Genomic DNA, 144,179 nt, shown 5'->3' with positions numbered 1-144,179 from the left:
AAGCAAAGAAAAATCAATTTTCTTCTAGCAACTCCTGTCAAGCCAACCTTGGAAGTTTCCGCTAGAATGCAAAATGGAGAACATGTCCTACTGAAATGCTCCACTGTGAGAAGTAAGCCCCCTCCACAGATAACCTGGCTCTTAGGGGATGACATGGAGCTCCAAGGTAAGTGAAGAAATGGCTCTCTTTCCTCCTTTGTTTTCCTCCCCGTTTATGTGTCTAAGGAATTTTTCAAGGTTCTGGCACCCTCTGGTGGCAGAAGGGGCCACCCTTCAATATTTCATCAGTTGTTTCAAGACAAATTATCCTTACTAACCAATCGATACCACGCCTTACTCTTGAAAGCCTCTACACAAATAACATGGTTACATGTTTTTGTTTAAAACAAGGTAGAAACCTAAAATGGAATATTTATTATGGCTTCATAACATTTCATAAAATAAAAGGTACAATATAGCTGTTACCTCTGAGCATAAACTTTGTAGCAGGCATAAAATTAAAAATACGATTTAACAGGGACTTCCATGGTGGCGCAGTGGTTAAGAATCCACCTGCCAGTGCTGGGGACATGGGTTCGAGCCCTGGTCTGGGAAGATCCCACGTGCCGCGGAGCAACTAAGCCCGTGCGCCACAACTACTGAGCCTGTGCTCTAGAGCCCGCGAGCCACAACTACTGAAGCCTGCACGCCCTAGAGCCCGTGCTCTGCAGCAAGAGAAGCGCACTGTAACCAAGAGTAGCCCCCGCTTGCCGCATCTAGAGAAAGCCTGCGTGCATCAACAAAGACCCAACGCAGCCAAAAATAAATAAATAAATAAAAATACATTTAACATGATACATGCAATTGGAACATATATGAACTTGCTTATACCGTGGAGTACTATGTCATACTGCCCACGACAGACAAAAATATTTTGGTAACAGCGAATCTAAGCTTTGAGCCTTTTAACTGAAGCAGGAGAACCAACTGTGGTGCTTGGGAACTATTTCTAGTTTGTTTACATTTCAACAGACATTCCATTCGATTTTATGTAACCATAGATTCAGTCCAGTGCCAATTCTGGACCTCTCCTTTAATTTGCCTTATTCATTCAACTTGAGTAAGGTCTTGGGTCTTTGTGTTTCACAACATTAGGCTTTTCCCGTGTAAACATGATAAGCTTTGGATTTTTTTTTTTTTTCCAGTAGTGCAGGGTTTATAGAAACTTATCCACTCTTATTCATCTGCTTCTCTTTGGGACTAGGGTCAAGCATGTCCCAGGCAGCTGGGGGAAGTTAGAGTGAGGTTAGAAGTCTAACAGGTTTGCCAAGATGTCAAGGCCATTGGTCTCTCAGAGACGCAAACACGTCCAACAGCATTAAACAGCCACAACCTCACACGCCTCTTTAAATTGCTCCATAGGTGAAACCCACCATGAATATGAAACTGATGGGAAGAAGTGTAATAGCACCAGCACACTCAGAGTCCACACATATGGCAAAAACTCAACAGCGAGCTGCATCGTCCGACACAAAGGCCTGCAAGGAAGAAAACTGGTAGCCCCTTTCCGGTTTGAAGATTTGGGTAAGAACCACCAATGACTGTCTTTAATTATTTTAAATTTACCTTTATATTACACTATCAAACAAAATTAAATGGGTTAGGAAAAGTCCTTCAGAGTGAGCTCAGGTCAACAAAGCTTTCTTTAATAGCAAATTCCTTTAATAACTGAAATGTCTCCCGCTAGCCAACAGGGTTGCAACTGTTCCAACACTGAGAGGAACCCCCGTTGTGCAGAAAGCCTAGCAGAGTGCCACATGCAAACAGTGTCATGGTCGCTTTTTGATCATGACAGCTGGCATAACTTGACCTTAAACAGTTTTATTGCAGTCATGTGTTTGGAGATATCATGTGAAGCATACTACCTCTCTGTACTTAACCCAAAAGGAGACAATACTAACTGAAATAAATCTAAACTTGTCGATATCATTTTATGTTAATATAACACTCACGTAGTCACATTAAGTCATGATTATGCTTTAGCTATTTCGTTACAACCGTTTTGGAGATTTCAGTTTACCCATGTTAATATTCTGAGCAGAGCACCAAAAAATAAGAAAAAGAAAAAAACATCAAACATTAAATGTGAAGAGGAGTTGCCTCCATTTTCAGAATCCCTCTTCTCTGATTCCTTCACCAAAAGTTTAAGAAGTAATTTAAAAACTATATAAAACTTTTTGAGCCAAGAAGTATCCTATAAGCAGCATGGGAACTTCCCTGGCGGTCCCATGGTTAAGACTTCGCCTTCCAATGCAGGGGGCGCGGGCTCGATTCCTGGTCGGGGACCTGAAATCCCACATGCCTCACAGCCAAAAAACCAAAACATAAAACAGAAGCAAATTCAGTAAAGACTTTAAAAATGGTCCACATCAAAAAAATCTTTAAAAAAAAAGAAAAGAAGCATGAATCACACATCTATCATTAATAAGAGTCTGACCTTCATTACTTTATAAAAGTTCTTCTTAGGGAGAAAAGAGATTCCTGGAGGATAAGAATTCACTCACACTAGTGAAGGAGGAAGCTGTTGGGTGACAGTGCATTTGTTGAAAAAGCTCTTTATCAAATGAACTAACCAATGAAGAAAGGCACTTGTTAACGAGAACCTCTCTGTGGGAAAACTGTCACGCTGCTCTGTGGGCGCTGGCGCTGTGGCGAACAGCTCCTCGCTCACTACCCCTGTGCTCGCCACCGTTCACTTTCTCATCAAACCAAAAGCAGGTCTTGAGGAAGCTGGGTTTAGAAGACTCAAGTACCCACAGACCAGACTGTACCGTAACCTGACGCAAATATTCCTACCTCTTTGTTTTTGGGGTTTTTTTTAAGATTTTTTTTTTTTTTACTGTGGACCATTTTTAGTCTTTATTGAATTTGTTACAATATTGCTTCTGTTTTACGTTTTGGTTTTTTGGCTGTGAGGCATGTGGGATCTTAGCTCCCAGACCAGGGATTGAACCTGCACCCCCTGCATTGGAAGGCGGAGTCTTAACCACCGGACCGCCAGGGAAGTCCCTCCTTCCTCTTTGTCATTCATTCCGGTCCCCAAGCTCCACCCCCATCAGTGCAAGGGAGCATGTGGGGAATGTGAGAGGGTCGCCAAAGAGAAAATGAGGCTTCATTTATCTAAATGCTTCTGAAAGGCTTTCGGATTTTAAATAAAAGAATCAACAATATCAAAAAAGCATATTTTTACTTGTCAGCAATTGTTCAAGCCATCTACAAAAATTACTGCTGAAGGGGAAATCACAGTTTCCCCTCCTTGATGGCCATAGTTTTCTATAGGACTAAAAATCATAGCCATAAAATGTTTCTAATAATAATAACAGGCTAAAACTTGACTTTTATTTATGATCTGATTGTCAATTATTTAGCACCACTGCCAGATCCCCAGTAAGTGTTCACAGAACCACACCAGGATCACCTGTTGGTGCATCCAACTGCCTATGAATGTTTCTCTGTGACGAGCTCCTGCATTGACCCACAGGTGCTAGAAATCCGACAAGTAAAAGTTTGCTAGCTGAGGACGCTCAGGAACATATTTACAATAAGGATTCTGACCCTCTCATCTCCACACTCTGCATGGTAGGAACAATGTTTACTTATTTATTTTTAAAAGAATTAACCTACTTCATAAAAAGAGAAATGGCATATTTTTATGGAAAAAAAATATATTTTGCAATGCCAAAAAACAGAAAAATGGCACTGCTTTACATTTTTTAAATCTTTTTTTTTTTTTTTTTTAAAGAAGATGTTGCGGGTAGGAGTTTATTAGTTTATTTATTTTTGCTGTGTTGGGTCTTCGTTTCTGTGCGAGGGCTTTCTCTAGTTGTGGCGAGCGGGGACCACTCTTCATCGCAGTGCACAGACCTCTCACTATCGCGGCCTCTCCCGTTGCGGAGCACAGGCTCCAGACGCGCAGGCTCAGTGGCCATGGCTCACGGGCCTAGTTGCTCCGTGGCATGTGGGATCCTCCCAGACCAGGGCTCGAACCTGTGTCCCCTGCATCGTCAGGCAGACTCTCAACCGCTGCGCCACCAGGGAAGCCCTAAAAATCTTTTTACTATCTGGTTTAATAGAAATAGGTTCTCATAACTTCTACATTCAAGCTCTTGTAATATGTTGTTTTACTTAAACTATATAAAAATATGAAGCCTCACACCAAGTTGGAAAAGGGAAAAGTATTTGAATAGCCTTTTCAGATAATTGTGGATACGCTTCTTCAACGCTACACTAAAACTCGACAAGAGGTAGTTTCTTTAAGGTTAGCTGCTCTGTGGACTCTAGAACCATGTCAATGAACATTTCATACTCTTGGTACATTAAAATCCATCGAACAAATTTGCTCTTTAAATGATCCAGGCACTATTCCTAACATCATGCCTTGGTCATTTGGAGAATACTGATTCATTGATTGATACAAATCTTTCAAATGTTGGCACATTTCAGTAACAAAATCACATTCATTAATATCATCACTAATCGCATCAGAAGCCTAAATATTTGGAAGGTGTCAAGTTCCCAGTGGCGGATACAGGTTTTCCAAAACTCTAACTTGGAATGTGGCTAGTGCAACTGAGGAAGTAAATTTTTAATATTACTTGTTATTAATTTAAATTTAAATAATCAGTATAGCTGGTGGATACCATATTGGATAGCAGAGGTCTATAACATTCTAACCAACCAGGGAGATAAATCATCATGTACCAGTATCCACTTAATCAAGACAACATTCAGTCTAAATGAATCTATTTAGCAGTTTTGCTAAATAGAGGATAAATCAAATACAAACTCCAGTGTGTGTGTATGTGTGTGTGTGTATATATATATATATATATATATATATATATATATACACACACAGACTATTGTAGTTGCCATATTATGCTCGTCTTATAATTTGCTTCCAGCACTTCTGTTTGACTTGCCTTCAAGCTTTTCCTTCTTTTCATTGCCAGCAGCTCTACTCTTTCTTCAGGTTTCTCTGGCTTCCTGTGGCCACAGAGCTCACTCATCATCTATATTACTATTTCTCTAGTGTCTCCTAAGTGGTTCTTCTTTTCTCAGAGCCCTTGGCACGTGATTCAGGCATATTTATAGTTTTCAAAAAATTTTAATGTTTAAGAAAATAATTTTCAAAACCACAGAAAATTCTTTGATTAAATAAAAGGCTGAGAAACACTTGTAGATTCCATAAAGATATTACATATCAGTATCAATATTCGTAAATCAATAGGCACCATTTTTATAAGCTCTGTGGTTACAGGCCTGTTCATTGACTGGTCAAATCTATGCTAAGCTGAACCTCTGGAAACATTCCTAAACATTGTTTTATATCATACAATAGCACGTAGTAAGCACTGTGCTTAATAAATAGCCAGGTGTTGTGCTAAACGTGTTATTCAAATGAAATCATTTATTCTCACCAAAAAACTCCAAGAGGTACATGTGTTAGTATCTCCATTTTACAGTAAGAGAACACTGAGCATCTGAGAGATTAGGAACGTTGTCTAAACTCAGCAGCAGGCAAGGAGCGGGACTGGAATTCAAGCCAGTCTGAGACTGACTCCAAAGCCACCTAATAAATAAGCAGGTAGATATGTGCTTGGATAGATAGACAGACAGAGGGATTGATAGGTAGATGGATACAGATAAAGGTGGCGGATAGTCTTTGCCCACCACTGCCGAAGGCACCACTCCACGGAGGTCCAGCCTGCTGCACTTCTAAGCCAGGCAGCTTAGCAGATGGACAATCAACGGGACACAGATTCAAACACCAGAGCAAGAGCTGCAGAACACACAATTCTGAGGTTGCTGCAGAACCTCCACACACAGGTAGCAGCCAGATACATTCTCTAACCTATGGTACTGAGTACAATGTGGGTGAAATTGCTCTCTGTAGTTGCAGAATTTTGTTTTTCCCCTTTCCTAGTTACTGATCAAGAGACAGTTTCAGCTGCCCTGGAGACAAGCTCTCCATCCTCTCAAGACCCTCAGCAGTCCACTAGTACCGGTAAGTATCGAAAAACATTAAAACTTAAAAAAACAAAATTATGCCTCTTTGGGAAGGTCACTTTTCCAATTCTAAGTTCTCATTTTTTTGTTTTAATTTGTAATAAGACCATAGAGGACCCCTTGCAACTGACTCCAGCGTCATGGTGACCTGGAGAAGCACCCTATCAGTTAGCGGGATGGGCTTCAGGGTAACTTAACACCTTGTAAGCTCTCTCTCTCTCTCTCTCTCACACACACACACACACACACACAACTGTGACATTTGAATTCCTCTGTGGTAAAAGGCAATGCTGAATTCATTTATAGGAGACTTGTTTTTCCATCCAGAACAGACCAAACACAAAATAAAGACATGGTAACAACAAAGAGCAAAAAGCAGAATCTGGAGTTTTGGTGTTTGTCATTGAATAACAAAATCACCCTTGAAGGCCCACCACTTACTTGGTGGTCAAGAACTCAGATAGTTTTTGATAACAGGATTGAACTATAAATGGAGAATTTAGAACACCTGGATTATAATACCAGCTTTTTTAGACAGTAAAGCACTAGATGGTTAGCTCTGGGCAATGATCATATATTTAACTTATCTTTGTATTTTACCTAGCATAGCATCTGGCAATAGCAGATACTCACAAAACGCAGTGTGAATGGATGAATGGATGAATGAATGCAAGCCGTCGTCATGGTGCTTTGAGCAAGACAGGCCTCATCCAGAAAGGCATACATTCCTATATGTCCCCTTTCTGTTTCAAATAGCGTCTCTATAAAAATGTCATGTGGTGGGAGAAGTGCTTTCATATCACCATCATGTTCATAGTTCTGAGTAGGAGATTACATTTTTAAAATGTTTATCGTGAATAACTCTGAAAAGGAAATGTTTAGGTTCTTTAAACACTAAGTACGTATGTACCACACATACATACATACTTTTTCTGCAGGGCGATGGAAACGGAAAATATGAAGTGGAACTACTACCTCATTTGCCTTAATAATCCAATATTTTTAAACACGTTTAGAATCTAGTTGTCTTTAAATTGGTTTACACCACTACTGAATAACTCAATTTTCTCCTCTCCTTTTTCATATATAAGATTTAAGCAATATGGATTCTAAAATTCCTTTCAGCTTTCAATTTCTACAATTTTATTACTGTTAATAATACCCATTTTCAATAGAAGGGGTGGTTTCATTCCCCTTGGGGTCCACATCGTGGCGCTGTACAATGGGCTAAAAACCAGGAGACGGCAGAGGAAAATAAAAAAAGAAAAGGGAAGATAAACAACAAAATCGGAAAAAACGATCTCATTTTTATAATTTCTCTTACCTAGCAAAAATCATCATAGTACATCCCACTTCTAAGGGGGAAGCAAGCATTGGTTTGAATGACAACTGAGCTGATTTTCAACATAAAAATCATTGCTCTGTGCATTCCAGGCTATGGGTTTTCTACCCATCAGGCTTGGGATGCCATTCTTCAGTGTTCACTTGCTATCCTGAAGCACCTAAAACTGTCTCAACTGGAAGGCCTGATTCAGGAAGGAAGCATAAAACACTAGCTGAAATTTGGGGTTCTGAGTCTCAGTATTGGCTCTGCCACTTATTTGCCGTAGGACTTTAGACAATTTACTTAACTCTTCAAAACCCCTGTTTGCTCAGAGCTGTAGAGGAATATATACCAAATGGTCAGCCTGAGGCCTGGCACAGAGTAGTGTTCAGTAAACATTTACCTTAAAAAAAAGGCAAACTGATCCTGACCATTTGCAACTATTTTTGGAAGAAGTCAGTATGAACTAATGACCTCATTGTTGTTTTTTTAATGAGGATCACTGAATTTGGTTTCCAAAGCTGCTTTGGGATGACTCTGTGCATATATACACACGACACGGCACAAACATAGTCATATGTATATATCATGTCTTACTTTCACCTTAGTTGCAGTAATGGAAGATTCTAGTACCTCAGAGATTGACAAGGAAGAGGAAGAACAAACCACTCAAGTCTCTCACTTGGCCACTGATAAGTGTTCCCACCACTCATTTATTTAGCATAAACACTTGATGTTTTAACCTCTTAATCAATACATCCAATAGCCTTTTCCAGTACTCATTATTTTTGACATTTCTATTGGTCAGTCACTCCCTGTCCCTTTACTTAGTTGTCTCCCTGGCTTCCTTGACATACTCTGCCTGGTCCTCTTACTTTTTTTTTTTTTTTTGCGGTACGCGGGCCTCTCACTGCTGTGGCCTCTCCCGCTGCAGAGCACAGGCTCTGGACGCGCAGGCTCAGCGGCCATGGCTCACGGGCCCAGCTGCTCCGCGGCATGTGGGATCTTCCCAGACCGGGGTGCGAACCCACGCCCCCTGCATCAGCAGGCGGACTCTCAACCACTGCGCCACCAGGGAAGCCCCTGGTCCTCTTACTTTTGCTAACCACTCCTTCTCATGTCCGTTAGCTCATGTCCCTTCCTCTTCTGACTTCTTCTATGTAGATTTGATTTTACTTCTCCATCCTTGGTTATTGCCTTAATGCTTAAAGAGTTTTTCCATTCCCAAGATTGTTTCTGTTGCCACCAGCAGAAGATTTCCATACCTGCATTTCCAGAACATTCTCCAGAGCATTAGTCCCTGTTTCATTCCATTTCCCACACATCTCTGGCTGAATTTTCTGTCATCTCCTCAAACTCAACATGTCTACAAACTGAACAGCACTTTTCCCCACAAAATCAGCTTGTCCAAAACATCACATAGGCCCCAAACCTTGGTGACATCCTTCACTCTTGTGCATGTGTGTGTGTGTGGACACACACACACACACACACACACACACACACACATAAAATCAATAGGTTCCAAGGTACTTTGGAGTCTTCTCTTTTAGGTATTTTGTCCACTATCACTGCCACGTCCCCGAGGCAGAGCCTCATCATGTCCTGCTGGAAGTATTGTAACTTTAGTTTCTCCCCTTGCTGTGCATTTTCAGCACTTACTATCAAAACATCCCTTTGCACTCTTCGCACCTATGTTCAGAAAACTGCTATGGTTCACAGTCCACAGCACGGAATGTGAGCCCTCAACCCTCCAATAGGTGCTCTCTACCACCTACCTCTGCAGTCCTGTCTCTATAAGGTCCTGACCAGAATACACATTTTTCTCTGAAAACTTCATCCTGTTTTGATTGCCCTGCCCTTGTTCACCCTAACTGCCCTGATGAAAGGAAAAGTCCGCATCACTCCTCTCCTTACCCCTCCTTCAAGGCCAAGATCCTCACCGAACACTTTCCTGACCAACTCAGGCACCACTCCTGCCTCAGAATCCCTGAACACATCATTATATTAACACACGTGGGTCTAGAATTTGGCACAGATATCTTAATTCTGTTTGTTTCTATTAACTTGTTTGTTTGCATATATAGACAACTCTCCCGAAAACATAGGGATTGTGCCTTATGCAGCTCTAAGCACAGTGTCCTATGCGTAGCTGACACTCCTCAATGGCTTGTTGGTTGAGATGACAGGGACCGTGAATGACATTCAGCAAAATCAGAGCCCGTAGAATCAGAATTCTAGAAGGATCTTTAAGAGCTCATCTGGTTTATCTCCAGATGCCTTCATAGAGGACCGCATTTAACCTAGCCAAGAGTAATGAAATTTCATTTTGTTTGCATAGTTTCACAAACTCCTTAACGATCTCTCTTGCTCCTTAACTACACTTTGCTGAAAACTCATTCCTTACATCTAATTTGAATCCCCTGACTCTAATTTAATATTCTCACGTTTCCACTAGCAATGAAAAATAACTAGCTCGATATCTATGGAACTTAAAAACCTTTTTCAAATCGTCCCGCACAATTGCTTTGTCTGTTTGTATCCCCGCTTGCTTGTTTTCAGAGAATAAATGACACGGATCTCTTTACTTTCAGGGTAAAGCTCTCTGTCGTCTCTTCCTCTCAGCTGTGTATTAGCCTCTACTATATTTTGCAAATACTGTGTATATTCCTCAGTGACCAAAAAAAAAGAAAAAAAAAACAAGCCGCCGAACTGTCTAAAATGCTCTCATTTTCCTTCTAGAAGCGAATCGTCAGTTTGTGGGGCTGACGAGGAAGAATAGTGGCTACCTGCTGCTGAGCCTCGTCTCCTTCCTCATTTTCATTCTCTTCATCATCGTCCAGCTCTTCATCATGAAGATTCGGAAAGCACATGTCATATGGAAAAAAGGCGAGTGGGCAGAGAACCTGACGGAGGCTACAAGATGCTCAAACAATTGGCCAGCCCAAAGGGAAACTCTGCCAAAGCTTTTCCATTCAATGCTGTACTACCTATTTGATGAGCATTGTCATTCAAATAAGCAGCCGTTTGTTTTGCAGTAAACACAGGATGTGATTCTCCAGGAACTATAGTTACAGAGTGCGCGACCAAGAGAAACTAGAGCAGCTCCAGGAATTGGCATTAAACTGTGGAGGCTTCCACTCACAAAAAGACAGCAAATAGCATATTCATTCATTCATTCAATAAGCATTCATTGAGCACCTGCTGTGTACCAGGCACTGGGGACACATCTGCCAACAAGACAGACCAAGTCCCTGCTCTTAAGCAGCTCCTATTCTAGGAATGGTCAATCAAAGGTTGACTATAATAGACTGTTTTGGGTCCCATTCTTACACTGTAAGAATGCACTCAGCCTCCGTCAACCATACGTTAGTAATTTCCCTAAGCGTTCTGATTTAAAGGTTTATTTCATTGGAAACAAAAACAAAATTACTTAGCTAGCATGGAAGATATCTACTAAAATACAGACTCAACACATATCAGAAACAGAAGGGACCTTAGAAGTTACCCAGAATAACCATCTGCTGTGTTCATTCCCTAAATGTGTGCCAGGATTAAATCCCCTCTTTAATTCTGAGTGGTTACTTAGACCTGGGCTGTTCAATACAGTAGCCACAGTATGGCTAGTCAGCATATGAACTGTGGCTAGTTGCTCTTGAGAGGTGCTGTAAGGATAAAACACACACCCAACTTTGAAGACTCAGTACACACACACACACACACACACACACAAGAATACGTCTAATAATACTATATTAAATCTACTAGTTAAATAAAACATATTCATTTCACCTGCTTCTTTTTACTCTTTTTACTTTTTTACCACTAGAAACTTTTAAATTACACACGTGACTTGCATTCTGGTGATCTTGGACACTGCTGATTTAGCCACATACGGCTTGAAAACCTCTAGTAACAGAGAAATCATGATGTCCCGTGGCAAAATACTACATCTTTGAAGGGCTATGACCCTCTTAAAAGAACCACTTCTCCTAGTTTAATACCAATGTCTCGAGATATTCAGATGCACTAACATTTTCATCATAAATATACCTAAACACAGGGTCTGGCTTTCCAGCTGTGTCTGCACAATAGGCAAATGCCATACTATTGTTTCGAAATCTCCCGTTGATACTTCGCCCCCATGCCTCTTTAAGGGCTACTGGAATTGTTTCTTCCCAAAAGACAGTACTTGATTCTAATCTGCGGTCATTTGACTTCTGCAGCTCTTATACTGCCTGGCACAGTGCCTGCAGGAATCATAGTAGAGAATAAAAAATGATTTGTTGAACGAATGAGGACATGAGGTACGGGGGAGGGAGCGATAAGCCCACTACGGTATAAAAACAGGTGTGCTCTTACTCAAAACGTACAGCTCTGAATACAGAAGATGCTCTGTGCACCAGAAATCAATAACAATTTTCTCTTCCTGCAGAAAATGAAATTTCAGAGCACACTCTAGAAAGTTACAGATCGAGGTCAAATAATGAAGAAACATCATCCCAAGAGAATAATAGTCAAAGTAAGTCAACTATGTGACCTGAGATTTGAAAAATGAGGTTAACGTGTTGCCTTTAATGAGGAGAATAAAAATCAAAGTTTGATTTTTAGCACAAGAAAAAGCAAATCGCATACATCATCTTGTAGAACTTGAGGAAATACTTCTTAAAAAACAAAAAGTAGCAGTTAAGCTCAGGTAGCTGGAGGTATGCCCCTTTGGGAAGCCATCCCTGAGTTCTCGCTGTCACACACAGGTAGAGCCCTCCTGTGTGCCACAGTATCCTATATACACCTTTACAGTGAAGCACTTCCCACGCCAGACTCTCATGTTTGGTGTATTAATTTAGCTACCACAGGACACCTCCAGGTGGTGAGCAACTGGATCTACTCTATGTGTACCCCCAGATCCTAGCCTGGGGCTTGGCACAGATGGAGTGCTGGATAAATCTGTATTGAATAAATGAATATAAGGCTTAACTAATTCAAACAGAAATGTTTCAGGTCTTTTGGATGACTTCATTGCAATTCTTCAAGCAAAATATGAAAAGAAGAGTCTAAAAGGAGACTCGTGTGTGTGTGTGTGTGTGTGTGTGTGTGTGTGTACTCTTGACAAAGATCCAGTAGAAAGAAGCTAGGAATATAGCAAAACAAGAATCTTACACCTTCCAACCACTGTTTCCGCCATGCAAATCAACTTATTCCACCTGCCAAAAGTTGCAAGAAAATGCAGTAAGCTTTGCCACTAGTTCCTATTGGTTTTACTGAGGCTTTGTAAGAAGCATTTCTTTTACAACACCTCTGGCTTTTTTTCTGGTTTTGACCTAGCAGGGTGTGAAACGGAAAGAAAGACTAGCTGTAGTAGCAGGAAGAGGGGCACAAGTGAGAGGTCTGTGCGAGACCTGGGTGTGGGAGGGGAAAATGTGTGTCAGCTGCATACAGGCTGTTGTAGCACAACGCGTGTTTCTATAACATCCATCTCCTCCCACAGCTGGCAGGGGGAGAATGACGTCAGTATAACGTGTAATTGGGGTTGTTTCCTACGCCGATGCTCCCAGGCAAGGGCAACAGAAGACTGGGAGCAGAATTATAACCTTTAGCAGGAAAAGAAAAGCCCTCAGCTCAGCTACTGAACAAGCAGAAGCCCTTGTAATTCACCTTTAAGAAAGTTTAAAATGAGTGTCTATACAGAAGAAATGAGCACAACATTGTAAATCAACTATGCTTCAATAAAATTTAAAAAACAATTAAAAAAACAAAAGGAGCATGTGCACTCAGGACTCCCTCCCCAGAAAGGTCTGCCCCCACCCCGACTCCCTGGGGTGGGGTGGGGGGGCTTGCCACAGCTGTGGGAAGTTGCACTTTATCCTGGGTTCTGACCCCCAAATCCAGCATTTCAACTCCATTGTTTTTGCTCACTTAAAAGCTACCTTCTGGAGCTGTTTCCAGACTCCGTGTACAGAGTTGCCTAGGCTTTCAGTGGGTCGCCCCAGTCCTCTTTTTCCCATAAGCCCTCTTACTTTCAGTATGAAATTATGCTAAAGGCAATGTATTGTTTTGTCTAGCGATACATATGTTATTTGATAGCAGAGATGTCTATATATTTTATTTCAGGTTTAGGAGTATATAGTTTACATAAGAAGACAATTTAAAAATTAGACTATCACAGGGCGTTCAAGACCATGTATACACATCAGTGAATTTCAGGTTCGATTTTTTTAACACATTAACATTCGGACCTACAAATACCACGTGCAGTCCACGTGTTTCAAATAAATGGGTGCAATGTTGTTCAAACTAAATGTTCGTGTTCGCTACGTTTTTCTTTCAGCTTCCCGCTCTAAGAGCTGCATGAACTACATCACACAGTTGTACTCAGAGGCAAAAACAAAGACGAAAGAAAAGGCACAACCTTCAAAATTCAAAGGAGAGCTCACTCATATACAAGAGAGCATCGTGTAGCGCTCATTGCAACAGGAAATAGGATTTCAGGGCAGCCTCATCATCACCTCAGTGGAGCAGCCTGTGGGAAGGAGCATAATTACCGTCACAGGAGAAACAAAAAAAAAGTACTTTGAGTGCAATGCAAGATGGTGTCCTCCAAGTGTAATCTGCCCTGGACTCAGAGCAACAAATGAGGACTAACCCATGGACATAAAGCTTTGTAGTTAAAAAAAAAAATAAATAAATAAAAAGAAGAGAAAGAACCTATTATGCCTGATACTACTTCAGAGCAGGAGAATTCTACTAAACTTTGGGATCAGGGTCAATGTGACCAGCTAACATCTTACTGTTAAGGTAACAGGAGATATTAGATGCTGTGCTCTAGTGCAACTATTTTAAAAAATATTTTTTTGTCTTTCTTTCTGGTTTCCAAATAAAGAACTTCGGGATGAAAAGGACCCAAAGAAGGTCTCTAATCCTAGGAGCTTACTTTCAAGATGCACTTTAAGAAGCTGTAACCAGCCCATTCCCTGTCTGGGAGAAGTTATGCAAAACAATGAGTGAGTCAGATAAGCATGAAGGTCCCAAGACTGATGCCCCAAGACACAAGTGCTAGTTCAAGGCAGACCCAAAGTTTCCATTTTCTTCTACTTGTCTTGCTACATCACAAGAGTTGACCTGGTAGACAATGTTCTCCGGACGCGCAAGCTCAGCGGCCATGGCTCAGGGGCCCAGCCGCTCCGCGGCATGTGGGATCTTCCCGGACTGGGGCACGAACCCAGGTCCCCTGCATCGGCAGGTGGACTCTCAGCCACTGCGCCACCGGGGAAGCCCCCTAGACAATGTTTTTAGCAGGACACTTCATTACAAAAACACGTGCGAAAGAAAATAATGAGTTGAATTTCCCGATTACTGACATAATAGATGCTTTTTAAAAATTATTTAATAAAGAGCAGAATATGTATTTGTGTTTCTAGTGGTTGTTCCAAGTCGTACTTCCTCCCTTCACTTTCACGTGTGAAAGTGACATGTGACATGTCTTCCCCCCCCCCCAACATTTATGACATTTCTCATTCTTTGGACCTGAATAAACTAATTCTAAAATAATACCACCTGCCCCCCCCATTGCTCTACCACATGCATAAAAATTATGAGTTTGTAATTTGTTACAGGGGCCAGATCCAGCCAGGCTGATTTTTTTCCATGATATCATTGTTTTTAACAATCAAAAAATTACTGAAAGGCATGAGGATAGAACGAAACACTTTTCCCTCTAAACCACTGTAAGTTGACATGATGTCCTGTCACCCCACAAATGCTTTAGTGTGTATTTCCTCCAAACAAGGACACCCACCCCTATAACAACAGCGCAACCCACAGAATCAGGAAATTAACATTGACTTTTTGTACTGCAGACCTCAGACTTCATCCATCTATCTCCGATTGTCCCACACCTCCCAGGGGATCCAGTTCAGAATCACATGTTTCATTTTCATCCTATTCAGTTTGGCATACCGTGCCTTCCCTTTCAGGAGCTGGACATTTTTGAAGATTACAGGCTAGTTATCTTGTAGACCGTCCCTCAGTTTGGCCTTGTCTGATGGTTCCTCGTGGCTGGATTCAGGTTATGCAACTTTGACAGGACTAGCATGTCAGGGATGTTTTGTCACATTGCATTTTATCGATCCCATTATTGATGATATCCACCTTGATCACTTGATGAAGGTGGTGTCTGCCAAAACTTCTCCATTGTAAACTTACTCTTTTCTGCCTTCTAAGTCAATATTTTGTGGGGAGATGCTTCAAAACTATGTAAATATCCTGTTCCTCATCAAACTTTCAAGTTACTTATTGATTGATACCTGTATGGACTCATGGTTTCCTCTGTTATTAAACAGGCTACAATCTGTTACTATCCTATGTTAGTCACTGGGTTATACTCTGTTACTGTCAAATTAATCAGCTGCTAATTTGATGATCAAACTGTGGAAACAGGCTTTTGTGTCCTTCTTGTCCTCAAGCTTCGAGAACTTGCTTGCTTTCTGGTACAAAATATTCCAGGCTCATCTAAAACTTTTTCTGCCTCAGCCTTATAATCAGCCATTTCTCTAAGGATCCCTGGTTCCTTTTAGTGGAAAATGGTATTTAGAAGCCAAAATCCAGGGAATAGGTGTACTCATTGCTTTGGGGGCATCCTTGTTTTCAAGTTATCTCAGTAGACAGAGCCAGGGAATATATGAGAATGCATACATACAAGTGTATATATATGTCCATGTATGGATATATTTAAATTTATCCATTGAAAACCATGTGTTTATTCTAGTTTTCCCCCTTTCTGTACTTGTAACTACCTTTTCTGAGAAATCCAGCTTTCATTATCCTTAACATAGTCACTGATTTGCTAAATCCCCAGTATGTGAGCATCTCCCATCTCTGCTACTATCCTGTTCTCCTTGAGGATGTCCTTCTCTTCATGCTCGAGTTCTGACTCCCCACTCTGTGCCCCCCACCTCTCCTTGTGAATGCTCTACTCACCAAGCATGGGCTCTGACCACCCCCACTGTCTGGAAGCCCTGACCACACACTTAGTGTTGAATGGTAACCCTCCTCACCCACTCAGGCTCGGACCCTTCATGCTGCGCAGCCCTTCTAGGGGCACTGCCACCTCATAGGGCTGGGGCTCAGACACCCCTCTCTGGGCTTCCACATCTCCTCCACCAGCACCCCCTGTGGATGCCTACTTTGTTAGACCCCGCCTAATGACTTCAGGACTGAATTGTTCTGGAAGAGAAGGGAAGTGGTGGAGTTAGAAGAAGGGAAATGAGCCAGATGTCCTGATTTCTAAGAGATTTTTAATGTACAAAGACATCAAGATGAGGCATGTCATTTATAGTTTTGTAGCAGCTCAGACAAATCATTCACCAAGCTATTAAACTGAAAACAACCCAGAGGAAAAACACATTCGCTTCAGCGATGGTGCTTGCCGTGGCTGATCAAACCACACTGCTGTATTGTGCTACTTTGAGTCTATGTTTGCAGGTTAATCCTCCCCAAGGATGTTCACTGCAACTGTTTCCATTGTTCCAGGGCCTTTTACTCAAGAGGCAAATGAATATGCCAACATTATAGTATTGATACCATGTGAAGCAGAGGTAAGCAAACTTAGCTGATTGTCAGATTTACCTGAGAGGATTTCAAAAACAGGGATTCCCAGGTTTGTCCTGAAGGACTGGTCTCAGCAGACCTAAAGGCAGAGCTTTGGAATCTGCATTTTTTTTTTAAAGCTCCCTAGGTGATTCCAACCCTCCCTGACATAGCACAAATCAAAATTTTTCAAAACATAGCTGAAGTTGAAATATTATCATTAAAGCTGAATTGGAAATAATATTTAGAAATATTATATTTCCCTGGAGGTAGAAGGACCTTATGAGTCATCTAGTCCTACCTGATGTGGAACTACACCCCAATCCACAGGCCAAACACATTCTGTGGACAAAAAATTGTCAACGTTCATGGTGCCCAGCCTATGGTAGTTTCTCAATGTATATTTGGCCAATAGCAGAGGGAAGACAGGTAAAAGAAAAACGACATTTGAAAGGACCTATTATGAGCCACTTTTTTTTTTTATGAGCCACTTTATATAGGTAATCTCATTTAATCATCATAACATTCTTGCAAGGTAGGTATTATAATGCACATTTGACACAAAAGAGCTGCTCTAAACTCTACAAAATGGCTTAGGAGACTACCGAGAGCATTTAACCAGGTAAGGAGAGAGCCCAGATGCTGATCTGGGTCTGTCTGGCTTCAATGCTATGCCCCTCCAACTGTTATACTAGGGTGACTCCAGGGGGACATTTAGGAAAAAATGAGATGTTGGGTAGCTGTGCTCATTATCTTTCAATTGCCCCTCCTCACTCTCCCCCCTTTCCTACCTGCCGGGTGCCCTGGAACATTGCCACTTCGGAAACATCAGCAGGCTGCCTTGCCCTCTCTGTGGCTTCCAGCTGGGGAATGTGGATTCCCGGAAGGCGAGCAGAGGATGTGTGAGCAAGATTGCTAGGAACTGACTGGGTCCCCCGACTGGAGGTCACATCTCCCATCAGGCAATTCTCTCTGTCTCTAGTTCGGGAATCTACTTGCTTCCCTCACTTCATCAAGCCTAGAGGGATCCTGCACTGTCTTCTGTGGTTCCCCCAAAGCTTTGGAAGGACTCCACTTATTAAATCTCCTCAAATTGCCCAGTGTGAATGTATCACCTGTTTGCTGCAGAAACCCTAACCAATACAGTAGCTATATGTATCGATTTCTTGCATCTCAACAAATCTGAATCTGGTTTTATAGATAACCATAGAATATGATCATTAGGAGGGATCTTTGAGTTCATCTCAAGCATTTCCTAAAATTTTGAGGAACACTGGTGACCTAGAAATGTTAATGGATGCTCCGTGAAAAAAAAAAAAAGTTTTCTGGGGTCAAATAAGTTTGGAAAAGGTTGAACATTATATCTCCCTCATAGAGATGACACACATTAGCACAGTAAAGGCTCTGAAAAGTCTTCTTATAAAGGAATCTATTTGGCTTTGTTTAACCCAGCGAAGACCAAACTCACTTAACCACATAAAGCAATTTGGGATGGTTGCCCACCCAATGACCATTGGCCAATGGCTTCCTCCTTTCTAGCAGATCTGTGATTTTGTTCTAGTATCCACCCACCACTGTGTAGTCCTGTGCTTCAGGGGAGGCAGGCCTCCCCCCCAGCCATAAAGAAGAATCATGATTGGTTTGAATCAGCCATGGTTCCACTCCCCTTGCCAGTTGTCAGTTTCAGCTCAGGCACATAAAACAATGCTGGCCATTGAGATAAAGAAGATGTGGTATATATATATACAATGGAATACTATTCAGCCATAAAAAATGAAATAATATTAGGAGACTACCGAGAGCATTTAACCAGGTAAGGAGAGAGCCCAGATGCTGATCTGGGTCTGTCTGGCTTCAATGCTATGCCCCTCCAACTGTTATACTAGGGTGACTCCAGGGGGACATTTAGGAAAAAATGAGATGTTGGGTAGCTGTGCTCATTATCTTTCAATTGCCCCTCCTCACTCTCCCCCCTTATAATATAGATGATCTATAGATCATCTATATTATAATAATAGATCATATAATATAATAATAGATCATATAGATGATCTATTATTTCATCTATAATGAAATAATAGATCCATCCAGCTACATGGATGGATCTAGAGATTATCATACTAAGTGAAACAAGTCAGAAAGAGAAAGACAAATACCATATGATATCACTTATATGTGGAATATAAAATATGATACAAATGAACTTATCTACAAAACAGACACAGACTCACAGACATAGAGAACAGACTTGTGATTGCCAAGGGGGAGGGGAGCGGGGGAGGGATGGATTGGGAGTTTGGGATTAGCAGATGCAAACTACTATATACAAAATGTATAAACAACAAGGTCCTACTGTATAGCACTGGGAACTATACTCAATATCCTGTGATAAACCATAATGGAAAAGAACATGAAAAAGAATGCATATATATGTATAACTGATTCACTTTGCTGTACAGCAGAAATTAACACAACATTGTAAATCAACTATACTTGAAAAAAATAAATAAAAAATAATAATGCTGGCCATTGAGACAGGAGGGGAAGTCCCTACAGGGCTTCTGGGAGAGATTTCTCTTAATGATAAAAAGAGACACTCAGAATGAAAACACCTTGCCTCCCCTATAATGTTGCCATAACAAGAAGTGATGCTTAGAACTGCCACAGCTATTTTCTCCCCATCAAGGAATCGTAGCTAATGCGGCGAGGATGCAATAGAAAAGAGACAGAGTACAACTAATCCTTGATGACTTTGTTAAGCTGCTGAGTATTTCAGAGCTCCTTGTTAAGTGAGGTAAAGACCCCTCTGCTGTTACGTAAGCTGGGCGAATTGGGTTTTAAATTATTTCCAGCTTCTAAATGGAGCACCTTTTAAACTACCAAACAGTTGTTTTATGGAATATTATTGTTCTAACAAACACAATTTGGGAAACACTGATTTTGAGCAATTCTTTTGTATTTTAGAAAGGGAACGGAGGCCCAGAGAGGTTTTGTCAGCTATCAAAGTCCACACAACTGATTAGTGAGACAGGATTAGAACCTTGGGCTCCTGCCTCCTAAAGAGACCGAAGTAGGATCTTGTCTCATTCCTTACATATAACTTAAGAGAGCGTTCCGTGCTTACTTCTTTCTGCTCATTGGAAGATGGAGTTAAAGAATAACCAAGAAATCTCTATTTAATGATCCTTTTTAGTTTTACCTTTTGGAGATGAAGTCAGAAAGATACTTATTTTACTTCCTCTCAAATGACTCAAGAAAAACCAAACCAAAATTCTCTGGCTCCAAGCATCTCTCATTAGGTAAAAAGAACAGAGAGAAAAATCATACTAGCCAACAGACTAAGCACACATCAAGTAGAGAGTCTCCCCACAGAGGAAGAGGATGGTTTGAACTGCTGATCATTCATGAGGTCACTAATTTAACCCAACAACATAATCTCCTGTTACTTGCCCTGGCTGAAGTCATGGTAATTTGCTACATGTATAATGGGGTTTTGATCTAGATGAAATGCAGTTCTATTTTTACAGCATTACACCTAAGAGAGAAGCGCTTTTCCTTCCTGTAAGGCATTCATGAGCAAGTTTGTCATCATAGATCACTACTCTAGACCTGTTCAAATATGCTAATTTTCCCCTACCTTTTCTGCTCTACATCTTATTTTCAGACAGAAACAAACCAAGACTAAGGCAACAACAACTTCTTATACTCTCCCCAAATGCCTCACAGTTTATTTATTTTTTTATTTTTATTTTTATTTTTTGCGATACGCGGGCCTCTCACTCTTGTGGCCTCTCCCGTTGCGGAGCACAGGCTCCGGACGCGCAGGCTCAGCGGCCACGGCTCACGGGCCCAGCCGCTCCGCGGCATGTGGGGTCTTCCCAGACCGGGGCACGAACCTGTGTCCCCTGCATCGGCAGGCGGACTCTCAACCACTGCACCACCAGGGAAGCCCTCACAGTTTATTTTTTAAAAAGCTATCTTGCCTAATTGTAGAGAGACTAAACTTTGTGAGAGCACCTTGAAGTGACATTTATCATAAAAAATAATTCTGCCAGGTCTTTTGCAATCCCCTGAAACAATGGGCACAATTTTTAATTAAGACAGGATGCCTCTTCTGAACCAGGCCCTAATTTGTGAAATAAAAATTGTGTCCCATTAGAAAAATACTAAAATCTGTGCCTTCCAAAGTGGTTTGTGGGAGACTAAGTCTCAGATGTCCAGATGAAATTTTCAAATTGTTACCCCCTTTGCTAGAGACAATAACTAAATATTACTCATTATTATTATTATTATTTTGGCCACGCCGTGGCTTGAGAGATCTTAATTCCCTGACCAGGGATCGAACCCAGGCCCTCAGCATTGAGACTGGACCCCCAGGGAATTCCCTAAATATTACTCTTTAAAACAGGGGATGCTCTCTTTCTTTTGCTTTTCCCTAATTCCTTATTCCTAAATTGTGTTTAGCTGGTATTGGTCATAGAACAACTTCCTGTATCTTCAGGTTCCTCATTTGTATAATGGGGATAACAATTCCCACAACACAGAATTAGTGTAAGGACTAAATGAGATAAGAGAATACAGGCAAAGTGTCTAGTCCAGCATTAGACATGTGATAAGTACCTAACAAATGTTTATGTTTTTCTCCTCCACCTTAGATTCATTGTTTTCTCTTTGCACTAGTTTTAGACAATGGCATAGGGACCCCTGAGTCTGGGTCTACTTACTGAGAACATCCTGATAACTGGATAATCAGGTTTTTAACTTTAAAGCTAATAAGGCAGAAAGGGGCTGCTACTGGAGAATGACTCACAGAGAGACCCAGTCAGACTGAAGACTTGTAATGAACTCTATCACCTCATCTCAAAATAAAATCAGTAGCAATTAGAAGCATATGTTTTAATACTGATGTAATAAAATAAAAATTTTATATGTGATAAAGATGGTATCTCAAATCAGTTGGAAAAGGTCAACATTTTACTAATTGGGCAGCCGTATCGAAAAAGGCAAAACTTGATAAACACATCATAAACCAAAAATGAAATTCAAACAGACGCAAGGTTTAAATATACAAATGAAACCATAGAAATACCAGGAAAAAAAATCGGTTAATTGTTCTATAACTTGGGAGTGGGATAAACTTCCCTTATGGTGACTCAAAATTCAAAAATAAGAGGGAGGAAGATCGATAAATTTGACTACATAAAAATAAATGCCTCTTGTGGCAAAAAAATAAATAAATAACAAATGACAAGCTGGGAAAAAATATTTGCAACTAAGATCACAAACGGTAAAATCCCTAAATATAAAGAGCTTCTAAAAACTAAGAAGAAAAAAATCAATACTATGCCACCAAAAAGCAGCAAGGAAAAAAAAGGCAAATTTTTCTTAAACACATAAGAAATACGTAACAAGGAAATGCAAAATTAAAACTGCTCTAAAATTCTATTTCTCATCGATCATATTGGCAAAAATCCAAGCACTTCACAATACACTTTGTTGTCTGTAGGGAAACAAGCGCTCTCTTATGTTGCTGGTGGGAATGTAAAATCATAGAGCCTCTATGAAGGGGAATTTGTCAACATCTAACAAAATTACATTCGTACTTACCTTTTAAGCCAGCGATCCCACTTTTAGAAATCTAACCCAAAGGTAAATGGAAAAATTATAATTTGACATTATGAACAGATTTTTACCCACAATACTTCTGACAACAAATGTGTGGAGTTTCTTCCCCACACCAACCAATTCTCCAACTCTCTAGACACCAACTGGGTGTCCTGGAATGCAATTCACTTCTGACACTAACTACCTGGTCTTAGCATAGATTCCACAGGTTAATGGCTCAGTCCCTCAGGACTGCCCCTACTTCAGATGTCAATCACAGGTAGTAGGTCCCTAGGTTACCCACAACTTGTGTCTGATTTAACTGCAAATTGGAGGTTCCCATGACCCCCTCCTCAGGTTCAATTAATTTGCTAGAGTGGCTCACAGAACTCAGGGAAACATTTTACTATTACTGGTTTATTATAAAGGATGTTATAAATGATGCAAAGGAACAGCCAGATAGAGAGGCACATAGGGCAAGGTCTGGAAGAGTCCCAAGCACAGAAGCTTCAGTCCCCATGGAGTTGGGCTGTGCCACCCTCCTGGCACATGGCTGTGTTCACCAACCCAGAAGCTCAGTGAATGCCATCATTTAGGGGATTTTACGGAAGTTCCATTATGGAGGCATGATTGATTAAGTCATTGAGCATTGGTGATTAGCTCAATACCCAGCTCCTCTACCCTCTCCTGAGGCTGGGGGTTGGGCTGAAAGTGTCAACCCTCTGATCACAGGGATGGTGCCTCTGGTAACCAGCCCTCATATCCCGAAGCTATCTAAGGGCCCAACCAAGGGTCACCTCATCAGCATAAACTCAAGGATGATTGAAAGAGGCTTATAATGAACAGTAGAAGAGGCTCCCCTGACTCCTGTCACTCAAGAAACTATAAAAGAGTTTTATAAGCTCTTGTGTCGGGAACCCAGGACAAAACCCAACTATTATAATAAATGCTGCTTCTATCACTCTTATTCCTTAGGAAATTACAAGGGTTTTAGGAGTTCTGTACCAGGAACCATAATGAAGACCATAAATATACATATTTCTTATCACGATGTCACAGCTATTCATTGCAGCACATCTATAACAATTCAAGTAGCTATCAGTAAGGAGCCGGTTGGGCACACGGTGGGGTATTATACAACCATGAAAAGGAATGATGAGAAAGCTCATTACATGTGTCTATAGGGTGATCTCCAGGATATGTTATTGAGTGAAAAAAAAAAAAAAAAGCAAAGTGCAGAAGAGAATACATAGATTCCTTTAATCTGAGAAAAGGGGTGGGTTACAAATAAATAAACAATAAATAAATATGATCTTTTTTTTTTAAAGGAAAGCTAAGCTAAAGCTAATAAAAATGATTGCTTATATGAGCTGAGAGGGAACTGAGTGGAGGGGATGCAGTTAGAAGTTAGACTTCTCAAAATGTACCTGACTTTATAGTTTTGACTTTGGAACTATGTAAGTGATTTACATAATCACTTAAAAATTAAATCAAAAGTAAAATTTAATTTCTTTTTTAAAAAATGCCACACAGGGCTTCCCTGGTGGCGCAGTGGTTGAGAGTCCGCCTGCCGATGCAGGGGACACGGGTTCGTGCCCCGGTCTGGGAAGATCCCACATGCCGCGGAGCGGCTGGGCCCGTGGGCCATGGCCGCTGAGCCTGTGCGTCCGGAGCCTGTCCTCCGCAACGGGAGAGGCCACAACAGTGAGAGGCCCGCGTAACGCATAAAAAAAAAAAAAAAAAAAAAAAAAAAAAAAAAAAAAATGCCACACAGAGACGAATTAGTTCAGCTTACTTTAAAATATACATTTGACTGTGTACACCAACAGGATATATCCTAATGACAAAAAGAACTGCAAACAAATCTTAAACTGGTTTCAGTAGTCATATTGTTAGTTACCACACCGGGACAGCCACTTTGAAAGCATAATATATATTGTGTAGGATAAAGTGCATAATTAATTATGTTAATATCATTGGAACCACGATTTTCAGCACAAGAGAAAGCGATATAAATGTAAAATCAAATAAGTTAAAACCCTGTATTCTTAAATTTGAATTGAAAACAAAAGCATGCACTTATAATGTATTTTTCTCATGGAAAAATAAATAAAAAAGTATTTTCTAGCTTTTCCCACTGAAATGACCTGGAGACAATGACCATTTCAGTAGCAATAAGCATCCTCGGTGCCCAGATTGTCGTCTCTAAATAACATTTAACTAAAACTACCCAAAGCTCCTTGAAGAAATGGCTAAATCCAGGTTGGGGCAAGAAACATATAAGATGAGCCTGAAACATTTTATACCAGAAAGCAAGGAATTTATCAAAGACAAATCAGTTTTGGAGACTGCTCAGCCACCAACTCTTTAATCCGAAATTTAAAATACATTTGCAATATTTTGAAAAATCACTGTGCAACAAAAATAGCCACAAGTGCGTGAAAAGATGCTCAACATCATTAGTCATCAGGAAAATGCAAATCAAACCCGCAATGAGATAGAACTTCACACCCACAAGGATGGCTATCACAAAAAAAGACAGACAATAATAAATTTTGGAAAGGACATAGAGAAATTGGAACCCCCATAGATTACTGGTAGGAATGTAAAATGTCTCAGTCACTTTGGAAAACAGTCTGGAAGTTCCTCAAAAGTTCAACAGAGAGTTTCCGTATGCTCCAGCAATTTCACTCCTAGGTATATACCCAGGAGAACTGAAAACAAACTTCCACAATGGTAACTAGACTTACCATGGTGATCACTTTGAAATGTATGGAAATATTAAATCACTATGTTGTGTAACAGGAACTAACAGTGTTGTAGGTCAATTATACTTCAAAAACAAATACACAAACTTATGGAAAAAGAGATCAGATTCATGGTTATCAGAGGCAGGGGGTGGAGGGAGGCAGGATTAGATGGGTGGTCAAAAGGTACAAACTTCCAGTAATAAGATAAATAAGTACTAGGGATGTAATATACAATATGATAAATAAAATTAACACTACTATATGAAAGTTGTTAATAAATTAAGTCCTAAGAGCTCTCATCACAAGGAAAAGAAAACTTTTTCTCTTTCCTTAACTTTATATGAGATGATGGGTATTCACTAAACTTACTGTGGTCATCATTTCATGATATATGTAAGTCAAATCATTAAGCTGTACACCTTAAACTCCTACACTGCTGTATATGTCAGTTATATCTCAATAAAGCTGGAAGGAAAAGAAAACTGCCTAAGTGAATAGGAAAAAAAGAAAGAACTGTCCACATAAAAACTGTACATGAATGTTCATAGCAGCATTATTCATAATAGTGAAAAGGTGGAAACAACACGAATGGCTATCAATGGTTGAATGGGTAAATAAAATATAGTATATTCATACAGGAAATATTATTTAGCAAAAAAGAGGGAATGAAGTACTGACACATGCTACAACATGGATGAACCTTGAAAACATTATGCTATGTGGAAAAAGCCAGACACACACACATAAACACATATCGTATGGTTCCATTTACGTGCAATGTCCAGAAGAGGCAAACCCATAGAGACAGAAAGTTGCCAAGGGCTGAGAAAATGGCAGGGAATGAGGAGTGACTGCTTTGGGAGAGATGTTCTGGAATTAGTTGTGATGATTGCACAGCTCTATAAATATACTAAAAACTACTGCATTGTGCGCTTTAAAGGGGTGAATTGTGTGGTATGTGAATTGTATCTCAATAAAGCTGTTATTTTAAAAAATCACTGTAGAATTTGTTTGGACCCTGATTCAAACCCACCAGTTATAAAAAGACACCTAGAAGAGAGCCTGGGAAGTCTGAACACTGACTCAGTATTAAATGATATTAAGGAGTCGTTGTGAATTTTATTTCAGATGTGACAGTGCTATTGCAATTATTTAAAAATTGTCTCTTAGGGAACTTCCCTGGTGGTGCAGTGGGTAAGACTCCACGCTCCCAATGCAGGGGCCCCGGGTTAGATCCCTGGTCAGGGAACTAGATCCCACATGCATGCCGCAACTAAGGAGTCCGCATGCTGCAACTAAGAAGCCCGCGTGCCGCAACAAAGATCCCGCGTGCTGCAACTGAGATCGGGCGCAGCCAAAATAAATAAATATTTTTAAAAAATAAAAGAGACATCCTTACATGCTTACAGATGAAACCTCATAACAGCTGGGATTTACTTTTAAATAATCTGGTCGGAGTAGAGAACAGTATGTGTAGAAACAAGATTGCTCACAGATTGATCATTTTTGAAGCTGGACGAGGGCTACCTTTCTCTCTACTGTTGTATGTTCTTAAATTGCCATAATACAAACGTTTTAAAATTATTTTTAGAAAAGAAAACCAAGGAATCAAAACAAGAAGAAAGGCGATCGTTGATTATTTGTTAATTTGTATTCATAAGAGCCATTATATGGGATCATCTTGTTCCTAAAGCTTCTGATCCCAGCAGGCAGAACTCCCCTCCCTCCCTCCAGGCTCGCCCAGCACTCGACTAGTTACAGTGTTAGTGTTCCCTGCACATCTCCCTGTTGAACTGCATTTACACAGCTTCAGTCCTCTAAAATTCTCAAGACTGGTTATGCTAAATAAGTATATTTTTCTGGATGATTGAGAGTTTATCCCTTGAAATTTTAAACATTTTAATATTTTGGATAAAAATCTTTGTAAAATATATTACCTGATTTTTACCTTTCTCGTATTTATTAAACTGATCTATTTTATGAGTTTTTAAAAAATTAATCATTATGAAAATTAATCATGCTTGCTCTAATACTATGATTCTCACACAGGGTTTTCAGCTATGCGGTTGCTTGTTGCCTACATCAAAGGACCCCAGGTGGCTCTGGGTCTTTTTGAACATCTTTTATGTCATTTCTGTTCCTTTACTTGCTGGTACTGTCCTTTCTTTCTGTCCTCAGAGTGCCCTTCTCTCCTCATTCCTAATTTACTCCTCCTAATTTAACATATAAGTGAAGGAACCAGACATTTAAACTTGTTAGAGTTACAGAGAGTAACCACTTTCCGGCTATCCAAGACAATTTCAGGCCATACCTATTGCCTTATTTTATTTATTAATAGCATCTTTTTTAAAATTCTTGAATGTATTCTGGATTTTAATAATAAGTTATTTAACCATCCTAGTTATGTGCCACATATGAGCATATCTCTAGAAAAAGGTCTGACGGGCTATACTTATCTACTCTCCATTCAAGTGCTGAAGTGTAAGGCATTGTGGCTTTTCCTCAATGTATACTGAGCATCTATTAGGTGTCATGGGCACAACTAGTCCTTGGTCTCTCAGAGCTTATAGTATAGTGAGGAGATGACAGAACCATTAACAGCTAATTATAAGTCAGAGCCATGCATGTGTTGGTACAAAGACAGAATCATGCACTTGGGTACCTTGTGGCCACAGACCAAGGGCCGTTAGTCTAGCGCAGGGTTTGTCAACCTCAGCACTACTGACATTTTTAACTGGATAATTTTTTGTTGTGGAGGCAGTCCTGTGTATTGTGGGATATTTAACAGCGTTCCTGGCCTTTACCCACTAGATGCCAGTAGCACTCCCCTAAGTCATGACAATAGAAAATGTCTCCAGACATTGCCAAATGTTCTCTGGTGGACAGAACCACCCTGGGCTGAGAACTACCCTATTACTATTTTGATCATTTTTTGACGTGTTTTTCTCATTCTTCTTTGTGGTTTAGTTAGTTCAGCATCAGATTGCCAGTTTGATTTTGAACAGATGACATATGCAAAAGCACTTTGCAAACCCCGGGAAGTTGTTAATCGTATGTAAATTATCATCATTATTACCATAATAATAATGCACTTTACAGCTTTATTTTGTTCATATGCAGAATTCTGCAGAACAGTGTATCTCCGTGCTGCTTATTAAACCACTGTCTCTCCGCTTCGAACGCACTCATGCACTCTGCTGTCATACGGGGGCAACTTCTGCAAACCTCATTTCTCCTTGGCCAGTCACTCCTTGTTAGGCTCTGCCAGTAGGGGGCGGTAGAGGGACACTACGCAGCTTGAAAAGGAAAAGGGACTGTTCCTCCCCTGCTTTTTCCTCTCAGAGTCGTCCTGACATATTTCTTCACCCCCGCAGCTCAGCCTGTTTCAGTAGCAGCAGTTGGCGCCAGTTTTCCCAGTGCTCCCAGAACCAGCTTCATCACACCTCTTAAAGACACCAGCACTCATCAGCTTGGAATTTCCTCCTCGTCCCAGCACTGGCCCCTTTCTTCCAGCTTCTAAATGTTGATCGTTACAAATTCTTCCCTGTGTTCCCCCAGAAATAGTGGGGCGGGTAATTGTTTCCTGTAGCTACTATTCCCAGGATACCTGGGCTCCCTTTGCTACTTTTCAGTCAATAAATCTTCATATTAAATTATTTCCATTAAAATAACTGCTGGGCTTCCCTGGTGGCGCAGTGGTTGAGAGTCCGTCTGCCGATGCAGGGGACACGGGTTCGTGCCCCGGTCCGGGAAGATCCCACATGCCGCAGAGCGGCTAGACCCGTGAGCCATGGCCGCTGAGCCTGCGCGTCCGGAGCCTGTGCTCCGCAAAAGGAGAGGCCACAACAGTGAGAGGCCCGTGTACCGCAAAAACAAACGAACAAACAAACAAAAACTGCTGTGGCTTCTGTATCCTGACTGGACCCTGACTGCCACCTGTGTTTATTATTCCAGCCTTTAGTGACTCTGAGTAAGAATAATCAGAACAGCCATTCCAGAAGAGGAAGGAGGAAAATCAAGTTCAGGGTATTCCATCCTCTGTGCGTGACTAGTCTCTGCAAGTAGCTGCTGGATTGGTGGATTCCTGACTCATACGAACCACTCATTTTCAGACAAGCAGAATAAACTCTTTTCTGGATAATGCAGAAAATGCTTGAAGAGTCTGAAGAACCAGAGCATCAATTTCCACAGACCAGTAATGAGACAGTCAAAAAGTGTGAATGACTTAGCTCTGATTATATAACATATCCTGTTAGCTGCTATGAGGAATAAATCCTTCTGCGTGGAGTTTGTTTGCAGTTGCTCTGATGTTAACTGTATAATATGCTGGACAGAAAAACATCAATGCTTTCAGCTACCTTGCTTTCATTTCTTCAAGTAACATTGAGGTCCTGTTGTATACTCACAAGGTCCCTGCTGTCAAAAAACTTTTTAAAAAAGCTAACTCTAATAAAAGGCAGAATAAAAAATGGTAAAATTGGACTTCCCTGGTGGCGCAGTGGTTAAGAATCTGCCTGCCAATGCAGGGGACACGGGTTTGAGCCCTGGTCCGGGAAGATCCTACATGCCGTGGAGCAACTAAGCCCTTACGCTACAACTACTGAAGCCTGCATGCCTAGAGCCCGGCTCTGCAACAAGAGAAGCCACCGCAGTCAGAAGCCCATACACCACAACGAAGAGTAGCCCCCGCTCGCCACAACTAGAGAAAGCCCACGCGCAGCAACGAAGATCCAACGCAGCCAAAACAAATCAACAAACAAAAACCTGTTACTCATTTTTTTTAAAATGGTAAAACTGAGTACTAAAGATATTTTCCAGTGCTCCACGTTTCCTGTCATTAGTGAGACAACTGGTATTGAAGAATTCTTGCCTCTTTGAATACAGTAATTCAAATCTGTTTGTGGTTTCAATGCTGTGTTAATATGAACATAATTCCCAAGCATTCCTTCCTTTACTCTTCTTTGAAGATTTTTTAACAGTGTAATATTCTACACATACATAAATGTATAGCTTAATGAATTATAATAAAATGAATATCTATGTAACCAGCATTAAAAGTCATGAAATACGATCTCAAAGGCTATTTACAATGGCCAAGACATGGAAGCAACCAAAATGTCCATCACAGAGGAATGGATAAAGAAGATGTGGTAGGGCTTCCTTGGTGGCGGCAGTGGTTGAGAGTCCGCCTGCCGATGCAGGGGACACGGGTTCGTGCCCCGGTCTGGGAAGATCCCACAGGCCGCGGAGCGGCTGGGCCCGTGAACCATGGCCGCTGGGCCTGCGCGTCCGGAGCCTGTGCTCCGCAACGGGAGAGGCCACAACAGTGAGAGGCCTGCGTAACACACACACACACACACAAAAAAAGAATATGTGGTACATATATACAATGGAACATTACTCAACCACAAAAAAGAATGAATGAATGCCATTTGCAGCAACATGGATGGGCCTAGAGATTATCATACTAAGTGAAGTAAGTCAGACAGAGAAAGACAAATATCATATGATATCACTTATCCATGGAATCTAAAAAAATGATACTAATGAACTTATTTACAAAACAGAAATAGACTCAGAGACTTAGAAAACAAACTTATGGGGAATTCCCTGGGGGTCCAGTGGTTAGGACTCGGTGTTTTCACTGCCAGGGCCGGGGTTTGATCCCTGATCGGGGAACTAAGATCCCACAAGCCATGTGGTGTGGCCAAAAAAAAAAAAAAGTAAAAAGAAAAAAGAAAACAAACTTATGGTTACCAAAGGGGAATGGTGGTGGAGAGGGATAAATTAGGAGTTTGGGAGTAACATATACACACTACTATATATAAAATAGATCAACAAGGACCTACTGTGTAGCACAGGAAACTATACTCAATATTTGGTAATAACCTGTATGGGAAAAAAATCTGGAAAAGAATACATATATATATATACATATATATGTAGGTACATATATATACACAACTGAATCACTTTGCTGTACGCCTGAAACTAACATAACATGGTAAATCAACTATACTTCAATTAAAAAATTAATTAATTAAAGAAAAGATGCCACTAATGGAAAAAGTTATTTCCAAATCAGTCAGAGGCCTCTTAGTTAATTCCAACTATATTTATTTCAATAAAATAAGGGAAGGTGGAAGAAAATTACTTTAAGTTTTTATAATGAAATTTGACCAGTAAATTAATAAATCACTGTTGAACTAAAAGTCAAAGGTGACAGCAAATAGATATTTTTAAAGATAATAGCATCAACCACAAGCATATGAAACAAAACTAGGATGTAGCTTTAATCAGTCATGTATCCCTGAGTCATAATCAAATCAAATAAAGCAAGCAATGTTGTAGGGTTCAATTATTTTACCATAATAAAGGTTTTAATTCCCTTGTCAAAAAAAATCTAACTCTAATAAAAAGCAGAATAAAAAATGGTAAAATTGAGTACTCAAGATTTTTCCAATTCTCTGTGTTTCCGATCATTAATGAGGCAACTGACATTGAAGAAGTCCTGCCTCTCTGAAGTCAGTTATTCAAATCTATTTGTGGTTTTAATGCTGTGTTAATATGAATCTAATTCCCAACACTTCCTTTCTTTACACTTCTCTGAAGATTTTTTAAATAGTGTAATATTCTATACGTACATAAATGTATAGCTTAAGCAATTGTTATAAAATGAATATCTATGTAACCAGCATTAAAAGTCAGGAAATACAATCTCAAAGGCACTCTTCCCTAAAAATCCCCACCCTGCCCTGCCCATCAGAACTGACCACAATCCTAACTTTATGAGAATCACTACTTTGGTTTTGTTTTCATAGTTTTCTTTACTAAGTATGCATCCATAAACATAATACAGTTTAATTTTGCCTTTATAAATATTTATATACAAAATTATTTGGGTTTTTTTAAAACTCAATATTATCAATATATTTTTAAGATGCCTCTGTATCATTGCACACAGCTGTGTTTCATTCATTTTTGCTATTGTATAGTAGGTCAGTATACGGAATACTACAGTTTAATTAACTATTCTATTGTTGATGGACTTTCAGTTACTTCCAGTTTGGTCGTCCAGAAGCACACACAGCTGTGGGGTAAATACCTAAAGGTGAAATTGCTGAACCATAGGGTGTACACATTCTAGCTAATGTCAAGCCATTTTCCAAAGTGTCTGCAAGGCCTCACACTCCCGTCTGCAGTATATGGGGGGGTCTTTGCTCTCCCTCCTCTCCAACCCTGGGCGCTGTCAGATGTTTTAACGCATGCCCAACTGGTGAGTATGGAGCTATATCCACGGTGGTCTTAATTTATCCTCTTCTGATTATTAATGAATTAAGCACCTTTTCAATCAACAACAGACAGTTATTGGCCACTGGGTTTCTTTTGGGACATTCCTGTTCAAGTCATTTGCCCATTCTTTTTTTTTTTTTTTTTTTTTTTTAAACATCTTTATTGGGGTATAATTGCTTTACAATGGTGTGTTATATTTGCCCATTCTTTAACTGGATCCTTTGCCTTCTTAACTTGTTCTTCGCGTTTCCTAGCAGTATGTGTTGCAAATATCTCCTCCCACTCGGTGCCCCGTCTTTCCTTGCATTACAACTTTGGAAAAGCCAGTGTGACCTGCGAGCAGCTTCTTCGAGAGCTCCCGGGGTCCTGGGAGCTCTCCCCTGGCTCCCATCAGGCTCCCATCCTCATCACAACCGTTCCCACCCTCTCCACCAGGGCACCGAGTGATCGGGATGCTGGAGCCTGGACCGCACCGGCCCCGCCCCCCGGTGCGGCCCCACCCACGGCCTTGCTGGCCGAGCCGCGCGGGGTGGGCCTTGTTGGCCCCGGTCTCCAGGGCAGCGCCGGGCGACGCGGGGCGGGACTGGGAGGCACCGGGCAGCCGGGCTGCGGAGGCGCTGAGGATGAGGGCCCGCCGGGGTCGCGGCAGCCAGGAGCGCCGGGCAGGTGACAGGCGGGGTGGGCGGTGCGCCAGAGGAGGGGACTGGGAGGAGTGGGACTGGGAGTGGGGACGGCAGGAAACCTCTCGAGGAAACTGGATCTGGACGGGGCGAACTCAAAGGAGCCCGCGCCGGGGAGCACTTGGGACCCAGGTGGGAAGGGCAGACGGTGGCCGAGGCAGGGACGGGGCCCAGGTGGCCGGGATCTGGAAAGACTTTGGCGCCCAGACTCCCAGAACAGCCCTAGGGTGGGTTGATTAGACCGGTCCAGGGCATCAGACCCACCGGACCCATCACTTCCTGGGCCTTAAAATGCTCCTGGTTGCCCAGTCTTGTCCATCGGAGAAAAGGGGAGTGGAGAAAATAAACCCAACTCCCCTTTGGGCAGCTTCGGGCTTGTTCCAAAACAGGGCACCTTTTCCTCTACCACTCATCTTGGTAGGTGAGTCCTTAAAGCAGGGCTCCTTTTCACCTACAGAAGGAAATGTGTTTCTCCCAGTACTAATGGGCTAGGCCCAAGGTCTTGAAGGGACCCCTAGGGAATTAGCCGTTCCTTAGTGCCACCGGTTTATCCCTGTCTGTCTTGTTTATTTAGGAGATGTGTCAGCCCCTCTTGGTCAGAAATTTCAGTGAGAAACTTTGTGCCACTAGGCAGCCACATTCACTACATTTAAAAGGCCCGCTTTTAATTTATTTCAGCTATCAGCTTTTCCTACTTTAATCCCATGCTTTCATAAAATCACACCTTCCACAGACGACCCAACTTGCATGGTATCTGCCTTTGCTGTCTTCATAATCTCCCAAACTTCATTAATGACAAAAATTATATCTTCTTCTATGGACATTTTAAATTGATTAACTCCAAGAAATCCTAGTCCATGTGTTTAAAAGAGAAATTGAAGGGACTGAATTATTTCATGAAGGAGCAGTTCCAAATTGAAATATAATGATTATTTTAAGTTTTCTTTAAGATCCCAAGTACAGTGACTTGAACTCTTAAAGTAAGACTGGTGTTTATCACAAACTGTTTCAGTTAAAATGTGTTAGTATTTGAGGGATTTGACACTTTCTAAAAATGTCCTAAAAGCAACAGTTGATCTGCTTATCGAAATTAAAATAATACGGCAGAATGAAATTCGTATTTTTAAAATAAGAGAATTAATACAGCAAACTGGTCTGTGCAGTTTGACAATAATATGTTAGTCTACCAACAGGGGGAACTTTGAATTAAAAAGAAAACCATAGATATTTAAATATCAGATGTATTTAAGTATGAATGTTACCTTTGGTCTGTTTTGTTTGTTAAGTTGCTTTCCTCCAAGGAGTTGAGGATGTTCCTTGGAAATATTAGCAACAAGGTCAACTAGGACTAGGAAGAAGGTCGTGTTATTTAATTAAAGAGAGGATTTGCCCAAAGAACAAGAGCAAGCCATTGAAACAAATTTTACAGTAATCTCTGATGAGAAAGGTTGTTTCTGTTACCTGACCTACAGAAAAACAACAACAAAAACAGCATAAAGGCAGTGAGATGGAAGACAGAGCAAATAGAAATGCCAAGTAGGGATGAAAGGAAGCACATCCAAAAACATCATTTCCTTTCAATCCTATCTGAACTCAAAGCATCCTTTCCGTAAACCATCTCGTGGGTCTTTATGACAGCCCTTTGAGACAGGGAGGGCTCACTTGGAATCATACTCTTAAGCTAGTTACAAGGGACCCAAGCTGTTATTCAGGCCAATCTTTCACCCACCCAGCACTCCCCAGAACTGCATTCCGTTCAGGTAGGTGGACACCCAGCCTCTGCTATGAATCACTGAATGGCAGAATTCACAAGGCCACCAAATCTTTTGTTGAACAGTTTTAATCATTATTGTGGGTTTTTTGTTTTTTGTTTTTTCCTCTGAGCTGAGGTTGATCTCTATGTAATGTCCACCTAAATTACACATTCCTACCTAACAGCAATCTGGATATCAAAAAATCTTCCAAATGATAGAGTCAGCCAATATAGGTTTAGGAGCAAAACAGCTTCCATCAGTTTTACAGTTCCAACTGTGGAAACCATACTCTACTTCTCTCCCCCTCCTTTATTTTCCAAAAGGCAGACCCTGAACCTGTTTTACTCTGTCCATAAATACTACTGAACATGGCATATTTATATCAGTGCCCTGGGTCTTGGAAATAATGCATTGAAGTACTGTCCCTAATTAGCCATTTCGCTTTGTCCGGGCTTATCTGTAACAGGCCCTTGGAAGCTCAAAAAAGGAATCCAGTCATTAATTTTCTCAATAAAGCTGCATTTGATTACTCAGACTGTTTATGAGCTCTACATCAGATGTGTTTCTGTAGAGAGAAAAACATAATAGCTTTTCCAATAGACCTTTCTCATACACACAAAAGGGGGCATACAAAAGCCTGCAGGTAATAACAAGTTTCTCTTACTTAATTTTTTGATTAACATTGGAATTAAAGAGATTTCAGTAGTCACAGAGTAACATAAATATAATTTTTTTCAGGCAAATTCTTTTGCGAACCACGACTTTAAACATTCAGCTGCTGCCATCCACAAGAGTATCCCTGTTCATTTTTGTTATTTTCTCAAGATGATTCATCGTAAATTAATTCCCAAGCTCTCTATCCAGTCTCCTGTTCATCACACCAACTTAAAGGTCCAGTCCACAGAGCCACCTTTTAAGAAAGAAGACTTACATTTGATTTCAAAAGACTCCTTGGAATCTGATTCAGAAAGCCTCACTCAAGAGATCAAGTCCCAGTCTAAACTGGAAGACCAAATTCAGGACAACGACGTGGAGCCTGACAGCTTAGAGGAGGAGAACTTGAGTGAGACGGAAGAGGAAGCAAGCAGAAAAGCAGCTCAGAGAAACCTCCATACCCAAGATGCTGGTGCAAATAACAGGTAAGGAATTGGCTTGTGTAAGAAAACAGTGGGTTCCGAAATGCATTGTTACATAATTACTGGTACTGTCGCAAGTGAAAGTGAGGACAGGCTCTTGGTTTTCGATTTTTTGGTTTTTAATTTTTATTTTATATTGGAGTATAGTTGATTTACAATGTTGTGTTAGTTTCAGGTGTACAACAAAGTGATTCAGTTATACATATATCTGTTCTTTTTCAGATTCTTTCCTCGTATAGGTTATTACAGAATATTGAGTAGTGTTCCCTGTACAGTAGGTCCTTGTTGATTATGTTTTATACATAGTAGTGTGTACATGTTAATCCCAATCTCCTAATTTATCCCTCTCCCCAGCCTTTCCCCTTTGATAACCATAAGTTTATTTTTTAAGTCTGTGAGTCTGTTTCTGGACAGGCTGTTGTAATGAGCACCTTCATAGTGTGTGTGAGACAGGTCTCCAAGCAGCTAACGACAGCTCGGAGCCAAGATTTTTGTCACATTCATTTCTATTTTTTAAAACAACGCATAAGACGAGAATAGTTATTAATAATAAGGGCATTTGCCTTTCTTATGCTCCTTATTTCCTGTCCATATTCCAAGTGTCTCCACTGCTGTGACCTCACTTGGAGAAATCCCCGAAAGCCTGATCTAGCAAGATGCCATGACTTGGAGCCAGGTGGTCTTGAGTTGGTCCAGGCACTGCCGTTTAGTGTATAATTTGAAACAAGTCCCTTCAGTCTTTCTCATCTGTCAAATGAGCCAGCCTGCTTCTCTCACAGGATTGCCATCACTGTCAGTACAGTACGTTCTGGGGGTAGAAGCCTACCTGAGCTAGGAGAGGTCTACCTTCCCAGGCTTACATAATCACATAAAGATTTAATTTCTAATAATCAGTACTTATGCGGTATTAACTTTAGGCTAGAGGCCACCAAAACATCTAAGAGGATTTAAATGAGTACAATATTACTCAGTTTTAATGAAAATATAAATGACATGCTAGAGTACTGAAGTTAAAAGCTATTGATTAGACAGGGGTCTTGGGATGGTGGTAAAGTACAGAGCATCTGAAGCAGACCATATGGGTTCAAACTGTGTGACCTCGGCCAAGCCCAATTAAACTCTTCGTGCCTCAGTTCCTCCTCAGTAAAAATGGGATAGTAATAATAGTTACCTCACAGACTTACAGTGAGGCGAAAATAAGTCTATGTATACATATATAAAAAGCGCTTCGAACAGTGACTATAAGTTCTATATGTGTTAGATGTTTTTTTAATTAGGGTTAAAGTAAATTGAGGAAAGTTTATTGGAAGGCCTAGAACTTGGGCAGGCAGGGTTTTGGAGACTAGGTAAGATTTGGGAAAAAAAGAATAGAATTAGAATGAATGTGTGTGGCACATTGAGCCCCACTTGATGGCAGAGGATTTGTTCTGAGTGTAGGGAAAGTAGACAGAGGAGGGGCCTGCTGACAGGGACTGTCGTGGAGTGCCCGCAGCCCACGCCGCGGGTAGGACGTGGAACACAGAACTCAAATGACGTGTCCCAAGAATGCAGTCACAGCGAAGACTTGTGTGGAGCCAGAATGAGAGCCGAGCCCTGAGTCTTTTTCTTCGTCTTTCCCTCTTTCTCTCTTTCACTGGAAATGTCAAGTTGAATCGAGCTCATTTGCTTCTTAGGGGATCTCACAGCACAGTACAGTAAACCCCCTACATACGAACCTTCAAGTTGCAAACTTTCAAGGATGCGAACGTATCATAACCCTTTTACAGTACAGTACTCCACAGCCGACTGTGTTAGTTGGGCACCTAGGCTAACTTTGTTGGACTTAAGAACAAATTGGACTTAACGAACGCGCTCTTCGTATGTCCACTGTACAAGTGATAAATGCTATAACTGAGGTGCAGCCATAGAGCTGGGGGGCAAAAGAGGGGCTTAGGAAGGCTTTAACCAGCCAGCCGCCCCTGACTGGACTGGGTTGGGCACACCTGGAGGAGAAAATGCAGGTTCTTGGGGAGGGCAGTGAGATGAAGCAGTGTTCAAGGAAGATTATTCTGCAAGCTGGTGCATTATGAATTAGAGGGTAAAAACACAGTGGACAAAGAGACTACCAGATGGTAATAATTACAATGACAACAATAACAGTAATGACATCTCTTTTGAAGAATTTCACTCACTTCTTCATTGTAATCCTGCAAGAAGGTGCTGCTCTTCCCATTTTACAGATTAGGAAGATGAAGCTGGCAGAGATAAAGTCACCCAACGTCAGAGTGCTTTGTTATTGAGGTGTTTTTTAAAATACTTTTTATTTTATTTATGTATTTTGGCTGTGCCGTGCAGCTTGCAGGATCTTAGTTCCCCGACCAGGGATTGAACCTGAGCCACAGCAGTGAAAGCACGAAAGCGCCGAGTCTTAAGCACTGGACCGCCAGGAAACTCCCTGAGTTTTTTTAATCAAGAAAAAATTCTAACCTACAGAAAAGTACAGAGAAAAATACCATCTCACCCTTATTGCCACGTTTGTTTCAGATATATTTTTTAAAACATAAAATGCTAGATAGTTTCCTGGTTCCCCTTCTCAAATCCGTCCCTGTCTTCCTCTCAGAGACAACCAATACATCAATACATACTCTTTTTTTTTTTTTTTGGGCTGCGCCACACGTTATGGGGGATCTTAGTTCCCTGACCAGGGATCAAACCCTCGCCCCCTGCAGTGGAAGCACAGAGTCTTAATCACTGGACTGCCAGGGAAGTCCCAACCCACATATACTCTTATATGAGTGTATATCCGTCGTAGCAATCTTTTATTCATTTACTTCATAGGTAATTTATGAATTAATTACTTCATAGGTAATTCTTTATGTTTATAAAGAACTAATAGGACTTGGTGACAGTTTAGAACTGGGGTTGGAAGGAACAAGAAAAGGCACAGATTACTTTAAGGTTCTAACAACAATAGCATTTATAGAATGCTTGTCCCGAGCCCATCCCTGTGCCAAACGCTTTACATGTATCATCTCATTTAATCCTTATGGCAGCCTCAACAGGTGGACACTATAATGCTCCCATCTTGAAGACTGCAAATGAGGCTTAAAGAAACCAGTTATGTTATACCCATTTATTCCACCGGGTGGGTGGTGGAACAGAAAACTCCTGCAGTGTGACTCTATGCTTTAAACCAGGGGTCCCCAACCCCCCACCCCCACCCCGGGCCGCACAGCAGGAGGTGAGCGGCGGGCCAGCGAATGAAGCTTCATCTGCCGCCCCCCATCGCTCCCCATGACTCGCATTACCGCCTGAACCACACCCCCTCCCCAACCCCCACCCCCGTCCATGGAAAAATTGTCTTCCACGAAACCGGTCCCTGGTGCCAAAAAGGCTGGGGACCTTTAAACCATGTTTGTATTGTAGCTCTAATCTAGGAGAGTCATAGTCTCCTAGGTAATAAATGGTACTTTTATTTACTACGGGGGTGGGAGGGGCATCGGAAAAGAAATATCTTTTGTGGTGGATAGGTATTCTTGTCTGTACTTTTACGATGAAGAAACCAAGGCAAGGATCCATTACGTGACCTCATTTCTCCAATGTTGAGTTTTTCCTCTTTGAGTGGGGCTCAGAGACCTGACTTTAACCTTGCTTTTTACCCAAGGACAATGTAAATACCACTCAGTATATTTCAAGATTAAAAAACCATACTTATACAAAGTCAAAAGCATCATCAGGGCCTTGGCCTTCTGATTCAGAGATCCTTAGATAATGGTATTTTCCTTGGACGGATTTGCCTTGGAAATCCTTAGTGATGGACTGTAACCCCCAGGGTTAGATGGGTTACAGCCCTAGTAATTGCTTGGCTGTACAGTGCTTTGTACATTGAACATTTACAGGACCAGTTCTGTACTACAAAGGAAAGCTGAACTGAAGCATTTAGCCAAGTAATGCCTCAAAAATATCCTTCAGGCGAGTGTTCTGTTACTGGCCCCTTTTCTCTGCCTCACTTGAGCCTTGGAATCCTTTCTTAGGTGTATTGTTACTTGGATCTGAGTAGTTTACTAGCCATGAAATAGACAAATTGATCTCAGGCTCTCAGTATGAAATTCAAGAAGACTTTCATTTCTCTCAGGTAGATGGCATTCTGGGAATTGTAGTTCAAAATAATTGGTCAAAGCCTTGCCTTAAAACGGAAGAAGATCTCTTTCTTCTTGCTTTTATGGGCAACCGTTTTAAAAGCTGCCTGACAAAATCACTTGAGCCCTACTCTTGTGTTTTGATGTTACTAGAAGCTCCTCAAAGCAATTACTCCCTTGTTCCTCAGCAAAGTCAAGCCACAGTTCGATGTATATGGATTAGAGAAAACCTTTTACTTAATGGAAATTGGAGCAGCATTGACTGCAGTGAATGAATCAAGAGTGGAAAGAGGATCTTCATATGATAATCCTTAAACCCCACTCCAGAACTAGCCCCATGACACTCGGCACTCAGAAGAAAGAGATCAATGTAATTCCTAGAGCATTAGAGATAACCTCTTCAGCTCTGGGGCCTTCTGAAACCTCATATGTTAAAAAAAACAAACCAGAAAGCAGCAGTACAGTAACTAGTATATGTATTTGATAAGGTCTTATGTACAAAAATACTTCAATATAATTAGCTACCATTTGTAGGACTATTTGCTTGATATATATTATCTCATTTATCCTTACAAGAGGCTCTTAGATATCGGCATTATTATCCCCATTTTGCAGATAAGGAACCAAGGCTCTGAAAGTTGTGTAGGTGTACGTAGCTACTAAGTGGCAGAGCCAGAAATTTAACTGAATGAACTCTCTTTTAACATCAAAGTCTGAACCTCTAATTATAAGTATCTAGATAGGTGATCAAGGGCTGATCTGATAAAGGATTCAGTTTTGCTCTCTAGCAAAACTTAAAGGTGTAACGACTTCAGTATGGACTAAACTGAGGCCAGATGAAAATATGCGTGTAAAATTATAAATTTCAGTAAAGTAATACAAATTTATAAAGGATCCTGTGCCCTCAGAATACTATAAATATTAATGGCATTTTACTTTGGGCAGTAAGGTCATAGAGCCTATAGTCCTCAGCAGCTCTCCTGGGAAACGGAATGTTTTCATTCACTGAGCTCTCTCTCATCACCTGGGAAGCGTAGCCTTCACGAGAGATCCCACGTTCTGTCTTATAAACCACCGTGTGCCAGAAATTACTGGGTGGGAGACAGGTACAGTAAGGTATTCTTTTTTTTTAAATTTATCTATTTATTTATTTATTTCTGGCTGTGTTGGGTCTTCGTTTCTGTGCGAGGGCTTTCTCTAGTTGCGGAGAGCGGGGGCCACTCTTCGTCGCCGTGCGCGGGCCTCTCACTGTCGCGGCCTTCTCTTGTTGCAGAGCACAGGCTCCAGTCGCGCAGGCTCAGTAGCTGTGGCGCATGGGCTTAGTTGCTCCGCGGCATGTGGGATCTTCCCAGACCAGGGCTCGAACACGTGTCCCCTGCATTGGCAGGCAGATTCTCAACCACTGCGCCACCAGGGAAGTCCAGTAAGGTATTCTTAGTTGAACTGAATTTCAGAATTGTCTGAAGGTAAGAAAAGGACTCAGGAATAATAATCTTCATTTTTATGGTGGTATATAATTTTTCCTCTCAAACACTTTCATATATAGTTGACTCTTGAACAAAATGGATTTGAACTGAGCGGGTTCACTCATAGAAGGATTTTTTCAATAAATAGTACTGCAGTAGTACAAAATCCATAATTGGTTGAATTAGCGGATGTGGAACCGTGGATACAGAGGGCCGGCTCTGGGACTTGAGCACCTGTGGAATTTGGTATCCCCTGCCTGTCCTGGACCCAATCGCTCACAGATACCAAGGGACCACTGTATGTTGTTTCCGATTAATAATACAAGAATCAAGTGAAATATTGAATGATGATTTCTAGGACTTCAGTAGCAGTATGGGATAAGCAAAACAGAAAGTGGGTAAAGGGAGACTTAGTAAAAACTAAAACTCAGTATTTTAATTTCCCCGACTGTTTTGTAGGACACATTGGATATATTTAAGCTGAGGGGAGATTACTTCCTCTCGTAAGTGTTGTAGAGTTTTGTTTTGTTTTGTTTTGTTTGCTCTGGTTGGGAGAGTAAACGTGACACTTGAGGCTAGATCTAATATTCTAGTATAACCAAGAACATTCTGAGAGCTTCCAGGAGTCAACTCTCATTCCTGTTGGTTTCTAGCAGCATTCATCCACGTTGATTTATACTGTCTTGATTAGGTAGATTTTCAATTTCAGGCCATTGGCTGGCCAACCTCTTTCAAACACATTCTACTATACACCGAATTCTAGGGGTTTCACAGAGTATTTGGGGATAGCTACTAGCGTTTTGGTTATTTATTTCTGATCACGTGGGTATAGTCATAGCAGATAGGTGACTTGTCGTAGGCATTATCATTGCTGTTTTTTTAATATAAATTTATTTATTTATTTTTGGCTGCATTGGGTCTTCATTGCTGCACGTGGGCTTTCTCTAGTTGCGGCGAGCGGGGGCTACTCTTCGTTGCCGTGCTCAGGCTTCTCACTGTGGTGGCTTCAGTAGTTGCGGCACACAGGCCCAGTAGTTGTGGCACATGGGCTCAGTAGCTGTGGCATGGGCTCTAGGTGCGCAGGCTCAGTAGTTGTGGCGCACAGGCTTAGTTGCTCCGCGGCATGTGGGATCTTCCCAGACCAGGGCTCGAACCCTTGTCCCCTGCATTGGCAGGCGGATTCTTAACCAGATTCTGCGCCACCAGGGAAGTCCCGTCATTGCTGTTTTATGCTCACTGGCTCACAAACTGTGCAGCAGTCAAACCCTGATGCACTCCTCAGAGCAGGCACGGTGCCATCATGACAGACCAGCAGAGGAGGGAGTAAGGCGTGTGCCTGGGCATGAATTGTGTCTATCAGAGGCACAGTCCCCACCAGAAATGCTAAAGCCACTGTGACTCCTGGGATTGTATGGCCCTCGGAGATGACCACGGGTTCCTTTCTAGCTTATTTCCAAATGGGGATGCATTACTGTGTTAAAATAAGTAAATAAACAGTGAGTTTGAAACCTCACAAAGTGTAATTTAAATTTACATCACCTGCAATCCTGCAGGTTTATCAAGAGGATTAGGAAGGTTGTAACCAAGTAACTAAGGAGATAGTTTAATTCATGACCTCCGCTGTATTCATCTGTTTCTACTCCCTGACAAATGTGGAAATGTAGAAATCTTTGCTTACTATAATTTTTAATGGATTGAATTTAAAATAAATGTTTTTTCCCCAACACTTACATATATTGCTGAGTTTCGCATGATAGGCCCAATTCAATTTAAAAATCAGTGAATTCTGAGAGCTGTTAGGACTCTTAAAGGTCAGTCTATTCCTTATTGTAAAAGGAGAAACCTGAGGCCTGGAGTGGATAACAAATTCACCCAATTTCACACAGCTGCTCAGTGGCAAAATCTGGACCAGGACCCAGGTGTCAAGAGCTGTCCAGTACTTTTTCCCATGAAGTCACAGCTACCTGGAAATTCTGTTGCTGTAAATATCTGGCGTTTAAAATACAAGAGACTCTATCTAAAGAAAGTGTATGCACCTGGACATGTTGTAAATCTGGGTCCCTGGCTTTTAGCCATTGTTTCTGGAGAATGAAAAGAATATCCAGGCCTTCCACAGAAAATGTCTGGCTTGAGCACTGTAAACTCTCACTGAACGAGAGGAATTATGTTTCTAAATAGGTTCTGTGTCATACAGCATTTCCCTCGTGAAGATGCAGCCTTTGTTTCACCTAAGGTAATCTTAATTAGAAACGAGGTACTAGAATTTTACATTGCAATTACTAACACGCCCTCTTAAGATAATTTATTTTCATTTAACACTCAGATTGTCCTTGAATCAAGACTGGCACTAATAAGAACTTGGGGCAGATATCTGGTTATTTTGCAGCCATAAACCTGTTGTCAAAAAGAAAAAAAAAAGGGACTTTAGTTGGAATTATCTAAACTCTATAATTGCAGTAAATAAAATTCACCAGATAACAATCCAGTCCCTTCAATTGAGTGTGTTTCTAAAGACAGTCTTTGGCCTTTGGTTCATTAAAATACCTTTCTTCTATTAAGATGTTTAATATTTTTAGCAGAAAAAAAGGCCTGCATTAAATGAAATTTTCTGGGTTGTAAATAGCCTCCCCAAAGCATTTCAGTATACTTGTGGAACCATTTTATTTCATACTTGCAAAAGTGATTTTTTAATCCTTTGGATTTATTTACTTAAAAGCTGTTGCTAAAAAGATTAAGATGAACACAGAACTCAGAAATCCTTGGAAACAATTGTCAGTTTTATAGCTCCTTAAAGGAGCATTAAAAACTTTACGCTTAAAAAAAACACAAAAAACACTTTACACTTAAACAGAAATTGAATTTGCTGTTCATATGCATAAAAGATTTAATGGCATATAAATTGGGAATAATTGTTCTGTTTAAAAGGATTAAATTAAACCTAAATCAATAATAACGTATGCAGTTTCAATTTAACTGCCTACTTAAAGTGGCAAATAAATAACTGCTAAATGATTAATAGCAATGCTTTTATTCACCTCCTCGACAGGCAAAATGGCCAGTTATTGAATATTTTACTGTGAGTGCAAAGGATGTTCATTGTACTAGAAACATGCTCTAATTTTAGTAATTTTTTGATTGAATACTAAACTGAATATGGGGCTCTTCGTCAAATGGAGATTTGATTTTATTTGGACTGAAGTTGTCACAGTCATGCTCAAATATGGTCCATTAGAGCTAGCAGACAGGATGGCATACGCATGTGAGACCACCCTCCCCTTCCTGTCTGCATCCATTTCTAACCTGGGCATCTGAAGGGCAGACCTGGCATCTGTTGTCTGAACAGCAACAAAAGCATTGTGTACTCATTGTCCGTATAACCTTCCTATCAAATGCGGAGGAAATGAGGTATGTGTTTTGTGTGCACAAGATTACTGATGAAGGAGCACTTCACACTCATTTTGTTCCAGTGTGTTGACCTGGACCACACAACACAATTGAGCTTCTCCGCACACAAGCTCAGAACAATGGGGTTCTTTAGTATCATGTTCTATTTCAACCATTAGATTTGTTTCTGTGAAGTATTACAGCTTTCCATGCTCGATAGTTTGCAAAACATAAACTCCCATTTGCCTCAACACATGGTTTCCATCAAAAAGGGAAGAAAGGGGGATGTTTTAAGACAATCATGGCAGGTGTACACGGTACAGTGTCATTAAAGCTCTTAGAAGAGCCACACTTTCCGATTCTCATCTTGTAAATACACATTAGAGTGTCTCTTCAAATGATCGGTTCAAAAACATCCTTCGCAGCCAGAGCAACTCATTATGTCTGATTTGTTTCAAACCCTTCTGTATTTTCCAGGTTTCACTTAAAATGTCCGTCTTTCCCAGGGCGTGTGAGATTGCTTCCGTGGGCATCTAAGCATGGCAATTTGTTGAGGCTGGAAATTACGGCTCTTTCTGAAGGTCTAAAGTAATTGAATTCTCCCAGTTTTATCTTCCTCATCATCCTCCAGCAGTTCTTAAAATATCTCATCATGTGGAAACACCGACATTTCTTAATCCCATTTCCTAAATTACAGTTCAAACAGATTCTCCATGCTGCCTAGGTCGTGGTAAAAAAAAAATTGGATTTTTAAAGATAAGTGTTCGTTCTTTCAGGCCACTAAGGTCCCACTTAGTGCATCATGAGCCAACTTTGTCCTGGAAATAACTTAAGCCCTAGGGAGAGAAGAATCCCTTGAGATCCATCAGGAGGAAGCATAGTACACACCAGTGTTGTGTCCTGGTGACAGAACACGACACACAGCAAGCAAAGACCAGTGATGGAGCTCGTTGGCACGTGCTTTTATAACCGGCCCTTCCTGGGACCTTCCTTACTCCATGCTAAGAACATAGTTCTAAACATATATACGTATATAAATGTGCTTAATACTCTCAATGACTATGAGGTAGGCACTATTATTTTTTTTTAGGTAGGTACTATTATTATCCTCATTTCATTGATGAGGAGCTGAAGCACAGAGAAGAACAATAACTTGCCCACACTTCCACGGTAACTGGTGGCACCAGGAATTGAGCGCAGGCAGTCTGATTCTAGGACCCTCGTCCTTTGACTTTCTACGGTACCATTTCTCAGAAGCAGAATATTCCATATCATTTATTCCATGAGACTGAGGGGTGTCTATAGCCCTGACTGTGGACATCATGCCATCATCAACTAATGCTAGTTAAGTCTGGTGACCAGTGTGAGTGCCAGTTTTCTTAGTATAACTGCAGAGATGGAAGTCAGAGACTCCATTTCCTTCAATCATCAAAGACTACCTAGTTGTTAAAAAGAGTGGGCATTCCTTGCTTATTGACTCTTGTGAGTTCATCATAGGGTCACAGAACAAGAGAGTTGGAATGAACTTTGAGATATCATCTAGCAATTGGATCTGGAAATAAGAGGTCAACATATTTTCATTGATAAACAAGGTCTGTCCTCCTAGTTTAAATGCCCATAACATTCTGTACTTCTGTACTGTTGGTGCGTAAGATCCGTCCGCCTGTCTTCCTCACTCAGCAGCCAGTTCCATCCGCCTGTTTCTGTTTCACTCACCACTCACCTCCAGTGCCTAGTACTTGGGGAGCCACTCAGTACATATTTGTTGACCGGCCAACTGACTGACCGACCGATTCACTAACTCCCCTAAGGCAGGCCCTGCAACAACACCTGCTTCACCACCACCTCTGGGATTGGCTGTGTGATACAGGGTGAGTTACTGGACAGGAGCCAGATCCCAGGGCCAACTGCCAGGGTCTATATCCTGGCTGCACCACGTATTAGCTCTGTGACCTTGGAAAAGTGACAGAAGCCTGTTTCTTCATCTATTAAATGGGCCTAATAATAGCACCTCCCCATAGGGTTGCCATAAGGAGAAAACTAGAGATCCACTGTAAGCTTTCCCTAGATCAGCACGTAGTAAGTAGTGTGTACTCTGTGCCATCTTCCCGAAGCCAGCACTCTACAACCCACCCAGAAGAGCAGCAAGACAGTGGGCTCCAATAACGTGTGTGACTTTTAAAGGTTGCCAACCCCTGCTCTAAATAGTGCAGAGGACAGGGCTACCTGTTCTAAAACCTTGCCCCCAAAAACCATATGGCCTCTGTACATAATCCTTTCCAAAAACATCACTTTGCCTATCCAAAAGTATTTGTCTTACTATAACATCTTTGCTCGCTAATTAAATGATTTTTACTTAATTAAATAAATCCAAACTCTCAAGTTAATGCAGCTAAGCCAAATCCTTCACAGAGTTTACAAAGCCCTTCAAGATTTCACCTCTGCTTAACCCTGAGTTCTAATCCTCCCACCTTCCCTTTTATCCACGTAGAATTTGTTCTTTGAAAGCCCCATGTTCTCTCTCCCCTCCATTCCTTTTTACGTGTTGTTTCCTCAGCCTGGCTTACACTTCCTGCCCTTCTTAGCCTTCGGTCTCAGCTAAGCCATCACTTCCTTCAGAAGGCTGCCCTTTCCCCCAAGATGGGATTGGATGTCCCTCCCGAGCCCTGGTGGCCACTCATCACTCTAATCACAAATAGCTCATTTCCTGGTCTGTATCCCCCACTAGGCTGTGGGCTCACCACTGTATCCCCCTAGCTTAGTATGTGCTCAATAAATATAGAATCAGTGAGCGAGCAAATGCACGAGGAAAGTTAAATTCTGTCGAATCAAGTGAATGAATGAACGAGGAGAGTTAGACTCACTTTTTCCTTTCAATATATCATAGATACGGGAAATGGCATGTTTCTTCATTTCAAAAAATCTTTATATCTTTATTTACTTGAAGATGTACTTTCATCTTTTCTTCCCCATCTAAACAACCACTGCTGAACCTTATACTTAATGCAGCACAAGATAAGCCCTAAAATTATTCACTGATTTGGTCCAATGCAGGAAGTTTTTCTGCATGTTTAGATTCTCGTTTACTGCTGTTGGTTTTTTTTTTAAATATCTAAAAAAATAAATAAATAAAATAAAATAAATATCTAACGCTCAGTTATTGATTGAAGCATCACTTGTTGCCTCTTCTGCCCATAGCACAGGGTAGAGGTTAGGGAAGGAAGGATAACCCTCTGTCCCTGCTGCCCAGGACCTTAACCAGGTGAGAAGATACGGTTGCCCTAGTGAAATAACCACAAATACAGAACATGAAGTAAGCTATATTGTCTCATTTTGATTTTATGTAACCTTGAGAAATAAACAGAACAAATATAATTGATCCCTACTTCCAGATGACAGAAACCAGCTCGGAGGTGACATGATTTGCCAGCTGATGCACAGATAGGTAGTGGCAAACCCAGAACTTAAGCCCAGGTCTGTCCAGTCCCAAATCTAGATTATGCCCTGCTGGCCCCCTCCCTGCCCCTGGGACACTACATGCCCAGTGACCCTTGGAGCCAAGTGAAAGGCAGGGCCCAAAACTCCTGTAAGTTCACATGAGGGGACATCACATGGAGAAACCTCCTCAAAGCCTCAGAGGCAGGCAGCCCTGTGGAGTTTCGGGAGCGGGGAGTTGCACGGTTTGATGTCAATTTCCTGACAAACGTGGACCATCTCCATTCAGGCACTTTGCTGGAGGAGAATATCATTTTTCTTCCCTTGGCGGAAAAGGAAGAGAAGCCTATCCCAAGAAGTTTTCTGTCTTAATATGTGAACTAAAAATTCAAAGTGACAAGGGGAATTCCCTGGCAGTCCAGCGGTTAGGACTCAGCGCTTTCACTGCCGTGGCCCGGGTTCAATCCCCAGTCGGGGAACTAAGATCCCATCCCGCAAGCCTCGCAGCGCAGCCAAAAAAAAAAAAAAAGACACTGAAAATTCAAAGTGACAATTAAGCAAGACATAGGAGTTGGGGCTTTCTGCTCTAGTTTTTGCTTTACATCAAATCAAAGAACTCTAGGTCCACATTAAGAAGATTAAATTAACATTAGGGGCACCATTAGTTTGTTTACCCAGCATAAAATTATGTCCTCTATAAATGGGAATATCAAATAGCATAAAAAGCCCAGATGATTTACATTTTCTTTTTGATTAGAGGATTGCATCTACTGTACCAAGGAAGGAAAATCTCTCCCATTTAGCTTTTGAAGATCAAAGCAGCCATTAAATATGCCATATTACCAGCATTTTTTTTTTTTTTTTTTTTTTTTTTTTTTTTTTTTTTTTGGTTAAGACTAGGAGGTACTTTGCAAATTGAGATCGTCATGGAGAAAAAGGGAGGACTTTATTTGGGGTCATATGTACTGATTACAGACCAGTTCACTCCCCTCGGGCTGGACCCTGTGCTTAACCTTTTATTCAGATAGGGCTGTCTACAGCTTAAAGCTCACACTGACCTGTCTACTGAGTTTTGTGTACATAGACTTGACCAAGAGAGTACAAACTGAGAGCTTTCAGAGGCATCATCTGATTCCAAAAGTTAGGGATCTTTCTGTAGCACATTTGATAAAATCTACAAAGACGAAATGAAGTCACAAGTAAAAATCACTGATACAGGAGGATGAACCTATGTAGGTATTCAGTTGGGATAAGTCTTGCTTTCCTCCCAGGAAAGGCTCAGACTGAGTCGTTGTTCAGGCAACAGTCGAATTTCCCTTCCCAGATAAACAGCTAAATGTGTAGATCACTAGCTAAGTGTGAAATCCATTTTATCTTCAGCAGCTTGGTACATACTCAACTTATGGTGTGTCTTAAGTAACAGCATTCTTTGCATCAAGGCCATTTACTGGTTTAACATTATAGACATTTGTTTTCCAGCATATATAAATTAACCATCCCCCATTTTTTTAAAATCACTGAATTGTACACTTGATTTTTTAAAATTTTAAAAATAAATTTATTTATTCATTTTTGACTGCGTTGGATCTTCGTTGCTGTGCACAGGCTTTGTCTGTCTAGTTGCAGCCAGTGGGGGTTATTCTTCATTGGGGTGCACGGGCTTCTAATTGTGGTGGCTTCTCTTGTTGCGGGGCACGGGCTTTAGGCATGCGGGCTCAGTAGTCATGGCTCGCAGGCTCTAGAGCACAGGCTCAGTAGTTGTGGCGCACGGGCTTAGTTGCTCCGCAGCATGTGGGATCTTCCCGGACCTGGACTCGAACCTGTGTCCCCTGCATTGGCAGGCGGATTCATAACCACTGCACCACCAAGGAAGTCCCCATCCCCCATTTTTATTCCATATTTCAATGAACTTAGGTAATTATGACTTTTTGCCCTCATGTGTAGTGTGTAGGTCTAATTTGAGCCTGGGATGTGTCTTTCCCATGTAGATAGTAAAAGGAAAAGTGTAGGAGAAAGATGGAGATGATTTCGAATAAGATGATCAGCTAAAGAGAATGAGTAAATCTGTTTGGATAAAGGACTTGACATTTCTTTTCTGCTTTGGGCAGTCAACAACCCATAGAAGACAAATACTCAGACCTGCGATATGACCCAAATTGGAAGAGGAAAAAAGAGGAGGGGAAGTTGTTGGCTGTGGAAGCATTGCCAGAGTCTGTGGACAGCTCTGCAGAAAATCTGACTTTGAATCCACTTTACCCTTCCAAGGAGACTTCGATGGAACTCTCAGGGGGGAAAGGTGAACAGAAGAAGAGCCCACCGAGCACAGCCTCCTTACTTGGGAGTGAATTTTTAAGCCCAAACTACGAGCATGGTGCCCATCGCAGCAGGCCGTTTTCAGGGCTGAGCAGCAGTGACCCGGAGGAGAAGTCCAGCAACCTCTCTCAGTACTTGAAGAGTTCAAGTTCACAGAGTGAGGTATTCCTGCCAGGATCACACGGCCCTCGGCGAAGGAAGTCCAAACAGTATTTTGTGGAAAAAAACAAACTGACTTTGGGATTACCCACTCCGAAAACAGACTCTTATCTTCAACTTCACAATAAAAAAAGGCGGGAAACTCACCCAGAACAGGTATGTAGCAGCTACTTAAAAATCCCTTCTGAGCACTAGACTGGAATTTGCCTTTGTTTGAAATGGCTAGGTATCACTTCCTTTGGGATGGTGACGTCATTGTAACCACCTGGCTGAGTAAAATGAACTCCGTGTCCCTTGCCCCTCTTTGAAGAATCAAGGGAATTATTCCACAAAGTCTTAAGAGCAAAATAAAAGCCATCAATGGCTTACAGTGCTGTAATTCAATTATTATATTCAAAATGTTTCTATTCAAGGGACCGTAGAATTTTTTTTTTAAAAAATTCTGTGTGCTCCATTAGATAAAATACAGGGCTGAGAGTTTGATTCCCTATGTTGGTTGCCTTTGTTCCCACTAAGGCACTGGTTTTCAACCCTATTAAATTCCTCCAGTACATTAGAGGTGCAATGACACACTCATATCAATAACAGCAGCTCACTTACAGAAGTGATTCTCAACTTAGATTCTGTGTACATATTGGGTGGTAGTGCAAGGAGGGCAGGATACAACATGAGTATTTTATTATCCAGTCGATTCTATTATCTTTCTATTATCTTTCCAACTTTCACTGATAATCACTGTACAGTCTTTTATCCTGTGCAAATGATGTGATACCATTACAAACTTTAGTCTCCCCATCTATAAAATTGGAATAATAATAAGTGCCGTCCCTTTCTCATCTGATCGTTTTGAGGGTATATTCTATCCCAGATGATGGATTCAAAACCTGTTGGAAGGGGGCTTCCCTGGTGGCGCAGTGGTTGAGAGTCCGTCTGCCGATGCAGGGGACACGGGTTCGTGCCCCGGTCCGGGAAGATCCCACATGCCGCGGAGCGGCTGGGCCCGTGAGCCATGGCTGCTGAGCCTGCGCGTCCGGAGCCTGTGCTCCGCAACGCGAGAGGCCACAACAGTAAGAGGCCCGCCTACCGCAAAAAAAATTCAAAAAAAAAAACCTGTTGGAGGACTTCCCTGGTGGTCCAGTGGTTAAGACACCACGCTTCCACTGCAGGGGGCACAGGTTCGATCCCTGGTGGGGGAACTAAGATCCCGCATGCTGTGCGGCACGGCCAAAAAACAGAAAAAAACAAACAAAAAAAAGCCTGTTGGAGCCAGTAAACTTAGTTCTATTTCATGGGTGCACATAAAGATCACATCTGCCCACTTCCTAGTTGATATGTTCGTGAACATGGGAAAACTGGCTGGATCAGTGCATCCACCACCCTTGTTGAGGAGACAACTTGAAATTCATCACCCACTAATGTGGGATCATTTTCAAATATGAAGGAGAGGTTATTACATTAAATAGGCATGCCCTTAGACCTCTCCCAAATTCAAACTGATATTATGTAGAGTACTCTCACCTGTTCTAACCTGTAAGTATTTCCTGATAGAACAAGAGGGATGAGGTGGGTGAACATTTGTGATTTTTTCTTCTTAATTGAGAAACTCCTTATATGGTCTTAAAAGATTATGTCACATCCTTGCTTTTGTAACTAATAATAAAACAAAGGAATGGGTGTGTATATTTAGTTGATTATCAAAATGAATACTTAGCTGACTTCAAACAGAATTTTTAACATTTTTGACTCAGTTTTAGTTGTTAATGTACTTTTCCATAAAACTTCTGTGAAATTTTGAATTTTGCTTGGTTGCTCATTTTAAAATATAAATTCTATGAAAAATGTTTATAGCCAATAATTTCTCCTAGACTAGGACAATATTTTTCCTTTATTTTTAAATGTGTTCTCTCAAAAGAGAGAGGTCAAAAAAATAGTGAGGCCAAAAAAATTAGTTATATCTCTAATAATAAAAGTGAAAAAAGATTTATAGTGAGGCCAAAAAAATTAGTTATATCTCTAATAATAAAAGTGAAAAAAGATTTCTTATAAACTCTTTGATTTTGTAATTGCTAATTTTTCTTAATAGTTATAATAACTTAATTTACAAACAATATCATGGTGTGTTGCCAGTGATTCCGTAGCATAATTTTCTTCTCATTATGCCAAGGAGGAAACTTTAAAGCATTTTAGGCTTGCCCAGTCTTTAAGCTTGTGAATTATTCTTTGAAGTGGCCATTGACCTTGTCCACCACTTTCTCCAGGTTCAAATGTTTAAGGGCTGATTGCTAATTATATTCAAAATTGTTTCTTCACCATTTTCCAACCTATATTTCCTTCATTTTACTCCTGTTCTTTTAAAAAAGGATACAAATTAGTTTGACCTTACAATGATAGAATGATAGGTATAACTTGTTTATTGAATTATAGTCAGTAGCATGGAATGTGCTCCTTTCAAATCGTTATTTATATATGCAGTATGTGCAGGTTTTAATACCAGTGCAGGTTATATGTCGCCTGATGAGCAAGAACTATGCTTTGTATTTATTTTTAATCTTCATGGTAATTAGCCTAACACATTGTAAGGGCTCAGTAAGTACATGGGAAATGAAACGTGTCTGTCTTCCATCACCTCCAAACTATTTACCATCTCCTTCTCTTTACTGTGATTTGAAGTTTATGTGGGAGAAACGGTATTTCTAGAGCAGTGGTTTGAAATTCTGGCTGGATTTTAGATTCATCTGAGAAAAAAACCCAAAGTTATTCTCAGCTCTACCCAGACCAGTTTACGTATCTGGGTGAGATCCCGAGCATCAGTATTTTTTTTTAAAGATCCTCAAGTGGTTCTAACATGAAGCCAGGTTTGAGAAGCATTGCTCCAGACTAGAGCAGTGGCTTTTGTCCTTGGCTTCACATTGGAATCACCTGGAAAATGAAAAGAATACTGGTTCCTTGGCCTGCAGCCCCGAAACTCTAATTTAAGTCATCTGGGGTACACCGTAAGCATGGGGAGCTTTCAAAGCTCCCCAGGTATTCCTAGTGTTTCATTAAGACTGATCTAGAGCAGTGAGTCTCAAACATCAGAATCATTGGGAGGTCTTGTTCCTGGACCTAACCCAAGGATTTCTATTATCTTTAGAAAGATAATTTCTATTATCTTTCTGTTATCATGCAGGGGTAGGGTAGGGCCCAAGGATTTGAATTTTCTACATGGTTCCAGGGGACGCCACTTCTGCTACCAGGCCAACACTTTAAGAACCACTGATCCTTTTTTCCCTCAAACTTTAAGATACTTATGAACGCCCTGAGGATCTCGTTAAAATACAGATTTTGATCCAGTAAATCTGGGGTGAGACTCAAGAGTCTGCATTTCTGTCAAGCTCCGAGGTGATGCCAAGGCTGTTGGTGCTTGGACCACACAGAAAGAACATAAAGGGTTTTTCGGAAACCTACAGTAACAATTGTGTAAGTCAGTACCCATTGACCCTTGATGTTTGCAATGGCTGATCAGATTATTGTGTTGATTTGCGGGGTGGGAGGTAAGAAGTTGGGGTGGCAGGTTTGGAGGCTGTTTTATATTAAGCAGCATCCATCTGGAAGGTTTTCATATTTGAAAGTCTGTTTTCCCCTACTCATTTCTTTGAAAGAGATGACAAATATCTTAAAACTAGAAATACTGAAAGGATACATGACCTCTGTTGTTCAATGAATGAATAAATGTCAATTACCATTACATGGCCAAGAAAACCCAGCTTTTTAATATATCATTTTGTTGCAAGCCTCCATGCCCAGTTGAATCAGACAGGGTCTTAAGCAGTGTATTGTATTTGGGAAGATTTGAAAGTCTAAGAAGTTCACAACATCCCAGTAAAAAATGTGAACCTTTTTTTTTTAAAAAAAAATAAAACTTGAAAAGTTCACATTAAAAAAAACAGGCAAGAATAATAAAGCAGGGATTTCCCTGGCGGCGCAGTGGTTAAGAATCTGCCTGCCAATGCAGGAGACATGGGTTCGAGCCCTGTTCCGGGAAGATCCCACATGCTGCAGAGCAACTAAGCCCATATGCCACAACTACTAAGCCTGGGCTCTAGAGCCCACGAGTCACAACTACTGAGCCTGCATGCCACAACTACTGAGCCCGCATGCCACAACTACTGAAGCCCGCTTGCCTAGAGCCCGTGCTCCACAACAAGAGAAGCCACTGCAATGAGAAACCCGCACACCACAAGGAAGAGTAACCCCCGCTCGCCGCAACTAGAGAAAGCCCACATGCAGCAATGAAGACCCAATGCAGCCAAAAATAAATAAAATAAAATAAATTAAAAAAAAAAAAAGAATGGTAAAGCAAGCTCTGGAAATTAAGAGTCATGAGAGAATCTAGCCCCACTAGATAACAGAGTATATTTTAAGCCTCATTAATTAAATAGTAGGGTAATATTTAATGTATACACAGACAGAAAAATAGAAGAATAGAAAGTCTAGAAATAGAACCAAATTAGTGTGAGAATACATGATCTGATATTGTGATTTGATAAAGGTAGGACCCGATTTGAGGTCCAAAATCTACAAAATGCTGATAGATTTGACTACAGTTGACCCTTGGACAACATGGGTTTGATCTGTACAGGTCCACTTATTTGTAGATTATTTAAAAAATACATACTACAGTACTACACGATCTTTAGTTGGTTGAATTCACAAATACAGAACTACAGATATGGAGGGCTGACTGTAAAGTTATACATAGATTTTCAACTGCGGGGAGGGTCAGTGCCCCTAACCCCCACTTTGTTTGGGTCAACTGTACATAAATATCAAAAGCTTCTGCAAGAAAAAAGGCATAAGAAAGCCAAAATATAAAGAACTAGAAAAAATATTTCTAATTCATATCACAGCCAAAACACGAATAGCTCTAATATATAAAGAGCTCCTAGAAATAAGAAAAAGACCAATATCCCAATATAAAAATTCACAAAAGATATGAATAGATAATTCACAGAAAAGTTAATACATATGGCTATTAAACATATGAAAAGATATTCAACTTTGGTCATTATAAGAGAAATCCAAATTAATACTACATTGGGATTCCATTTTTCATCTATAATCAAACCAACAAAATTCCCAGTTTTTGCCCAGTTTACCTCTGGGCAAAAAAGTATAGTCAAGCTGATGAGAGAATAAATTGGATTAACTAGTATGGGGGACAATTTGTTAATATCTACTTAACATACAAATACTACATACACTCCTTGAGACAGCAAAGCTTAATGGCCAAGAGTATAGGCTTTCAAGCCAGGTTGCTTGACACTGACACCTGCTAGCCATCTGACCTTGGGCAGGTTGCTTAACCTCTCTGTGCCTCAGTAACCTCATCTTTAAAATGGAGATAATACTAGTACCTTCCTCAAAGGATTATTAAGAAGATTAAATGAGTTAATATATGGAGAGTGCTTAAATCAATGCCTGGCTTATAGCGAGCACTATATACATGTTAGTAATCATTATTTTTTAAATTGACCCAACATCTTCCACTCCCAGGAATGTATCCTAGTTATATGTGTGCAGTTTTGAAATAACCCTTGAACAAAATCATTCATTTCGTCCTCATTTCTAATAGCAAAAGATTAGAAAGTACCCAGATGTCTATATATGGGGAATGTGTAATAAATTATAGTATATTCATATAACAGAGTACACTGTAGCTATTAAAAAAATGAGATGTTCCTCATGAACCATTATGGATGGACAACATATCAGGATTTATTATTACTAACAGAGAAGCTAAAGTTGTATAAAAGTGTATACAGGGGCTTCCCTGGTGGCACAGTGGTTGAGAGTCCACCTGCCTATGTAGGGGACACGGGTTCGTGCCCTGGTCCGGGAAGATCCCACATGCCGCGGAGTGGCTGGGCCCGTGAGCCATGGCCGCTGAGCCTGTGCGTCCGGAGCCTGTGCTCCGCAACGTGAGAGGCCACAACAGTGAGAGGCCCGCATACCGCAAAAACAAACAAAAAAAACTGCAGTGAGGTACCACCTCACCCTGGTCAGAATGGCCATCACTAAAAAGTCTACAAATAGCAAATGCTAGAGAGAGTGTGGAGAAAAGGGAACCCTCCTACACTTTTGGTGGGAATGTAAGTTGGTGCAGCCACTGGGGAAAACAGTATGTAGGGTCCTCAGAAAACTAAAACAGAATTACCGTATGTTCCAGCAATCCCACTCCTGGGCATATATCCAGACAAAACTATAATTCAAAAAGATACATGCACCCCTACTTTCACAGCAGCACTATTCACAATAGCCGAGACATGGAAACAATCTTCATCGACAGATGAATGGATAAGGAAGAGGTAATACATATATACAATGAAATACTGCTCAGCCATAAAAAAGAACAAAATAATGCCACATTTGCAGCAACATGATACAACTAGAGATTATCATACTAAGCGAAGTAAGCCAGAAAGAGAAAGACAAATACCATATGATATCACTTATATGTGAAATCTAAAATGTGACACAAATGAACTTATTTACGGAAACAGACTCACAGACACAGCAAACAAACTTATGGTTACCAAAGGGGAAAGGGGGTGGAAGAGGGATAAATTAGGAGTTTAGGATTACCAGATACCAACTACTATATATAAAATAAACAACAAGGTCCTACTGTATAGCACAGGGAACTATTGGATTGGCCAAAAGGTTTGTTCTGTATTTTCTGTAAGATGGCTCTAGTAGGGCTTCCCTGGTGGCGCAGTGGTTGAGAGTCCGCCTGCTGATGCAGGGGACACAGGTTCGTGCCCCGGTCCGGGAAGATTCCACATGCCGCGGAGCGGCTAGGCCCGTGAGCCATGGCCGCTGAGCCTGCGCGTCCGGAGCCTGTGCTCTGCAATGTGAGAGGCCCGTGTACCGCAAAAAAAAAAAAAAAAAAAAAAAAGTGAGAAAAGATACATAGGTGGTTAATTGTAAGAGGGTGGAGGGGGAGTAGGGTGGGAGCAAAACTTTTCACCTTATACCTTTCCATATCTCTTATTTTTGAACCATGCCTATGTGTTTAGAATGTACAGTGTTTTGTAGGAACCCTGGTAACTTTACACCCCCCTGATTGCTCAGGGTCACCTGAATTGCACTTTTGCTTGAAAATAATGGCTCAGAGTAGAACCACTAATTTTTAAATTCAATTTCTCCACAATCATTTCACCATTTTTCATAGATCTGTTAATCTCACATTAAAATGCACTAGAAAAATCACGTTTGAATACATTGCAAAATCTTAGTCACATGATGTGTGAGGCAAGGAACTGATGTAAAAACCAACACACGCTAGACGGCACATAAGTATCACAGTCGGCCAATAACTTTGCTGGTGAATATTCAGTGCTTACTTTTTTTTTTTTTTTTTTTTTTTTGCGGTACGCGGGCCTCTCACTGTTGTGGCCTCTCCCGTTGCGGAGCACAGGCTATGGACGCACAGGCTCAGTGGCCATGGCTCACGGGCCTGGCTGCTCCACAGCATGTGGGATCTTCCCGGACCGGGGCACGAACCCGTGTCCCCTGCATCGGCAGACGGACTCTCAACCACTGCACCACCAGAAAAGCCCTCAGTGCTTACTTTTATTTATGATTTGTTTCATAACCATAAGTATTTGTCTGAAACTCACTAGAATTTGAGTCAATTTATGATCTACCATTAAAGGAAATTGTCTCTTCAACAATGAGCTACCTTTTTTTGTTGTTGTTTTTGGCTGTGTTTGGGCCTTCGTTGCTGCGTGCAGGCTTTCTCTAGTTGTGGTGAGCGGGGGGCAACTCTTCATTGCGGTGTGCGGGCTTCTCATTGCGGTGGCTTCTCTTGTTGCGGAGTACGGGCTCTAGGCATGTGGGCTTCGGTAGTTGTGGCACGTGGTCTCAATAGTTGTGGTTCGTGGCTCTAGAGCACAGGCTCAGTAGTTGTGGCGCACGGGCTTAGTTGCTCCGCGGCACGTGGGATCTTCCTGGACCAGGGCTCGAACCCGTGTCCCCTGCATTGGCAGGCGGATTCTTATCCACTGCACCCCCAGGGAAGTCCTGAGCTACCTTTCTATCTTGATTCTAATGTGACTTTGAAGGCTGATGAAGGCGAGATTTAGTACAGACTCAGAAAGGAGCAGTAAGTGCTTTATACGTGTTATTCTGGTTTTTTCCTTGAAATTTCTTAAAGAAATTACAGATACTTTGCAGTGTGCATATAGAAAGGTTATTCAATTAGCTATGGCCTTCTAAACAATATAAAGTCCTATATAGAATCCACTACCCATTCTGAGCACCAGCACATCTTTGAGACTGTTGCTGGGGTCGCAGGTAACTCAGCCAACAAGCATTTATTGAGCAACAGTGCATGCTGGGTACTCTTCTTAGTGCTAGGGATGTAACAGAAAACAAGACATGCAGAGCCCGGCCTTCAAGGGACTTACATCCAGTCAGGTGACAGGAAACATGTAACAAAATAACTTCAGGAAGGGATAAACATCTCAAAGGATACTGAATCAACTTTCTTTAATAAAGTAATGAGCAGGGTGTAACTGGGATGTTTAGCGAGGTACTTGGGGAAGGGCTCTCTGAGGAGATATCATTCGAGTTGAGACGTGAATGGATGAAAAAGAAAAGACTGTGTAAGCCCTGGGACCCCAGCCTTGGAAGCAGCATTCTCTCCTAGGGGGCAACACAGTATAGTGGGAGAAGAGATGAAACTGAAACAGAACACTGGTTTGGGAGTCAGACTATCATGGGTTAAATGCTGGCTTTTCCGTGTACTAGGTGGTACCACCAACTAGATATTTGAGCAAGTGACTCTTCAAACCTTATCTTCTTCATCTATTGTATGGGGTCCATTTCTGCCTTGGAGGGCTATTGGAAGAGCTTATACAAAGCTCCTGACACGTGGCAGACACTCAGTGAAGGGAAGCTGTTATTACCACTGGTCATTCCTTAAGCCACGAGAAAGGAATCCACCCCGGGAATAGGTTCTCCTAAATAGCTTTTTTTTTTTTTCAGGCTACAGTGTCTCAAAATGAAAGGGACGTGACTGCAGGTAGAATAAGAACAGAGTGTTGTCAAAAGAATAACATCTGTAGGCTCTTGCAGCCCATTCTATGATGTGACTCCCAAAAGACTGTACACAACGGGGGTGGACACACCTCACACTCACCATGCTGTCTCCTGAGGGTCCCCAGTCAATCAAACACTGCCCCATGGATTATAGGACCCTACAGTCTTGTACCCAACTTGTTGGCAATATTTCTTTAATAGTTGCCTTTGGTCTCAGTTGTATTTCAAATATTTACACTTGGTGATAAGGAACATATGAATATTTGACACTTTGGTTTTGAAGTGCAATTTCACATCATAACTCTTTCAAATCTATCTTCTCCACTTCCTTCACAAATGTTCTTCTTAGATACAAATCTGATCATATCAATCTCCTGCTTAATGAGAGTCCCTGTTGATTTCAAGATAAAATTCTGACTCTCAGAGTGGTACTCGAGGCCCTTTGTGACCTGGCTCCTTCCTGCCATTTTAGCCTCATCCTTTGTCACTCCTCCGTTGCATCCTATGCTCCAGTCGTACTCCGGGAACTCACAGCTCCCAGAACCCAGTGTTTCCCCTGGGCCTCTGTCCAGGCTGATGGATTACTTTTCCCTGTCTTGTTTGCTTGAGAAAATCTCAGCCTCCTTCTGAGATTCAACTCAAAGTCCCCTATCTTTATGAAGACTCTCTGAGTTCCTCCCTCATCCTTGAACATCCACCGTAGAATCCATAACACCACACCGCACTATTTAGTGTACGTGTCTGTATGTCTTTACATGACTCTGAGCTCCTAAAGGCTCATCTCTGAACTCCGAGAGCCTGGCATACAGTAAGCACTTTCTACATCTTTTATGAAGGAATGTGATTTTTAAATAGTTTTGGGGGGGGGTTCCGAATTTTACCACTTTCAAAATGAAAAAATAAAAACGACTAACGAGCTTGTGCTCTTGACTTAAATAATGGAATTTGGCATTGAAAGACCAGATTTGAGCCCCGTTATTATTAGAGCCAATTATTACCTTTGGTAAATACAAAAAAACCTTGCTGAGCTTTGTTTTTCCCCATCAGAGTGAGGTTACAAATGTTTGCCTTCTTCTACAGACCCAGGATTATTGAGATGCCCAAATAAGATGCTGTATGTGAACACTTTGCACAGTCATATAGCCCTGTATAAATATGTTATATTTATCATTGAACATTTGATTTGAAATTAGCCTCCTATTGGATAAGATTAATATCGAAGTGATGTGACACTCTCCTTTTCCATGGTTTTAAATTTCATGGTTTGTGAAACTTTTGGTTGTCTATAAAATTAAACTTTACCTTTGTTTAAATTATGATCATCTTTTTCTAATTATGTTTGGTTAGAAACACAGAATTCTTTTTTATAGAATTCCTCTAGTCTGATGGTGTTTTTGAGTCCCATATCTCATATTATACTCATTAGAAATATGCTTCTACAGAGTAGGTACTCTGGGTATGTTCACTGATTGACCTTTTGTTTTTTATTTTGCCCTGTGCAACCACAACAAGAACACTTACTTATGACAGCGTAATTTAAATTGAACTTTATGGTTTTTCAGTACAAGAAGTTTCTTAAGGCATCTTTCTTGTATGCACTATTCAGCACTTGTTTATCTGATCTGTAGAGTGACACTTCACTAATTCGACATTACTGAGGAGGGATCCATGGAAAGAAAAGTTTCCCCATAACTGAAGCACGCCCTTTCAAAAACCAGAACTTGAACAGAATTAATCATGTCTAAGGATAGGTGTCCAAGATGTGCCTGGAGAACCTGATAATTCTGTGCTGTCTAACCCAGGCCATAGTGCACTGCTGTGCAGTAAAGTCGAGAGCTATGGTGATGGGAACCATTCTTTGCCTCTTTACCAAATTCCCCCAGATGCTACGATCCTGTGGTCATTTTATAAACTGCTGTCAGTGTATATGCTCTTCAGGAGCTTCTGGCCAAGTGGGAAGCAGACATGTAAACAGTCAGAACCAAGTGATAACTGCTGTCCTGGATACATGTCTGGCCCCAAAGGAACCCAGAAGAAGAAGTACCCAAGTCTGTCGGGGGAAGTCAGAGAGGGCTTCACGGAAGAGGCGGTCATTGAACTGACTCTTTAGGGAGAAGTAGAAAGTAACAGGTGGAGGTGGACAGCAAAGTTACCACAGGCAGAGAGAGCATATGGGATGGCATGAGGGTGAGAAAGGACACTGTTTAAGTAGAGACCTGTGGGTACAGGAGGAAGCACTTCGGTGCTGGTCATGACCTGGCAGTTGGTCAGTTAATCAAGTAAAGTGGTTAAAGCAGATGTGACAAACGATGACCTTAAGTACTTTACTTTCACTTAAAGTATATAAATACACATTAATTCACCAACCTTTTACTGAGGGGCCGGGCCTTCCTGTCAGTGTATATTCTGTGGACTACAGTTTTGTATTATCTTTCTCACGTCAGTTTGAAAGATCTATGGTGTTCACTTCCGATTTCTTTTTTTTCTTTTTTTTTTTTTTTTTTTTTGCGGTACGCGGGCCTCTCACTGTTGTGGCCTCTCCCGTTGCGGAGCACAGGCTCCGGACGTGCAGGCTCAGCGGCCACGGCTCACGGGCGCGGCCGCTCCGTGGCATGTGGGATCTTCCAGGACCGGGGCACGAACCCATGTCCCCTGCATCGGCAGGCAGACCCTCAACCACTGCGCCACCAGGGAAGCCCCCGATTTCTTGAAAGCAACGTAAAAACTTAAAAAGTGTTTAGAAACGAGCTAAGATCATAATCTTACTAGATTTTTGTGACTGTTCCCCTAGGAACATTCTAAATTATTTAACTTATTTTTTCATGGAAACAACAACTCTCTATTCACACTCAGATATCTCCAGATGATCTAACCTTTAAAAAGAAAGTTCATAATTTTAACAACACGTACAATAGGAATAGACAGGTTTGAGAACACTCATAAAAGACTCTTGGTAACTATATAACTCAACTAGTGGAAATAGACATACCAAGGCATACCACAGAGTAGCTGACCAGCCATGAGCATTTGGCCCACTATCTTAAGAAAGGACTGGAGAGTGTTACTTAATCTAGCAAGTTAGTTAAGGAGAACTTCCGTGTTGTACATGACTAGATCATGAGGATGGGCGTGTGCGTATTTAGGCTAGAGAAATGGGCATGGGCCTTTCATGTAGGCCCCTGTGTGTCATTTTAAAGCGGGGGCTCTCAGGATGTGGTCCCCGGACCAGCAGCATCAGAACCGCCTGGCAACTCATTAGAAATGAAAATTCTCGGGCCCCAGCCCAGATCTCCTGAGTCAGAAACTCTGGGGTGAGGCCTTCACCTCTGTGTTTCAACAAGCCCTCTAACTGATTCTGATACATGCTCAAGTTTTAGCCTACTGTGCTGGAGAGTTAGGCCTTTCCTCTACATGACATGGAATCACTGAAGCATTTTAGTAATGGAGCAGTTTGAATCCTGTGACCAACCAGAGGTCACACCTACAATATTCTGAGTTGTGTTAACGGGAAGTTCAGACACATTCCTAAAAATCTCTTTCACGTTCTTGAAAACGGCTGATTGCTTCGTTCATTTGCATATAATTATTAAGAGCTTATTATGTGTCAGGCATTGTCCTAAGTACTTGGAATACATCCGTGAACAAAGCAGACAAAAATCCCAGCCTTTGTGGGGCTAACTTTCTATTAGGAGGAGACAGACAATAGACAAAACAGATCATCAGCGTACTAGTAGGTGATGTAATGGTGAGGAGAGAAATGAAGCACAGCAGAGGGAGAGGGGATGCTGGGAGCGGGGTTACAACTGTAAATAGATCACAGAGGAGGTGGGAGAAACCGCCAGGCAAATGTTTGAAGAAAGGGCTTCCTTGGAAAAGGGAACAGCAAATTCCGAGGGCTGAAGTGCTGAAGGGCCATTGGGCCTGGGGCCGAACCAGCGAGGGAAAGAACAGAGATGGGATCCTAGCTTCCACCTTGTTTTGCTGACAGCCTCCAGGCTTTAATATAAACCACAGATCTAGCCAGATAAACGCTAGATTAGATGTGTTCTGATGTAAACGGAGCGTCCAGTGAGCAATGTAGATTGATCTTCTCACTCAGTAACATTTATTGAGCACATATGCGCCAGGCACATCCAGAACCACCACGTAGCTCATGGGAGTAGCGCCTCTGGAGCCGAACAGTGCAGCACGGAGTCCCTACTTTTCCTGCCCTCATGGGACTTAACATCTAGAGGCGAGACAAACATAATGACCAGGGTGAAACTTGTCACGCAAGGGAAAGGACAGAGCACTAAGGCCATGAGCTCAGGTGCATCTGTTACAACCTCCTCCAGGGTATCAGGGAAGGCTAACTATATTTCAGCCAAGGCTAGAACAGCGAATGGGATTGGTCAGAATAAGTGAGGTAAAGGGGACCTTCCAGTCAAAGAATGGCCCTGTGTGTGGACCCAAGGCATGTGGCCCAACGGCAGACCTGAAAAAGTACAGTCTAAAGAGAGCAGGGAGGGGAGGCTGAAGAGTAGAGGATGTAGGGCCTTATAAACCTTAAAAGGGAAGGGCAATGTAAAAGCATCAAAGGATTTTAAAGTAGGGGACTGGCATAATTAGTTTGGGGTTGTTAAAAGCTCAAGTATCTTATCTGGAAAATGAATGTAAAAATACTATATCCAGAGGTGTCAGTGTCGTCAATTTCTTCCTGAGCCCGTAAGTGCTAAACACTGATACATTACGAAGTGTTCTACAGGATGGAGAAGGTGGCCAGGCAGAGCCAAAACATTTCAGGTTTCAGGTGTCTTGTCTCTAAATAGCTGAATAATACAAATCCCCAGATAATTCAAACAGCTGTACTAAATCCCCGTGTTGGAGCCTGACCGTGGCAGGCTCTCTGTGTTGCCGTGCCTCCACCTCTTCTGCTGGCCGTTTGTCAATACAGGGGGCAGTACCATTGATCTTAGCAGGTGCAGACTGATACAGAGCAAAGTGTATTAGAAATAGCACAGTTAAAACTGCAGATCACTCATTAGCCAAGTTAACAAAGAAACATCAACTGAGTCCGCTGATTACGCCCCAAAGAGAGGGATTCAGTAACAGCTGTGTTGGAATGATGGCAAGCAAATACCACATTTAGAAAATTAGGACTCTCTGGCCTATTTTAACTGGGATATACGCTCGTTGTTAACACCATCAAGGAATGAGAACAACAAGGAACCTAATAAATTAATGCGAGACTCCCCAGGACATCTAAACACAAGGTTATTAACAGAAAACAGTAGAGAGGAAAAAAGGACCCGAACCTCCTGCGACTGCAGGACCACACAGTGATATTCTATTTAAACATGTTTCAGTGTGTGTCTCTGCGGACACACAGTGACTCACATACAGCTCTTGGAAAAGCATCAACTTTTTCTGTGGCGCTGATTCTCCAAGCACCTGATGAGTTTCTTTGAGAGAGAAGTAGCTGCCCAATGTAGCTCAGCTGTACTCAATCTGAGTTGCTCTCCTACATATAAACCCTCACTTCAAAGCCAGGGACATAATGTACAATTTTTTAATGGCTCTAGACCCAGGCACTCAGGCGCTCCGCTCTGCGCCTTACCTCAGTGTAAACACCTAATCAAGATTGCCTGCGCTCCGACAATAGCAGCAAATGCAATTCGAGAACCACAAGCCTTTGAAGTCCTCCCAGCAAAGGCCGGTTTTCTAGTCTGGGATAATGACATGCCATGATTGCTGTCTTTGTTGTATCTTTTCAGTGGAGAAGCAATTATGGCCCCAATTTAACAGAATAGACATTACACAGCTTATGCTGCTCAAAATCAATTTCATTTGATCATTTTCTCGATTTGATTGGTATTAATAGAATGGTTCACCAAGGAAAAAAAAGAAATAGCTAGCAGAGGTTGTGTCCCATTCCACTTTCAAAGAGATAATGTAGAAGTATGTTTTACTCACTCAGAGACTCGGTGGAGTGATTCAGACACCAAGTTCTACCAAAACAGCCTGTGGATGGAAATATTATACATCCTATGTTCTCTGGGGAAGGAAGCGTAGGACAATGTATTTTTCATTTGTAAAATTTTTATCAGAGCTCCATAAGGGATCCCATCGTTGTTAATCAAACAATGAATATCACCAGTGAAAAACCAAATTAACTAAGTCCCCTTTACAAAAGCCGGAATCAAACCCCCTAGTGGCAGATCTAGGAATAAAGCTTGGACAAGCTCCAGCTTGTCCAAGACATTGCGTGTTTGACGTTTAAAAAAGGGGGATGTCCTCGCCTGCTTAGGCAGCCTATTTCGATTTCTTTTCCTGCCCCGACCTTCATTTCTCCTCCAGGATGGAGGTGATTTTTCTTTTAAATGAGTTGTGTATCTGTTTAACGTCATGGCAGTAAGGGACCGAAGCCTTTGAGCAAATGATGACAGAAGTTGTGAAATCTAATACTTTTACCGTCATCCCATGTTTCTGGAACCAGTGAGGGACTGAGAGATGGAAACACGAGAAGCGGTTCCTGACCTTGGGCATTTATAGCATTTACAACTCCAAACTTTCCATCTCAGCACAAGTTAAACTGTTGCATGGTATTGTGAAGTTTTCCATTTGCAGAGTAGGTAATCACTCAAAATCTGTTCATTACTTCCGCCTGTCATTTAAAAATCGCCATGATCCAACAGTACATTTTGTACCTTGTATTAGCGGTGAGAATTCAAACATGGAAAAAGTTATATTTTCATTTTTTCCCATTTTCAGATCCTTTAAGTACTGAAACTTTCACACTATTTCCCTTATTTGTATATATTAGTAGGGCAATTGTGATAGGGAGGCATTCAGGGAGAGAGGGGGTTACACCCAAAACAAAAGGAACAAATTGTCTTTCTTGTGTCAGAGAAGCCACCTTGAGTGGTGAGGAATGAGGTTATCTTCACTGTCAACTGCCTGCTTACCAGTTAATATTTAACAAGTATTTTTGCCTCTTTCTGCATTGAATACTAGTCTGCATAAAAAGTCAGCAGCAGAGGGAGAATTTAAACCCAGCCATAACAGATTCTAAATCCCATGCTCTTTCCAGCGTTCCACCTTGCTACTTCTCACACCACACAGCCCACCAGGGGAAATTTAACAAAACAAGTATCAAATCCTGAATCTAAATTTTAAAATTAAGGACATCAGTTTAGAAATGGGGAGACCAGCATTTGCAGGTGACAAAGCAGGGTGGTCACAGGACCCCATATGAATAATCTTTCCCAGGAGGAATGACAAAGACATCTTGAGAAGTCTTCTATATAAGAGAAGGCTTGGGGAAGGCATCTTAGGTTCTACCAGTTTAGGGCTGTTTTCCGACAGAGGGATTGACTTATTCTACGTTATTTCAAAGGGCAGAGGGATAGAAATTACAGACAGACCTATCACTGCTCTTATAAGGAAGAGCCTTATAGCATTTAGGTTTCTGGAGGATGGAAAATAATGTTTATCACTGATACAACAGAGATTCAAAGGTCTAACATTTTACTCCAGGGAGTGTTTGAAAGGACCAGGTCTCCCACAGAAAGGAACTGTTCACAAGCCACCTTGTTCCTTCTTTCTCTGTCAAGATCTTTAAACCTATGCGAATAGTGACAAGCAGATAACTCCTGCCTGGAGAAGGGGCAAGTGATTAGGCAGTGAGGGGAGGAACGTCTACCAGGTGTACTGGATAGACGTTGTTGATAGAGCGTGTACTGGATAATTACCGCCAGAATCTTTGCCAACATTACTATGGCAGAACTTTAAGTTTGCTTTCTGAAATGCTACCTGGTGGCTAGAATTCCATATAGCACAGAAGACAATCTAATTCCTTGACTTAAAACAGGTAGCTAATGAGAGCCTCCATAATTTGGGGACCTAAATCCATCAATAATTTGGGGACCTAAATCCATCAATAATTTGGGGACTTAAATCCATCAATAATTTGGGGACCTAAATCCATCAATAATTTGGGGACCGAAATCCCACACAGCTGCCTTCATCACTGGCTCCCAAACCTGTCTTCAGGTTAGACCCACCTGGGGAGCTTTTTTTTTTTTTTTTTTTTTTTTTATGCGTTACGCGGGCCTCTCACTGTTGTGGCCTCTCCCGTTGCGGAGGACAGGCTCCGGACGCGCAGGCTCAGCGGCCATGGCTCACGGGCCCAGCCGCTCCGCGGCATGTGGGATCTTCCCAGACCGGGGCACGAACCCGTGTCCCCTGCATCGGCAGGCGGACTCCCAACCACTGCGCCACCAGGGAAGCCCCTGGGGAGCTTTTAAAGTACGAGTCTTATATCTGGGGACACCCCCAGAGCTTCTGATTTAATTGATCTGGGATGGGACCAGAACATTAACTTTTAAAAGCTTCCTAGGTTATTCTAATATCTTTCTAAAGTTGAGCACCACTAACCTACATCCTTCCAATTTATGGGGTGTCAAAACTACAAAGTCTGCAAGTCAAAGATGATATTTCCAATAAGTGAGTTAATTTAGCAAAATCGCTAAATGTACAGTCTCTGGAGTTAGACTGCCTGGCTCCTCTGCTTACTAGCTGTTGATTCTGGGCAAGTTACTTAACCTCTCTGTTCCTCAGTTTTGTCATTTGCAAAAAGGGGATAATAAAAGGTACATACCTGGTAAGACTGTTGTGAGAATTAACTAATGTATACGAAGTGCTTAGGTTAGGACAGCTATCATGAGCATTCGATGTATATTAGTTATTTTTGTTGTTCTTATCATCATCTCGGGGTATAGTGTTATTTCATAATTTGTTTGGTATACTTAAACATTAGTTGCAGCGTCCGGCTCAGATAACTGTTCGAAAATCAGGTCCCCTGAGTATGTATTGAGCATTTAAGTATTGGGTTGGCCAAAAAATTCATTCGGGTTTTTCCCATAATCTTACGGAATGAATTTTTTGGCCAACCCAATAATTAGTAGTTTGACCTCAAAACACAAATTCTCACATCATCCCTGCAAGAGAAAACATTGTTTATTCCCATTTTCCTTGGGAATAATCCAGATACCTAAGGACTGAGATGAATCCTTGAAATGAACTATAAATAAAACGTAACCCTGCAGGACCTCTTTCTAGAGTACAGACTCGAGCCCCATGGCCATAAGACTAAAATGAATCCAGTTAACGTGCTGTATATGTTTTACCCCCTTAGATCTCCTACCCCGTCAGAGTAACTGACAAGACGTCTATTCAGAACACCAGAGAGACTGGAAATGTCACTATCGACCCTGAAGACAAATGGCATCAGAAAGCCCAACAGCTAAAGGTCACCTGCTAGATTGAATTTTAAGTGTGTTTCAAGGGTTACTGCTGGATCTAAGTGATGTTTGTGACTGAGATCTTATCACTTAAGGGTTTATTCTTATGCCTGAGAATAGCTACCCACCTTCTGATGGTAAGACTGCCTTCTGCCCAGATGGGTCATTACTTGCTCAGCTAGCCAACCCTACCCACTTTCCCAGCGTTCTATTTCCTAGAGAAAAATCATCATATCACTCTTCAAACATTCAGAGGAATGGCATGGAGAAAATACAGGCAGGAAAAAAAAATCACAGTTCCAAAATACTGTCCAATACTGTGCTGCTCCCAAGTCTGTCTCCTTTAGGAGTTATCAGTCATATAGTATCCCTAGGTGATGGGTGATATGGTCCCTAAAAATGGGTGGGAATCCCTAGAGCCTCACTGAGCCCTCATTTGCAGAACATAAACGCCTACTACCTAGTAATTTAGCGTGATGACATCCCTTTTTTTGGCCATGGATTTACTACTTTGAAATCACAATATGGTTTCAGGGAAGATTTTTATGAAACCGTCCCCACTGATTGTTTTTCTAGAAGAATCAAGAAAAGTTCTAGCAGCTGATGTCTTCTTAATCCAGTGTATAGTATTACATGGGGCAGTTGCTCTTGTACCGGGTTTTATACCTGCTTCATAAGGGATAAAGCCCTTTGAAATCACCCAGCCTGTAGGGCCTGTTGACGTCATTAGTTAAAACTATGAACAGTGGAAAAGTAATAATAAGAAGAATAAAATTCATTCCAGTTTCAGAAAAGTTAGAAAAGAGGGACAGCTCAAATCATCTTTTTGCCTCTGCAGTAGCCTCCAGGCTACTCTTAGAGTTGCCAAAAAAAAAAAGAAAGAAAGAAAGAAAGAAAGAAAGAAATGAAAACAGCCATTCACCTGAAGCTTCCTGAAAGCTGATGTCAGGGAGGCCACACCCAGAAGTTGGGAGGATGGGGACAAATGTCTCCTAGAAGTGGACCCAGAGGACAGGGTCTCCTACCAGACCTGATGGAGAGCCTAGGCAGCTCGGCCAACAGGATCGAGGGGACAAAGGAAACGCCTTAAGGCTTGTTATGTGTTGTGGGTAAAGGACTGGGTCAGAAGACAGGGAGCTCTGGGCCCTGACCTGCCATTTACTCAATGCATGACTTGGGCAAATCTCAGCTTCCCCCGAGCCTTAAGTTTCTTTTTTCTTAAACGAAGCATTGGCTGAAATGAACTACAAGGTCCATCCCAGCTGCAAAATGCTATAAATCTATGATCCTTTATCTCTAGTTACTTAAATTACTATAGGAAACACAGTTGAAGCATGTAGGATTCTTGCAAACTCTAGCTTTCACACTTGTCACTAGGAGTCTCGGCCAATGATAAAATAATCAAGGTAAAATCACGGTGCTTAACGCATGGCATGGCCCTAGGCAGAGACAGTAAAAAACTTCGTACAGAGGAAAATCAGAAGAAAGCAAAAAGGATACTGTTTCATCTCTGAGGGTACAAGACTCATCTGTTTCTAACCCACTCCTGAGGAAAGGCAATAAGGAGCAAAGCATCTTAAGATTGTCGCATCTAAATGACAGCAAGACCGAGCAGCCCAAGGGATGTTTCCCTTTCTTTTTTCGGAAAGGATTTGTTAGGTGTTCGCTGCGCGTCCTGCATGCTGGCGGGGCACTCAGTATACAAACCTCCAGGCTGACTTTTTTTCTCCTCTTCAACTACCCAGCTCAGATGGCTTCTCTGTGGTCCCCCTCCTGCCTCTCCCACCCCTGTCCTGGTGTGCCTGTGGCTGGGACCACTCCGCCAGGGTTTAATCCTATTCGGCCACTGTCTTATTAGCTGTTGCCTGTGTTTCTTTTGTACCAACTACATGATAAGCTCCTTGAACCTTAGCATTGTATTCCTCTCCACCTCCTAGCACATTGCTTCACCCAAAGCTGATCTCAATATTTAATGGTTGATTAAAAAACCATTTAAAGGTCATTTAGTGAATCTCAAGTGAAAATGGGCCTCATTTGAAATCTTTTTCTTGAAAGATGATTTTCAGAGAATCTGCATATCCCTCAGTAAACTTACTCTAACAATGAGTAACTCACTACTAAGAAATACCTTTACGTGAAATCAAAATAATTCAGACGACAAATATTTATTGAGTACCTACTATATTCCAACCACTAGCTTTTAGGTGACTAGCCCAAAAGACATGTTTTTTTTTTTAAAAACTCTTCAGAAAAGTAAATAAAACTTGACAAAAAATCCTTTTTTAAAAAAGAAAAAGATTCCTACCCTCAAGGAGCTTAAAACTTTTGGTAGTGGGAAAGCAGTTATGTAATCATTATAATGCAGTGATATAAAAGTAGGTATAATTTAATTCTTTCTTTTAGTGTAACTAAAAGAGCACCTAATTCTGCTCTAAAAAGACAGGAAAAGCTTCCTGAAAAGAGAGAGCACCTGAGCTGCCCCTAGAAGGATGAGTCAAAATATGCCAAGCAGACGAATGGGAGCAGAGGTGTAAAAATGCAGGGCAATCTAGCCTGTCCTGAGTATTACCTGGAGTTCAGTAGCTAAAGGGCAAAGCATGAGGGACACAGGGCTGGGCAGGTCAGCGAGGAGCCATGAAAGGCTTTTTATGCCGATCAAAAGATTTTCAATTTTATCCTACGGAGAGCAGGAAGCCATTGGCAAATTGTAAGCAGGTTAATGACATCATTGGGCTTGCATGTTAACAAACTGCCAAGGTCTGAAGAATAGACTGGAAAAGAATAATAAGATTGCAGAGACAGCGAAACCAGTCAGGCGACTTCTGCTGTAATTTCTGCAAGAGATGATGAGAGAACTGGAAAGGTGGCAGCATTTGCTCTGTTTGCCCCACACTCCACATGCCATCAGTTCGCTTTGCCGGACGCTGGGTATATCTTTTTCCACTGGCTGGACTGAACTCCTGGCAGGTTAGGACAGCACCTGATCCCCCTCAGCCCCTGCCTTGAGGTGGTCAGAAAGTGGAATGAACAAACTTAGCAATTGCTTAAATACAAGGTGAATGTGGGAGAGAGAAAGAGAACAGTTTCTGAGTGTCTGATTAGTGGCACCAACACCACTGAGCAAGAAAAGGAGGGCTTTGGTTCTGGGAATGAAAGAGGGGTGCGTGAGGCCAGCAGTGGGCCTGACGTTGAGTTAGGAGGTGACTGTAGGGAGGAGGACCTAGAACTCAGGAGAGACATCTGAGTTAACCTGTATACATTTGCATCATAAGAATTCCCTGGTGGGTTGCAGCCATGGGAATTGCTGAGCTGCCCCAGGAATTGTAGGTAGTGGGAGAAGAAAGGAAGGTCAAGAACAGGGCCCTGGAGAAATTGGTAAGAATATTTTAAGGGAGAGCAGAGGTAGAGAAGGTAAAAGATTACAAAGGGATTGCCAGAGAGGCAGAAAGCTGGCCAGGATAAAACAGTGTCATGGAACCTGAGACATGAAAACTTCAAGGAAGGGAAATCAGTGAACAGGGTTCAACTCTGCAGAGAAGACAAGTAAAAAGGTGCCACGAAAAGGGAGTGATGTATGCAACTCATATATGCAAGTTTCAAATGATTCAGACAAACTAAGTAATGATGATACAAACAATAATACTATAAATGACAGAATGTAGATTTGTTTGTCTACAAATGGAGAGTGGGAGATCTACAGAAAGAGAGAGAATGAAGAAATGCGGCTAAATGTTAAAAAGTGGTGGATAAGTGAGGATATTTGGGGGTTCTCTGTGCTATTCTTGCCATTTTTCTGTAAGTTTGAAATAATTGTGTAAGTTTGAAAAAACAGAAAGTTAAAGAAGATGGTACCATAGGATTTAGCACTAAAAGGTCATTGGTGGCCTGAGCAAAGCAGTTTCAGTGAGAATAAGGGCTCTCCCGCAGGATACAGAGGTCAGAATGAGAGCTGGAGAAATGAAGACCAGCCTACATTTTAAGATGCCTGGCTGTGGATTAAGAGATGAGGTTTAACCAGAGAATGAGATCAAGTAAGGGATTGTTTCTTTTTTTTTTTTTTAATAGAAGAGGTTTAAATACATTTATATGCTGAAAGGATCAGAAACTGGAGATAGAGGACAAGAAAAGACAGGGTGATATGCTGGAAACAAGGTCCCTGGACCATTTAAGCCTGTGTGTTTTCACTTTAAAAATACTGAGAGTTCAGAGCTCCCACCGCAGGAGCTTCAGCCCAACCCTGGGTTCATGAACCAAGATCCCACGAGCCGCCTGGGGCAGCCAAAAAAAATAAAATAAATAACAAAGTAAAAAATAAAATTAGGAAACTAACAGATATGTTAGGAAGAATATAAAAATAAAGATGAATCAATGACCGGAAGGTACAACAATATCACAATAGTAAAAAAAGAAGAAGAGAAAAAAAAAAGGGTGGGGGGGGAAGGCCCTGGCTGTGGAGGGTGGGGCCTAAGAAAGGGTGAGGTTTGGGCAGTGGGTGGGGCAAAATGCTCAGGACCCACAGGGCTGAAAAAGGCCCTGGGGGCTGTGGAGGGTGTGGCTTAGGCTCAAGGAACAGAAGGGGCCCAGGGTGCCCTACACCTCTGGTCTCAGAGGGCAGGGGACCTCACCTGGGAGCCTAGCAGGCTTCCTGGGCTTGAATGGGCAGGGCAAACGCCCTCCTCTCCTCTCCTGCTCCTCCGTCTGGGAGGGCCCCTCCTGCCTGCCTCTCCTGATCTCCCTGTCCTCCCTCCTATGCCCCCAAGGAGCTATGCAGCCTGGAGAGGGCTTTGGAGGGCAGGGGATCAGCCTGGGAGTTCAGGAGGCTCCCCAGGCCCTAGTGGGCAGGGCAATTGCCCTCTGCTTCTCTCCTGCTCAGCTCCTCCCGGAGGGTCCCTCCCACCTGCCCCTCCTGATCTCCCAGGCCTCCCTCATATGAACCACTGAACTAACGGAGAACCTTAGACCCCAGGGAATATTCATCATTGGAGTGAGGTCTGACGGAGTTCCTCATCTCAGCACCAAGACTCAGCTCTACCCAATAGCCTACAAACCCCCGTGTTGGAAGCCTCAGGCTAAACAACCAGTAAGATAGGAACACAATCACACTTACTAAAAAAAAAAAAAATGAGACAGCAAAAAAATATGTCACAGATGAAGGAGCAAGGTAAAAACCTACAAGACCAAATAAATGAAGAGGAAATAGGCAATCTACCTGAAAAAGAATTCAGAGTAATGATAGTAAAGACGATCCAGAATCTCAGAAACAGAATGGAGGCACAGACTGAGAAAATACAAGAAATGTTTAACAAAGATCTTAGAAGAATTAAAGAACAAACAACAGATATGAACAACATAATAACTGAAATGAAAAATACACTAGAAGGAATCAATAACAGAATAACTGAGGCAGAAGAACAAATAAATGAGCTGGAAGACAAAATGGTGGAAATAACTGCCAAGGAGCAGAATAAAGAAAAAAGAATGAAAAGAGCTGAAGACATTCTCAGAGACCTCTGGGACAACACTAAATGCACCAACATTCAAATTATAGGGGTCCCAGAAGAAGAAGAGAAAAAGAAAGGGTCTGAGAAAATATTTGAAAAGATTATAGTTGAAAACTTCCCTAACATGGGAAAGGAAATAGTCACCCAAGTCTAGGAAGCATAGAGAGTCCCATATAGGATAAACCCTAGGAAAAACACACCAAGACACATATTAATCAAACGAACAAAAATTAAATTCAAAGAAAAAAATATTAAAAGCAGCAAGGGAAAACCAAAAAATAACATACAAAGGAATCCCCATAAGGTTATCATCTGATTCAGTAGAAACTCTGCAGGCCAGAAGGGAGTGGCAGGACATACTTAAAGTGATGAAAGAAAAAAACCTACAACCAAAATTACTCTACCAAGCAAGGATCTCATTCAGATTCAATGGAGAAGTCAAAAGCTTTTCAGAGAAGCAAAAGCTAAGAGAATTCAGCACCACAAAAACACCTTTACAACAAATGCTAAAGAAACTGCTCTAAGCAGGAAACACAAGAGAAGAAAAAGACCCACCAAAAAAACCCCAAAACAATTAAGAAAATGTTAATAGGAACATACATATCAATAATAATCTTGAATGTAAATGGATTAAATGCCCCAACCAAAAGACACAGACTGGCTGAATGGATACAAAAACAAGACCATATTATGCTGTCTTCAAGAGACCCACTTCAGACCTAGGGACACATACAGACTGAAAGTGAAGGGATGGAAAAAGATATTCCATGCAAATGGAAATCAAAAGAAAGCTGGAGGGCTTCCCTGGTGGTGCAGTGGTTGAGAGTCCGCCTGCCAATGCAGGGGACACGGGTTCGTGCCCCGGTCCAGGAAGATCCCGCAGAACGGCTGGACCTGTGAGCCATGGCCGCTGAGCCTGCGCTCCGCAACGGGAGAGGCCACAACAGTGAGAGGCCCGCGTACTGCAAAAAAAAAAAAAAAAGAAAGAAAGCTGGAATAGCATTACTCACATCAGATAAAATAGACTTTAACATAAAGACTGTTACAAGAGATAAGGAGGGACACTACATAGTAATCAAAGGGTCAATCCAAGAAGAAGATATAACAATTATAAATGTTTATGCACCCAACATAGGAGCACCTCAAAACATAAGGCAAATACTAACAACCATGAAAGGAGAAATCGACAATAACACAATAATAGTAGGGGACTTTAACACCCCACTTACACCAATGGACAGATCATCCAAACAGAAAATAAATAAGGAAGCACAACTTTAAATGACACAATAGACCAGATATATCTAATTGATATTTATAGAACATTCCACCCAAAAGTGGCAGAATACACTTTCTTCTCAAGTGCACATGGAACATTCTCCAGGATAGATCACATCTTGGGTCACAAATCAAGCCTCAGAAAATTTAAGAAAACTGAAATTGTATCAAGCATCTTTTCTGACCACAACAACACTATGAGATTGGAAATCAATTACAGGAAAAAAAAACTGTAAAAAACACAAATACATGGAAGCTAAACAGTGTGCTACTAAATAACCAAGAGATCACTGAAGAAATCAAAGAAGAAATTAAAAAATACATAGAAACAAATGACAATGAAAACACCATGATCCAAAACCTATGGGACGCAGCAAAAGCAGTTCTAAGAGGGAAGTTTATAGCAATACAATCTCACCTCAAGAAACAAGAAAATTCTCAAATAAACAATCTAACCCTACACTTAAAACAATAGAGAAAGAAGAACAAAGAAAACCCAGTCAGTAGAAGGAAAGAAATCATAAAGATCAGAGCAGAAGTAAATGAAATAGAAACAAAGAAAACAATAGCAAAGATGAATAAAACTAAAAACTGGTTCTTTGAGAAGATAAACAAAATTGATAAACCCTTAGCCAGACTCATCAAGAAAAAAAGGGAGAGGACACAAATCAATAAAATTAGAAATGAAAAAGGAGAAATCACAACTGACACTGCAGAAGTACAAAGGATTATAAGAGACTACTACAAACAACTATATGCCAATAAAATGGACAACCTGGAAGAAATGGAAAAATTCTTGGAAGGGTACAATTTTCCAAGACTGAACTAGGAAGAATTAAAAAATATAAACAGACCTATCACAAAATGAAATTGAAACTGTTATTAAAAATATTCCAGCAAACAAAAGTCCAGGACCAGATGGCTTCACAGGTGAATTCTATCAAACATTTAGAGAAGAGTTAAGACCGATCCTTCTCAAACTCTTCCAAAAAATTGCAGAGGGAGAAACACTCCCAAATTCATTCTACGCAGCCACAATCACCCTGATACCAAAACCAGAAAAAGATATCACAAAAAAAGAAAATTATAGACCAATATCACTGATGAACATAGATGCAAAAATCCTGAACAAAATACTAGCAAACAGAATCCAACAGCATATTAAAAGGATCATACACCATGATCAAGTGGGATTTATCCAGGGATGCAAGGATTCTTCAATATATGCAAATCAATCAATGTGATACATCACATTAACAAATTAAGGAATAAAAACCATATGATCATCTCAATAGATGCAGAAAAAGCTTTCAACAAAATTCAATACCCATTTATGATATTAAAAAAAGGTCCAGAAAATGGGCATAGAGGGAACCTACCTTAACATAATAAAGGCCATATATGACAAACCCACAGCAAGCATCATTCTCAATGGTGAAAAACTGAAAGCATTTCCACTAAGATCAGGAACAAGACAAGGATGTCCACTCTCACCACTCTTATTCAACATAGTTTTGGAAGTCCTAGCCACGGCAATCAGAGAAGAAAAATAAATAAAAGGAATACAAATTGGAAAAGAAGAAGTAAAACTGTCACTGTTTACTGATGACATGATACTATACACAGAGAATCCTAAATATGCCACCAGAAAACTACTAGAACTAATCAATGAATTTGGTAAGGTTGCAGGATACAAAATTAATGCACAGAAGTCTCTGGCATTCCTATACACCAACAACGAAAAATCAGAAAGAGAAATTAAGGAAACACTCCCATTTACCGTTGTAACAAAAAGAATAAAATACCTAGGAATAAACCTGCCTAAGGAGGTGAAAGACTTGTACTCAGAAAACTATAAAACACTAATGGAAGAAATCAAAGACGACATAAACAGGTGGAGAAATATACCATGTTCTTGGATTGCAAGAATCAATATCGTGAAGATGACTATACTACCCAAAGCAATCTATAGATTTAATGCAATCCCTAACAAACTACCAACGGCATTCTTCACAGAATTAGAACAAAAAATTTTACAATTCGTATGGAAACACAAAAGACCCCAAATAGCCAAAGCAATCTTGAGAAAGAAAAATGGAGCTGGAGGAGTCAGGCTCCCTGACTTCAAACTATACCACAAAGCTACAGTAATCAAGACAGTATGGTACTGGCACAAAAACAGAAATATAGATCAATGGAACAGGATAGAAAGCCCAGAGATAAACCCACACACATATGGTCACCTAATTTACGGCAAAGGAGGCAAGAACATACAATGGAGAAAAGAAAGCCTCTTCAATAAGCAGTGCTGGGAAAACTGGACAGCTACAAGTAAAAGAATGAAATTAGAACACTACCTAACACCATACACAAAAATAAACTACAAATGGAGGAAAACATAGGAAAAACACTCTTACATAAACCACAGCAAGATCTTTTTTTGACCCACCTCCTCGAGTAACAGAAATAAAAACAAAAATAAACAAATAGGACTTAATTAAACTTTTGCACAGCAAAGGAAACCATAAACGAGACAAAAAGACAACCCTCAGAATGGGAGAAAATATTTGCAAATGAAACAACAGACAAAGGATTAATCTCCAAAAAATACAAACAGCTCATGGAGCTCAATATTAAAAAAACAAACAATCCAGTTAAAAATTGGGCAGAAGGGCTTCCGTGGTGGCGCAGTGGTTAAGAATCTGCCTGCCAAGGCAGGGGACATGGGTTCGAGCCCTGGTCTGGGAAGATCCCACATGCCGCGGAGCAACTGGGCCCGTGAGCCACAACTACAGAGCCTGTGCGTCTGTAGCCTGTGCTCTGCAACAAGAGAGGCCGCGACAGTGAGCGCCCCATGCACTGCGATGAAGAGTGGCCCCCACTTGCCACAACTAGAGAAAGCCCTCACAAAGAAACAAAGACCCAACACAGCCAAAAATAAATAAATAAATAAATAAATAAATAGATTTTTAAAAAATGGGCGGAAGACCTAAATAGACATTTCACCAAGGAAGACATACAGATGGCCAAGAGGCACACGAAAAGATGCTCAACATCACTAATTATTAGAGAAATGCAAATCAAAACTACAATGACGTGTCACCTCACGCTGGTCAGAATGGCATGCCAGTCAGAACAGCCATTATCAAAAAATCTAGAAACAGTAAATGCTGGAAAGGGTGTGGTGAAAAAGGAACCCTCCTGCACTGTTGGTGGGAATGTAAATTGATACAACCACTACGGAAAACAGAATGGAGGTTCCTTAAAAGAACTAAAAATAGAACTACCAGATGACCCAGCAATCCCACTACTGGGCATATACCCTGAGAAAACCATAATTCAAAAAGAGTCATGTACCACAGTGTTCATTGCAGCACTATTTTCAATAGCCAGGACATGGAAGCAACCTAAGTGTCCATCGACAGATGAATGGATAAAGGAGACGTGGCACATATATACAATGGAATGTTACTCAGCCATAAAAAGAAACGAAATTGAGTTATTTGTAAGTGAGGTAGAGGGACCTAGAGTCTGTCATACAGAGTGAAGTCAGTCAGAAAGAGAAAAACAAATACCGTATGCTAACGCATATATATGGAATCTGAAAAAAAAAATGGTACTGATGACCCTAGTTGCAGGGCAGGAATAAAGAGATAGACATAGAAAATGGACTTGATGATGTGGGATGGGAGGGTGAAGCTGGGGCGAAGTGAGAGTAGCATCGACATACATACACTACCGAATGTAAAATAGTTGGCTGGTGGGAAGCAGCAGCATAGCACAGGGAGATTGACTTGGTGATTTGCGATGACCTAGAGGGGTGGGATAGGGAGGAGGGGAGGGAGGCTCAAGAGGGAGGGGATATGGGGACATGTGCATGCATGTGGCTGATTCGCTTTGTTGTACAACAGAAACGAACACAGTATTGTGAAGTAATTATACCCCAATAAAGATCTATTTTTAAAAAATACTGAGAATTGATGGTCATCCTCATCATTTTTCTATTTAAGTGCCGTACACATGCCTAAGATCCTTACTTCAAGCCAAGCAATCCGTCGTCACTTTACCTGTCCACATAGGTCTTGCCCTGAATCGCTTTGTGCTCTCCTGTGAATCTTCACAGATTTTCCAAATCCCATTTCCACTGTGTGCTCAGAACCAGACACAGTACTGAGCTAAGGGTCAGACCCTTGCTGGCCAGTGCAAGAGGGTACACTCCCACCAGCAGAAGATCCTTCCCAGGAAAGGAGCATGCTGTCAGTGGGAAAGAAGGAAGTTCCCCAAATACATGAGCCTTCAAAAGGATGAAACAGGATGTTTCCTTTCTTGCCTCTAAATAAAATAACTCTTGCCTCTCTAGACAAGGAAAAGAAATGATAGCGCGAAAGATATGCAGCGTCTTTGACTTATTTATGTCAACATCCTTGTGACCACATCCTAAGTGATCTGCCCACCTTTCCAAAGAGCTATTCATTTGGTTTTCCTTCAGCACTATAAACAGAGCTATGCCGCTTTTATTCACCTGAGCATAGAGTCCTTCTATACTAGCACTGAAAATTAGAGCTACTGTGTTCTCTAAATTTTATTAATATTATCGAGTGGAATGTATAACCCAGACTCAAAGAATGTGTGTTTTGTTGTTAGTAAACACAAAAGAAACTTCAGAGCTAATCTTGGAGCCCAGGCACAACCCTCAGGACTCCAGGGTCGATCAGGGTGACTAAGAACAAGAACGGCTTTTGTTTTAAAGCAGATTAACATTTTGGCTGACATCAAAGCGTGCATTCTCCCCTCTGCTCAGGTCATGTAAACGGGAAACGTCATGAAAGAGAAATAGCCAGATGCTGCCTGTCTCAGGGTTGGGGGCAGACTTCCCTTGGACGGCACAGTATGAAGGAGCATTAATAACTGAGCACAGATCTTATTGAGAAATTACCATCCCAGCATTAGGCATCAGGAGCCCCCGGTGCTAACGCTGCAGCCAAAGGACTCTGCTTTGTGTGTGCTGGGAAAACCTACTGCCATTAAGCAGTTATTCTGAGTGCTTGGTCCGGACTGACTGTGAGTGTCGGTAACAAAAGAACCCCAGTGAGAGGGGGATGAAATAGAGGATTTCGGTGCTGACGGAGATTAAATAGCCTGAGAATGGCTTTGTATATTAACTTCAGGGAACTAGGGTCTTGCCACCTAAAGAGTGACACCTGATGCCTCAACTGTAGGTAATAAATCTTTAGTAAACCTCAGATCTCAAGTAGGCTGCTCGGAAGGTGAGAGATATCACATCAAGGCCATAAACGTCTTTCTTTCTGGAGACTGAAATGCCGTCTCTGGCCACTTACATTTATGTGAAGAGTGGATTTAACACTCGAGGCAAATGAAGTTTCTCATGAAATGATGAGTCCTTGGCCTTGTTGACAAAGCACCCTGTGAAGAGCACTACTGTCATCCGAATTGTCAGCTGCAAAGATATAAGAGGATTAAGACCAAGTGGTAACCCAAGATTTTGGGTCTGGCACCCCAGGAAAACACATTCTTGATAGGGTTTTTTGGTGGAAATGAGAGAGACAGAGCTGGACAAGTACAGTCATATGGCAGCAGAAAAAGAGTTCCTGGTCACTTATTTTTCTAGCAATTAAAAGGCTGAACAAGCATGGTTGGACTTAGAGATTATCATACTAAGTGAAATAAGTCAGAAAGAGAAAGACAGACACCACATGGTATCACTTATATGTGGAATCTAAAATCTAACACAAGTGAACTTATGCACGAAAGAGAAACAGACTCAAAGACATAGAGAACAGACTTGTGGTTGCCAACGGGAAGGAGAAGTGGGGGAGGGATGAACTGGGAGTTTGGGATTAGCAGATGCAAACCATTATATATAGGATGGATAAATAACAAGGTCCTACTGTATAGCACAGGGAGCTATATTCAATATCCTGTGATAAACCATAACGGAAAAGGATATACAAAAAGAATGTATATATGTGTTAAACTGAGTCACTTGTCTGTACAACAGAAATTAACACAACATTGTAAATCAACTATCCTTCAATTTAAAAGAAGGCTGAACAAATATTGAAAAGAATGACATTATCAGCATTAATAAATATCCCTAGGTCATAGCAAAGAGGGATCTTTTTTGACCTTCAAGAACAGTGATGACAGCCATGAAAAGAGCTGCTGTGTTTCATGAACACACCTACAAGAGTGTAAATAACAATGTTCTTCTGGATCCACTACAAGGAAGGATGCTCTTGGGCTGTCTGTTGGCAGAGCCTCCTTGCCCACATTTCCCCCATGCAGCTCAATATATTGCATGAAAAGAAGGACCCTTCTTCATTGAAATACAGACAGAAAAGGAAGTATTTTCTTTTCTGGAGCACCACAGGTAAAAACTTAAAGTTTAGAGGAGCTACTAAGAACCTGGCCAGTCCTCCAAAAAGTTCAAATTCTAAGGAGAACTTACTCTACATTTTGAATTAAAAAAGTCATTCTTACTTGAAAATCTGATATAAGAAGTCATATTGTGTGTTACTGCTTTAAATTGAATAATCTCAACCTTATCATTATAATGAGATTTCATGAGAAGTAGAATACCAGGAAATATTATACAGGAGCAGGATGAGCCTCAGCAATTATATCAGAAAAGTGAAATAGAAGTTGAACTTATCCTTCAAACAATTTGAGCAAAAACATGATTTATTCAAGTTTTTTTTCTCAAATGATCTGGGTAACTTGCATTTTTCGATTAACGTTGCATAGATACAGGCCACAGAGGCTTTTTATACGTGTGTTCAGCAAGGCAGAATTATGTTGCAGTTATATAACACACTGAGGCATATGGTCCTCGGACTGTTTTCAGTAAGCATTTAATCATTCTTTCCAAAGGCCTCTTAACTCAGCTAGTTTTTCACAAAGTAATGAGCGCTTTATTCCTCGGGAAATATGTCTAAATGGCTTAGCACAATATAGTTACATAGTGCATCTACTATACCAGGAGTACATTTTGTTGTTACAAGACTTTGGAAAGCATAAAGACTGCTCTGAAATTGAAATATTTCCCCCAGATGTTTGATTGCCTAAGTACAGGCTATATTAAGGAACAGAAGCAAAACAACCCTTGTGGTTTCACAGATGTCCTATCACCGCACAGACTCTTTTATAATCCTCTGAATAAAATCTAATTTGTTTCATCTGGTGAAGAGATCGTTTCTAGCTTCTGACCTATGTGAGTAAGAAGATCTGATAATCTGAGCTGTATTTCATATTAAACTTGTACTTGGTGGGCAAAGCAAATTGTTGATGTTCTTTCTGGATAATATTTTTTAAAATATTCATCTTAGTTAAGATAAACTTGCATATTTTGATGTTGATTCGCACTTCCTTTGTATGCAGCTCTTTAGAGGTAAAGCTGCTTTTTCCCCCCATTTGGTAATACTTCATTTTACAACATTTTAAGTCAAAGACTTGCCCTTAATATAATGCCCATTCTAAGCTATTTCTTTCTAGAAAATTCATAATCTGAAACTGCCAGGAGGAACCACTCAGCTAATCACCTCTCACTGCCCGAAATGAGGAAAGGACCCTCTGTTCTCCTTCTTTAGCGCTTTTCAATTCTGTGGTCACCTTCCTAGAAGTCTTAACTCCCAGTTTGAGAAACACTAAGATTGGTGAAGAGTGTCAATCTTTTAACTTTATACTAACTAAAAATATCTTTTTAGGATTACCAGGAATACTGGTCTCAATTTGAAAATGCAAAATCAAGCAATGGACCCAGAGGTCAATCTTCAGAAACAACCAATGGCCAGCAATCTTCCAGAAGACCAGCCAAGCACAAGATTCAAAAACAGCATAAACACGGGCATGGCCCAAAGTCTTTGGTGACTGAAGAGCTGGTTGTCAGTCAAGGAAACCAGAATAACGCTTCCAGACAGCAGCAAACCCCAAATAAGCCTATACATACTGCAGTGAAACAGGAAACAGTCGTGATTATGAATGCCCCGAACAATGATTTACAATACTCAGGTATACCGAGAAGCCAGGAACCCAAAGTAACCTCCAATAAATTTGCTCCACCACACCAGACTTCTGACAAGGTATTATATAAAAATTCTACCAGGTGTCACTCAGTGATGAATGTTAATACAGAAAGAGGATGCAAAGACCAAGAAGAGAAAAGATTTTCAAATCAGCAGCTACACATCGACACTCTTTCCAATATGGACTTGAACTATCTTCATGAACTGAATAAGAAGCATGCATCCCTTAGCCAGAAAGGCTCTCAGTCTGTTTCTAACATAAATGATAATGGATCAACTGAAAATAAGAAGCAACCCAAACGGACTTATACAGAAACAAAGTATAAGAACTTAGAAATATTATGGTAAGAATTTCCTGTTCTCAAGTGGTTTTCTAGAGTAATGAGAGGCTGCTAGAGAAAGACAGGACGGGGAGGACGGGGTGGAGGGGCGGGGGCCGTTCATGGCGATGGTCAGGCAAGAGGAAAAATTCTCCTAACGACGTTCTTGCCTCTGATTTCTGCAGAAAATAGTCCACCTTTGATATATTTCTTCTTCCCTGTCTCCTCTACTTTTTCCACTGTCGTTAAACCAGAGGTTGGAGGGAGAAGGGCAGAGGGACCCAGTCAAAAAAGATCAGTATATTTTGAGGGTCGCAAGTAATGTTCAGAGGGAACAAATTCTCTCCAACTCTGTAATGGTCTATCCTAAGAAAATAATCTAAAATACAGGAAAAAAAACACTTGGGTATAAAAATATCATTTACAACCATATGATATTACTTATATGAGAAATCTAAGATATGGCACAAATGACCCTATCTACAAAACAGAAACAGAATCACGGACATAGAGAACAGACTTGTGGTTACCAAGGGGGAGGACGGGGAGGGAGAAGGATGGACCGGGAATTCGGGGTTGGTAGATGCAAACTGTTACATTTAGGATGGATAAACAACAGGTCCTACTATATAGCACAGGGAACTGTATTCAGTATCCTGTGATAAACCACATGGAAAAGAATACAAAAAAAGAATGTCTATATGTGGATAATCGAGTTACTTTGCTGTACAGCAGAGATTGTCACAGCACTGTACATCAGCTACACTTCAATAAAAAAATATATACATATCATTTACAGAAATGACAACAACAATTGAATACGGAAATGTTTAGATTAATTATAATATTTAATGTCATGTAACCATTAAAAACCATGTTTATGAGGAAATTCTTCTATAAAGAGAAAACAGTACGATGCAAAAATTACACCTAAGGAGTATGAGCTCTATCTACTCTGTCAAAATGTGCAGAGAAGACGAAAAATGCACCAAAATGTCAATAGTGGTTATTTCTGGCAAGAGAGATTGGGATTATTTTTAATTTCTTCTTTATATTTTCTGAGTTGTCCAAGTTCCCTACAGTGTAGATGCATTACTTCTATAATTAGAAGAAAGAAAAGCTATTTTTAAAATCAGGGTATTTCTTGATATCATTCAGTCAAATGTGTTTATTACATACCTGATATGGCTGAATATAGGACTAAAATGCTATAAAAGATACAAAAGTAGTATGATGCATGGGAACCTTCAAGGAGCTTATTTTCAAAGTAGGGAGACAGTTTGACACACATGAATTAATCAGAAGACATTTAAGTGCTCCACTTGGAGGTATGGAATGTACAATTAATAAGATTCAGAATTCGCTTCCTAGAAGAGAGTGATAGATAGATAGCAGGCATTCTCATCTTTTTTTCCTGACTTTAGAGGGAGTGAGTCTAACATTTTTGCCACTAAAAATATTTAATTTTTAGTAGTTAGGGAGATAAATAGGAAATGACCTCCTATTCCTATTTTTTTCCTGCAAAGAACTTCTATCATAAATAGATATTTAATGTTATCAAATTCTCTGCATCAATTGAAAAATTTTCTCCTTGAATCCTTTATGTGGCTAAATGTGTTAACAGATTTTCTAACATTCCATCATCCTTTTATTCCTAGGACTAACCCAACTTGTCACACTACTTTAATATATTGCTTGATTTGATTTGTTAACACTGTTTAGGATTTAACATTCACATGCAGGAAGTGAGACTGGCTTAAAATTCTCCAATCTGCCATTGGCCCCCGCCTGGATGTGTTATCAAGATTATACCAGCCTTAAAATAATTCCCCCATTTTATATCCTCTGGGAGACTTCATGTACAACTGGAACTGCTTCTTGAAGATTTCATAGAATTTTCCAGTAAAACTATTTAGTTCTCATGTGTTTTTTTGTTTGGCATTTCTTTTGTTGTTATTTGTGGGCAGATATTAAACTTTAAACTACTTACTTTTTTTGTGATACTCATATATTTGTATTAATTTCTACTATGTTAATTTGTCCTAGCCACCCTACTTTTTCCAATACATATTGTCTTTATTTTTTTAATACTGTCTGTTGAACTGATAGAACTTTCTGCTACTTCTTCCCTCTACTGATTTGGAAATGCATATTCTCTTTCTATTCTCTTTTTTTTTTTTAAACTTACATTATTAGCTAGTCTAGTGTTAAAATTTCTATTCTCCTGCAGACATATTCAAATCATTGGATTGTTGTAATCCAATCACCCTTTGTGTCATACATATTATTTTTATCCAGCATCTTATAGCTCTAAAACTAATCATTGTTTTAGTATTGTTGTATAGAGTCAGTGCTGTTTTAGATTTAACCAGTTGTTTATTATTGTCTTTGCCTCCCATGCTTTTTTCCATTTTACTCTTTCTTCCTGAAGTAGATCCTTTAGAAGTTCTTTCAGCAAGTACATTTCACTGGTAAATTTACCGGAAATTCCTTTACTTTCCTCTCTATCTTAAATTATGTTTAACTTGATAAAGAATTAACCTCTTTGAAAACATTGTTTTTCTATTTCCTGGCTTCTCTATTTCTTCGAAAAGTCTTTTATCAATGTAATTATCATTCTTTTTGTCTTTGTCTTTTTTTCTCTCCTTGGTTTTTTTTTTTTTTTTTTTTGCGGTACGCGGGCCTCTCACCGCTGCGGCCTCCCCCGCTGCGGAGCACAGGCTCCGGACTTGCAGGCCCAGCGGCCATGGCTCACAGGCCCAGCCACTCCGCGGCATGTGGGATCCTCCCGGACCGGGGCACGAACCCACGTCCCCCGCATCGGCAGGCGGACTCCCAACCACCGCGCCACCAGGGAAGCCCCTCTCCTTGGTTTTGAGGTCTCTGTTTTTGGTGTTCTGAAGCTTTGCTGTGATGTATCTAGGTTTGAAATTTGTAATCCTGCTTGTGATTTTTCTGGGATTCCTAAATCTGAGTGTTCATTTCTTTCATAAATTCTGGAAAATTATCACCCATTTTTCCTTTGAATATTATGTCTCCCAAATTTGCTCTCATTTTCCTTCAGGAACACCAAGTAGATGTATATTTGATTCTCTTATTCTAGACTGTGTCTTTTTAACTGTTTCTTATTTCCATCTCTTATCCCTCTATGCCTCTTTCTGAGAAATTTCCTCTAAGTTTCTAAGTCTCTTCAGCCCCAATATGCTCTTTGGTGTATCCACTGAGTTGTAAATTTCAGTAATGGTGTTTTTCATGTCTAGGAGTTCTACATGGTTCTGATTAAAACCTTCCTGTTATTTTTTCAGAACATATTTCTCGGGGTTTTGATTTCTTCTTTCATGTCTTTAATCGTTATAAACATGCTTCCTTATGAATGCTAATATTCAATTACCTTAAGTTCTTAGAAATCTACTACTGCTGTGTGTATCTGCTCATTCTCATACTTGGTAGGTTATTTACTCACATGTTCTAGGATTTTGGATTGTGAACTTATGTTTATCCATCTTCTCTGTAGACACCTAGGCAGGCTTGGGTGGGAATGTATCCTTCCAGAGAACTTGCTTCTGACAGATACTACAGAGGTATCCTTCCTCTAGGATCACTTTATGTTAATTTCTTGGTGTTGGATTTCCATGATTATGTGGGGAAGGTAAATTTGAACCCCAAATATTGTCCCGTAGATATTCACAGGGAATTTTTTTCCCAGCTCAGAGCCTACATTAAGACAGATAGTCTTGCTTTGTTGTTTCCCAAGGCTGGTGAATGAGTTTTTCACTAATTTGCCTTTTTTTTTGAGGGTGTAGCGCTTCAAGGGTTACATACAGCCTTCACGCAGGCATCTCAGTTCTGATTCTCTGCCCGACACAGAGCCAAGATCTCACATATCCCATACCAGTGTTGAATGGTGAAACTCAAGCACTTAGGTCCAAACTCCCTCAAAGAAAGCCATAGCTTCATCTTATCTAAATCTGCTTTAGTTTTAGTTTCTGTTTAGTTTGTGGTCTCTGAAGATTCCCTGTCTCTCTTACAAATCCAACTATCTAATTAAAAGGGCATTTGTTTAATTTAATCCCACCTGTCCAGGTATTTTGTGGTGGGAATGCCTTTGATTTTTCAGAATGATGTCTTTTCTATTCTGAATGCACTAAATGAAAGTTCTAAGTAAGAGCTAGAATATCGTAAAGAAAAAATAGAGGATATTAAGAAATTAATGTATTTATGAAAAGATTAAGCTAAAGAACATTAATTTGATTGGGGGAGTAAATACATCAAATGAATGGTTCATAAAGACTTCTATGCTAAAAGTCTTATGTATCTAGGTTTCATTAACAGATTTGGGCTTTTTTCTTTCCTTTAAGGAAGTTCCATTCTTCCTCTGAGAGCCAACCTGCTAGTGCCTCTCCAGACTCACGGCTCACCCAGACAATGGAGCAGCATCAGCAAGCGCTAATGCATCTGACTGAGGTGCATCCCCACGAAGGGGCCTTACCCGGCGTCACGCTTCCACCCATACCGTCAAGGGTGGAAAGTGAATCCCAACTCAGTTCAGAGAGAAGCCAAAGAAACCAAGTGAAAATTAGCCGTAGCAATTCTGAAGGCTATCTGTTTCAACTGGAAAAGGGGAAGAAGCATAGGAAAAGAAGCAGCATTAAGGTAATAAAAGCATCTTACTTACTTAACCTTTTATTTTGATAATACACAGGGACCTTGATTTTCATTCTCCTTATCACAGGCCTGGAATAGGGGTGCTGCTGCCCCTCCTTCTTCCTCTAGTCCCCACCCCTTCTCAGCCTTCATCTCACCTCAGCTCCTGCAGTAAAACACCCAGGACAGCCAATGACTGGGCTTTCTTCTGAAATGTTTGCTTAATGAGTTCTGTGTTTACCTAAGATTCACCATGACTAGCACCTTTGTGCACTTAGGTCTTTCCCATCAGGTCTGCTTTGTTAAATAAGGGAAATGGGGGTGGGAGGCAAAGAGGAAGGTTTCCAGGAAGAAATGAAGGAGCGTTGAAGGAGGCTTTTTATGTCCTTTGTGTTTCTCTACTGTTACAAACAATAAAAACCCCTCAGGAAAGATCACTTGTTTCTAGTGTCAAATAGTAAGGAAAAGGCTGGAAAATGCATTCTGCTTTACTGGGCAACAGGGACGTAGTTGCCCAGTTTACTGGCTGGAAGCAATAGTCCTGTGGTGGATTGGCCCCGCCGGGAACAGACTCTGAAGTGGAGATTTGTGAGCAAGAGAGTTACTGGGGAACCACCCCTGTCGGGGAGGGAGAGGGCAGGGCCGGGTGAGGGAGAAGGGGTGGCTTTGAGGCTGGTGCAAAGGATGCCTCGGCCAAGCCTATGAGGGTTCTGAAGTTGGGATGGCCCTTCAGAGGCAGGGAACCCAGATGTTCCCCCACATGGATCAGCCATTGGCTATTGACTGTCTCTGGGGGAGGGTTGCAACTTTGGGCACAGCCGCTCCATCTGGCTGAGGTCAGTTCTTAGGGAGGGACTCGACTGTGAGCCGTAGCAGACAACACTCCCAGCAGCCGGGGAACCAGTGGACACCCGTGGGGCGTCCACTATAAGGCAGATTTAGGGAGCCATCCTTACTTCAACTCAACATATATGTGTTGAATTCCTACCAGGAACTGTGTCAGGTGCTGGGACGTATAGCAAACGAGCCACGCCCTTTCCCCAGCAGTATTATGTTGAAATAAAAGAGAGAGAGATGCACAGTGAACACAGAGGAGCACAGAGGGGGACACATCCCCACCTGCAAGTCAAGCAGAGTTTCAGGAGGTGATCGTGAGGCATCTTAGAGGATGATTGAGAGTTAGCGAAAGAAGGAAGACTGAAAGTATTTTAGGCAGGGGGACCAGTGTAAGTGAATGTTCTGAAGCTTGAGAGAACACAAAGCATGCCGGGAACTGATGCATTTTAGGTCTGCTGTCACTCAAACTGGGAGGTGCTGAGTGTTGAGAGGTGACAGTGGAGAAGTAGGTCGGGCACCGGGTCTTCAAGGACCTTACTCGTCATTGGAAGAAGGAGGGCTCTAATCCCTCAGCTGGTGTAGGGGTGGGGGGTTGGCGGGGGGCATGGAAGAATTTTAACCACAGTTAGATTAATGTTTTAGAGAGACTGCTCTGGCTGTGGTGTGCAGGGCAGGTGCAGGGCACTCCAGGAATAGGGGATCGTGAAGTCAGTGGACACCCACATGCGAGCCTCAGAAAAAAAGGAAAGGGTGGCCTTGAAGAGAAGAAGGGAAAGCTGGACTAGAATGACAGTGGGTCCTACTGCAGAGAAGAAAAGGAGGACCAGCTTGGTGTGTTCTCCTGAGATAGAAACTCAGAGGCTGATGCACATGAAACGCCCCAGCCCACTGCCGCCACCTGCGAGCCTAGGCCTTCAGCTCACTCACAGCCCCGGGGTCCTTCCCTCCGCCCCTTCCCACACGCTGACCTGAGGGCTTCTTGAGCTCCTCACGTGACCCTCCCTCACATCCTCCGTCCTGCCGGGGTACCTAATTCTTGCCCAGGCTGTGGAAACCACTACTGGTTGTTTAGAGCTGGGATGATCCCCAGTTTCACAGTAAATAAGAAGAAATGTGTTCCTGGCTTCATAAGTAACTTATTTTTCCACCAAACCATTATTACTTGACAGTTAATTGTACCTAATCTGAGGTATGATTAGTACTGTTTTCGAGTACTTCATAAATAGAATAGGGTTTGTAGACTGGACTAGGAAGCCAGACACTGTGCGTATTATTATTTCTATAGGGAAATGTATTCAGAGCTCAGGAACCAACACATTCTCAAGGTGAGGGCATGCTGTCACTCTGGAATTTATGAGTTACCAGGGCCTAAAAAAGAGCTCAAACTCACTACCTTGGAAGAGAACCTTCTGGGTTAGGGTTCTTGCCAACTGTGGATTATTGTTGACAATGCAAGCTTTTAACAATTCCTAATGAGCAGGGTTTAGTGGAAGTCACGCACTCAGCCATTTCTAAATTCTCATCACCTAATCTCTCTGTGACTCGGACAAGTTATTAATTCACCTGAGTCCCTATTTCCTCATACGCACAATCAGAATTGTTCTTTTTGTAGATTTGGTTTAACAGTTAAGTGAAATAATGTATTAAAACCTTAGCTTAGGGCTTGCCTGGTGGCACAGTGGTTAAGAATCCACCTGCCAATGCAGGGGACACGGGTTCGAGCCCTGGTCCGGGAAGATCCCACATGCTGCGGAGCAACTAAGCCCGTGCGCCACAACTACTGAGCCCACTGCCACAACTACTGAAGGCTGCACACCTAGAGCCTGTGCTCCACAGCAAGAGAAGCCACCGCAATGAGAAGCCCGCATACCGCAACGAAGAGTAGCCCCTGCTCGCCGCGCGCAGCAATGAAGACCCAACGCAGCCAAAAATAAATAAATGAATAAATAAGTTAAAAAAAAAAAAACCTTAGCTTAGTGCCTAGCAAAGAATAGACATCAACTAAATGTTAGTTTCCTTTCCCTTCCTTCTCCTTTTGGTGGTTTGAATCTGTGTTTTACCGAGGGAAGGCAGAGGACAGTACCCAGTGATGGTGTGTATCATGACACATCTAAGATCGGGGAGGGAAGGGAAGAGGAAGAAAGAGAACTTCCACTTCCCACTTCCCAAGCCCTCTTTCCAACTTGGAAAATCCCTGCCTTCCTGCTTTCTCTCAGAGATGTTGCAATCCACACGTATCCATTTTCTCCATCCAAGACTTTCAGCCTACATCCGACAAAGACACAGAAGCACTCTTTGTCCGGGAAGCCATTCCAGAAGCTAAAATGATTTAGAACCGAGCTATTTGTATAGGACAGCAGGTAGCCGGGGCCCCAGACAGAGGGACTCATTCCCCAGGTCATGCCCATTTCCTAGTCAAAGCAAATCTCATGGTTGCCAAGGGAATCGACTCGAATCACATTAAAAATCTGAGGATTTGTCAAGATAATAGGCCCAAGCACCGTTCCTCTTCTCCTAGCAGTTCTGTTGTGACCAGTTTACGACATTCAGCACTGTCCACGGCCACGGAATGCAGACATCAGGCAGTGAGAGAGTAACACAGCACAAGTGATGACAAACAGTAATAAAAATATCTACCGCAACCGGCCACAAAGTAACTGCTTAAGGAGTTCTCTGGCAGCTGTGTGGAGCTGAGCTGCGGTAATTAACCCGTGTGTTTGTTGTCACAGACAATCCGGGTGTTGCTGCTTGACTGCTTCTAAGACGAGGTTTATTTGGATTAAGTTTAGCAACCGCAGAGCAAATTTCCTTCACTTGCTGTTCCGCAGTATTTGAGGCATTGTTTTCCGTCCCGTCTCTGAGTAACTTTCTCACCCTTACACATCTGAGGAATGTTCTGGAGGAAAGCCCCGCAGTGTCCCCCACAGCAGGGCACGACCTCTCAGAGTTGAAACAAGTCCTCCCGGGACAGTCAATGTCATTTCCAAGTCAGGCACCTTTTGCCTCCCGTTTACAATAAAAGTCACTCTTCTGGCTTGAGAAGACCTGTGATTGATGGCCGGCAGAAACCTTCCACCAGGAGATCCTATGCCAGACTCTGCCAAAGCCACGACCAGTGGACACCAATTCCAAGGGGTAGATCTGGTCTGGTCAGCCGTCAGCTAGAGCCAGGGTTGGCTGATGTCACCCTGTGTGCATCTCATGCAAAGAGTAACAGCAAACCCCGCCGGGGATGTTTTGAAAACATGCTTTTATTTTCCCCGTGTTTGGAGACCTAATGAGACTATTATTGTTGATTTAATTTTTAAAAATGGGGGGTGGCATGGTGCTATTGTGACCTTTTGGTCTTGTAACAGCCAAAGAGAGGTAAATCAAACTAAATTCTAGGGATTATTTGACTATGAAAGCCTTTTGAAGAGACAGAAAGTAGCTTAGTGGTTGCCTAGGGCTGGAGGTGGGGGGAGGGAAGGGACTGCTAATGGGTACGGGGTTTCTTTTCAGGTCAATGAAAATGTTCTGAAATTGGATTGTGGTGACTTTCGCACAACTTGATGACTATACTAAAAACCACTGAACTGTACAACTTCAAATGGGTGAATTTGGTGGTGTGTGAATTTTATCTCAATAAAGCTGTGAAAAAGAATTTTGATGGGAAGAGATCAAACAAAATTACAGCCCTGAGAACTTGAAGCTAACAAGTAAATCCAGGATTTTTCATTGTCAGACACCCAGAACAAACTCCGTTAGGAGCCATCGCTCTCCCTTGAGAAACATGTCTTCACTGGAAGCAGCTCAGCCTGTCAAGGAGTCAGTGGCGTTTGGAGATGACCCCTTCGGGCCACACTCTTTCCTTCGTGTCAGTCTGTGGTGCTAGACCCTCGGCTCTGTTTTTCTGTGACAGCCACGATGTTTATTCGAGGTGATAGTAAGAACTTCAACGGGGATGCAATAAGCAATTATTCATGCTCTACATTACATCTTTTGTCAGTTGGTGGAATGATTAAAGCTAAGCTGCTTCAGACTAAGGATGCGATTTCTGGGCACTGATCATTTCTGTCTCATCAGTTTTGGACAAACTGGATTTATGACTTGGATGTGAGTGGGGTTCTCTCCTTTTTCATTACTGGTTTACTTTGGCAAATGGTAACTTAGTGATTTCAAAACAATGGCGGAGATGGCATATGCCAGATGAAGAACAAATTTGCAATCGCAAAGTATAGGATATCTGAGTTCATTCTGCTATTAAAAATTAGCAGAGGTTTTAAAATGTGATAATACCCAGTGTCATCGAGGTTTGGACAAAAAGAGCATTCTTCTACCTTGTTAACAGAAGTGTTCATGAATGGCCCTGAATATGTTCATGATTCTGTCTCAATAATCTCACTTCTCTTAATTTATCTCAAAGAAATAATCAGAGTAGCCCATAAACAACGCTCATCCCTAGGACATCTTAAATGTCCAACATTTAGAAGAATCGCTAAATAATTCAACTATAACTAGACAATAGAATGTTATACATAAAAATCACATTTTCAGAAAACATGTAGTGACAGGGAAATACAGTGTAATGGTAACCTTCTCAGCAAAAAAAAATAACAAAATAATTTGTAGCATAGGGACAATTTTATAAAAGTATGAACGGATACATCTAAAGGGCAGGAAGCAGCTGTAGTGGTTTTGCTGGGTGATGAGTCTATTCTCTTAAAGGAGATTTATGATTTTGAAATGCCTTCAATGAACAATATTTCTTCTATATACTTCTTCTATATATTATATTCTTCTGTATACTATATTTTAATTATTTTAGTCCAAAGACTTAAGAAAGGATCTTCTTTGAACTTTTAGAATTAGATGCACTGAAAGAGTTTTGACTACAAATATTTAACATACTAATCAGGCAAATTCCGTTTACAGAACTTTTAATCCTTGCAGTGTAGAAGTGTTGCCTAAATGACACATGATTTTGGCCCTGTGAAGCGCTATGTACTATAAAAATTTTGTAGGACCTTAGAAATACTGCCTTCAGCTACAAGTCACAGAACTACTCTTTACAGCAATTTCAAAAATAAGGGTTCATTCTTCTTACATACAGTTAATCCACAAGTAGGTAGTTGCTAGCACCAGTGGTTCTATAGTTCAAAACATCAGAACCAGTATTTGTACAATTCTCTTGTTCTTTTTTTCTTTCCTGGCTACAAGATTGCTGCTGTATCTCCAGAAATCACATCCACATTCAAGGCAAGATAAAGGGAAAGGGGGAGGGGCTGTGCCAATCCAGTTAAAGGTTTTCCAAGATGCACCCTCTGTCTATGCCAGCAAACCTTCATTCATATCTCATGGGCCAGAGTTCAGTGCTGGGGTCTGGAGGAAAGAGCTTTTGGCTCTGAGCCTGGGAAATGGCAATGGAGAAGCTAAGTGGTCTGACCTCCAGGTAGTCGGTCAATAGGCACTGTGAGCAGTAACAGTTGACATAAGTGTCTACATAAGTTCATTGTTAAGATTTGAGAATTATATGCAGTAACTCTCTATATGATGAAATGTTCTGTTTTTAAAGTCTCTGCACTATCTCTGCCAAATTCTCTCTTAGGAAAGGGCACGTTAGATATATTGAATATTTTAGGATTTAATAATTAACAGGAACTTTCCAAATTTAGAAAAATACCATGCCTCGCCATTAGCATATAGACAGGTGGCACCATACACGGTTAGTTCAGAACTGCTGCCTCTGCGGTATGGCCATTTATCCTAAGCACCAGTTTTGAGGTACCCTAAGATCATTGCCGTCACCCAAACCATCTCTTTGGTATTGTCCTTCCTGCCCTTCCCAAGGAAGACAACTCAATGAACTCACAAATGCAAAGAAAAGAGGCCTTTGTTTCCCCACAAGGGTATCTGCTGCAAGTAGCAAGTCAGATTTCATGTCAAAAGTGGGAGTTTGGGGAATATCTTAACCTATCCTACAGTCAGGAGCGCGTTAGTATTTTTCCTGCCTGTTACTGTGCTCGACCGACATAACTTAATAATTAAATAGCCTCGGTCTGTTACTCTGTCCCTTTATTTTATTTTGTCTGTTTGTTTGTTTTTGCGGTACACGGGCCTCTCACGGTCGTGGCCTCTCCCGTCGCGGAGCACAGGCTCCGGACGCGCACGCTCAGCGGCCATGGCCACGGCTCACGGGCCCAGCTGCTGCGGGATCCTCCCGGACCGGGGAACGAACCCGCGTTCCCTGCATCGGCAGGCGGACCCTCAACCACTGCGCCACCAGGGAAGCCCATACTCTGTCCCTTTAAATATGCAATAGTAATAAGCATTATCGTATGAAATTTTTTGTACCTTTCAAAATATCCAAAATCACACTGAATAAAATGAGTTTCTCAGCGGGTCTTGCTTAGACTCTTAACCCTTAAATGTTTCCTTTCTTTTGAACATTATGACATTAGACAGGGTGCTCTCTCTTCGAGGCAGTGTGCTTACCTGATTCGTTTAGATCGCCTCTTCCAGGGAAATCAGTTGGTTCAGTGAACCGTACAAAACTAGACATACTACTCACAGCAGCAGCAGCAAGTTTGTAACGTATCTGTTACGTTAAATTAGTAACGTATCCGTTACGTTAAATTAGTAATGTATCCGTTACGTTAAAAATGTTAATAACAAAGCAGCACTTCGCTCACTTGAAATTTTTTATTTATAATTTTCAGAATTTCAATGTTTTTTATTGCAAAAGTGGAAAAGTCCAAACATGTTAGCTCACCAGCTACAAATTACCAAGGAAACTGTTATCAGTGACGACCATTAAAATGGAAGAATTGTTGGGAAACACACCCACTCTCCCACGGTCCACACAGGCTGCCATTCTTCATTTTGCTTCTTCCCTTTCTTATGTGGCGATGACAACTCGAGGATGGGGGACATACAAGTCTTTAAAAGAAACTGTCTCTTTGATTGTATTTTTAGAGTTCCAGGCTGAAAGGTTATCAGAACAGAGACATGAAGCTTGGAGGCCTCGGACCTGACCTTGAGTCCATCAGAGACAAAGTGAGTGTGATGTACATACAGCAATTCCAGGATTGGATTTGCCATTTGTCTTCCAGGAAAACTGTATAAAGATACCCCCAGAACCGAGGGGTAGGGTAAGCTGTGACAAAGCGAGAGAGAGGCATGGACATATATACACTACCAAACGTAAGGTAGATAGCTAGTGGGAAGCAGCCGCATAGCACAGGGAGATCAGCTCCGTGCTTTGTGACTGCCTGGAGGGGTGAGATAGGGAGGGTGGGAGGGAGGGAGACGCAAGAGGGAAGAGATATGGGAACATATGTATAAGTATAACTGATTCACTTTGTTATAAAGCAGAAACTAACACACCACTGTAGAGCAATTATACTCCAATAAAGATGTAAAAAATAAATAAATAAATAAAAACAAAGGTATGGACCTGAAAAAAAAAAAAAAAAAAGATACCCCCAGAACCAAGTCCTAATTCAAATGTCTCCCTCTGAATAGAGACCCTTCTGAAGCAGCACTGGTAATAAGCCCCGGGCACTACTTCTACCATAAAATAAAATTACTCAGCCAATGTTGTTTTATGTATCCACCTTTTAGTTAGTTTTGAAGGCCCAAACAGAAAAGTGGGACACATGCACATGAAAAGAGATGTGTGTGTTATATGGTCGTTGGTCTTTCCCAATAGAGTTATCTTGATAATATTGAGGAGTGGCTACAGAGAAGACACTCAGGGTAAGAGTTTCCCAAGCCATGAAAAGTACATCCACTTTATTCTCTTTCCTCTAGTGAAAGGAGATCTTCATTTAATGTATTTTAACTGCAGCTGCACTCAAGGCATAAAAAGAGAGTAGAGTTCAAAGTTGGAAGCAAAAGTGAAAATAAATTGGGTAAACGCAACAAAGAAGAGGCTGAATGTGATTTAGCCACTGTTACGTGAACACTGGGTGTGCTATTGCGGTGACATTCCGCCCCTCAAGAGAAACTATTTCTAGGAGAGACATTAACTTAACCATTTCACTGCTGTCACCTTACACGCGGTGATCCCATTTCCCCCGTGCCCAGCTCACTAAAATTAGTGTCAATTTAGATAGAGAACAGAGCGATCTAGCAGGACCTGTGAGTCACCCTCACTTTGTTTCTCTGAACAGATGCAGAAATTAATACAGCAAAAGGAATATGCAAAACAAGTAAAGGAATACAACATGAAGGCACTATCCATCCCGTCAAAGCCACAAATAGCAAAGACTGAAAATAAATCTGCTGTCCCTCGGCAGAAGGTAAGAAATTCTCACCAAGGCAGTTGTCTTTTTAATTAGAATTAAAAGGAAACCTCTGTGACCTCACGACAATGAATTCCCCACGTTATTTGAACACAGAGGATGTTTTAGCTACTACTGTTCCTGCAGCTCCCCATCATTCACAGATATTGATGTAAAAATGATATACAGGGCTTCCCTGGTGGCGCAGTGGTTGCGAGTCCGCCTGCCGATGCAGGGGACGCGGGTTCGTGCCCCGGTCGGGGAGGATCCCACATGCCGCGGAGCGGCTGGGCCCGTGAGCCATGGCCGCTGAGCCTGCGCGTCCGGAGCCTGTGCTCCGCAACGGGAGAGGCCACAGCAGTGAGAGGCCCGCGTACAGCATAAAAAAAAAAAAAAAAAATGATATACACACATATGATGCTGGAAGGTTAGCCTCTTTTTTTCCCTGAAGTTCACTGTTATCTTTAGTCTTCCACATGTTTTCCTCCAAGTATAGTATTTCGAGTTTCTCACACAAAAATTCAATGGTTAGGTGATTTCATAGAAAAAAACTATTAATCCTGATTAACCATCAATTTCCTTCTCTACCATTAAATAAGTTTTAAGAAATTAGCATCTTCTTGCCATGTCTGGGTGCTTATGTCAGAGGAAAGTCCTTCACTGTTTCTCTCAAGTTCATTCCCTATATTTCTCCTAAGGGATGGTACTATATAGGTTCCTCTACCCAATAAAAATGATAAATACAGGATGTTCTCCCTCTCAGAAGTCATCCAACTCTTAAGTTGTGATGTGAATGAAATACGTTCTATGGAGACACCGAGCTTTGCAGTACAGGTCTCTGCCTCAGTCCCAGTAAGGACGTGGGACCCTTTGCACGAGGGACAAGTGACCCTTTGGTGCTTTTAGGAATTTGTACTTCGTGTTCTCTTTCACAGACTCTCATATTTTCTATCTATTGCCTTTCTTCCTCAGACCTTGAAGACCTCAATCCACTTGATTGAGTTTCCATGATGCCACTTTTTCTTTTTTTCTCCAGTCCATTATTTGTTCATGAAGAGATTCAAGGCAATAAGTCTATAATTAGAAATTCCAATAGAAGTCAACTACACACACTGAGAAGTCTGGAGTTTTTCTGTTTTGGAGATTTTTCCCCTTCTAGGACCTACATATACTATCCATTCCCATTTTAGCTCTCAAGAAACTCTTATTAAACTGTAAAACTGGGGGTGGGGAGAGAGAAATTAGGAGTTTGGGATTAACATCTAACACTACTATATATGAAATAGATAAACAACAAGGACCTACTGTATAGCACAGGAAACTATATCCAATATCTTGTAATAACCTATAATGGAAAAGAATCTGAAAAAGTATATATATATATATATATATATATATATATATATATATACACACATATATATATACTGAAACTAACCTGAAACTAACACCACATTATAAATTAACTATACTTCAGTTTTAAAAAATGGTTAATTTTAGAAAAGTAAAACATATAAAGGCAGATTTAGAAATCATATTCAGTAATCTCATTTTTATTGTAATGCCTGTCAGAACTGCCATCACTGAAAAAAAGACTGCCTTTTTTTAGTATCCAGGTATCTATAGATATGCTAAAGAAAAGGAAACAATAATTTTCAACCTCTAATAAATACTTGCCAGAGTTGTAAGAACCCAGAAACAAGAATAGTTGGTGTAACAATGGAGACTCAGCTTTATCTCAACTACAGTGATGTCTTTGGTCTCAAGCTGTAACAAGTCCTCTTTGGATGGAAAGGTCAGTTAATATCTCCTCAATAAAGGTTTGGTTTTAATAAGACTGCCAGCAGCTAAACAGATCAAACACATAAGAAATCTATTTTCAAGCACTTGAATAAAACTCAGTTTTATAAAGAAAACATCCAGCGTCACAACCGTACATATCATCCTTCAATTCTCTTTTTTTCCACAGCATTTTGTTACGTGGCTAATTGATTTTGTTTAAACTGTGCGTTATATTGCATTATTTGTATTTTCCATTTGGTCTCCATTTCCATCCATCCCTTAGTACATTATTGTAGCAATAGTCTCCAATTATATTATCAATAAACCTTTCCTAAGACTAGATTTAATTTAAGGAATCCAGGGTTCATTTCCCATCTCAAATAAAATTTTATCTTTATGCTTTTAGGCTTTGGAATATGCTAAGACCATCCCCAAACCCAAACCTTCAAATCTGAGTGATCAAGCCTCAAAGGAAAAGAAAAATCCAACCCATGCTGGAAACGGAGACATTTTACCTGAAATCTCACTGCTGGAAGTACTGCAGAACAGACATGAAAGGGAAAAACAGGCTGTGGCTGCTTTTAAAGCCCTTCATATTGTATAGACAAGATATGACCAGAGATGCCCAGGGGATGGACTTGGAGAAGAGAAACTCCAACCCACTGCTCTGCATTGAGAGTGATGACCTAGCATCGTCACCTAACTGCAGTCCACGTTTGCTTCGTACAGGGTTTAAAATATGGGGCCCTATTACATTACGGCGCCATATTTTACTTTCCAGGAAGAAAAACTATTTTAATTATTTATTTTCAAATCAGTTAATATTGGGGCTGAATAAGAACTAGGGAATAAAGCCTTTTGGTTTTATACTGGATCCTTTCATTTCTTCTTGGCTTTATATTGGCTCTTTGAATTTCTTAAGTGATCGCTACCCTTTCTTAGCATAATGAAACTCTTCAAGTTACCCAGAAATAAATGTATCTACTTGTGTTTCTTTCTCATTTTCCTGATTAAAAAAAAACTATAAACACTTCAGTTTCTATTGAAAAGAACTCAACTTGGACTAAACACCGGTAAATTTTGCAATATCATTTCAAAAATATTTCAAAAATCTCTAAATTTAGCCAAGGGTTTATATGTAAAATTTAAAAAATGAAAGTGCTTCTAGATGTGCTACTCAAGTAAAACAAATCTCAATGTTGTTCTAACAGAGCATCAAGATATTAATTAGAAATCCACCAAGTCCAAAAGCACTCAACTCGGGCACCTCTGAGAGAGACATTTTCTCAAAGCTGCTGACTCCAAGTACATAAATTTGCTGAACATCTTGCCATCAAAAATATCTTAAAATATCATCAAATGTGTGCTTCCACACAAAAACATTAGGTAAGACAAAAACATCCCACAGAAACATCCTACTGAATGTCAATATTAATAAATATTTTTTCCCTTTTAAAGAATCTTTTGAAACTGCATAAACATTGTGAAATTCCCAGGTCTTAAAATAGTCCCTGGGACTATTTTAAATCCTATTAAATTAGGATTTAAATTTTACTTACTTGCTTGTACTAGATGGGCATTGCATTCTTAGATGGCTACATCCAGAAATGGACACATTTAACAATAATTTAGGGAAAATCTGTGTCTCTATACAGGTGGCATAAGGACTGGCTTTGGAGGTTTATTCCTATGTTGTACAAATTTTACATATACCACAATGTGGTAGAAAAGCTGCCTGTACAAAACTTTTTCTTAATACTGGAAACAGCACTGAAAGTCTGGAAAGATAACAAGTATCTGAACATAAACAGTAAACTGGAGAATCATGTTTCAGTAGTATTTGGAAAATCATAGCATATATGAGGAGTTAGTTCAGGAAAACCACAGCCCAAGCTGCTCCTAAAATATATCTGTAAAAGAAGAGGACCCTTCAAGGTACATGTTTAAAGACTTTTCTAGAAACATGAGCTAGAATGATTTTTTCCCCTATATTTTAAAACTTCCTTATATTTTAAAACTTGCTCTGGAAGCTAAAAGTAATGCATAAGAGACGTTGCCATATTTTCATTTTTAAAGGGACAGGGTAAATTTTTTAAACATTCCATTTCTACTAAATTATCTTAAAGGAATTTAGAGCTTGGAAGGGGTTTATCTTGCTCAAGTGCCAATTTTTCAGAAGAGGAAATGGAGATCAAGAAAGGATAAGTGACTCTGAAGTCCTTCAGTCCTACAATGGGAGACTAGCCAGGTCTAAACTCCAATCTTTCAACGGCAAGGAGAGCACTGTTTGATTATTTGTTTGTGGGAAGAGAGTTCTTGTTTTTCTGTGTGGGCAAGGAGGATGTAATTATATATTTCAATTTGGGACATGAACTTCCAACATTTAAGTTCCATTTTTAGAAATATGCATTACTATCTGCCTTGCATTTTTAACATGTACAGTCTGGCAACTTTATTACTACGTTGATGAAGTTGTAAAAGAGACATCTACAGTGCAACTCAAATGCTGACCAATAAAAGAGACACTATTTCAATTTTTTTTTCAGAACATTTAAAAACCTCTCCCTAACCATTTCTCTCAGCCTAAGCATTAAATCCTTCAGGCAATTTCACACCTCCTATTAAGAACCCACACCCAGCTGAAGCAGGTTCAGTGATCCAGTTGATATCAAACAACATTTCACAGGAACTTTACACTCAAGGCAAAGCTTTACCGTCCAGTATATATGACCCTAGAGCAATCAAAATTCTTTGTACACAAACACGGAAAGTGACAGGCAGCACCTAAAATGAGTTTGACTAAAGAAATAGAACATACTTGCTGAGAGCTTGGGGTTGAAATCAAAGAATAGATCAAAATAGCCTTCATCTGGCCCCAAGTCATCCCACAATGGTAAGATCCAGCAGAATGTCACTAAGGCACCATGATACTAAGACAGGGTAGAGGTTCTGCAAAAGCAGTAAATGACAAACGCTTGTCTGGCTCCTCCTTTAAAGGCAATTGTACTATTAACAATAACATTGGTCTTTTATAGACCTGAGTGGATCAGTGATCAATTTTTATCATATTTGTTTCAGATATTTAGGAAATAAAAATAATCTGCCTATTAGAAGACAAGGAACCATAGACTTGAGTGACGTAATGATGGAGGGCCTGGATCTGACCAGATGTCATACAAGCCATTGAAAGGCATAGTGCCTAACTCCCTAATCTCTATGAACTGGTATAAAGGGTCTTTAAATCATGTATTCTCTCTTATTATAGACTCCTTTTATGATGTTTTTCCATCTTGAGTTTCCAACAAGAGCATCCTCCTAGAGGCAGCTGTCGTACAAGTAGCTGAATTTAATGACAGCTGTCTTCATGATGTTGCTTTGTATAGTAAGGAGTCTCTTGGGAGTTATCTAGAAACCAACTGAAGAAAAGATAGTATTGAGGAACAAAATAAAAGGTCAGCCTAGCAAAGGCATCGATGTCTAATTGTTCCAATCGGGGCCTTATTATTGGTTAATGAATCATTGTCAAAACATCACAGTAAGCATGAGCGTGCGCAGTCCAGTCTAGAGCGAGAAAACGACTCTTCATCCCAGCAGTTATTAGCTGGGAGTTGCTCGAAAACACATCCAGTAATTAGAACAACACTGGAGCTAATTGAGAACTCTGAATTGATAGCAAATGGTCTACAATATCAGACTGGATAAACTCAGGAGGGATTCTTTTTTAATTACTTATTGAAAAATTGCATAAAATGAATTGAATTTGGGTGATAGCCTGCACATACCAGGACAAGTTTAACTAACTCTAACATGTGCTTCAAAACAGGTATTACCGTTATATTAGAAGTTGCACTTGAAAATATAAAGTTCTTAAGGAAAAATTAAGGTTGCTTTCCTAGATGTGCCTTTTTTTTTTTTTTTTTTGCGGTACGCGGGCCCCTCGCTGTTGTGGCCTCTCCTGTTGCGGAGCACAGGCTCCAGACGCGCAGGCTCAGCGGCCATGGCTCACGGGCCCAGCCGCTCCGCGGCATGTGGGATCCTCCCGGACCGGGGCACGAACCCGTGTCCCCTGCATTGGCAGGAGGACTCCCAACCACTGCGCCACCAGGGAAGGCCCTAAATGTGCCTTTTTAAAGATCATCTTTTCCTATCAGAGTAAGGATAAATCTTGAATAATACACATTTTCTCTAACACTCAAGTATTCTACAGGATGTGACTATAGGACTTCTCCCTAATGCTAAGTGAGTTTTCATAACTTTTATTCCTAATGGGTAAAAACAGAAAGACGAAAGGACACATAAATGCTGCATTGCCTCTTTAGTTGTTTTCCCAGTGAGACAGGATTTAAACTAGCACAAAGTCAGTTTTTCATTATTGTGGATTTTGTCTATCCAGTATCTCCTCCCTCTGTATCCCTCATTGTAAGAAATGGTCTATATTGTCAGACAAAATTTCTATATTATAAAGGCAAAAAAGGAGAATTATGTATTCTAATAAAATTTTATTTAGCTATTTATTCCACTTTTTAAAATATACTGAAGTAGGATCTCAGAATAGCTAAAAATCTGATATTCAGAATTGTCCCTGCAACTCACTGCCTCCAGACTAAGTACAGTATTTGTTTCTACTCCCCCTCTCAACTTCATTAAGCAAAGCCATACATCTTTCTCACAAAGGTACAGAGAAAATACAAAATGTCTCAATTCCCTAAGCAAACATCCATTCAATGGAAAGCAAAAGGTTTTGGATGGCAGGTTTTTCTTTCATTCATTCACTCATTCATTCATTCATTCATTTTATTCTCTCATCTTAAAGATTCCCATTCTTCATGTTTGGTTACTTAATTTTAGTTCAGTGGAATAACTGAAAAGTTGGGGCTTTCCCAAAAGGTTATGAAAACATCACAATGAGAGACGCAATAAGATGCAAAATGAACAGATTTTGCAGCTCTCTCTACCACTCAGTATAGGGCCTCTTTGGGTAAAATGAAGAGAAGAAAAAAAGAATTTGGTGGGCAAGGTTTATCTCCCTTGCTGCCTCTCCACTGCCTTTTCACTGTCCCCTTGCAAATCTGGGCAATATAAGTAATTAATTTTCAATAAGCTGAATAAATGGTCTTCCGCTATTAAACAGCTCTAACAGGTCGAGAGGATTACAATGATATGAGCATTTCAGGCAAATAAATTTAGTGCAACCCTGGAAATATCTGATAAGATTTCACAGACTTTCTTTACCGAGTTGACAGCTCGTAGAGACCAGACCTGATACCAGGGCTGCCAGACTGGCTTTTGAGAGTACCTCTTATTGCTAGAGTCCCAAGCTTTTGCAAGAGATGCTTAAATAGGAGATATGCTTATGGTGCAAATTTGACACTGGGAGAAATAACTTTCTGAAATTTAAAACCCACGAAGTATAATCAGTTATCCTTTGGGAAGCTGTCTATACAGGAGAAGGAGGTAGAGAACAGAATGAATGTCCAGTGAAAAAAACCACTGTAGATCTCTACACCAAAAAATTTGGGCCCCAAATGGACTCTTTCCTCTGTGGCAAATTTGTCTCCTAAATTAATCCTTACGCTTTCTTTTTTGTCACACAGACAGTGATCAAAATCACTATCATGAATCCTGGTTGGCCTTACCCTGTATCTCTAACCTGTCACCTGGCAGTGATGTCTTTTCCCATTTCCCCTGCTTCCACACAATGGTGACACTTTGAATCAGTACCAAGGATGCTGTCTCTACTTAAAATTGATAATCTATCATACAAACCTCAAGTACCCATTTTTAATGAAACCTTTAGATGAATATCAAAGAACTATTTGCCGTGTCTAATGTTTTAATTAGATTATATTCTCAATTTAACCCATTAAACCTCCTTTGATGATCCCCATATTTAGTGTTTAGCCTCAGATGCACGAGGTAATGAATACGGGACCTTTTGATTTAATGAGAATTTCGGCTCTTCCAGTCTGCGCCTCTTTGTATACCTTTTATTTTGCCAGCTATAGAATTCAGTTAATTGAAGGAGTCTCTTACCCTCACACATTAAGGAGTATAAATTAGCATCCCCATTCTGACTGCAAAATGCAAGCAGACAGTTTTGCTTTGATCTGCGGATTGAGCTGAAGAAGGCAGCAGCCCTCTGAAAACGAGCTGATGGCCTGTTATCAGGGCAAAATGCAGACACGTCCGTGCGTCACAAAACACTTAATGTCTTAACTGATCACCTTCCAATTCTCCTTGTCCTGTTTGCATCATTCTCTTTATAAGCGCTCGCGTGCATGTGTGTGTGTATTTCTGTGTGGCTCTGTTTTGCTTTCTCTGTTTATCTTTTCTGATTCTCTACTCAGAGAATTATGGACCCAGGTTTTAAATTAATCTGAGACCAAGGAAAATGAAATAACATAAACTCCCTCACCTTGAAATTTCTACGAATATCCTGCAAACCTATTCAGGACCTTTCACAGACAAAGATTCTTAAGGACTAACTAACCTCCAATGCTTTCAAATGGGTAGATCCCAAGCCGTTGGTAGTACATCACTGAATATGAGGTAAGAAGGGCTATCCTGTGCTTTGGTAATGAAGCCAGCCTTTTAATATGTTCTAATGATAACGCAACTCTCTCGAGCTTAACAAATTCAGTTACATAAAAGAAACATCAAGGTAAAAGAGCAATACCTCCATCACTCATTGTAAAAGCCAGAATAAAATAATCTTAGATTCAAATTATGAGACATCTGGATAGATACGGTAGATTGAGCACCCCCACACACATGCACACGCACGCACACATCTGTTTCCCTCCCTTGGCAAGCCCCCGCTAAAATCACAGTAACGGGTTTTTTAAAGGCATAAACATATAAGAACAGGGAGAACAGGAAGAGGGATACCAGTAGCAACTTTTTAAAAACTGGAAAGCAGATGAATAAATTGCAAAATAATAATAATAATAATTGGAAGCCTCCAAAAATACTAAATTGTAACCAGGCAATGGGGAAATCCAAGAATCAATCTGATATACACTACAGAATGCCCAAAATGCTCTGGAACTGATGGTGTCAATTACTGCTGGAAGTAGGGGGGGAAGAGGGTGAGGGGGTTAAATGAAGGATGACTTCCCTCCACCACCCTGGTAAAAGGCTGCTTGACCCTCTACAGAGTCTCAGGAGTGAGAAACAACGGGCTGTTAGGAGGCACCATCCTGAGAACAGAGACAACAGTGAGCACAGGTGTTCTAAATATAGAGACCTCTGGTCCTCCTCTGACACGTGGTCCCCAGAATGTTAGGCCTTCATCCTATAAGCAGGAATTTGGAAAACTCTTCTCTGGGGAATCTGACCAGCCTAAAAGAAAAGAGCTAAAAATTCTGATTTCAGAGGTTCTCCAACTGAAGAACTCAACCATGTTATCCTATAGGAAAGTTCACAGTCAGCAGGTCGCACTGGGTATTCAGAGCTTCCTGTGAGCTTTTTATTTCTCCTACTTAAATATGAGCACACAATCAAGGATTTCCAAACACCTGAGGATATTATATGCGATACCATTAAAAAGGAGGAGGAGGAAATTAAAGAGATCCTTGGAATTAGAAACATGATTGCTGAAATAAAAAATCCAAAGGTTAAAAAATAACATTCAGAATTTTTTCAGAAAGCAGAGCGAAAAGGCAAAAATATAGGCAATAGGAGAGAAAGGAATAAATTTAGAGGATAAATCCAGGAGGCTGAAAAAAATCAAAATAATAGGAGTTCCGTAAATAACATAGAAAAAAAGGAACAGGGGCTTCCCTGGTGGCGCAGTGGTTGAGAATCTGCCTGCTGATGCAGGGGACACGGGTTCGAGCCCTGGTCTGGGAAGATCCCACATGCCGCGGAGCAACTAGGCCCGTGAGCCACAACTACTGAGCCTGCGCATCTGGAGCCTGTGCTCCTCAACAAGAGAGGCCGCGACAGTGAGAGGCCCGCGCACCGCGATGAAGAGTGGCCCCCACTCGCCGCAATTGGAGAAAGCCCTCGCACAGAAACGAAGACCCAACACAGCCAAAAATAAATAAATAAATTTATAAAAAAAAAAAAAAAAAAAGAAAAAAAGGAACAGAAATCATCAAAGAATTAATTCAAGAAATTTTCCCATAACTGAAAAAAATGAGTTTTCAGACTGAAAGGGTCTATTGAGTATCCAAAAGAGTGGGTGAAAACAGACCTCCAACTCAGGCATATCACTGCAAAATTTCAGTACACTGGCTCCAAAGAGAGCACCCTACAAGCTTCCAAAAAGGAAAACAAATGAATAAATAAAACAGGATCTATTAAGAATCAAGAATCAAAATGGCATTAGACTTCACAGCAGCAATTGGAAGCTAAAAAGCGATTGAATGATGCCTTCAAACTTAATCAAAATGATTTCCAATTGAGAATTCTATACTTAGACAAAATACTAATAAAGCATGAAACTAGAATAAAGATGTTTTTATACAAGAATGATCTCAAAACATTGACTTTTCATACACCAATAAGGAAACTACAGGACCGTGTGCTCCACCAAAATGAGAGAGTAAACCAAGAAAAAGGAAGATAGAGGAAACAAGAGTAAAATGAAAGGAATGCCTGAGATGAAGAGGAAGGAAGATGCATTGACCCAGAATCCATAGGGGAGCAGACCAGGGGGCTCTGGGAGAAATCTGTTCAGGAAATCAAAGTGTTAAGAGTACATGCACAGCAAAGGAAACCATAAACAAGATGAAAAGACAACCCTCAGAATGGGAGAAAACATTTACAAATGAAGCAACTGACAAAGGATTAACAAAATATACAAGCAGCTCATGCAGCTCGATATCAAAAAAACAAACAATCCAATCCAAAAATGGGCAGAAGACCTAAATAGACATTTCACCAAAGAAGACATACAGATGGTCAACAAACACATGAAAAAATGCTCAACATCATTAATTATTAGAGAAATGCAAGTCAAAACTACAATGAGGTATCACCTCACACCGGTCAGAATGGGCATCATCAAAAAATCTACAAACAATAAATGCTGGAGAGGGTTTGAAGAAAAGGGAACCCTCCTGCACTGTTGGTGGGAATGTAGATTGGTACAGCCACTACGGAGAACAGAACAGAGATTCCTTAAAAAACTAAACATGGAACTACCATATGACCCAGCAATCCCACTCCTGGGCGTATACCCAGAGAAAACCATAATTCAAAAAGACACATGCATGCCAATGTTCATTGCAGCACTACTTACAGTAGCCAGGACAGGGAAGCAACTTAAATGTCCATCAACAGAGGAATGGATAAAGATGTGGTACACATATACAATGGAATATTACTCAGCCATAAAAAGGAACAAAACTGGGTCATTTGTAGAGACATGGATGGACCTAGAGACTGTCATACAGAAGGAAGTAAGACAGAAAGAGAAAAAGAAATATCATATATTAACGTATATATGTGGAATCTGAAAAAAAATGGTATAGACGATCTTATTTACAAAGCAGAAATAGAGACACAGACGTAGAGAACAAACGTATGGATACCAAGGGAGAAGGGGGCAGTGGGATGAATTGGGAGATTGGGATTGACATATATACACTATTGATGCTATGCATAAAATAGATAACTAATGAGAACCTACTGTATAGGACAGGGAACTCTACTCAATGCTCTGTGGTGACCTAAATGAGAAGGAAATCCAAAAAAGAGGGGATATGTGTATATGTATAGCTGATTCACTTTGCTGTACAGTATAAACTAACACAATAATGTAAAGCAACTCTACTCCAGTAAAAATTTTTTTAAAATACATGAACATTTGGGAGGGAGGTAGTGACAAATGGTGAAGAACTGGAGTTAAATTAGTCACAAGTACACTAAAAATTAAGAATAATACAATGAGCCTTAATTCCAAGAAAAACAAAAAGTCTTGCAGAAAAAGTAAAGTAATCGCAGCTGACTACCTGGCTTAGCTGAGAATTACACATGCACATCATAATAATGCTCAAAGCAAAATTACAGTTTTGAGAGGAGAGATAAGAGAGAGTGCACATATGTGGTGGGAACAGGGGAGAAAGAGAACTACACCTTCATCTTTAATAGCATGAAGTACTAGATAATTCCTGAAACAGAAACACCAAAAAGCAGCAATGCAGTGAAGTCATTTAGAAACATGAAGGTAGATAAGATACCAAAACAATCAGCCCAAAACAAAAACTGGTTGCCTCTGTAGTGAAGAAAATAGGGAAGGGGACAGGGGACCGCTTCCTTTTTAAATAATCCTTGTAGAACTATTTGACTTTTTAAACACTGTGCACAGGTAAATGATAAAGCTCAAATCTTTAAAATTAAAATTAGAGAACTTAGGAACTGGAGAAAAAAACAGATGAGAAAAGAGCAGAGCAAGCATAAAGTATTCATTATTTTGTTTTTAGCTTGTAAATTATTCCCATCTTAAACTCGGGATAAAGAGCCATCTCCTATCTTTATTCCCATTGCTTTCTATAGTTTGTTTCCCTTCCCAAGTGAAGCACTGAGAGGAATAAAGATTATTTGGTATATGTATGTATGTACGTGGGTATTGATTGCCGCCCTGCAGCTTGCGGGATCTTAGTTTCCCCAACCAGAGATGGAACGCACGTCCTTGGCGGGTGAAAGTGCGGAGTCCCAACTACTGGATGGCCAGGGAATTCCCTATTTGGCCATTCTTTAACTTGTGGCTAGAATATTGGCAAGCACACATGATTACTCCATTATCTGCAGCCCTGGAGGCTAGGGAGAGCACAGATGTTAGAAATGTTCAGATAATTCCCAGGGATTATATTAGTTAATATTTCTAAACAACTCTTTTAGTTATTCTTGTTACAGAGATATATGCAAAAGGTGTGCCTTTTTTAAGCTTAAAAAAATTTCTTAAAGGCTTCAGAAGGAAGCTTAAATCCTGGATTTCCATCGTACATTCTGTATTGGAATCACAGGCAATTCTTTCTAAATTGACTCCTTATATAACATCATGTCTGTCGCCAAATGGGATAAGAGAAACCTGGGGCAGAATGGGGCTGGGACAGGTAAGGGGGAGAAAAAGGAGCTTTCCAGATAAAGCATCCTCAATGACACTTTCTGACTCCTATTTCATCCAGGGCTGTCTTGTCCCCTCAGTCCACACGGGAGGTCAGTGACAAAGAGAAATTAAGATGAAGTTATAAAAAAAATAAAATTCCTTGGAAAGAGACATAATATCCCCTTTGTAATGACAGTGAAGGCACACAAGACTAATACTCATCTTTTTTTTTTTTTTAATTTATTTATTTTGCTGTGCTGGGTCTTTTTTGCGGCATGCGGGATCTTTAGTTGCAGTATGTGGGATCTAGTTCCCTGACCAGGGATGGAACCTGGACCGCCTGCATTGGGAGCACGGAGTCTTAGCCACTGGACCACCAGGGAAGTCCCTAACAGTCATCTTTTAGGTAACCATATTGCTACAGTTGATGTCCTCTGAAGTTTGGTATCAATGAACAAACTGCTATGTTCAGATGTATATTGTAATTCGTCATCTTTCCCTAGCACTTTTCATCCAAGATATCACAGTATATGCTTTTATAACTGTTATCTCACATCCCCTCCCCACTCTTAACTGATTTATAGGGTACTCTCCTCATGTTTTGGATGCCAAGTAAGAGAAATAATGTAATCGTTAGCTAATGTAAGATTAGAATTGAAGTCTCTAAGCCATCTAGCCAGTGGCAATGATGCCAAATCAGATGTGGTTCCACAATATTATAAAGAGAGTAATAAGAGAGAGCTCACAGAATTATTATAAATGAAATCATGGAGGGATGGTTATCTAGTGTACACACCAGGAATTCTGAGAGGGAAGGAGAAATGTGTCTTTAGGAGGTGGGATTAAAATCAGAAAATACAACAGGGAGAATCTGACTGAAGAGAAAACATGAGGGTCATTTCAAATTTTCATCTCACTTCTGAATATTTATCGGAATTATCTCTGACCTCTGCATGTATTAATTCTGTAACTCACCAAATTAATAGCCTGTTTGACATTGGGCAAGTCAGTCTCTGACTCTAAGTTGCTTTGTCTGTAATTAAAGGAGATTAAGCCAAAAATTTTAGAATAGAAAAGTGGGGGGATTTGAAGTAGCTGAGACATCATCTAGCTCATCCTACAAGGATATATGAACCTCTTCTAAAACATCCCGGCGCTATATGTTAAATGTATCCTATGATCATTTACAACATATATTAACATAGTAAAAGTTTGTAGTTAAGAAAAAAAAAAAACATAAGCATAATATAGGGATTGGCATAAATTATAATAGTAGAAATTTATTTTATGCCTTATTCAAATAAAGCATCATTTTCAATTTAAAAAAAGAAAAATAAAGAAAACATCCCAGCAAGTGGTTATTCAACTGTGGCTTGGATGAAAACAGGGCTAAGGGATTCAGTACATCCTAGGAATGTCAATTTAAGTTTCAGATTGCTCTTAATTAGAAGGTTTTCCATAAATTGATCTAAGAATTTGCTAATTTCCAGGTAATTTTTAAAAATTTTACATCCAAAATTGCTATGCAAAACCCTCTCCTCCACGTAATACAACGACAATAGCCCCACTGCCAACTTTATCACAATATGAATTAGTGGTAAGCTACGATAATTAAAACTGGCTTCTAGGCTTAATTCCGCCACTATCTTTTTTTTTTTTTTTTTGCGGTACGCGGGCCTCTCACCGCTGTGGCCTCTCCCGTTGCGGAGCACGGGCTCCGGACGCGCAGGCTCAGCGGCCATGGCTCGCCGCTCCGCGGCATGTGGGATCCTCCTGGACCGGGGCACGAACCGGGCGTCCCCTGCATCGGCAGGCGGACTCTCAACCACTGTGCCACCAGGGAAGCCCCTGCCACTGTCTATTTGACATTGGCCAGACATTCATTATATCTAGATCTTAATGTCTTCGTTTATAAAATGAAGGGCTTAGATTTTTGTCAAATGTCTCTTCTAACACTGACAATTCCTTCCTGACTATACCTTTGTCCTCAACTCAGTGGGATATCACCTTGTTTTCATTTACTTTCTAGAATGAGGTTTTGGGACTTCTTTAATGAATTAAAGTTAATATCCTTTTCTTCTTTTTCTTGTTTCCGTTAACTCTTCTAATTGTGATAGGTCTATTTATTTATTTATTTAAATTTATTTTTGTTGCTTTCTAGGTATCTTTTTTGGGGGGCGGCCGGGCCACGTGGCATGTGGGATCTTATTTATTTATTTATTTTTGTCTGCGTTGGGTCTTCATTGCTGCATGCAGGCTTTCTCCAGTTGCAGCGAGTGGGGGCTACTCTTCGTTGTGGTGCGCGGGCTTCTCACTTCAGTGGCTACTCCTGTTGTGGAGCACAGGCTCTAGGCGCGCGGGCTTCAGTAGTTGTGGCACGTGGGCTGCAGTAGTTGTGGCTCGCGGGCTCTAGAGCACAGGCTCAGTAGTTGTGGTGCACGGGCTTAGTTGCTCGGTGGCATGTGGGATCTTCCCGGACCAGGGATCGAACCTGTGTTCCCTGCATTGGCAGGCGGATCCTTAACCACTGCACCACCAGGGAAGTCTTGGTCTATTTATTTAAATTAGAGTGTATGAAGTAAAATCTTATTCTTAGTAAGATGACAAATAATTTTAAATGTTTTGCCTTCCAGCTTCTGATCAAACTTTGCTAGTGAAAAGTGCTTAGTGTTTTGTGGACTTAGCCTGTTCTACTGATGGACAACACAGTACCTGGCCTATAGAAATTGCTCAAATATTGTTCCAAAATCTGCTTGCCTGGAACCATCCATTGGTTCTGGTTCTGCCCTCTGTAGCAGGACAGACTAGACATACCCTCCCGATACGTAATTGCTCTGTAGCCATTGAAATACAACTAACACAGCCAATCTCCTCTCCCAACCCTCTCTAAAGCCTTGCTTCTCCAAGCTGAAAAGCTCATACTCCTCTGTTTCCTATACCTTTTACTATCTAAGTTCCTGTATTCATTCCTGGATGAATTTTAGTTTGTCAATATCCTCTTTAAAATGTGCTGCCGGGCTTCCCTGGTGGCGCAGTGGTTGAGAGTCCGCCTGCCGATGCAGGGGATACGGGTTCGTGCCCCGGTGTGGGAGGATCCCACATGCCGCGGAGCGGCTGGGCCCGTGAGCCATGGCCACTGAGCCTGCGCGTCCGGAGCCTGTTGCTCCGCAACGGGAGAGGCCACAACAGTGAGAGGCCCGCGTACCGCAAAAAAAAAAAAAAAAAAAAAAAAAAAAAAAAAAAAAAAAATGTGCTGCCAAGAATATAACATAAATATAAAATATTTCATTATTTTTGCACACACTGAGCCCAATTCAAGCACACCAGGGAGTCACTGCTTCAACTAAGTATGTTTATTGCACGATTCTCTTAGCAGAAGAAAGCATTCTGCTTGCTCTGTGCCTTCACACCTCTTTATCTCTAGTTATCAAATCCATCGACAAAAGCCCGTTCTCTGTCTTTTGAAGTGGTGTCATGGATTCCAATTAATCATTTCTTAGTGCCACTATCAGCTAATACTGGGCTGAATGACGTGTTGTCGATTTCTTGTGTTCTTATGTCACGTAGAAATATTATAGAGTCAGTAGAAATATTATAGAGTCCCTCTCTGAGACGCTATGAAATGAAGTCCATCAGATACAGCATTGAGAACAAATACCGAACAAACTATTTACTACATTTGGGATTACATGTAGGATGACTTGTCCACCTTGGCTATTTTAAGATGGTTTTGCCCCTTCAGAATCAGACCTATATATGTCTTTCTTTACTTTAATGCATCATAATGAACATGGTTTTGTCAGATCTTCACCACCAATTGAAACTGAGTTGAGGCAAAAGCCTGGGTAATTCAGACAAAATATCTTTTCAGCCTATGGAGGCTCTGATCAGTATTGAAGGCCGAAACCAAAAAGTGCTATCATGTTACATTAAATTGAGACTAAATTGCGTCTATCCTCTACTATCATCACTAACTCCCTGTGTATTAAAAAAGAAAGAAAGAAAGGAAGGAAGGAAAGAAGGAAGAAAGAAAGGGAAAAGAAAAGAAAAACTAGGAGAACTTTGCTATTGAGTTGTTGGCCGCCAATTTCAGGGAATACTGTCTGATGGGAAAATGGTACCACCGTCAGTGTGGCTGGTGCTGCGTACCTGAGCTCTTCCCTTCCTAACTAATCTATTCAGGAAGAGCCACAGAGGGAGACAAGGCGAGGCAGAATGAGCATCTTTTTGTGTTTGATGCTCATAAATGAAAGACACAGCCATTCCCTGAGCCCCGGGATTCATCCTGCCTCTGATCAAGCAGAGCTGTGCCTCTGCTAACAGTGTTTCCTCTTTACCTGCCTTTTCAAGACAGAGAGTCTTAAAATGTAGCTAGTCTGCTACTCTGAGACCTAGAATAAGCCCTGCCATCTTCTTGTGAAGACAAGAGAAGAAAGAAAGAAATGCCTGGTGCTTTGGGGTTTGTGTTAACCGTCTAATTTAACTGTTTTCATTTCTCCCAAAACATAGTGTTTCTACTCACTTCAAAGATTCTCCCCCAAAATCCCTTTTAGTAGTTGTTCTTCCTGGGATTAGAAGTATTTGAGATGTTCCCCTTACGTTACAGTATCCACTTTCTCTCCCAGGTTACTAGGAACGTTCTTATTCACAAATTGCTTTCTTTATATAACTAAGTCTTTCACAAAGCATTTGCCAAAAACCCCTGCTTTAAAACAGTACTGTCATCTGAACAGGGAGAGAGGAGAAATCTGAACCTAGACTTGCTTTTGTAGCACATCTACACAATCTAAATAAATACAAGAGGGGTCCTTACAAAGTGTTAGAAGCAAAATGCCAACCATGTTACCAGAAGAAAGCAAAGTGTTTTGGGCAAAGAAGTGATCAAGGAGTCAGAAGAGATATTTTCTGTCCTGCTTTGGCTCTTAGCTAGTCCTGATTTCATGGGTAAATCCTTCCATCTCGCCAAGCCTCTATTTCCTTGTCTATGAAGAGAAAAATAATCCTTGCCATGACTCACAGACTGTTGACTGACAGCACTTTGGCAAACCCAAATAGTATATATACAATGCTTGTGTTTTTAAAGCAATAGCTTTGCCTCCTAAATGGTGCAGATTGGATAAAGTTCTCACTCTGACGATTATCTTTGCTTAAGTTAATGTTTCCTCAAACAAGCCTACTGGAAAAAAAAAATCTGCTGCTACATTCATAGAATCATAGAACTTTGACCCAGAAGGATCTTTAGGATTCATCCTCTTATTAGAGAAATAAGGAACGGAAAAGTGTAATTAAATGTAACCCAAGCTCACACCTCTGTTATTTTCATAATTACTATTAGTCATTAGAACCCAAGAGTCAGTCCTTTACCTAGCCACAGACACTCTTTTCTGGCCTTCCTGGTCTCTGTTACCTGAATACACAACCAGGGCGAAAGGAAGATGGGAAACTGAGGTCGCCTCTGGCACGGCTGCTATACTTGATAAGTGTACTGGGTATGTAGTGTCGTCACACAATTCATTACCATAATTTCACACTCCTAATATCAAGAGATCTCTGTCCTTTCAGCACTTCAGAGTCAAAAAATACTATTTGCAGAAACCTTTTTCACGTAGGTGGAACTCTAGACTATTAAACGATTAAAAACAGAAAAAACGGCGACGGGGAGACGGGAATCTGTTAAGGAAAAGTTATTAGCCCTGCTCATTCCTGAGGGGGACAGGAAACTGCCCAGGGCGGAGGAGAGGGAGCGTGCGCGTAGGAGGTCGCGGTAACAAACGATTCCCGGAAACTCGTGTCTGTTCCCAGTTTTGCCCGGCGAGCCCTTTATTATCTAAAGAGAGTGCAAACCCGGGAAAAGAATAGGAGACCTCCCAGGGGGAAAGGGAGGGGGCAACGCGCAGGGCCAATAGGACTCCTGCCGCCCCTCAAGTGTCCCCAAACAGGTGCACGCCTGTAAGGGGATGCGTATTCCCCTTTAGGTTTCATTTTGCTAAAACTCCGACTTCCCTAAAATGCAATGCGAATGAGCACTTCCACACACAACCCGAGGAACACTCGCTTTTAAAATATCAGTAACCGGTGGGACATGGAAGAGTTGCTGGACAGGCGCGCAACAAGGCCGGGAAGCAAAATTGCTCGGTGGGTTTGCTCTGCCCAAGTGTCTCGACTCGCGTGAGCGCCGCTCAGAACGGGGGCGGAGGGAGAGGGAACCAGAGTAAAGAGCGCGGGTGCCTGGGGGACCACAAGCTCAAAAAGGGTTCCTGGGTGCAGAACCACGAGCTCCTGAGGGGAACTGTGACGGTAGAGGATGGAAGCGCCGCCCTGAGAAGGAGGGAGTCGCCTTTGTATTAGTTAGAGATGGGGGGCGGGGGGCGAGTGGGAGGTTAGTGGCGGGTGGCGCGCGAGTCTGTCCGGGAGTGAATGTGTTAAGGATCAGGTCCGGATCCGGATCCCCGCAGAGCGGAGGGCCCAGACACCCGGTCCCTTACCTGCAGCCCATCGGTCTGCCCAAGGAAGGGCAAGGGGTCCGGTGGAGAGCCTGGCCAACGGAGCGGGGACAGGTGGCTGAGGGGCGAGGGCCGAGGGGTCTGCAGTCGCGGCGGGGAAGAGGTCCCCCACCGAATTAGGGAGCCAAGAGCCCGTGCTCCCGTTTGCGCTGCCGAAGACGCGGGGCGAGCGGACGAGCCAAGCAGGCGCACACTCGCCCCCGCACGGCGCTGCGAGCTGGCGGTCGGGCGGGGGAGGGGTTCGGGAGGCCGCGCCGCGCAGGCCCCGCAGGTGTTGGAGGGTTAACAGGTGTGTCGTGTTTATCCTCCCGGAGCCGAAGTCCATGGCCCGCCCCTCTGCGTCCTCCCCGCCTTCCCCAGCCCGGCGGCTCAGAGCACGTGCGGCCCTGAGCCCAGCTCCCCCTCGTCCCCAATGTCCACCTCGTCCTCCGGCTCGGTCAGCACGAAGGGACCCGTGGGCAGGCCCAGCCGAGCCTCGGCGGGTGCGGCCTTGGGGCCATGGGGGCTGCCCTCAGGGCTCTCGGGCCCATCAGGTGCTTTGGGCTCGTCTTGACTTTTCCTCAGCTGCTTTTTATGCTTCATCCGCCGGTTCTGGAACCACGTTTTCACCTGATTCCGGGGAGAAACAAAGAAAATCACGTCATTCCTTCAGACCCATGGTTACTGAGCTAACACAAAAGCGATTGCTGGAGTTTAAGAGAATAGACCGCAATCCACTGATGAATTATCCAGAAGTTGTGACAGTCCCAACCTTGGGTTAAGTCACACCTGAGTGGCTCACAAGTTATTGTCTTAGCTTGAATGAGAATCAAACATCCTAGCTCTCAGAAGTACTTGTCCTGAAATAACGATGAGGCTCAAAAGGGTGTGTTTAGTAAACACTAATACTGCTATTAATTAGAATTTCTAATAGTAAGTGCTGCGTGGATAAGTTTCCTTTCTGTTCAGAATGCGTTCCTCTGACTGTGACATCTAAATACCGGGTCCAGCAAGACTGCTGGACAGCAAGGTGAGAAGCGGACTTGCTGCTTCTCATCAGAGAGAAAAATCACTGGGGCCTGGCAGGGCTATGATTTCACAGCAAGTTGGGTTTCCAGGTACAGAGAATAGGAAAGGGAGTGGAGCGAGGTATTTTGAGGTTGTAGGTGAACAGCATCTGGTGGAAGATGAAAACAGTCCTTCCACTCAGGACAGGGCAATAAAAAGGAGGCTTATATTAGTGTGTGTGTGTGTGTGTGTGCGTGTGCGTGTGCGTCTGTCTGTGCTGGGAGGGTGGCTATGAAGACTCGCGGCTGTGAGAGAGGTTAAAGAAGAAAAAAAATCTTGTGTGGGTTTCTCTCGGGTCAAGAACCCTCTTACCTCTTACCGATTTACGTGTGACCCGGGTTACTGCCCTGATCAGAAATGGGTGGGGAGGCACAGAAATGCTAGTTCTCAAGCGGGGAGTGAGCATCAGAATCACTCGAGGGGTTTTTCCTCCGTGTCCAGAACCCGCTCGAGAGATTTTGCTTCGGTGAGTCGACAAAAGATTGGAGGTGTCGGTACTTTTACTACGGGTCTTCGGAGAAGCCTAGAATAAAGGGGAGCGGGGTCGTTGCACGCAAGAACTCCGCGGCCGGTCCAGAGGCGTTAGGAGTCGGGGGGAGAGGAGCGAGCGGAGATGGGGCCTCCCCCTCCTCCGGCCCACCTGCGTCTCGGACAGGCTGAGGGCCGTGGCCAGCTCCACCCGCTCGGGCGTGGACAGGTAGCGCTGGATCTCGAATCTCTTCTCCAGGCCGGAGAGCTGCGAGTCCGAGAAAACCGTGCGAGCTTTGCGGCGGCGGCAGTGCTTCCCCGGCAGCTCGGGGTGCTGGGGGTGCGGGAACAGCGCCGGGACAGGCACCCCTGAGGAGAGAAGAGCGGTCAAGTGGGCAGAGCCCGACCTCCCCGGGCGACCCCCGCTCCACTCCCCACCCTCGTCCCCGGCACCAGCTCCGCCTCGTGCCCCCGCCGGTCCCCGCCTCGCCCCACGGCTTCTCCAGGGCTTCTCCCAGGAATCGCAGGGCAGGGGGAATAAATCACAAGAATAGCGCTTGGAGATCTTTATCAGAAAGGCCATCTACACACACACACAATAAACGGTAAGTAAAACGGAAAAGAAAATTATAAAATAGATCCGGAGGCCTTAAATACTGTCTTCTTGGAGAAACTTCCGGAGAGTCCTCGGCTGCGCCTCCCGAAGTTTTCTTGCAAACGTCGGAGGGTCCGGCAGCTATCCTCCTCTTCACCATCCCCCCTCCCCCCAATCCTCCAGACCCCTGACGACAACCAGTGATGTCCTGGGGCTGACAGAAGCGTGAATGTGATCCTGCTTCCCAACCTCACTAAAAAACACCGTTCTCTTCCCTGAGCCCCCTCCACTCTCCCGCCTGCGGCCAAAGGGAACAGGCCAACACTCCCACGTGCGGGGCAGCTCCTGAGCGAGAACGGAAGGGGAATTGCCGCCTCGCACGTTTCCTATCAGTATCGGGGTCGCGCTGGGGACCCATCTAGTTCTCATTCTTTCCCTCCAACCCCACGCAGAAGGATTGAAACGCTTTTCCCGGGCCGCAGGAGACTTCTCGTGTCTTTCCTGACCTTCGCAAGCTTTACCATGTCTGAGACGCACCAAGCGGACCAACCGCCGCAGACATCAATATCGGCTGATCCCAGGGGGGGAACAGCAAAAACAGAAAACTAGTAGTTCCGGTATCTCTGGCTTTGGCCACTACTGTTTGCCGGGAACATGGGTGCAGCGCGAAAGAGACTGTCTCTGGCCGGCGGTGGAGCCAAAGCAGAGAGGCGGACTTGGACGCAGGCTTCACAATTGCCCCTCCAACCCAGTGCCCCGAAGTTTGGGTTCTACCGCTTCACAAACGCTTTAGCTTTTGTCGTGGATTCCAGCGCCCACATTTCACAAACTGGCTCACGTCTGTCTAGCCCCCACCCCGACTAGGGTTGTTCTTCCGGCTGCGCTCTGCATCTGGACTCAACGAATTATTCTATTCTGTCTGGAATGAAGATGCCGGAAAAGAAAGCGTGAATGTGGCCTTTCAGAGAGAGGCACAAAAGAAACCTGGGTATTTCCCCGCATCTCCCTGTCCCAACCAGACTTGGCTGGTCCCCACTCTTTGCCATGCCTGGGAAATCAAAATACTTTGGCTCTGGGCTCCAGAGATATCAGCAACAGGGGCAAAGGAGGGCAGCCCAGCCCAAGATTGTGAATTAAATGCTAGATGTTGGGAGTAAAGAGGCTTAATGAGCAGCCGCGTCTCTCCCTCTTTTTTCCTTACCTTCTCTCCCTTATTCGGGCCAGCCCAAACCTTCAGTCCTCAGAATATCCCCAAACCCTCCTTCACTTCCAAACCCCTGCAGTGTCTACCTGCAAATGTTCAGCGCCTGGGAGGAGAGAGCTGGCCCCACTGGAGCCTTTTGAGCTTCTGGGCTGGAAAGTTGAGTTCCTTTCTGTGGGGTGGGATAGTCAGGGGTCTCCCTCAGAGTGGGAGAGGTAGGGATGGGGACCGAGAGATGGACCAAAGTGGCCAGGAAGACCAAGAGAAAGGAAACTGAACACCGCCCATCAAGAATATCGACAAAATCTGCAGCTACCTCTTGGCTTGGCACGTTTCCTCCGTTGTAGAAAGTGAGGAGTGACCCTGGATTGGCATGCCTCAAGGGAGCTCCCTGTGTTCTCAGCCATATCCCCAACCTTCCACTGTCACTTAGGGAAGGAGGCCCAGCCAAGCCAGGCCCAGCCAGCTCTGGCCTTTCCTCTCATCCGTCACAGGCTTAGGGTCTATACTGGAAGACGTGCTCTCTCTCTCTCTCCCCATACCTTGAGACCCCTGTTACTTACCCGCTGTGGTGAGGAAATAAGGGTGGTGGTGGTCTCCCTTATGTAGAGGGTGATGGGGGTGAGGGGCCAGGAGGGTGGGTGTGGGCATGAGGGGGTAGCCATAGTCTAGCAGAGGCACCCGGGAGGCCAGAGAGCTGGTGAAGTGGTCAGAGGCCACCTCCCTTAGCGGCTTGGGCTTGTGCAGCAGGATGTCCTCGATGAAGAAGGACGTGGGCCTCTGAGATGACGCCGGGTGTAGAGGGGAGGTGAAGTTGAGATTCATCTTGAACCGAGCGCCTGCCACAGGGCGGGGGCCGGGGACGACGAGTAGGAAGCAGGCAGCGTCTCAGCACGCCTGGTCGAGAGCCAACCACCCTCGAGGCTCGGATCCCTGATGCTCTCTCCTCGGCCTGGGCTACCCCCGGCGCTGGAGAGGCAAGAAGATAAGCTCTTGGGTAGGTTGGGTCTAAGTGTAGGAGAATTGGCAGCTTGGAGAGGGGAGTCGGGAGAGCCAATGGCAAGGCTGCCAGAGACAGAGGGGAGGGTGCGGTGGGCGCGGGGCGGGGCGGGGAGCTGTCCGCGGTGCTGAATACGACCGGCCAGGCCCGGGGAGAGTGCAGCCGAGCAGACCGGGTCCTTGCTCCTATCAGGTTTCTCGACCTCAGTTTCTGCCCGCCACGGCAGGAGCTGCCTAGCTCTCGGCCGTATTTTAAAGAAAACGAAAGAGATAAAGTCTCTACCCTCGGACAAACTCCTCTTTAGAGAGCAGAAGGCATTTAAAGGGCCCCGAAGCAACAGGAATAAAGCACTTATTTCAGCACTGGAGCCAGGGCTTTAAAACTTTAGAGAAATGATAGCACAGGGGGAAGAGGAGAAGTGAGGGGAGAGTCCATATCCTCTAGACCCACCTTAAGTTGATGACTGAGGGATGACTGGATTGTCGAGGTAAATAAAGAAAACGTTGATGATGATCATAACATTCTTTACCTCCGTTTTAGAGGATGGTGTGAGGAAAGTTATACCTACATTAGTCTATTAATTTGATCTGTGTAAATATGTCCAAAACTACCTCTTAAATGCCAGCCTCCACCTCCTCTCAAATTTCCATTACTTTCTCCTCATTCCGCTCACATAGGCTGCTATTTCTGCTATACTATCCTTTTCAGCCCTAGCGCCCCCCCCCCCAAATAATTGTACTGTGTTTTTGTTTCCCATTCCCTTTTGCAGCCTTTCTTTTCATTTTCCTCCCTCCCAATCCTTTGTTTTCTAATGTGTGTCTTTTTCAAATCCGTCACATTTATTTCCCTGGAGTCAATTTGCTAAAGTTAAGGTGATCATCTACACCACAGCAGGGGTAATTTCAGCTCGCATCTCCGAAAATTGCTCTAATTATTGATGTTAAACTCAGGGAAATTAAAAGAAGCCACTTCTCTTCCATCTCCCCATTTTTAAGCTCTAATTTGTTGAAATCTAGTCATCATCACAATTCCAATCACCACTGCTAATAGTAAAAGTGTTTTAATAGAGACTGAGTCCTCACAACCCATGCTATTAGATAATTAGAGGAGGTGTTAGGAAGCCAAGTGCTAATCCTTGGGCGCACGGGTGGGATTTCCATCTGATCTAGCAGGTAGAACAAATTAATTACCAGAATCAATTAGGCCCCAAACTACAGAGCTCCAAGAAGTGGGAGCATCGTATTCCATAAGGATGAACTGGTAAATGGTAAACAGATGAGGAGAGCCAGAAGAAGGAGGACGAAGGGGGAAATAACTTTAAAATAAGCTCTTGGCAAGTAAGCCTCTAAACGAAGTCAGAACTCTTTGTCCTGGAGTGTGATATGTGATCTTTTTAAAGTTTATAATTGTAAGAACTGAAGACCGGAAAGCAGGTGGCCACGGAGAGGGAACATAGAAGATTTCCAGGAGGCGTTGCTTGGTCCTTAGCCCTGGTCCAGTCATCTCCCGCAGGACCAAAGGAAGACCCAGGAGACTCGTGAAGAGGGGACTGTCCACACTTTACCCACATCCACCCTGCTGCCAGCGAGCACTTACTCTTTCCTGTGAGTGGAAACCGAGGCATCCTGTCTCCTAAGACCCTAAAGGATTAGAGGCTATTGAGGGCGTGGCGGGTTTACAACCAGAAGTAGCCTCTGTAAAGAGCCTTCCCGAGCCGGCGCGCGCTTACACTCCATCCCTACACAGACCGAGCACAGATTTGCACCCAGCCTTGGGGGTGGGATTTTAGCTTCACTCTGGGGGCAGGGACTAACTTCCGCCTCAGAAACAGAAATGACAAGATTACTGAATGTCCCTTGGGACCAGAGGCAGTAAAAAACGCCTTTGGGTAGCAGTTACCTTGGAGCCAAGGCGCTACAAACCCTTTCTCAGAATTCATTCTTACACGTCCCCCGGAGTGTTCGAGGGATCCGAGGAGGGAAGGGAAGGGGCGGGGTAGACAGCCTGCTCAGTCCTTACCCTCCCCCTTATTTCATATAATTTTATTTCACATTCCCTGCTGTCCCCCAAAGCTAAGGTTATCTCCCCAGGCCCTGCTCGCTGGCCAAGACGCGCGGGAGGAGGGGCCGACTGCCCACGCTCCCCTTTCTCTACTTCTGCTCATGCCAGAACCCGCCTGCCCAAGAGCCCAGCACTGCCGAGGGAGACTTTCCCTTGGGAATCCGGCTCTCCAGCCTCCGCCTCCGCCCCAGTGGGAACCTAGGAAGTAAGAGACGGAGGGAGGAAACTGGACAGCTCTGGGAAGTGGAAGGACTTCCAGGACTGCGGGAGTTTTCCTTCCCTCTCCCCTTTCAGCGATGCTGGGAAACCAAGCTCCGTGGCTGAGAGAGCGCGACCCGCCGTCCGCACCAATGCAGGCCCCTGGGGGCGCGGAGGCAGGAACAGGGGGATCGGAAGTGAGGCAGAGACAGGGATTCCTCGGTCGCCACCCTTGTCCATTAAGGAGAACCCCTTATCCCAGCGCACTCAGATAATCCCAGCTGGGCTCTCCAAGGGGGCTATGGGGCCTGAGCACAGCGCAAGGGGCAGGCTGTGCACGCGGGGCTTGTCCTGGAGAAGTTCCTTTCGGGTCGGCCTCACGTTCCTCTAAGAGTTACAACCCAGACCCTCGGAGAAATCGCGAGGTGAAGAAAGCTGGCACGTTTCTCTATGATGCTGGCACTCTGGCCTGGCCCATCCTTCTTCCCCGGTGGGGTGAAGGAGGCCCCCAAGGTGCCCAGCCCCATCTTGAGAATCAATTCGGGTAAGTCTTAGGGTAGAAGGAAGAGGCATTCCAGAGCCAACAGGCCTCCCTCTTCCCTCCACTCCCGCCAGCCCAGGTAAGGAGTAAATGTCATATTTTTATATAGCTTGCAAACAGTTTGCCCCTTAAAAGCAGAAATATTTCATTGCCTAGATTATCTCTAAAGTCTAGACCAACGATGTCTAAGAAAAATATAAATCAAGCCACATAAGTCATTTAAATTTTTCTACTAGTCACGTTTAAAAAGTAGGAGAAAACAGGAGAAATAGTAATGTATTTCACTTAACCCCAATATATCAAAAATATTATTATTCAACATATAATCAATATAAGTATCATTGAGATTTTTTATTTTGCATTCCTTTTTTTATACTAAATCTTCAAAATCCACTGTGTATGTTACACTTATTGCACATCTCAGTTCAGGAGTTCAGACTAGCCACATATCAAGTGCTCAATAACCACATATGGCAAATGGTTACCTATTGGACAGCAGGTGTCTAGTAAATTGCCATAATTCCTTTTACCCTTTTCCAATGTAGGTAGACACACATAGAAAACGGAAAGCAGGGACTTCCCTGGTGGCACAGTGGTTAAGAATCCGACTGCCAATGCAGGGGACACGGGTTTGAGCCCTGGTCCGGGAAGATCCCACATGCTGCGGTGCCACTAAGTCCGTGTGCCACAACTACTGAGCCTGCACTCTAGAGCCCGTGAGCCACAACTACTGAGCCCGCGCACCTAGAGCCCGTGCTCCGCAACAAGAGAAGCCACCGCAACGAGAAGCACGCACGCTGCAATGAAGAGCAGCCCCCACTCGCCGCAACTAGAGAAAGCCAGTGCGCAGCAAGAAGACCCAACGCAGCCAAAAATAAATAAGTAAATTTTTAAAAAATGGAAAGCAGTTGCTGAAGCCACCCAGCCTAGCACATTCTCAATACTTGCCCTTCATCTATCCACTATATTCTATTATTGTGAACATTCATTGAGCATCTACTATCTTCCAGGGTACTCACTACCTGTCTTCGCAAGCTTTCCCCAAGCTTTAGGAGATTAAATAAATGCACTCACGTTACATTTATTTTTCATTCTCATTTGACCGAAATTGATCACCCAGAGCCAGCAGGCTATAACCATATGCCAGGCAGACGTGTAAAATCAGATCCCGTTCACTGCTCTGGGCAAAAGTTAAGGATCAAATAAATTTTCCCCCACCCAACCCACAAGACCTGATCGAGCTCCTCTTTATGGTTTCATCTGAAGAATTATTAATTTAAAGAGAGAAAATACATGTTTTTCAGGGAGCTGATAATTAAACAGGCCTTCTCTCTTTCATGTCAGCCTCATCTAAAACTGTCATCTGAACTGGGACTTAGTTTTCCGAAAAGATCACCCTATTTGTGATCAAAGGAAGAGACTGATTCCATTAGCCAAGGTGCCTATACTGCGGCCTTCAAAATAAAGGGAGAAATGTATTTTAGAAGGATCTGAGTAACACACTTTACTCATAACATTTTGTATTATATTGCTTGCTGTCTGTTTCAACTTACTTTCTATCTGAGTACTTTATTTTAAGCACTACCAAAGTGGATGACATGCCTAGAAAAAGAACAGGAGTCACTGAATGCTTCCTGCAAATGCAACTTCAAATACTGCTTTTACACTGAAAATTAGGATGTGAATTCTATGGGAACACATTCAAGGATAGGTATTCAAATCACAATATTCCTAACATAAGGAGGACTAACTCTATCCAGTTTGCTCGTTCAGGACAAGGTCAGTCTGAAGAGTTAAAAAACTTTCATTTTATTTCTTTCTTTAAGTTTTCTATGCTGCCTTTGGCATCTCAATTCAAAACATGCTTCAAAAAGTGACAGAAAAAAAACACCTGAAGTTAAAGGTTTGAAATACGAGAGATTACCTATCATTTCTTAATACTCTAAGAGGCATACAGTAGAATAAGAATGAGGTTTGAATAGGTTTCTTATTAGTATTCCACCATTTCCTCACTGAGTCCCTAGAAGAGTAGCCAAGTGTATTACCAGAGGAAAAAACCCAATAAGCTAACAAAATGTCTTTTTTTTTTTTTTTTTAACAAAATGTCTTTTAAGTATTCTTTTCTCCCATTCCAAACTATTCAAATTCTATGTCAGGTTTTAAATTTAGCACCTACTAGCACAATGTACTTTAAACAATACAAAATTAGTATGCATAGTTTTAAAAATAAAAGTTCATGAATTGCTACCATAATACAATGTGAATTTCTAATGTTAGAGATTGTAAGACCCTTTCAAACTCTATTATTGGGTATAGAAATTTGTAAACATTTCCAAAAGGACTATGTACATGGAACTAAATATTTGGTATGTTTTGTTAAAATGCTGGGCCGTTTATATTTTGTTTGAGAATACTGTTCATGAAACAGATTGATATTTACGATATTTATTCTTTAAACTGTCATTGGTAATGCAATCAAGTTAGTGGACCAAAAAAATGGGAGGTACAAATGTTGTCACTATAAGAGAATAATATTGAATTTGTCTTACAGTGACCAAGATGGTAGATAATCTGTGTATAACATAAAAACCTGGAAGTCAGCGAAGAAAACATTGATTAAAAAATTAACTAATTTTTAAAAATTCTGCATGGCAAAAGTTATCATAAGCAAAGGAAAAAGACAAACAATAAACTGGGAGAAAGTGTTTGCAACTCATATCCCAGACACAAGGATAATTCCTTATATATAAAAAGTTCCTACAAATCAATAAAAAAAAATCAAGAGTACAATTTAAAAATGGGCAAAGGATTGAAAGAGTTCACCAAAAAGAAAATATAAATAAATGGCTGTTAAGCATTTTAAAAGATGCTAACAATAATACTAAAAATAAGACTAATAATAGATTACACTGAGATATCATTAACCTGTCGAATAAAAAATTTTTTAAATCTAATTGCCCACTCTGTTGGCAAAGCTGTGGGGGAAAGAATCACTCTCATATATTGATGCAGAGAATGCAAATTTGTACAATCTCTATTGAGAACAATTTGGTGATATATATCAAAATTACAAATGCACATCGTAACTTATCCAACAGATACGATTTGCACATCATGGCTAAATTACACAAACCCAGAACAAAAGGAACTCTAGGATGTATTTTTAAGTGAAAAGAGCAAAGTATGCTAACATTTGTTTTAAAGGGGGAAGGATGGGGGAAACTACACAAATTTGATTACATATTCTATATATACCTCTGGAAAGATACAAAAGAAACTCATAGCATTAGTTGCCATTAGGGACTGAGGTCCTGGGGACTTGGGAAGCAGGTTTTTCCCTAATTGCCCTTTTTGTATCTTTTGAGTAAGAATCATATGAATGTAATATTTATTCAAAAGTCATTTTAAAATTAAAATATAAAAGAAAAAAGAATTATTTTACTTTAACCCCAAAATGTTCAAATCAAAATTCACTACATTATTTTTATTATGATTTTAGCTTTTCTCCATAAGTTACTGGACCCAAATTAGAACATAGTTGTTTTTTTTTTTTTTTTTTTTTTTTTTTTTTTTTTTTTTTTATGCGTTACGCGGGCCTCTCACTGTTGTGGCCTCTCCCGTTGCGGAGGACAGGCTCCGGACGCGCAGGCCCAGCGGCCATGGCTCACGGGCCCAGCCGCTCCGCGGCATGTGGGATCCTCCCAGACCGGGGCACGAACCCGCGTCCCCTGCACCGGCAGGCGGACTCTCAACCACTGCGCCACCAGGGAAGCCCCAACATAGTTGTTTTTAATTGCCTATATTTGCCTATAAGGGACATGAAACTTTTATTCCTTAGTAAAAGTTCTGCAAGTCTTTATTTTCATGTAAACTATACGTGATTTCAAAGTTGATCACACACCTCACTCTCATCCATAAATTAAGAATAATATCGATTTAATCACTTAAAGAAAGTCTTTGAAGAATGTTTTTTAGCAATTTCAATGATGGCACCATGGATAATGAGGTGAACTTCTTGCATTTATATTATACGTCATATATTTTGCTCTGCCTTCTCATTTGAGTATCACAACTCTTCCTTATTACACACAAAGAAACAGAAGATCACTTAGGTAGAGTCATGAGCTCATTCAGCGTACAGCTCATTCAGCTTTGTATGCTAGGATTTGAACTCAGGTTTATCTGACCCCAGTGTCCATACTCTCTTCATTCCAACCACATTATCTTTGAAAAATAGACAAGTAAAGCAATAATAGATGCTGCTTATTTCTCATCTGGAATGGAACTTGAAACTATCGCCCTCGATTTAAGAGCACAATCTCCCCAAATCTTCTCATTGGAGGATTTATAAATTCATACCATGACCTGTAATAACTAGAACCAGAAAGGATGTTTTAAAGTTTTAACTTTGGAATATGAACACACACACACACACACATACACACACACACACACACACACACACATATACACTTCAAGATGTTGAGGGCAGTATACATAACCAGTTGAAAATAGAACAGGGTTTAGAGTCAAACAGACTGAGATTAGAGATCTGGCTCCATCACTGCTAAATACTAGCTGTATGACTGGAAATTTTGTTTAATCCTTCTAAGCTCTATTGCTCTCAATTGTAAAATGGGGACAATATTTGTATCTCATAGGGTAGTTTTGGAGAGAATTTAAGGTAATGGATATGTGTCACTTATGTCTCAATTTTATTTATTTATTTAGGCTGCCCTGCTGCGTGTGTGGCTTGTGGGATCTTAGTTCACCGACCAGGGATGGAACTGGGGCCCTAGCAGTGAAAGCGCCAAGTCCTAATCCCAGGACCGCCAGGGAATTCCTGCATCTCAATTTTTAAAAGGTAATATATGTAATGCATTTTGCTCAGTGCCTGGCACACAGCTAATGCTTAATAAGTGGCCCTGCTACTGGTGTTGATGATGGTGATACTGCAGGTGGTGGTGGTTATGATGACAGTCGTGCTGATGGAGGTGGTGATGGAGACGGTGGTAGTGGTGATGCTGGTGGTGATAAAAGCAAGCGCAAATGATCAATACTGGAACCCTAGGGCTACCACGGACATGAGTGAATAATGAATCCAACACCGTGTCGCTACATAAAAGCAGGCTTATGTAATCTTAGGAAGAGTTTCTTGTCAAGAAAAAAAAAAAAACAATGTATTGGGAGGGTGGTGATGAGTACAAGCTATGAGGGAGTGGTCTCCTGGATACAAATGGGGAATAGCTATTTAGCTCTAGAAGATACCTTGAAGATGATTTTGAGAAAGATGATGCCTTCTTATTGGATGGCTGCACTCTTCATGTTCCTACTTTCCCCCAGACAGGGTTCGAAAACATTAAATTAGAACATGATATCCACACCAGGTCTATTTTCTTCTGGTGGAGGGTGGGGAGAACCAATCATACAAAGACTACTTACTGAGTGTCTACCAGGTACCTTACTTTGCTAGGCTCCCTGTGAGGTGGTTTGGAGAGATAGGGTAGAGAAGTGCAGGGAACAAAGACATTTCTGAAAAGTGTAAGCCTTATTTCCTCTTGAAATACACACACACCTCAACACATGAAACTAAAAACATGTAAAACAAACAACCAACCAAGAGATTCTCTGTGCATTTTACTTAATTAGCAAAATATTTTCGTCACTGAGATGATGCAGGCTCAATTGTAACTAGGAGAGAAAATTATATTGGGAGACAATGAAGCCAAGAGCTCAGTGATTTATTCAGTTTACATCTGCAAACATTTATTGAACATGTACCTTATAAAAATGTGAGTGTGCATTTGGAGGCTTTTTCTCATACGTATATATCTTGCCTCCACTTTTAAGCCATGGATTTAATTTTATCTACTGTGTCTTTAATATTTTCCAGTATTGGAATCCCCCAAAATTGACACGAAAATATTTCTATAATTGACTGCAGTATTATTTGACAGTTACCAGGTAAGAGAATAATTTAGTGCAGGTTACCAGAGCCCTCCTTATTGGCTGGAAGGTGGGCAGCCCCTCAAGATGGTGTGGTAATACCATGTGCTTTTTTAAAAAATACCATGTGATTTTTGGGGGGGAAGAAATATGGACTGGCAAATGTAGGGAAATCTCTTCAAAACTAAACTAGGGGGCTTCCCTGGTGGCGCAGTGGTTGAGAGTCCGCCTGCCGAAGCAGGGGACACAGGTTCGTGCCCTGGTCCGGGAAGATCCCACATGCTGCAGAGCGGCTGGGCCCGTGTGCCATGGCCGCTGAGCCTGCGCGTCCGGAGCCTGTGCTCCGCAACGGGAGAGGCCACAACAGTGAGAGGCCCGTGTACCGCAAAAAAAAAAAAAAAAACTAAACTAAAACAGAGCCTCCACTTTGTACTCTGAGGTCTTAGCCTCGCAAAACTTGATCATTAAAAATTGCTTTCATCTGTCTTCTTTTGGGAAGGATCATCCTTATCACCTCCCACCTACGTAGATAATTTCCATTCAAATCTAGATCCAGTTCATACCCTTTTCCCTCAGAAAACCACTCTGGTCCACAGTATTTAATCACCATGCAATTAGCAGATATTCTATTCATTGAGCTTTTGGAATAGGCTAAATACTACATTGATATGTTTTATCTCTTTTTACGGCCAGGTTCTGTTTTTCCAACTAGATTACGTATCATTTTTTTCTATAGGAAATATATTCAAATAATGCAAAGTGAAAAATCATAGAAGTTACAAAGTGAAAATTTTTCCCATCCCATTCTTCCAGCCACCCAATACATTATTTTTTGAATTAATAAATAAATGTATAAGTGAAATATAAATATTATGTAATATATATAAATTTTTCCTCTCACATACACACATCCTTTCTCTCTTTTTTTTTTTTTTTTTTTTTTTTCAGTACACGGGCCTCTCACTGTTGTGGCCTCTCCCGTTGCGGAGCACTGGCTCCGGACGCGCACGTTCAGCGGCCATGGCTCCCGGGCCCAGCCGCTCCGCGGCATGTGGGATCTTCCCGGACCGGGAAGATGTCCCCTGCATCGGCAGGCGGACTCTCAACCACTGCGCCACCAGGGAAGCCCCCTTTCTCTTTTTATACAAATTCTTTTGCATTTTGGTTTTTCTACATAACTTTTTTTTGGTTGCACATTATAACATTTATGGACGACCAGGATTTTATTTAACTAGTCCCCTTCGATGATAAGATATTTAGGATGTTTCCAGTCTTTTGCTATTACAAACAATGCTGCAATAAATAACCATACACATATATTATTTTGCACATAGGCAAGTATGTCTATAGGAATTCTTAGATGATAAATTGCTGGGTCAAGTTTGTAATTCTCACTGGCTTTGCCAAACTGTACCCCATAAAGATAGTATCAGTGTATACTTCTTTCTGTAGCACATCAGAGAGCCCCAGGTGATTCTCATGCAACTGATCTAAGGACAATACTCTTGTGTTTACTAGGTCACTTAACCCTTGAAGGCCTTAGTTACTCTATCTGCAAAGTGCGGATAATGTCACCTACCTCGGAGCACTATTATAGGACTGTTTTATGAGGAAAATATGCAAAAGATCTTTCAAAACTGTCAAGCAGGATGAAAATGTTAATTATTATTAAGGATAATAGCTTCTAGCATTTACTCTGTGATTGGCATTGTATTACATGCTTTAATATATTCTCTCCAAGTTATACAGCAAAGTAAACATAATTAGCTTAGTTTTGTATTTCACAGGTGGGTTTGCAGAATTTCTCATTATGTTAAGTTTTTCACTTTATTCACTCAGAACCTCACGTGTCCATCCATTCGTTCATTCATACCTTCAACCAGTATTTTTTAATGTTACTACATCTCTTCCTATGAGGTGCTGCAGAAAACAGGAAACTCTAATGCACATCCTTGGCTCTCACTTGCTGTGAAATAGGGAAGCTGGGTTTTGTTAATGGCACCAAAGTAATACCCTTCAGATTACTTGCTGTTTACAAACAAGGAAATGTAACTCTATACAGTGCCATCAGGCTGTCAACATTACAACCCAGTGATCCATCTTAGCACCCCTAATGGTGGGACAACCAGACATCACACGTGTCCTTGTTGTGATGCTACATGAAGCACACATCATTGCCTGTAAAGTATCCCTGCCAAATGTTTAACCTGAATCCAATCAGGCTTAGATCCAACTTTAAGTTACAGAAAATACGAAGGATACAAAAGCAAGCTAAACTATGCTGCATAGAAGCAGTGAGAGAAATTCAGGAGATCCAGGATTCCATGGGACAATTCCCCATTTCATTCAAAAAGGCAATGCCACAAGGAAAATAAAAATAAAGTGAGGACTGGAGACTTAAGACACAAAATCAAACACTATGTGTGGTCCTTGATTAGATCCTGCTTTGAACGCACCAATCATAAAAAATACTTTTAGAATAATGGAGAAATGTAAGTAAATCGCAGGGGCTGGGTCAGGGGGTATGAAATAAATATGACAAGAGGTTAATAATTGTTAAAATTTAGTGATCAGTACTTGGAAGTTACTTATACTATTTTCTTTGTTTTTCTATTTGTTGAAAATTTCCATAATAAAAAGAGCAAAAATACCATTCAACCATAAAAATAAAGTTGGGCAACGGTAAGTTAGTGTATGCTCAGTATCAAGTGTCCAGAAAGCATCACAGAAACATAGACCAAAAGCTTTCTAGGAGTCTAGAAAAAAAAGATCTCTTGGCCTGAAGCAGGCAAGGAATACTTTATGGAGGAGGTGGGACTTTGGGTGAATGAAACTGAAACATACACGAGGGTCAGTAATCCTAGCAGAGCCAAGACAGTGCCAGTTAAAGACACATTCACTGTAATACTCCTCTCACTGTGGGCTGCAGGAGGGACGCTGGCGAGTCTAACCCTCAGAGATGCCAAGCCCTAGTGCTTAATTTGATATTAAAAGTCCACTCACTGTTGTTCTATGGAGTGAACCCAGAGCCTGATCTCCTGCACAGCTGTAAGCCCCCAGCCCAACAATCAAAGCTAATTACAAACACAAAGGGATGCTCATTTGCAAAGAAATGACCTCCAGCTACTTGTTGCATCAGCCAGAGGTCAACTCAGTCCAACCCAATTAGTACTTTACCCGAGAGATTCCTGTGATACGTTGGCCCATGCCAACAGCAGGCTCTCGTTTGAGCCCCAGCAAAACCACCCAGAAGCCTTTGAAAGCCAGAGGGGCATGTTTTCTCTGAAGTTCAATGCCGACCAGTTTTACCAACCCTTATCCCTTAAGAACAAACTCAGTGAGCCCGCATCAAACAAAACAACAGGCGAATGGATAATGTTGCCATTTAAATGCTCTGACTAATGCAGTTCCAGATTTCCTTTCCAAATTAAATGCATTTTGCTTAGTACATTTTCAACAGACGTTACTCATCTGCTCGATTAATGAGTTTGCTGTGAAAGCTACTTCGGTAGCAATTTGAAACAAAAGCATCACAACGTGACTGAGGCCCCCTTCCCCTTCTCTCTCCATCTTAGCCTCCCTTCCCCCCCTCTCCCGCCCCAGCGTAAATGCATCACCAAACGAGGACGGCGAAGCTGGAGTCCGCGAGGGTTCTCTTCTGTGTCACTACACTACATTAGGAATAAAACCTTCCACTTAAACACTTAAATGAAAACATCGAGAAACTAATTTACTATTTGCAATCACATGATTTAAACCGAAGTTGCCTTAATTTCCTTCCCATTTTGCTTCATATTCAATGTGAGCACACACTAGATTGGTCTATGAAAAGGCTGTCTTCGAATCACAACACTTAAGACCGCTTTCATTTTCTTTTTGATTAAATAATTGAAATTCCTGTCAGGGCCTGCACTTTACTGACGCACAGATTTGGTGTGTGAGGATAAAGACCACTTTTTGTTTGCTGCCTGGGTCTTAAAAGCCAGCGGGCTTTACTTCATTAAGCGGCTGATAAAATGGACCTACGCTATTCACCCATTTCGCAGAAATTTCCTGCGCCCATTAAGTGATTGTTTGAGACAAATTATGAAAAGCATCTCCTTTCATTTAACCATCCTCATTCATTGGGAGGCTTCTGCCTGCTGCAGAGAGCTCAGCTTCTCCCATGCCAACTTCGTCCATTAGGAAAATAAAAACAAGAACCCATGTGTATACGCACACATGCACACAAAACACACAAAAACCAAAATGAAATAAGGCACAGAAAACTTCATTTGCTTCAACTAAAGAAACCTGAGGTTATTTCTATTCTGATGGGCCATGGCAGGGAAACCTGCCAGCCCAGCCATGGGCCTTTGGGCTCCTCGAAGTTGAGGTAAGCAGATCCTGAAGGAGGTGGGGAAAGCCCATCACTCAGAAGAGAAGCTATACCACCCACTCTGCAGTCCCACTGTCCCATGAGCCAATGACTAAATCGGACAACAGCAGGTATGTATGTGGTCTCTGTAATAAATGCACAGTCTCAGAATGTGTGTCTGCGTTTAAATACAAATCACAGATTCTCTTTTTTTTTTTTTTTTTTTTTTTTTGCGGTACGCGGGCCTCTCTGCTGTGGCCTCTCCCGTTGCAGAGCACAGGCTCCGGACGCGCAGGCTCAGCGGCCATGGCTCACGGGCCCAGCCGCTCTGCGGCATGTGGGATCTTCCCGGACCGGGGCACGAGCCCGTGTCCCCTGCATCGGCAGGCGGACTCTCAACCACTGCGCCACCAGGGAAGCCCACAGATCCTCTTTTATGAGGCTGATCATCAGACACTCCTGGATGTTCAACCCAAGTCTACCTGGCTGTGTGCCCTTGGGTATATTATCTGGGACCTCTCAGAGTCTTCGTCCCATCTGTAAAATGGGGACATAAATAAATGGTCCCACCTCGTCACAGGATGGTTGGGAGCTTTAAATGAGACAATGCATGGAAAGTGGTTAGTGAGTCCAGCACGTGGTGTTTAATAAAAGTTAGGAAACACTGTTATGTGCTTCTGCATCTTTACATGCATATCTACGTATGACCATATTCACACTCCTTTAAATAGTGCACTTTCAGAGAATAAATGGTCTTACCTACATTTACCCATTTCTACCCAAAGTAGGCCTACCACCTAAAAGATCCGAGGCAGTTCGATGACTCCCTCTTACGAAGGCTCAGTTTACTTCCACGTCACCTGTACTACGGATCCCTGTTCTGACCACCAGAATCACATGGAAGAAAACTCACTGCTACAGAGAAGCATTTCCAATATTAAACAAACAAACAAACATTCCAAAGCTCTACTGTTTTCTCTGAGAATTCTCTTTCCCAGAATAAATATCCCAGAACCTGCACTGCTCCTTGTAACACATCATTTTTTAGCCCTCTCACCACTATGGATCTCTGAACTTTAAAACAGAGCCTGCCTTGAATTGAACATAATATTCCACATGTGGTCTGAATAATGCTGGATAGAAATACAGATTGTATTCACTCATTGATTAACTGATTGATCCAACACTTATTGACAGCAGAAACTAAGCGCATCGCATGTTTGGACATATATATTAAATAGCATAATAAACGCTATATATAAAAGGTGACCTCTTCAGCATGGTGTCTATAGTTAATAACATTGTTTTGTACATTTGAAAGTTGCTAAGAGAGTAGATCTTAAAAGTTCTCATCACAAGAAAAACAGTTTGTTACTATGTGTGGTAATGGATGTTAACTAGACCTCTTGTGGTGATCATTTTGCAATATATACAAATATGGAATCATTATGTTGTACACCTGAACTAATATAACGTTACATGTCAGTTATATTTCAATTAAAAATAATAAAATATTCTACCAAAAGAAATCACCTCTTGGTTGTGCATGTTGGAGATCATCCGTGGCCAAGGATGTTTCTCCCATCCCAGCCATGCTTCCTGGTATTCTTCATTTCGTTTGCAGTTGTTATGGGCTCAGGAACCACGAATTCATTTTTAGCCTTTGCCTAAAAAACAAAATAAAAAGAGATGCATCTCCCTCAGAAAATTCCTTCACACTTCTCAGCACCGAACAGAAAGACCTTGGTATCAGGCACTGTTTTGTACGGTCACGCAGTCACCCTTCTCCGTGGCAATAGCACCAGTGACTGAGAATGAATTCCATACTTAAAGAAGAAAGTAGAATGAGCGTTAACAAGGTTAGGCCTGTTAAGGCCCACGCTCTCATCGGCCAAGGAAGCTTCCGTGGAAGGTCACCGGGAAGAGCAGGAGTTTGCATGGAGGGGGCTGAGGGCTTGCACAGCCCTGGCTGGAGGGAGGGGAGTGCAGTCCAATGGCACTCACCAGGACTGGTGCAACGCAGGCCTGCCTGGAGGCCAGAGGAGAGACAGGACGCTGCTTGAAGATCCCAGCCAGACTTCCCTTTCTCTAAAGCAAACTTAACCAAGCTCACACAGAGTAGGGGAAGCTCAGTGTTTATTTTCCAACTGTCAAGCTTGGCAAGGACCCCGGCCTTCTCATTTCCACCTTGAGGATTTTGGTGGCCTGGGGAGCTCCTTGAACAGCCTTCCAACCTCAGACTTTCAGGCCTGCTTCTCCTCCTTTGCTCCTACCTCTTCACTGTGCCCTCTCTCAGGGACACGTTTTCAGTGTTTTTTTTTTAATATTTATTTATTGGGATTTCCCTGGTGGTCCAGTGATTAAGAATCTGCCTTCCAATGCAGGGGACACAGGTTCAATCCCTGGTTGGGGAACTGAGATCCCACTTGCCATGGGGTAACTAAGCCCGTGCACTCTAGAGCCTGCGCGCCACAACTAGAGAGCCCACATGTTCTGGAGCCTGCGCGCTGCAACTACTGAGCCTGTGCACCACAACTAGAGAGCCCGTGCTGCAATGAAAGAGCCCACATGCCATAACTAAGACCCGATGCAGCCAAATAAATAAATTAATATTTTTTTTTAAAAAACAGGGCTTCCCTGGTGGCGCAGTGGTTGAGAGTCCGCCTGCCGATGCAGGGGACACGGGTTCGTGCCTCGGTCCGGGATGATCCCACATGCTGCGGAGTGGCTGGGCCCGTGAGCCGTGGCTGCTGGGCCTGCGTGTCCGGAGCCTGTACTCTGCAATGGGAGAGGCCACAACAGTGAGAGGCCCATGTACCGCAGAAAAAAAAAACCAAAACACAAAAAAGACCCCACAAAAAACAAACAAAAAAATTTATTTGGTTGTGCTGAGTCTTAGTTGCAGCAGGAGGGCTCCTTAGTTGTGGCTCACCAGCTCCTTAGTTGTGGCATGCATGTGGGATCTAGTTCCCTGACCAGGGATTGAACCCAGGCCCCCTGCATTGGGAGCATGGAGTCTTATCCTCTGCGCCACCAGGGATGTCCCAGTATTCGAGTAATTTTTTTGCTCAAGTAATTTAAGCCTGCTGGATAGCTCAACAAGTAAGAGATACTAGCCATGCAAACCCGTTACCCTGAACTCCTAGGTCACTGCTTCAGGCAGAGTGGGAAGGGTGATTTGGAAGAGGTAGAACCCAAACAATTGGGGGGAAGAAACAAACAAGGCTGTTGGTACAGAGGCCTGGAGATGCTTCTGGCCTTTTCTATTCTGAACAGAGATAACTCTGACTTGTCCCATGAGTAGATCCACGGATGAAAAGCAGAAGAGCTGGGATTGGTCCTAAAGCCATCTCTGCCTTGCCAGGTGACCTCTTCCTGGGGCTCAATTTCCCTGTTTGGGAAATGAACTTAGCCTCCCAGCACTGTTAATGAGCTTCAATGAACTGGGAGATGGAAAGGTGCTTGGAATGCTTTGCAGGGTTTCCAGAGTTATCCGTGAAGGTGTAGAAAAAGCAGGCAAAGTGAGGCGGACATCGCCACTTTACCGATAAAACCAAAGCGTCAGAAGTTGCACTCATGGAAACCTGGCTCATGCCACTCAGTGGTGTACAAAGCCATGCCCCATTTCCCATTTGAGCCCTGTGAGAATCCAGACAGCATCTAAATTTTGATTTGATTTTCTTCTGTCTGAGGTAACTTCAGGGCTCTGTCCCTGGAAACAGACAAATGCATTAGATGTAGAATTCCCAAATGCTCGTCTGTGGACCAGTGCTGCCACACAAGGATTTTACTGATTAAGATGAAAAGAGAACAATAAGAACACTGGAAGAATCTTTCATAGAGTTAAATTTATTTCACTTAAAGAACGGAGATTGTTATTGCAACGTCAGATCCAAGAGGACAAGGACTTTGCTATTCTCATTCTCTGTTTTTTCACCAACACCCAGAATACCTGTATGTAATGGGCACTTGATAAATATTTGTTGAATGAATGAATTATTTCCTTTCTATTCTCCTAGCATTAAAATATCCTTTCTTTGCTGAAATGGTATTAGTAGTGTCAGGTTTTGGGATTTTAAAAAAAAATCTTTTTCCTTGGAAAAAATCAAAGTATATAATTAAAAGGTTCACAGATCTATCATGTTTAAGATTGGGAATCTCTGGACCAGATGATCCACCAAAGAACATTCAATCCTATGATCCATCAGACGCTGCATGGAAACATGCTCACAGTCCTTAGGCCACATCCCGGAAGAGATGTTTCCTTTCTGAGATCTCAGAGGCAGAGAGATCTGGGCTCAGATACTGGAAAACATATGAGCCATATGACTTTGGACAAGTGGCTGAAGCGTCTTTTCTCCTCTGTAGAATGGGAGTCATGCTACTTGGTTTTTGTTTTGTTTTCTTTGGGGGAGGGGTGTACCATTTGTGGATTTTCAGCCCTGTGAAGGAAGGATGTCCCAGTGGCCTGGCTGCCTGAAGATTTTCTCAATCTTCTCTGGGAAAGATGGTCCCTTTTCTAGGCTGGTCCTTGGATCCAAGATACCCTTTAAAGAGAAAAAGAGCAACATCTGCTTCTAAATTGGGCACATTCTTGCCAGTATGAGGGGAAACTGGAGCAAATCGTAATGCAATGAGTTGAGGGAAAAAAGTGAGTTTTTTAAAAAGCTGAACATATTTTACTTAAAGGATCATTCTTATTAAATGTATTTGGTATTAAAGGGTCTTTCTTCCCTGGTGGCGCAGTGGTTAAGAATACACCTGCCAATGCAGGAGACACAAGTTCAATCCCTGGTCCAGGAATATCCCACATGCTGTGGAGCAACTAAGCCCATGCGCCACAACTACTGAGCCTGTGCTCTAGAGCCTGCATGCCACAACGACTGAAGCCCACATGCCCTAGAGCATGCACACCGCAACTACTGAGCCCGCGTGCTGCAACTACTGAAGCCCACGCACCTAGAGCCCATGCTCCGCAACAAGAGAAGCCACCGCAATGAGAAGCCCGCCCACAGCAACAAAGAGTAGCCCCCGCTCACCGCAACTAGAGAAAGCTTGCGCACAGCAACAAAGACCCAATGCAGCCAAAAAAAAAAAAAGTTGGGGGGGAAGAAATGTCTTTGGTATTAAAGATTTTTATTCAGTTACTATATGATGGTGATAGTGGAAGGTAGTTGTTTCTTTTTAAAGGCAGGAATTAACAAAATTTAAAGTTTCCAAAGTAAAAACACCCCTGAGACTCTACATTGTTGTGTCAAACTGACCTAAGACAGCTTGGTCTTGCACAAATTTTAGGTTCTTTTTTTTTTTTTTTCATAAATTTATTTATTTATTTTTGGCTGTGTTGGGTCTTCATTGCTGTGCTCAGGCTTCTCTAGTTGCGGCGAGCAGGGGCTACTCTTCGTTGCAGTGCGCGGACTTCTCATTGTGGTGGCTTCTCTTGTTGCGGAGCATGGTATGTAGGTGCCTGGGCTTCAGTAGTTGTGGTATGCGTGCTCGGTAGCTGTGGCTTGCGGGCTCTAGAGCTCAGGCTCAGTAGTTGTGATGCACAGGCTCAGTTGCTCCACGACATATGGGATCTTCCTGGACCAGGGCTTGAACCCATGTCCCCTGCACTGGCAGGCGGATTCCCAGCCACTGCACCACCAGGGAAGTCCCTATTAGGTTCTTTTTGACAGACATTGGTAACTTCCCTCCAACTTCACCAGCAGGTCCTAAATTACAGTGAAAGAGAGGCACAGACTAAATTCTGCCACACATGCAAACATTAGCAATTAGTTACAAAAACAGTCCTACAGCCAGCTCTGTGGGTTCAATGAAGTTGAAGCTCTATCCTTTTCCAGGGTTTCTGGGCACTATTGACATTTGGGGGTGGGTCATTCTTTGTTGGGGAAGGGGACTGTCCTATGCACTGTAGGATGTTTAGCAGCATCTCTGGCCTCTACCCACAAGATGCCAATGGCTTCCCACAAAACACACACACAATTGTGACAAACAAGAATATCTCCAGACATTGTAAATGCCCTGGTCGGGGGCAGGAGGTGCAAAATTGTCCCCAGCTGAGAATCAGTCACTCCATCAAGCATCTTGCAAGCAAATTTCACTCACAGTAGACGCAAATCACTTTTTTTAAAAAAACATCTTTATTGGAGTATAATTGCTTTACAGTGTTGTGTTAGTTGCTGCTGTATAACAAAGTGAATCAGCTATACATATACACATATCCCCATGTCCCCTCCCTCTTGCGTCTCCCTCCCTCCCTCCCTATCCCACCCCTCTAGGCGGTCACAAAGCACGGAGCTGATCTCCCTGTGCTATGTATGCGGCTGCTTCCCACTTGCTATCTCTTTTACATTTGGTAGTGTATATATGTCCATGCTACTCTCTCACTTGGTCCCAGCTTACCCTTCCCCCTTCCCGTGTCCTCAAGTTCATTCTCTATATCTACGTCTTTATTCCTGTCCTGCCCCTAGGTTCTTCAGAACCTTCTTTTTTTTTTTTTTCAGATCACTTTTTAAGCAATGCCAGGTAGCCAGATCCTGTATACGTTTCTTAAAATACGACCAGGCAAAATTCTGGGCCTAGGCACTGTTCTGAAGGGTGCGGGCTACCGGGCTACGCAGTTCATTCATGAAAAGTGCCTCGTTCGTCAATATTTCTAACCAATCCACATGTCTTGAACATCATTCATTTCACCAGTAAAAAAAAAAAAAAACCATTTCTGACACCAACTGTGGGCATTAACAAAGCTCTGATGTTAATAGGAGATAGAGATCATTAAAGCGCTTGTAGCGGCCACTTCAAGGGTATGGACTTTTGATTAGAGATTTTCAAATGCTAACTAACCAACTAAAGTGTGAGAGATACACAACATTCTTCATCCCGAAGTAATTTTCAATAAAGGCAATATAATAGCTCGATATGACAGCTATTTAGATAGCCCAAATCTTCATTATTATTTACTTTAAAGATATTACTGATCCATGAAATCCAAAAGGCTGAAAACCGCTGCCTCACATCAAACTTCTTCTTTGTGAAAGGCTATTCAGGTGGACACAAGTCCCCCCAAAGGGAAATGGGACTCTGGCACTCAGACTGTTCCTGCATGCAATTTGTAGCCAAATTCTAATGAAAACCAATGTCCCCAGCCACTTCTCCCAGCTGACAGAGAGGATGGTTTAGAACAGAAGTCAGCCTAGGGTCCGTCCTGCGGCTGAACTGCGTGATTGCCAACCGGAGTTTGCTGCTCGGCGAGTTTGTGTGTATAAGAATGCACAAGTTGCAACTAATTCCCAGCGAAGTCACTCCTCAAGTTAATTAGAAATGCAAAGTGTGAGTCTAAATGTTATGAGATTATAAAATGGCTTTAATAATGGGAACAATGAGATTGAAGCATATGCATTCTGGCCATGCGAATATTTCACGACCGTGTCAATCTGATTTCATTTGCCTAATCATGCCATTGATATGCAGCCACCAGCCTGCAAATAGAAAGGCTGGATTGCAGCGGATCACCCTTCTAATGTCATAATTATTAATACTGGAGGGAAATGGAGCTGCTACACTTCAACGGAAACTGCTGGGCCTTTGGAATTGAGATGGGGATGGCCCAGCTGGGGGAGAAGGAGGGGAGAGGCGCACCGGCCTCAACATCCCCATCCTGCTTCTGGGCCAGAAGTATTTAGGTAATTAGGCAGCTCCACCAATTAAAGTGACGAGAATGCTGGGGAGAAGGGCTGCAGGGCGTAAATTCTCCAGTCCTCAATCCAAACCACGATGAAACACGCTGGCAACACGCTGGCGACTCTAAAGGAAAAGGAAGGGCCATTTTGCGGCCGTAAAGGATTCTGTGCGTGAGGGTCCAGCTGGGTGCTGGATGACAGGGTTGAGGGCTGACCAGGGCAGCAGGCTCTCTCCCTTTTGGCTTCCTCTCGTCGGTCAGCATGTTCCATATACTTTGTGCACAAATCTCTTTCACGGGCACAGAATCTGACTTCCTCCTTGACATTTGAGAACTGCTTTCCCTTTATTTCCGGTTACACTGCTTCGGGACATTTCTCCTACCATTAACTCAGTTCCCCGTGTGTCTTGCCTCTCCGTTTGAAGCATAAGGAATGGCTAGTCCAGATGCTCTCTGATTCCTCCATGGCGCTTAGTGCAGTGTCATGAACATGGTGGCTTGACTGGCTGCGCCAGCAGTGTTGCGAACTCTTAGGCAGTACAGTGTAAGGAAAGGCTGCTAGATGGAAATCTGTAAGACGTAGGTTTGAATCCTGGCGCTGCACCAAACTTAGGCAAGTCACCTAAGTCCTCTTAGTCTCAGTTTCCCCATTTATAAAATGAGGATCTCACAGTTGTTGTAGGGGACTCTTCAAGAAAAAGAATGTGACATCACTATTTATTTAGCTACACAATGCCTTGTTTCAAAAAGGATCTGGTGCAACCAGAAAGCACTTAATAAAATGCCAAGTGCTGTGCACATTCTCCCGCTTTCACATTTGCACAGTTTAAGATGTACATCTTCAGTCTTGAGTTTCTCTGCTTCCTTTTATTCCAAGAAGTCTCCTCCCAGCCTAACAGGTCATTACCTGGAAATAAGCACTAGAAGGGTTTCCTTGTAAGGAATAGTTCTGGGAATTCCCTGGCAGGCCAGTGGTTAGGCCTGGGTTCAATCCCTGGTTGGGGAGCTAAGATCCTGCAAGCCGCGCAGCGAGGCCAAATAAAGAAAGAATAGTTCTTATACCCAGAATTTCTTGTCCATAATATTCACAGATAATGACATAGGATTATATTAAATCTAGGCAGCACATTTTTTGTGCTTTTTAAAAGTGAACAAATTAGTTAACTTCTCTAAACTTCAGGGACTTTATCTGTAAAATGGAGATAATAATAGTCCTTGTCAGAAAATTAATGTGAAGACTGAGATGACATATAGAACACATATAGGATGGTGCCCAACTTACAGGAAGCTCTCTCTATATATAATCTGTTACTATTATTACTTTTAATTACTTTTATTATTATTAAACATTGTATTATATAATAAATAATACTATTATTTATTATTAATAATTATAAAATAATAAGTAGTGAGATAATGGTGAACTCCAGGGAACCTGGGAAG

At 41.8% G+C, this 144,179-nt stretch overlaps 3 protein-coding genes across 5 annotated transcripts in view; 2 read left to right on the top strand and 1 right to left on the bottom strand.

The window, feature by feature from the left end:
- The window catches only part of CRTAM (cytotoxic and regulatory T cell molecule), a 32,319-nt gene extending 18,281 nt beyond the window's left edge, over positions 1 to 14,038 (top strand). The window contains exons 5-10 of one of the 2 annotated variants that reach the window (XM_032641564.1): positions 29 to 166; positions 1,402 to 1,563; positions 5,966 to 6,046; positions 10,115 to 10,261; positions 11,808 to 11,894; positions 13,701 to 14,038. In XM_032641564.1, the coding sequence (XP_032497455.1) occupies positions 29 to 166; positions 1,402 to 1,563; positions 5,966 to 6,046; positions 10,115 to 10,261; positions 11,808 to 11,894; positions 13,701 to 13,831 (746 nt within the window). In that variant the 3' untranslated portion in view covers positions 13,832 to 14,038. Of the gene's footprint in view, positions 1 to 28; positions 167 to 1,401; positions 1,564 to 5,965; positions 6,047 to 10,114; positions 10,262 to 11,807; positions 11,895 to 12,860; positions 12,931 to 13,700 lie in introns of those variants that run through there. The other variant, XM_032641565.1, reaches the window with a different exon arrangement.
- Positions 14,039 to 33,116: 19,078 nt separating this feature from the next.
- Positions 33,117 to 100,903, top strand: JHY (junctional cadherin complex regulator). 2 transcript variants are annotated; one of them, XM_032640852.1, is made up of 9 exons: positions 33,192 to 33,270; positions 35,777 to 36,177; positions 50,686 to 51,205; positions 69,309 to 69,422; positions 83,918 to 84,579; positions 88,914 to 89,208; positions 96,991 to 97,071; positions 98,190 to 98,318; positions 100,489 to 100,903. In XM_032640852.1, exons 2-9 carry the CDS (start codon positions 35,864 to 35,866, stop codon positions 100,684 to 100,686), a joined length of 2,313 nt encoding a protein of 770 aa, XP_032496743.1. In that variant the 5' UTR covers positions 33,192 to 33,270; positions 35,777 to 35,863; the 3' UTR covers positions 100,687 to 100,903. The 2 variants fall into 2 exon arrangements, with proteins under 2 accessions (XP_032496744.1, XP_032496743.1); XM_032640853.1 differs by lacking the exons at positions 83,918 to 84,579; positions 88,914 to 89,208; positions 96,991 to 97,071; positions 98,190 to 98,318; positions 100,489 to 100,903 and having other exon boundaries at positions 33,117 to 33,282; positions 69,309 to 70,552.
- Positions 100,904 to 117,969: 17,066 nt separating this feature from the next.
- BSX (brain specific homeobox) lies at positions 117,970 to 121,938 on the bottom strand. Its single transcript, XM_032641662.1, has 3 exons — positions 121,516 to 121,938; positions 119,329 to 119,525; positions 117,970 to 118,250 (listed from the first exon to the last, which is right to left on the bottom strand). The coding sequence occupies exons 1-3, from the start codon at positions 121,775 to 121,777 to the stop codon at positions 118,011 to 118,013; spliced, it is 699 nt and encodes a 232-aa protein (XP_032497553.1). The 5' UTR covers positions 121,778 to 121,938; the 3' UTR covers positions 117,970 to 118,010.
- Between the last annotated feature and the right edge of the window lie 22,241 nt (positions 121,939 to 144,179).

The sequence above is a fragment of the Phocoena sinus genome, chromosome 8 (genome assembly GCF_008692025.1).
Source record: "Phocoena sinus isolate mPhoSin1 chromosome 8, mPhoSin1.pri, whole genome shotgun sequence".
NCBI classification, from domain to species: domain Eukaryota; kingdom Metazoa; phylum Chordata; class Mammalia; order Artiodactyla; family Phocoenidae; genus Phocoena; species Phocoena sinus.
Note: the sequence above shows the minus strand (reverse complement) of the source record. Positions and strands in the feature narration are given on the sequence as shown.

Excerpts from the sequence above, each read along its gene's own strand:
- BSX (XM_032641662.1), bottom strand. The coding sequence starts at position 121,777 with ATGAATCTCAACTTCACCTCCCCTCTACACCCGGCGTCATCTCAGAGG. Across the intron at positions 119,526-121,515 it reads TTATTTCCTCACCACAGCGG|GGGTGCCTGTCCCGGCGCTG; the intron begins GTAAGTAACAGG and ends TTCTCTCCTCAG. Across the intron at positions 118,251-119,328 it reads TCAGCCTGTCCGAGACGCAG|GTGAAAACGTGGTTCCAGAA; the intron begins GTGGGCCGGAGG and ends CCCCGGAATCAG.
- JHY (XM_032640852.1), top strand. The coding sequence starts at position 35,864 with ATGATTCATCGTAAATTAATTCCCAAGCTCTCTATCCAGTCTCCTGTT. Across the intron at positions 51,206-69,308 it reads GGGAAACTCACCCAGAACAG|ATCTCCTACCCCGTCAGAGT; the intron begins GTATGTAGCAGC and ends TTACCCCCTTAG. Across the intron at positions 97,072-98,189 it reads TTGAGTCCATCAGAGACAAA|ATGCAGAAATTAATACAGCA; the intron begins GTGAGTGTGATG and ends TTCTCTGAACAG.